Source organism: Dermochelys coriacea, chromosome 17 (genome assembly GCF_009764565.3).
Source record: "Dermochelys coriacea isolate rDerCor1 chromosome 17, rDerCor1.pri.v4, whole genome shotgun sequence".
NCBI classification, from domain to species: domain Eukaryota; kingdom Metazoa; phylum Chordata; order Testudines; family Dermochelyidae; genus Dermochelys; species Dermochelys coriacea.
This window is the reverse complement of record NC_050084.1, coordinates 24,315,992-24,458,724: the sequence shown is the minus strand read 5'-3', so window position 1 is coordinate 24,458,724 and position 142,733 is coordinate 24,315,992. Positions and strand designations below refer to the sequence as shown.

The 142,733-nt window shown below is 52.7% G+C and overlaps 1 protein-coding gene across 1 annotated transcript; it reads right to left on the bottom strand.

The window, feature by feature from the left end:
- Positions 1 to 28,308: 28,308 nt before the first annotated feature.
- Positions 28,309 to 109,868, bottom strand: ELN (elastin). Its single transcript, XM_043499416.1, has 36 exons — positions 109,568 to 109,868; positions 96,728 to 96,775; positions 94,420 to 94,485; positions 93,757 to 93,789; positions 91,431 to 91,466; positions 83,575 to 83,673; positions 82,601 to 82,693; positions 82,397 to 82,465; positions 82,257 to 82,304; positions 79,144 to 79,215; positions 78,759 to 78,788; positions 78,404 to 78,475; positions 67,945 to 67,986; positions 66,494 to 66,556; positions 65,832 to 65,876; positions 64,525 to 64,617; positions 64,390 to 64,437; positions 62,033 to 62,092; positions 61,290 to 61,337; positions 55,545 to 55,673; positions 55,404 to 55,451; positions 50,668 to 50,814; positions 50,523 to 50,573; positions 47,087 to 47,233; positions 46,935 to 46,997; positions 42,434 to 42,565; positions 42,083 to 42,136; positions 40,424 to 40,570; positions 39,621 to 39,674; positions 38,767 to 38,946; positions 38,431 to 38,478; positions 32,642 to 32,668; positions 31,900 to 31,941; positions 31,391 to 31,420; positions 30,064 to 30,114; positions 28,309 to 29,373 (listed from the first exon to the last, which is right to left on the bottom strand). The coding sequence occupies exons 1-36, from the start codon at positions 109,644 to 109,646 to the stop codon at positions 29,324 to 29,326; spliced, it is 2,544 nt and encodes an 847-aa protein (XP_043355351.1). The 5' UTR covers positions 109,647 to 109,868; the 3' UTR covers positions 28,309 to 29,323.
- Positions 109,869 to 142,733: the final 32,865 nt, after the last annotated feature.

Below are 142,733 nucleotides of genomic sequence, written 5' to 3'. Positions count from 1 at the left end.
GGACGATCAGCTATACAAGTGACCCTATGAGAGAAGGCAGATATGCCTTGTGACTCAGCAAAGTATGCAGGGACTTGCCCATGTGATTCCAAACTCCATTTTGCTGTAAAAGGTATGTCTACACTACAAAATTAGGTCGAATTTATAGAAGTTGGTTTTTTAGAAATCGTTTTTATATAGTTGATTGTGTGTGTCCCCACACAAAATGCTCTAAGTGCATTAACTCAGCGGAGTGCTTCCACAGTACCAAGGCTAGCGTTGACTTCCGGAGCATTGCACTGTGGGTAGCTATCCCACAGTTCCCGCAGTCCCCGCCGCCCATTGGAATTCTGGGTTGAGATCCCAATGCCTGATGGGGCAAAAAACATTGTCGCGGGTGGTTCTGGGTTCATGTCATCTGGCCCTCCCTCCGTGAAAGCAACGGCAGACAATCGTTTCGTGCCTTTTTTCCTGGGTTACCTGTGCAGACGCCATACCAGGGCAAGCATGGAGCCTGCTCTGCTCACTGTCACTGTCCATCTCCTGGGTGCTGGCAGATGAGGTACTGCATTGCTACACAGCAGCAGCAACCCATTGCCTTGTGGCAGCAGACAGTGCAATAGGCCTGATAACCATCGTCATCGTGTCCAAGGTGCTCCTGGCCGCCTAGTTAAGGTCAGTCAGGAGCACCTGGGCAGACATGGGTGCAGGGACTAAATTAGGAGTGACTCGACCAGATCATTCTCTTTGGTCCTGCTGGCAGTCCTATTGCACCATCTTATGGTGAGCAAGCAGGAGATGTGGATGGCTAGAAGTCCTACTGCACCGTCTGCTGCCAGCCAAGGATGTAAAAGATAGATGGAGTGGATCAAAACAAGAAATACACCAGATTTGTTTTGTATTCATTTGCTCCCCCCTCCCTCCCTCCATGAAATCAACGGCTGACAATCATTTCTGTGAGGTCTGTCAGGGGCACCTTGAAAAGTTTAATGGAGATTCAGTTCTGCCTGAAATACTGGGGGGAGGGATAGCTCAGTGGGTTGAGCATTGGCCTGTTCAATCCTTGAAGGGGCCATTCTGTGTGACAGTTGCTTTTGTTTCTCCTTGATGTAAAGCCACGCACTTTGTTGATTTTAATTCCCTGTAAGCCAATCCTGTAAGCCATGTCATCAGTCGCCCCCGTCTCTGTCTGAGCAACGGCAGACAATCGTTCCGCGCCTTTTTCCTGTGCAGACGCCATACCACGGCAAGCATGGAGCCCACTCAGATTACTTTGGCAATTAGGAGCACACTAAACACCACGCGCATTATCCAGCAGTATATGCAGCACCAGAACCTGGCAAAGCGAAACCGGGCAAGTAGCCAACGTCAGCGCGGTGACGAGAGTGATTAGGACATGGACACAGACTTCGCTCAAAGCATAGGCCCTGGCAATGCGGGCATGATGGTGCTAATGGGGCAGGTTCACGCGGTGGAACGCCGATTCTGGGCCCGGAAAACAAGCACAGACTGGTGGGACCACATAGTGTTGCAGGTCTGGGACGATTCCCAGTGACTGTGAAACTTTTATATATGTAAGGGCACTTTCATGGAACTTTGTGACTTGCTTTCCCCTGCCCTGAAGCACAAGAATACTAAGATGAGAGCAGCCATCACAGTTGAGAAGCGAGTGGCAATAGCCCTGTGGAAGCTTGAAATGCCAGACAACTACCGGTCAGTCAGGAATCAATTTGGAGTGGGCAAATCTACTGTGGGGGCTGCTGTGATGCAAGTAGCCAACGCAGTCAAAGATCTGCTGATATCGAGGGTAGTGACCCTGGGAAATGTGCAGGTCATAGTGGATGGCTTTGCTGCAATGGGATTCCCTAACTGTGGTGGGGAGATAGACGGAACCCATATCCCTATCTTGGCACCGGAGCACCAAGCAAGCAAGTACATAAACCGCAAGGGGTACTTTTCAATAGTGCTGCAAGCACTGGTGGATCACAAGGGATGTTTCACCAACATCAACATGGGATGGCTGGGAAAGGTACAGATGTTCACGTCTTCAGGAACTCTGGTCTGTTTCAAAAGCTGCAGGAAGGGACTTTCTTCCCAGACCAGAAAATAACCATTGGGGATGTTGAAATGCCAATAGTTATCCTTGGGGACCCAGCCTACCCCTTAATGCCATGGCTCATGAAGCCATACATAGGCAGTCTGGAGAGTAGTCAGGAGCTGTTCAACTACCGGCTGAGCAAGTGCAGAATGGTGGTAGAATGTGCGTTTGAACATTTAAAAGCGCGCTGGCACAGTTTACTGACTCGCTTAGACCTCAACAAAACCAATATTGCCATTGTTATTTCTGCTTGCTGTGCGCTCCACAATATCTGTGGGAGTAAGGGGGAGATGTTTATGGCAGGGTGGGAGGTTGAGGAAAATTACCTGGCTGCTGGTTATGCTCATCCAGACACAAGGGCGGTTAGATGAGCACAGGAGGGTGTGGTGTGCATCAGAGAAGCTTTGAAAACCAGTTTCAGGAATGGCGAGGCTACGGTGTGAAAGTTCTGTTTGTTTCTCCTTGATGGAAACCCCCGCCCCTTGGTTCCCTGTACTTCCCTGTAAGCTAACCACCCTCCCCTCCTCCCTTCGATCCCTGCTTGCAGAGGCAATAAAGTCATTGCTGCTTCACATTCATGCAGTCTTTATTAATTCATCACACAAATAGGGGGATAACTGCCAAGATAGCCCGGGAAGGGTGGTGGAGGAGGGAAGAACAAGACCACACAGCACTTTAATAGTTTAAAACTTTAAAACTTATTGAATGCCAGCCTTCTGTTGCTTGGGCAATCCTCTGGGGTGTAGTGGCTGGGTGGCTGGAGGCCCCCCCCCCCACCGCGTTCTTGGGCGTCTGGGTGAGGAGGCTATGGAACTTGGGGAGGAGGACGGTTAATTACACGGGCTGTAGTGGTGGTCTGTGCTCCTGCTGCCTTTCCTGCAGCTCAACCATACGTTGGAGCATATGAGTTTGATCCTCCAGCAGCCTCAGCATTGAATCCTGCCTCCTCTCATCACACAGCCACCACCTTTCAGCTTCAGCCCTCTCTTCAGCCCGCCACTTACTCTCTTCAGCCCGCCACCTCTCCTCCCGGTCATTTTGTGCTTTGCTGCACTCTGACATTGTCTGCCTCCATGCATTCATCTGTGCTCTGTCAGTGTGGGAGGACAGCATGAGCTCAGAGAACATTTTATTGCGAGTGCGTTTTTTCCGCCTTCTAATCTTCACTAGCCTCTGGGAAGGAGAAGATCCTGTGATCCTTGAAACACATGCAGCTGGTGGAAAAAAAAAAGAGACAGTGGTATTTAAAAAGACACATTTTATAGAAAAGGGTACACTCTTTCACGGTAAACCTTGCTGTTAACATTACATACATAGCACATTGCCTCCCTCCACCACGTGGCTAACCCCTCCCCATGGCTATCAGCAGGGAACATTTCTGTTCAGCCACAGGCAAACAGCCCAGCAGGAACGGGCACCTCTGAATGTCCCCTTAAGAAAAGCATCCTATTTCAACCAGGTGACCATGAATGATATCACTCTCCTGAGGATAACACAAAGAGATAAAGAACAGATGTAGTTTGAATGCCAGCAAACATACACTGCAATGTTTTGTTTTGCAATGATTCCCAACTACGTGCTACTGGCCTGGTGTGGTAAAGTGTCCTACCATGGTGGACGGAATAAGGCTGCCCTCCCCAGAAACCTTTTGCAAAGGCTTTGGGAGTACATCCAGGAGAGCTTTATGGAGATGTCCCTGGAGGATTTCTGTTCTATCCCCAGACACGTTAACAGACTTTTCCAGTAGCTGTACTGGCCATGAATGCCAGGGCAAACTATTTAAAAAGGTACACTCACCAGAGGTCCCTTCTCTGCCTGGCGGGTTGGGGAGGCAGCCTTGGGTGGGTTCGGGGGGATACTGGCTCCAGTCCAGGGTGAGAAACAGTTCCTGGCTGTCGGGAAAACCAGTTTCTCCGCTTGCTTTCTGTGAGCTATCTACAACTTCATCATCATCATTTTCCTCGTCCCCAAAACCTGATTCCGTGTTGCCTCTCTCTCCATTGGCAGAGTCAAAGCACACGGTTGGGGTAGTGGTGGCTGAAGCCTCTAAAATGGCATGAAGCTCATCATAGAAATGGCATGTTTGGGGCTCTGACCCAGAGCGGCTGTTTGCCTCTATGGTTTTCTGGTAGGCTTGACTCAGCTCCTTAAGTTTCACGCGGTCCCTGTTATGGCCTCTGTCCTTCATGCCCTGGGAGATTTTGACAAAAGTTTTTGCATTTCGAAAACTGGAATGGAGTTCGGATAGCATGGATTCCTCTCCCCATACAGCGATCAGATCCTGTACCTCCTGTTCAGTCCATGCTGGAGCTCTTTTTGCGATTCTGGGACGCCATCATGGTCACCTCTGCTGATGAGCGCTGCACTCACCTGCAGCTTGCCACGCTGGCCAAACACGAAATGAGAGTCAAAAGTTCGCAGGCCTTTTTCTGTCTACCTGGCCAGTGCATCTGAGTTGAGAGTGCTGTCCAGAGCGATCACAATGGAGCACTCTGGGATAGCGTCCAGAGGCCAATACCGTCGAATTGCGTCCACAGTACCCCAAATTTGACCCGGCAAGGCCGATTTCAGCGCTAATCCCCTTGTCAGGGGTGGAGTAAAGAAATCGATTTTAAGAGCTCTTTAAGTTGAAAAAAAGGGCTTTGTCGTGTGGATGGGTGCAGGGTTAAATCCATTTAATGCTGCTAAATTCGACCTCAAATCCTAGTGTAGACCAGGGCTGAGAACAAAGAGGTGTTTTTACAACTGGAAAAGACTATAAAAGGCTGATGCCTCATCCCCATCTTGTCTTCAGTCCTGCTTCATACCTCTGGAGGGATTTTGCTTCAACCAGAAGCTCTACAAAAAGGACTGATGACCCATCCCAGCTGTGGATGTTCTCCGGAGACGTGATTTGAACCTGCAGTTTATTCCATCACTGCTACAAGCCTGAACCAAGAACTTTGCCATTACTGTATGTCATTGATTCCATTTAACCAATTCTAGCTCTCATCTATATCTTTTTCCTTTTATGAATAAACCTTTAGATTTTAGATTCTAAAGGATTGGCAATAGCGTGATTTGTGGTAAGATCTGATTTGTATATTGGCCGTGATCTGTGCTTGGTCCTTTGGGATCAAGAGAACCTTTTTTCTTTTACTGGGGTATTGGTTTTCATAACCATTCGTCCCCATAATGAGTGGCACAGAACTAGCATGGAGACATTCCTCTCTCAACAACCTTCTCTCCCCAACAAGCTGGCTAAACACAGCCACTTGCTTATAGGACTCTTCAACTTTCTAAACAGCTTTCACTCCATCTGAGACCTCCAAGCTATCCACACTGGATCTTTCAACTGGAAAGTCAGTGGATCCATTCACAACAGAAAATTTCTGGCTGTTAGGAACTGAAACTTCCTTGATTTAATCATTTTCTCACCCTTCAGTTGCAGCAAACTACTTGCACAGATTACCTTGAGGATTTCTTTCTCCAGGAACTTCTTTAAGCAACAATTCTCCCTTCACAGAAATTTTGCCCTTACCCTCTTCACCTAGTTCTTCCTCTGAAGAAACACTTCCCTAAGTAAGAACAGACTCTTTCTGGGTCTCACTTACATCCAGAATTACCTCTGGCCCATCAGGCGGATTTCTACACAATCCCTTTTCAGGCAAACTTGTAGACTCACTAGACAAAAGGTTAGAAGAATTGTCCTTCTTTTTGCCACACACAAGTTCAGGAATCTTTTCCTTCTTGCTACAAGTTGTCAAACTGTCAGTAGGCAACACAATCAAATCATTTTTATGCTCTTCTTGTGTCCAGGTTAGGGTATCACCCTGATCAGACAGAGTTGCTACATCCTTTCCCAGCCACATATTAACAACAGGCAAAATACAAGCACCAGAATTGTCTGGTCTCTGGGATTTTACATAGACACTAGCTGGATGCAACCTAGTGCTATTCTCCCGAGCAGACACAAATTTAGAGCCATTCCCTTCCTGGGCTTTAGTTGAATCAAGAACCAACTCTGAGACAACTGCACTATTCTCAACCAACACAGGCTGAAAGGCCCCTTCTGTCTGTTCCACAGACAAAGAAGAGCCGGAGACACATTCTCCTTTCCCAGACACACAGCTTGGGATCTCATTTCCCTTGTCCCAGCACACAGGGCTGTTCACAGACAACTGCTTGGAGACCGGGGTAGCTCCCTCCATAGGTAAGTCAATACCCCTGACGGACACAGGCACATTTCCTTCACTGTCACAATTCTCCACCCAGGTAACAGGTAAGGTATAGGGACACTCATCTTCCACTATCCTCGCCTTCCCAAAATGCTGCCTAGACAAAGCCATCAGCTCACAAGGCTGCCTAGGCACATTGCCACTCCCCACAGATAAACTGCTGCTCTTCTCACTACACTGAGCTACTTCCAGCAAATCACAGTTACCCTTTTCCAGGTTCACTTTTACAAGCTGTGCTAGCCAACAATCCATCCCCCATCAAAAATCTACCCTTTCCTTTCTCAGGTAGGGCTTCCACCTGACTATCCACTTTAATTTGCTCCTGAGAAATATTTTCCTGACCAATGAGTTCTTTCTGCTCTTTATCTAATTCCAGATTCACTTTTGAGAAATTAGACAGACATTCAGAAACTTCATTCACAAAGAAATAGTTCTTTTCCTCAGACAAAGATTTGGATTTGCCCTCCCCGGGCAAATCATTGTCCATAATAGACACCAGTTTAAGATCAAAAAGAAAAGGAGTACTTGTGGCACCTTAGAGACTAACAAATTTATTAGAGCATAAGCTTTCGTGAGCTACAGCTCACTTCATCGGATGCATGTAGCTCATGAAAGCTTATGCTCTAATAAATTTGTTAGTCTCTAAGGTGCCACAAGTACTCCTTTTCTTTTTGCGAATACAGACTAACACTGCTGCTACTCTGAAACCGGTTTAAGATCATTCCTTTCCTGTGACTGGCTACCTGGATTGAACAAAGCTTTAATATTTTCCCCAATCAAAAGATCCTTAGGCAATAACTTCCTTACACTTCATGCTTATTACCATTTCATTCAAGGTGGATTCTGGCTAAAGGCACGCTTACCATAAACTCATAGAGGACTACAAGATTCACACTCTAATTTGGTAAGTAATCTTCTTCTTTGACAAGATCTGCTTTAACAAGAGTGATGTTAGAAGCCAAAATTTGCCCTAAACAGCTTTTACCATTGATTTTTATACTACCTATGAATTTTTCATGACCACTCCCATACATAGCATTAGCATAAGTTTTGGAGTCACTTTCTACTGAACTCACAGTAACAGTATTTACATAAAAGGTGGCAGTGCTGGGGTACATTTGGTTACACCCAGACAACTGCTCAGAGTTATACAACATACCAATATTGTTAGAAACTGGAATTTAAAGAGGATACAATTTCAGTTGTTCTTCCCTTGCTTTTTTCACTGGAAGCTGAAGTTTGGTCATGTCCTGTTGCACCTAGCAAATCCTCTCCTCTCTTTTAGCAGCTTCTTTCTGTAAGCAAAATCAGAATGAGCTCTACCCTGACAGCTGGGGGTGAGCTGTGGAAAAGGACTTCAAGGGCTGATCTCGTTTGCATGGGCAAAACCACCCTGCCTAGCATGATGGACTGCTTGCCAAAATGGTCACTCTGGCTGCTGTGGGATCCCCAGTCTCTCTGTTATTGGTTCAGAAGTAATAAAGCATTGTTATCCTGGTTATGTGAATCAAGGACAGTAGAACTGTACTTGGCATTTTATGACAGAGGGACTCGCTCTCAACTAAGGAGCACTTGCAAGGCGAGGGACATAGGTTCCAAAACTCAGGGAATTGAGAGAAGTTGGGAACAAGTGTGCGCGCGTGCTTGGTGGTGTGGCTGTGAAACACTGCTTTGATCCCTTTTCTCTCTATGGGGTGCTAACTGAGCTAGTTTTGGCTTCATTAGAAGTCTTGTTATATGCTGAAGAGCTGTAATCACTGATATCTAGGTCTGAGCATTAGACCTTCTTTAGGTTAATGGTGCACTAGCACTGAGGGTTCCCCTACCACTAGCTGAAATCACTAAAGAGCTGAAAAAGCAGCAAAGAGTCCTGTGGTACCTTATAGATTAACAGATATATCAGAGCATAAGCTTTTTGTGAGTGAATACACACTTAGTCAGATGCATGAGCTGAAGTTGCTGAGAGCTATGTTAAGCGTGGGGAGGCCTGAAGACAAGTTGGTGAGTAGACACCAGGATGATGCGAGTGGAGTGGATAGCTGGCAGAGAGGAGTAGACAGCTAGGGGAGAGGTGGGGGGAGCGGAGTGGAGCGGACGGCTGGCGGAGAGCAGAGCAGAGTGGAGGCCAGCAAGACAACTGGCTGAGAGGCGTGGCTGCTGGGGAAGACTGCAGCAGAACCCCATGGAGAAGCTTTGCACTTGGCCATCAACCCGAGCAGCAGAGCATGTAAGATGCCCCCATACCTCCCTCCACTTCCACCCAGGCTGGGAGGTAAACTCTGCAGATGAACTTCTGAACTCTGGGGGACCAAGGACAGAAACTGGGAGGGAGGGTGACTATTGGGTTGCTGGACTTAAGACCCTGAGGGACACTACCAAACTTACTTGGGGGTGAGTCTTTTGCTTATGGTTGGTGTTATGAATCCTGTTTGTGGTTTTTCCCCAACATAATGCTGCATTATTTCCCTCCTTTATTAAAAGGCTTTTGCTACACTCAGACTCTGTGCTTGCGAGAGGGGAAGTATTGCCTCTTAGAGGTACCCAGGGAGGTGGTATGTAATTGTCCCAGGTCACTGGGTGGGGGCTCGAGCCGGTTTTGCATTGTGTTATTGAAACGGAACTCCTAGATACTGAACCCGGCCCTTGTTGATGCCAACTCTGACGGGCAGAAGGGTTACATTTTTGGGGGCTTGTCTGGGATGTCCTGGGTCAGTACCCCTCACAAACACCTATTGAGTGATACAGTACGCTGGGAAACAATTGTGTTTATATTTTGAAGAAATTACTGTTTGTATAATGGCTAATATGTTGGGTTTGTCGGGCCACAGCTCACGGGCTGCAGCTTTGGCAGATGAATGGGCAAAAGTACTGGGGAAACATTGGAAAAGGTTGTTCTGTCTCATGCTCCATCAAACTCTTGTCATAAGTTAAGGTTAATTGCTGGGGAAGAGGAGTTTGAACCCTGGTTGGAGCATACCACTGAAATGCTGTAGGGGTGGGCTGTACCCGATGCAGAAAAGTGAAGATGTCTAATAGAGAGCCTTAGGGGCCTAGCATTAGATATGATTCGCACCCTGAAGCTCATTGACCCTGGGGTCAGTGCGAAGGACTGTGTAGAGGCCCTTCATAACACCTTGGGAGCGTAGAGGGCTCCAAAGACAGTTACTGTAAGTCCCTTAATTCCCAACAACAAAGGGGTGAGAAGGTTTCAGCCTATATATAGAGGCTGGAGACACTGCTTCAGAGAACTGTCATGAGGGGAGCAGTGACTGCTGAGCAGCTGGATCAGACCAGACTGACACAAATTGTAAGAGGAACTCAGTATCAGAACTGGAATCTACTTCATCTCTGGCTAAGACAACGACAGGAACATCCCCCAAGTTACTTCCAGCTGATAAAAGAGGTCAGAGAGGAAGAAGAAAGGCAGGCTGACAATGATTTTTGGGAAGCCCAAATATTGGAGCCAGCCAGCACAACACCACTGCAAACAGCCAGTGTAGTGATGATGAGCACCAGAGAGGGACTTACCCAACAAATACAGGTCCTGACAGAATGTATAGCTGAACTGCAAAGCACCATTGACCTAGCTAAAACTTCCAGGAATAAGAAGCATCAGATGGTGGCAATGGAGAAGTCAGCATTTAGAGCCACTATCCCATTCAGGTGAAGGGGGAAAGGACAATTCTTCTGCTACTGATGTGGTTAGGATGGACACGGAGCTGCCAAGTGCCGTAATGAAGAAAATCCCCCCCTTACTGTATGGAGAGCTGAGGATCAGTTGGGAGAGATCCGGTAACTGCCAGAGGGTCTGGGGATGGGGACCACCCAGGCCTTCAGGATTTGAAAATCCCCCCAAAAATGACTGTCCAGCTGGGATCCCCGCAGGACTGATAGGGCCTCGAGCAGAGGTCACGATGAGGATTGAAGGGGTGGAGTGTAAAGCATGGCTTGACACTGGATCTCAAGTGACTATTATATTTCAGTCATTCGACCAACACATTCTTAGGCAGCTGCCTATACAGCCACTGACTGGCCTTGGTCTGTGTAGCCTCAGCATGGAGGAAGACCCCTACCAAGCGTATGTCATAGTGCACCTGGAATTCCCAGAGAAGGTGGCTGGGGTAAGAGAAGAGGTGGACACAGCTGCCTTAATATGCCCCAACCCTAAAGGGACCTCTGATGTGTCTGTGTTGATAGGGACCAACGCCAGTCTCTTCAAGTTACTCGCGGATTACTGCAGACGATGGGCTGGGGACCAGTACCTGAATACCCTGATGATTCATACACTTTGTGCTGAAGCCTGTAGGAAAATCGAGAGCGCTAAAAAGGAGACATCTGAGGTACTGAGTGGGGCACTGAATACGCGGGCACGACCCCATTAGTAGTGCCTGCAAGGATGGAGCGAGAGGTGCTTGTCTTGAGTACCTGGCTGAAAGGCAGTAAAAGGGCGTTAGCCATGGTAGAGCAGCTGGTGGGAGGAGAGCTCCCGGAAGGAGTGCTGGTCCCCAGTGGAGTCATAACTCTACCTGCTGGAGCCCAGGAAAAGGTGACTATACTGATTTCTAATTAAACAAGTCATGATGCTGTTGTGAAGCTGGACAAAAGTTGGCAGACCTCTTTGAGTCTGAATCAATTGTAAAACCCCAGTGTGAAACTCAAGCTCCGACAATAGACCCAGCAAAGTTTGACTTTGGAGATTCACCATTGTCCAAGGAGTGGAAGGATTGCTTGAGGAGGAAAGGTTTCAGAGTAGCAGCCGTGTTAGTCTGTATTCGCAAAAAGAAAAGGAGTACTTGTGGCACCTTAGAGACTAACAAATTTATTAGAGCATAAGCTTTCGTGAGCTCATGAAAGCTTATGCTCTAATAAATTTGTTAGTCTCTAAGGTGCCACAAGTACTCCTTTTCTTTATGAGGAGGAAACTTTGTGAAAGATCCAAGGTGTTCTCACTGCATGAGTGGGATGTGGGATGTGCAAAAGGAGTAGAGCACAACATCAGACTGCATGACTCTCGACCTTTCAGGGAGATATCTAGGAGGATTGCTCTCTCCAAGATGGAAGATGTGCAACATCATCTTCAGGAGCTGGCTGCGAATGGCATCTTTACAGAGTCCCACAGCCCATACGCCTCACCCATTGTGGTGGTCCATAAAAAGAATGGGAAAATCCGGATGTGTATTGACTACCACACCCTAGACAGCCGTACTGTGGTTTACCAGTACACGATGCTTCGAGTCCAAGATGCCTTAGACTGTTTGCTGGGAAGCCAGTGGTTTTCCGTGTTGGATCTTCAGAGTGGATACTACCAGATCCCTCTGGGAGAAGAAGATAAGGAGAAGACAGCCTTCATCTGTCCATTAGGGTTTTATCAGTTCGAACACATGCCCCAAAGGATTTCTGGAGCATCTGCCACATTTCAAGTCTTATGGAGAAAGTTGTGGGAGACATGAATTTTATTTGCAAAAAGAAAAGGAGTACTTGTGGCACCTTAGAGACTAACAAATTTATTAGAGCATAAGCTTTTGTGAGCTACAGCTCACTTCATCGGATGCCTTGGAGACGTCAAAAATAGGATTCTAGGTCACCACAGAACTGTATCATGTTTGTGGGGGTGGAGGGGCAAAAGGAGAGGCCCCAAGATAGGACAGATTCTTCTGCTGGGCCAAGATTATAGTGGCATCCGATGAAGTGAGCTGTAGCTCACGAAAGCTTATGCTCTAATAAATTTGTTAGTCTCTAAGTTGCCACAAGTACTCCTTTTCTTTTTGCGAATACAGACTAACACGGCTGCTACTCTGAAACCTATCATTATGAATTTTATTGCAAGTGTTAGTTTATTTGGATGACCTGATTGCGTTTGGAAGAACCTTGGAGGAGCATGAAAAAAGACTTCTTAAAGTGCTTGATAGGTTGGAGGATTATGGTTTGAAGCTTTCAATTGACAAATGTCAGTTCTGCAGAACCTCAGTGAAGTATGTGGGTCACATTGTGTCGCAAGAGGGTGTGAGTACTGATCCTGATAAAATAGAAGCACTCACTAGATGGCCATGTCCAAGTAACTACAGAGAATTCAAGACCTTTCTTGGATTTAGTGGCTACTACCGCAGATTTGTGAAAAATTATGCTACGATTGTAAAGCCTCTGAATGATTTACCAGGGGATAACAGTCCAGCAAGAACAAATCTAAGACCAAGAATAAGGGGAGGTCCCCAAAGCCTCCTGTGCAGAGACACTATGGAGAGACACTATGGCCCCTTCGAACCATTTGGACCATGGTGGGATGAGAGATGTGAAAGGGCTTTTCGAGAAATCATTACTTACTTACCTAACTCATGCTCCAGTCCAATTTTTGCTGACCCAAGTAAGCCGTTTATCCCGAATACTGATGCCAGTTTAGAGGGTGTGGGAGCAGTCCCTTACCAGCAAGAGGAAGGCAAACATAAATCTGTAGCCTTTGCCAGCCGAGGACTGTCTGATAGTGAAACTCGCTATTCCATCCACAAGGTGGAGTTCTTGGCCTTGAAATGGCCATCACTGAGAAATTTAAAGATACTTGTATGATGCTCAGTTCCAGGTGTGGATAGACAACAATCCACTGACTTATGTGTTAACAACTGCTAAGCTGGAGGGCAAAGATGGGTGGCCGCTTTGGCTAGCTATGACTTCAGTACCAATCAGAGAGAAGCAATGTAGATGTGGATGCATTGTCCAGGCACCCGCAGGGACCAGAAATTTCGGTGATACCCATGGACAGAGTGAGAGCTATTTGCAGTGTGAGTCGTCGAGAGCCAGAGGCCCATGAGAGCCTTCATGGATGTGTTGCAGAAGCTCTGGGCCTGCCCCCTGAAAGTGTGCCTTCTGCCTCAGTGAACTATATTGTGTTGGACCAATTTCCGTTGCCCGTGCTCAATGCAGCTGATTGGCAAGAAACCCAGCTGCAAGATATAGACATTTGTGATACACTACTTGCCAAAAGGGAGGGGCGAAGCCCAGCGGCAGTTGTCCCACCAAATCCTGAGGATAAACTACTATTGAGAGAATGGACCAAACTAAAACTGATTCAGGGAGTGCTACACCGAATGACTATGGATCCTTTACATAAGCAATGAGCACAACTAGCGCTGCCAAAAGAGTGCAGAGCCCTGGCCATGAGGGCCCTGCATGATGACTTTGGACATCTAGGGATGGAGAGGAGCCTGGAACTTATTCGTAGTAGGTTCTATTGGCCCCGGATGGCTGAAGATGTTCGCAGGAAATATGAGACTTGCCCTCAATGTGTTCAAAGGAAAACTCTGCCCACGAGGGCTGCATATCTGAAGAACATCACCAGCACCAAACCTTTGGAGCTGGTGTGCATTGACTTCTTGTCTTTAGAAGTAGACAAGAAGAATGTCAGGAACATTGTAGTAGTGACTGACCATTTTACACGGTATGCACAGGCATATCCCACACGTGATCGGGGGCCACCACCGTCGCTCAAGTATTGTGGGAGAAATATTTCTCAGTTTATGGATTACCGGCTCGGATACACTCTGACCGGGAATGGGACTTTGAGAGTCACCTTCTGAAGGAGGTGCTGAGGATAGCAGGAATTAAAAAGTCTAGGATAACGGCTTATCACCCGCAAGGTTACTCTCAACCAGAGAGCTTCAATCGAACCCTGTTAGATATGTTGGGGACTTTGAGACCAAAGCAGAAGGCAACCTGGAGCCAGCATGTTGCATTTCTGGTGCATGCCTACAACTCCACAAAGAACGATGCTACAGGAGTCATCCCATATATCTTGATGTTTGGGCGAGAACCAAGATTACCCATAGGCCTGTGCTTTGGTCTATCAAAGGATGGAGATAGCTATGAAACGAATCAGCAATATGTATCCTGACTAAGAGAACAGCTGCGGGATGCTTATCACTTAGCTATGTCTGCAGCTCAGAAGAACTCAGACCGCAACAAATATCAATATGATGCTAGGGTTTGTTTGCATTAGCTTCAGCTGGGGGACAGAGTCCTGCTGCGAAATTTGGGTATTGCTGGCAAACACAAGATAGCTGATAGATGGAAGGCAATACCTTACCTGGGGATTGAAAAGATGGAGATCTGCTGATCTACAGCATGAAACCTGAAGTGGGTCCAGGGGAAATAAAGATGGTGAATGGAAACCTTTTGCTCCCTGTGGTGGAATTGGTAGGCACCCCTTGTGAGTTGGGCCACAACAGGTCAACCAGACAGAACAAAAGTGCTAGACCAAAGCCACCATCCAATACGGACAGCTGGCCCCCTGCAGCTAATCTACCCCTATGCAGCACATCCGAGAGAGAGTCTGAGGAGGAAGACACGACCATGGTGTATCCTGGAATGGAGAGAAGATTTCAGTCTCAATCAGCTGAACCAAGAGAGAGAGCTCCCCCTCCTCAGCTCTAAACCCCATGGTGGAAGTATTTAGGCCCGTTACTGGCACCCCTGTGATGACACACACAGGTTATTGGACAGTGGAGACATACAGGTGGAGGGTGTCCTGGGTGCCTTAGGCTGTCCACTGTTAGAACCGGAGATGCAGGGGCCTATGCCAATAGTCGAGGGATCCTCAAAGGAAATCTCTCCATCCGTCACTCAAGAAGATGTCCCACCTACCCCTGAAACAGAGATTCTCAATAGACTAGACAGGGTAATAAGACCGGTAAAATGGTTAACTATGATGCATCTGGGGTGATGAGTGAGGAGCCAAAACGTTTAACACACAGGCTTGTGGAAGCCATAGCGGGTTTTCTGAGGCCCTTTGGAGGGAACCAATGAGTTGGTATAATAGGGAATGTGATTTCTCTGGACAACAAATTCTCAACTGGGGGCAGGATGTAAGCAGAGTCAGAATGAGCTCTACCCTGACATCTGGTGGTGAGCTGTGGAAAAGGACTTCAAGGGCTGATCTCGTTTGCATGGGCAAAACCACCCTGCCTAGCATGATGGACTGCTTGCCAAAATGGTCACTCTGGCTGCTGTGGGATCCCCAGTCTCTCTGTTATTGGTTCAGGAGTAATAAAGTATTGTTATCCTGGTTATGTGAATCAAGGACAGTAGAACTGTACTTGGCATTTTATGACAGAGGGACTCGCTCTCAATGAAGGAGCACTTGATAGGCAAGGGACATGGGTTCCAAAAGCCAGTGAATTGAGGTAGGTGGGGTGTATGTGCACAGTTACAGCCTATGGTGTAACAACAGAGCTAATTTTGGCTCTATAAGGAGTCTTGTTACATGCTGTAGAACTGAAATCACTGATATGTAGGTCTAAGTGTTAGATCTACTTTTTGGCTAGTAGTGCATCAGCACTAAGGCTCCCCCTACTACTAGCTAAAAGTTACTGAGAGCTGTGTTAAGTGGCAGGGGGAGCCTGAAGGCAAGTTGGACAGCAGAATGGGGAGAGTGGAGTGGCTGGTAGAGAGCAGAGCAGAGTGAAGCAGATAGCAGGACAGGTGGCAGAGAGGTGTGGCTGGTGGGAAAGAGTGCAGCAGAACCCCATGGAGAGGTGTAGCACTTGGCCATTGACCTGAGCAATGGAGCATGTAAGATGCCCCCCCCCCCCATACCTCCTTTCACTTCCACCCAGGCTGGGAGGAAAACTCTGCAGATGAACTTCTGAATTCTGAGGACCAAGGACAGAAACTGGGTGAGGCAGGGGGTGACTATTGGGTTGCTGGACTTAAGACCCTGAGGGGAAAAGGACACTGCCAAACTTACTTGGGGGTGAATCTTTTGCTCATGGTTGGTGTTATGAATCCTGTTTGTGGTTTTTCCCCAACATAATGTCGCATTGTTTCCCTCCTTTATTGAAAGGCTTTTGCTACACTCAGACTCTGTGCTTGCGAGAGGCACCTAGGGAGGTGGTATGTAATGTCCCGGGTCACTGGGTGGGGGATTGAGCCGGTTTTGCATTGTGTTATTGAAATGAAACTGCTAGATACTGAACTCGGACCTTGTTGCTGCCAACTATGATGGGCAGAAGGGTTACATTTCTTTCTTTCATCAGCCTTCTTCTTCAGCTGGGCCAAGGCTTGCTTCCCTCTCATTCGAATTTCTGCCAGTTTTTGTTCATGCTCAAGTTGCAGTTTACTTGCTACCTTTTGCATTCCAATTGCTTCTTCAGCTTCTGTAGCAACAGGTAAGGGCTGTGCTCCTGCCTTCTGATCACTGGCCATTAACAGATCTCTCAGTTCTTGATTTGTAGCTTTCTTTCTAAAGCTTATTCCCTTTTCTGAACACAAATCTTTCAGGGCTTTTTTGTCAAGGCCCTCATATACTCTTTGCTCACCCACTGCAACTGCTCTTAAACCAACCAAACTCTCAATACCAAAATTCAAATTTGGATAGCGTGGAGTTCTGAGGCAAAGCTTAATTGATCTGGTTCTGTGGATCCTAGCATGACTATGCTACTGTAACGATGCTGGTTCTGGCGGGACCCAACTGAGAGTGCCAATTCAGGACAAACTGCTTCAAGCAGGACAGTTACATTCCAAGACTGGGTTTTTTCCACCTCTAAGGCAAACCAAACCAGCCAAAGGACTTTGAGAGAGGACTTTGTTTTTACCCCACTGGCTAAGCACAAGTCACACAAGCAATTCACTTCGACACTCCAGTTTCCCAGTATCTCCACCAGTGCCATTCGTTATGGGGACAAATGGTTATGAAAACCAATACCCCAGTAAAAGAAAAAAGGTTCTCTCGATCCCAAAGGACCAAGCCCCAGACCCCGGTCAATATACAAATCAGCTCTTACCACAAATCATGCTGTTGCCAATCCTTTAGAATCTAAAATCTAAAGGTTTATTCATAAAAGGAAAAGATATAGGTGAGAGCTAGAATTGGTTAAATGGAATCAATTACATACAGTAATGGCAAAGTTCTTGGTTCAGGCTTGTAGCAGTGATAGAATAAACTGCAGGTTCAAATCAAGTCTTTGGAGAACTTCCACAGCTGGGATGGGTCATCAGTCCTTTGTACAGAGTTTCTGTTTGAAGCAAAGTCCCTCCAGAGGTATGAAGCAGGATTGAAGACAAGATGGGGATGATGCATCAGCCTTTTATAGTCTTTTCCAAGTGTAAGAACACCTCTTTGTTCTTACTGTGGAAAGTTACAGCAAAATGGAGTTTGGAGTCACATGGGCAAGTCCCTGTATACTTTGCTGAGTCCCAAGGCATGTCTGCCTTCTCTCAATGGGTCAGTTGTATAGCTGATGGTCCTTAATGGGTCATCAAGCAGGCTAGGCAGAGCTGACACCAATTTGACTGGGGTGTTACCCATAAGTTTGAAATACAGACAATATATAACCAATATTCATAACTTTAACTACAAAAATGACACACACATATAGACAGCATAATCATAACCAGCAAACCATAATCTTGTCTTAGACACCTTATATGACCCCTTTTATACAAGATTTGGTGCCACTACAGGACTTTGGTTGCAACAATGATCTATACGGTCCCAATTCATGTCAATAATATCACACCTGCTCGCTAGGGGTCTCTGCACAGATCATACACCCTTGTTCTACCATCTAGATCAATGGTTCTTAACCTTTACTGCAGCCTGCACCCCTTTGATTCTCAAAATATGTTCTCGCACCCCTTATCAAAAATCATTGAGGTAGGTCAGTTCTTCAAACCTCAATATATTTTTTGTTTGTATATTACAGTAATTGTATAATGTTAATAAATACATAGGTTTGATGAAATAAAGTAGTTGTACTTACATGCCTGTGCTTAATTTGCGTTTTCGATGATTTATCTTCTAAAAAATCCTGGCATGTTTCACACCACCAGAAAGGGCATCTCACCCCCCCCCCCCCACGGGGTGTGTGTATCCCAGGTTGAAAACCACTGATCTAGGTACTTGAGTAACACACAGGGGAAACTGAGGCACACACACTATTCACACAAAACATTAAGAACATTCCCACTTTGTCACACCCTACCACTAGACAGACAAGGCTAGGCTGGGACATCTCCTCCCTTCCCTCCCACAGAGAGACTAGGATCGGCTGGGATGTCTCCCCCCTTCCCTCCCACAGAGAGACAGGGACTGACCAGGATCTCTCTGACATCCCTTCCAACAGAGAGACCAGATGCGGTTGGGATGTCTCCCTGCTCCTCTCCCACCAGAGAGACCAGAACTAGCCGGGATATCTCTCCCCACTTTCCTCCCATTAAACCCAGAGCCCCCTCCTGCACACCAAAGCCTCTGCCCCGGCCCTGTCTAGTTGGCAGCTGATATTGTCTAGTTGGCAGCTGGTATCAAGCGGAGTGTCCCAAGGGTTGGGCCTGGGGCTGGTTTTGTGCATTCCTGCACTTAGGACGGAAGAATCCCATGCACCACTACAGACTAGGGAGCAGTTGTGCAGAAAAGGACCTAGGAGTTACAGTGGACGAGAAGCTGGATATGAGTCAACAGTGTGCCCTTGTTGCCAAGAAAGCCAATGGCATTTTGGGCTGTATAAGTAGGGGCATTGCCAGCAGATAGAGGGATGTGATCGTTCCCCTCTATTCGACATTGGTGAGGCATCATCTGGAGTACTGTGTCCAGTTTTGGGCCCCACACTACAAGAAGGACATGGAAAAATTGGAAAGCATCCAGCTGAGGGCAACAGAAATGATTAGGGGACTGGAACACATGACTTATGAGGAGAGACTGTGGGAATTGGGATTGTTTAGTCTGCAGAAGAGAAGAATGAGGGGGGATTTGATAGCTGCTTTCAACTACCTGAAAGGGGGTTTCAAAGAGGATGGATCTAGACTTTTCTCAGTGGTGGCAGATGACAAAACAAGGAGTAATAGTCTCAAGTTGTCGTGGGGGAGGTTTAGGTTGGATATTAGGAAAAGCTTTTTCACTAGGAGGGTGGTGAAGCACTGGAATGCGTTACCTAGGGAGGTGGTGGAATCTCCTTCCTTAGAAGTTTTTAAGGTCAGGCTTGACAAAGCCCTGGCTGGGATGATTTAGTTGGGGTTGGTCCTGCTTTGAGCAGGGGGTTTGACTAGATGCCCTCCTGAGGTCCCTTCCAACCCTAATATTCTATGATTCTATGAGAGCCCCCTCCCACACTCTGAACCCCTCATCCCTGGCCCCACCCTAGAGCCTGCACCCCAAGATGGAATCCTCATCCCCCTGCACCCCAAACCCCTGCCCCAGCCCTGAACAACCTCCCACACCCTGAATCCCTCTGCCCCAGCCCTCCATCTTGGAGTCCCCTCCTACACCCAAACCCCTCATCCCCAGCTCCACACTGGGAAGGGATGGGGCTAGGGTGTTCGGTTTTGTGGGATTAGAAAGTTGGCAACCCTATCTGCCCAGTCAGTCCAGTGATGGGAGAAAGAGCTCAATTCTACCCCCATTAGCCCTGCCCGGCCAGCCCAGTGACAAAGAGTGGTGCAGGATCTGTTCCTTCTTGTGTATCAGGAAGAGAATTGCTTCCTGATCCCCAGTCAGTGAGAGTCCAGTGGAGGCAGAAGGGTGTGCACCATTGTTCCTGAAGGCACACTCTGCCAAGAGCACCTTTGTTACTAGTGAGCTAGGTGGAAAGAAGCCAGCTCAGCTCGCAGAGTGGTAGCCGTGTTAGTCTGTATCAGCAAAAACAATGAGGAGTCCTTGTGGCACCATTTTATTTGGGCATAAGCTTTCATGGGCTAAAACCCACTTCATCAAATGCTTGGAGTGAAAAATACAGTAAGCAGTATATATATACAGCACATGAAAAGATGAGAGTTACCTTACCAAGTGGGGGGTCAGTGCTAACAAGGCCAATTCAATTAAGATGGAAGTAACTTATTCTCAATAGTTGACAAGAAGGGGTGAATATCAAGAGAGGGAAAGTTACTTTTGTAGTGCTAACGAGGCCAATGCAATCCAGGTGGACATTAGCCATTTCCAACAGTTGACAGGAAGGTGTGAGTATCAGCAGAGGGAAACAGACTCCAGTGAGAGACTGCTGAATTGGAATTAATTTGCAAACTGGTTACAATTAATTTAGGCTTGAATAAAGACTGGGAGTTGATGTATCATTACACAAAGTAAAACTATTTCCCCATGTTTATTTCTCGCCCCCCACTGTTCCTCACACGTTCTTGTCAACTGTTGGAAATGGCCCACCTTGATTATCATTACAAAAGGTCCCCCCCCACCCCGCCCCACTCTCCTACTGGTAATAGCTTGCCTGACCTGATCACTCTCTTTACAGTGTATGGTAACATCCATTGTTTCATGTTTTCTGTGTATATAAATCTCCCCACTGTATTTTCCACTGAATGCATCTGATGAAGTGAGCTGTAGCTCATGAAAGCTTATGCTCAAATACATTTGTTAGTCTCTAAGGTGCCACAAGTACTCCTAACTCTTTACAGGAGTTCTGACCTGCATTCCTGCTCTGGTCCCAGCAAAATCATCAGACAGACAGAGAGAATCCTTTGATTCCCCGGGCTCCAGCTTTGAAAGTATCTTGTCTCCTCATTGGTCATTTTGGTCAGGTGCCAGCAAAGTTATCTTAGCTTCTTAACCCTGTACAGGTGAAAGGCTTTTTCCTCTGGCCAGAAGGGATTTAAAGGTGTTTACTCTTCCCTTTATACTTATGACATGACACAATGCAAAACAGGCTCAAGCCCCCACCTAATGAACTGGGACAATTACATATCACCCCCCTGGGTGCCTCTAAGAGGCAATACTTCCCCTCTTGAAAGCACAGAATCTGAGTGTAGCAAAAAAAACCCCTTTTAATAAAGGCAGGAAACAATGCGGCATTATGCTGGGGAAACACCAAACTAGAGTTCATAAACACAAACCATGAACCAGGAGACCCCCCACCCCTAGCAGATTGGGCTGTGTATTTTCCCTTTGGTTCTTGAGTCCAGCAACCCAAAAGTCACCCAAAGTCCAACGCAGCTCCAGAGTTGAAAAGTTCATCTGCAGAGTTTACCTCCCAGCCTGGGTGGAAAAGGAGGGAGGTATGGGGGCACTTTATATGCTCCACTGATCATGTTGATGGCCAACTGCCCTGCTTTGAGCTACTCTGCTCCACCAGCCATCCTGATAGCACCGTGAGCCACTCCACCAGCAATCCTAACAGCCCTGCAAGCCACTCTGCCAGCCATCCCACCAATATATCTTTAGATTCCCCCCCATTTAATAGCACTTAGTGATTTCAACACACACACACAGCTCACAGGCTTCTAGAACCCATGTCCCTTGCCTAGCAAGTGCTACTTAGTTGAGGGCAAGTCCCTCCTTCATAAAATGCCAGGTACAGTTCTACAGTTCTTGATTCACATAACCAGGATAACAATGCTTTATTACTCCTTCCCCAATAACAAAGAGACTGGGGATCCCAAAGCAGCCAAAGTGACCATTTTGGCAAGCAGTCCCATCATGCTAGGCTGGGTGGGTGTGCTCATGCAAATGAGATCAGTCCTTGAAGTCCTTTTCCACAGCTCACCACCAGATGTCAGGGTAGAGCTCAACCTGACTCTGCTTACATCATAACATTTAACGTTCCTGTGGTGGGAAGAACACATCAACTGCCCAACACTGTGGCATTTAATTTCAGAAAGGGGAACTATGCAAAAAGGAGGAGGTTAGTTAAACAGAAATTAAAAGGTACAATGACTAGAATAGGTTTCAGAGTAGCAGCCGTGTTAGTCTGTATTTGCAAAAAGAAAAGAAGTACTTGTGGCACCTTAGAGACTAACAAATTTATTTGAGCATAAGCTTTTGTGAGCTACAGCTCACTTCATTGGATGCATCAAATAAATTTGTTAGTCTCTAAGGTACCACAAGTACTTCTTTTCTTTTAGTGACTAGAATGAAATCCCTGCAAGCTGCATGGACACTTTTCAAAGACATCATGATAGAGTCTGTCAGGATTCCTTCCCCACTCTGAACTCTAGGGTACAGATGTGGGGACCCGCATGAAAGACCCCCTAAGCTTATTCTTACCAGCTTAGGTTAAAAACTTCCCCAAGGTACAAACTTTGCTTTGTCCATGAACAGTATGCTGCCACCACCAAGTGTTTTAAACAAAGAACAGGAAAGAGACCACTTGAGACATCTTTCCCCCAAATATCCCCCCAAAACTACACAAACCCTTTCCTGGGGAGGCTTGAGAATAATATCCTAACCAATTTGTTACAAAATCATCAAAGACCCAAACCCCTGGATCTTGGAACAATGGAAAAATCAGTCAGGTTCTTAAAAGAAGGATTTTATATTAAAAAAAAAAAAAAAAGAAAAGAAAGAAAGGTAAAAATCATCTCTGTAAAATCAGGATGGAAAATACATTACAGGGTATTCAGATTCAAAACACAGAGGAGCCCCCTCTGGGCAAAACCTTAAAGGTACAGAAAACAGGAATAAACCTCCCTCTTAACACAGGGAAAATTCACATAAAACAAAAGATAAACTAATCCACCTTGCCTGGTTTACCTATACTGGTTGCAATATTGCAGACTTGGATTAGGATGGGTTGGAGAAGATGGATTTCTGTCTGGCTTCTCTCAGTCCCAAGAGAGAACAACCAAGTAAACAAAGAGCACAAACAAAAGCTTTCCCCCCCCCACAATATTTGAAAGTATCTTGTCCCCTCATTGGTCCTTTGGGTCAGGTGCCAGCCAGGTTAACTGAACTTCTTAACCCTTTACAAATAACAGGATGTTGCCTCTGGCCAGGAGGGATTTTACAGCACCGTATACAGAAAGGTGGTTACCCTTCCCTTTATATTTATGACATGCCCCCCAAATCACAGATAGGGTGAAACCCTGGCTGTGATTTCTTCCTGGAGCTTTAGGAGAAAACAGAGATAATAAGACACATGCACCTCTAAATATACTACTAACTGTATAAAGACTAACAATATTTCCCACATCTTAAGGACAATTTGGACCAGTTGATTCTGGGAAACTTTCACTGGAGAGTGTATCAGCCACTTTGTTAGAAGCTCCTGAGATGTGTTGGATGTCGAAATCAAAATCTTGGAGAGCTAAACTCCACCAAATATGTTTTTTGTTATTTCCTATGGTGGTATGAAGCCACTGTAGGGCAGCATGGTCAGTTTGCAGGTGGAAACGCCATCCCCAAACATATGGGCGTAACTTTTCCAGAGCGTAGACAATGGCGTAACATCCTTTTTCACTGACTGATGAGTGGCTTTCCCTCTCAGACAGCTTCTTGCTGAGAAACACAACAGGATGAAACTCTTGATCCGGTCCTTCCTGCATTAACACTGCTCCCACATCACGCTCTGATGCATCTGTGGTGACTAAAAACAGTTTGTCAAAGTCTGGGGCCCTTAGCACAGGGTCAGACACCAGTGTCGTTTTAAGCTGGTTAAAGACCTTCTGATACTCTTCAGTCCACTGAATGGCATTTAGCTGTTTCTTTTTGGCTAGGTCTGTCAGTGGGGTGGCGATTTGGCCGTATTGCGGTACAAATTGCCTGTAATATCCGGCCAAGCCTAAGAAGGATTGAACCTGTTTCTTTGGCTTTGGGACAGGCCACTTTTGGATAGCATCCACTTTGGCCTGTATGGGGTTGACAGTTCCTTGACCCACCTGGTGTCCAAGGTAAGTCATTCTGTTTAGGCCTACTTGACACTTCTTAGCCGTAACAGTTAGACCTGCCTCCCTTATGCACTCGAAGACTTTTTGTAGATGTTCCAGGTGTTCTGCCCAGGAATTCGAAAATATGGCCACATTGTCAAGGTAGGCGACTGCATAGTCTCCCAATCCTGCTAGGAGACCATCTACAAGTCTTTGGAAGGTGGTGGGTGCATTCCACAGCCTGAAAGGGAGCACATTAAATTCATACATGTGTGGTGAAGGCTGACCTTTCCTTGACAGATTCATCTAGTGGTACCTGCCAGTACCCCTTGGTTAAGTCCAAGGTAGAGATGAACTGGGCCTGTCCCAGTTTCTCCAACAGTTCATCTGTGCATGACATTGGATAGTTGTCTGGGTGAGTTACAGCATTTAGCTTACGGTAGTCCATGCAGAAGGAGTATTTAAAGACGATAAAGTCATCGCAGAAAAACTAAATGAATTCTTTGTTTCAGTCTTCGTGGCTGAGGATGTTAAGGAGATTCCCAAACCTGAGCCATCTTTTGTAGGTGAGGAATTGTCACAGATTGAAGTGTTACTAGAGGAGGTTTTGAAATTAATTGAGAAACTTAACAGTAACAAGTCACTGGGACCAGATGGCATTCACCCAAGGGTTCTGAAAGAACTCAAATGTGAAATTGCGGAACTATTAGCTATGGTTTATAACCTGTCCTTTAAATCAGCTTCTGTGCCCAATGACTGGAAGATGGCTAATGTAACGCCAATATTTAAAAAGGGCTTTAGAGGTGATCCTGGCAATTACAGACCGGTAAGTCTAACGTCAGTACTGGGCAAATTAGTTGAAACAATAGTAAAGAATAAAATTGTCAGACACATAGAAGAACATAAATTGTTGGGCAAAAGTCAACATGGTTTCTGTAAAGGGAGATCATGTCTTACTGATGTACTAGAGTTTTTTGAGGGGGTCAACAAACATGTGGACCAGGGGGATCCAGTGGACATAGTGTTCTTAGATTTCCAGAAAGCTTTTGACAAAGTCCCTCACCAAAAGGTCTTACGTAAATTAAGTTGTCATGGGATAAGAGGGAAGATCCTCTCATGGATTGAGAACTGGTTAAAAGACAGGGAACAAAGGGTAGGAATAAATGGTAAATTTTCAGAATGGAGAGGGGTAACTAGTGGTGTTCCCCAAGGGTCAGTCCTAGGACCAATCCTATTAAACTTATTCATAAATGATCTGGAGAAAGGGGTAAACAGTGAGGTGGTGAAGTTTGCAGATGGTTCTAAACTGCTCAAGATAGTTAAGACCAAAGCAGACTGTGAAGAACTTCAAAAAGATCTCACAAAACTAAGTGATTGGGCAACAAAATGGCAAATGAAAGTTAATGTGGATAAATGTAAAGTAATGCACATTGGAAAAAATAACCCCAACTGTACATACAATATGATGGGGGCTAATTTAGCTACAACTAATCAGGAAAGAGATCTTGGAGTCATCGTGGATAGTTCTCTGAAGATGTCCATGCAGTGTGCAGTGGCAGTCAAAAAAATAAAACGGGATGTTAGGAATCATTTAAAAATGGATACAGAATAAGACGGAGACTATCTTATTGCCCTTATATAAATTCATGGTGCGCCCACATCTTGAATACTGCATACAGATGTGGTCCCCTCATCTCAAAAAAGATATACTGGCATTAGAAAAGGTTCAGAAAAGGGCAATTAAAATGATTAGGGGTTTGGAAAAGTCCCATATGAGGAGAGATTAAAGAGGCTAGGACTTTTCAGCTTGTAAAAGAGGAGACTAAGAGGGGATATGATAGAGGTCTATAAAATCATGAGTGGTGTGGAGAAAGTGAATAAGGAAAAGTTATTTACTTGTTCCCATAATATAAGAACTAGGGGCCACCAAATGAAATCAATGGGCAACAGGTTTAAAACAAATAAAAGGAAATTCTTCTTCACACAGCGCACAGTCAACCTGTGGAACTCCTTGCCTGAGGAGGTTGTGAAGGCTAGGACTATAACAGGGTTTAAAAGAGAACTGGATAAATTCATGGAGGTTAAGTCCATAAATGGCTATTAGCCAGGATGGGTAAGGAATGGTGTCCCTAGCCTCTGTTTGTCAGAGGGTGGAGATGGATGGCAGGAGCGAGATCACTAGATCATTACCTGTTAGGTTCACACCCTCTGGGGCACCTGGCATCGGTCACTGTCGGCAGACAGGATACTGGGCTGGGTGGACCTTTGGTCTGACCCAGTCTGGCCATTCTTATGTTCTTATGCCCAGAAGAGCCACAGTCATGTGACGTCATTGGTTCATTTACTATTGTTTTATATCTATTATTCTCATACCAAAATGACTGGCCAAACATTATTTATGAACTGCAATTGATTAATTACATAGTAAAAGAATCCTGATTGGTTACTAACTTAGCTTGGTTAATAATTAAAACACCCAGAGTTTTAAAGTCAGGTGCTGCAAGGAGCATTGAATTGCCACTTGCAGCTCGCTAGCCTCAGTCTGAGGCTGAGGATCACTGCTCTACAGTCTGGCCAGGCACGCCTGCCTTGTGACACAAGGACTATGCATGCCAGCTACAGGTAGCCTCTTTTCTGACTGCAGAAATCCTAACATCCTTGCCTGATCCCTGCCCTGCCCCTTCCCTGAGGCCTGACCCCTGCCTGCCCCTTCTCCAAGGCCCTGCCCCCCGCTTACTCCATCCCCCCTTCCTCCATTGCTCGCTCTCCCACACCCTCGCTCATTTTCACTGGGCTGGGACGGGGGTAGGGGTGTGGGAAGGGGTGAGGGCTCTGGCTGGGGGGTGAGGGCTCTGGGGTGGGGCCAGATATGAGGGGTTCAGGGTGCTGGAGGGGGCTCAGGACTGGGGCAGGGGGTTGGGGTGCAGGAGGGGGTGAGGGCTCTGGCTGAGGGTGTGTGCTCTGAGGTGGGGCTGGGGATGAGGGGTTTGGGCTGAGTGAGGGGGGTCTGGGCTGGGGCAGGGGGTGAGGGGAGTGAGGGCTCCAACTGGGGGTGCGGGCTCTGGAGTGGGGCTGGGGATAAAGACTTGGGGTACAGGAGGGGGCTTCGGGCTGGGGCTGAGGGGTTTGGAGTGCAGGAGCGGGCTCCGGGCAGGGGCAGGGGGTTAGGGTGTGGGATCTGGAAGGGTTTTTCAGTGCGGGAGGGAGTGTAGAGTGCGGGCTGTGGCCATGTGGTGCTTACCTCAGGTGGCTTTCGGAAGTGGCTGGCATGTCTGGCTACTAGGCGGAGGGACCAGGGGGCTCTGCGTGCTGCCTGTGCCCACAGGCACCGCTTCCACAGCTCCCATTGGCCGAGGTTCCCATTGGCCGTGGTTCCTGGCCGATGGGAGCTGTGGGGTTGGTGCTCAGGGCAGGGGCAGCATGTGGAGCCCCCTGAGGCCACCCCTGCTCCTAGGAGCCAGACATGCCAGCCACCGCAGGGAGCCACACAGAGCCAGGGCAGGCAGGGAGCCTGCCTGAGCCCCTGCGCCGCTGAGCGGGACTTTTAGCCACCCAGTCAGTGGTGCTGACCGGAGCCACCAGGGTTCCTTTACAACGAGGTGTTCTGGTAGAAAACTGGATGCCTGGCAACTCTAGCTACGGGCTACTCTGCTCCTGGCCTCATTTTGCTGGCCTTAGTGCTCTGGAGAGGACTTTGGTTTGGTGTCTCTCAGCACAGAGCCCAGTTACTGCTGTGCCTAAACCCTCTTCTTCAGGGGACTGTAGCTTGGCTCCCACTGCAGCTGGGCTGGGGGCAGGGTGCTGACCCTGTGTGTGGACACTCCAGCCCCTGCTTGTGCAGGGTGAACACACCTGCTAGTCCAGTCACTCCCTGCCTGGCTCCAGCACGGTGCTCAGCTCTGTCCTGCTGCCCCAGACTCTGCCAGGCCAGCAATCTAACACGAACATAGCACAACTTCACTGTGACTTCAGTCCCAGCAGGCCATCAGCACTGTGAGCTTCCCTCCAGCAGTGTCCTGTGAGTGCCAACAGCGAGAGCACAGGAGTAGAACCCCTAGAGAGAATCTAGCTGGCAACGGGGGTTGATGTAGCCCCATGTGGAAGGGGAACATGGCACGCAGAAGGCAGAAGGGGCCAGGTGCGGCAGGCAGTGGAGCTGGAGAAATGGGGTGAGTCCCAGATAGGTGCAGTGAGGAACTGGGTGGGGCAGATCCCCACATGGGCAGGGAGGCAGTGAGGATCCCCAGAGGGCGGCAGGCTGGGAGGATCCTGGGGAGGCAGGGCAGAACCCTTGGGGTGTGTGTGTGTGAGGATCCTGGGGGGCAAGATGGATTCCTGGGGACAGGGGATGAAAGCCAGATCCTGTGGGGGGGCAGATTGCTGGGGTGGATCCCCAGCTCTGGGTCTGGAGAAGCAGCGAAGAAAAAGCAGGAGGCTGCAGTTCTTTAGAAGTCATTGTTTATTAGTCGTTTGGAAGCAGTTACTTTCCCTCTTTATAACATGTCCCACCCGAGCTATACGAAGTGAGTAACATGGAGAGGTGTGATTCCTTCCGGCCCACGGCTCAGGAACACACGGGCTTCCAGGGCAAGAGGAAGGGCAGGTCCCAGCGGGGCCTCAGAGACATGGCAGGGCTGGGCTGGCGCTGGCTGTCCGTACAGTGCTGCTGAGTGAGGGCGGCACATGGCTAATCCCATCAGTGTTAGTGACTTGGCTCTGCTGATAGTGCCAACCCCTCCCCACACAGCGGGAGGGCCATGTCCTCCAGCGTGGGGACGCGTCAGCCAATCAGATGGCCCCACCACAAAGAACTCTGGGCGAATTTAACCCACCCATGAGCCCCTACAGGCCCCGCTGGCACGAGTGTCCCTGCCCACCTGCATGGAGCCCACAAGCCCCATCCCGTGGCATCCCGCAGCGTGGGTCCTGGGGCGGCAGGCACGGAGGGGGCTGGCAGACATGGGGGCAGGGGATCAAGGCTGGCTAGCTGCTAAGCAGTTCCTGGCCAGCTGGACGGAGTCTTGGGAGCAGCTGGGATATGCTGAGCCTGGGCACTGCTGATGGGTCATTCGCCCATATGCTGGTGGCAGGTGGAGCCCAGCCCCTCGCTGTCCTCTTGGAAACCAGCCCCCATCTCCTCCTCCCCGAGGGCCCAAGGCTCCCGTCCCCTTGGAGGGTCCTGTCCCGCCCCATGGAGGCCTGCCCAGCTCTCCCTGCAGGGAGCTTTAGCACCAGTGGGAACGGCATTTCCCACAGTTTGTTCTGTGCTTCCCACTGGAGACAGGGCAGAGACCCCCAGGCTGGAGCGAAGGGAGCGTCAGGGGCCATGGAATTCGCTCCGGGGGGCTGGCGGGGGAACGGGGGATGGGGGCGGGATCGCTGCTTTACTCAGGGTTTACATTCTAGACCATGCAGTAGCACCAAAGTTCATGAGGTTAATGGTAGCAGCCTGGCTGGGTTACTTCCGCTTCCTGCCACAGTACTTCCCTTGCGCGCAGCCCACGCCACCTGGCAGGGGACAAAGGAGGGTGTCAGTCCCAGCACTCCAAGCCCCTGGGCTCCCCCCAGACAGGGGCAGCAGCGTGTGGGACATGAGGCTGCCACCTCGTGGTGATGGCATAGGACAACAGGTCCCCTGCTGCCGGCTGGGGCGAGTGGTGTGATGTGCTCCAGGCCAGGGCACTTCGCTACGGAGGGCATGGGCTCGCCCCAGCCTGACGCACGTGTTGCTGTGTGAGGCAGAGAATGGGAGGCCAGGTCAGGCAGCAACGTGCTACTAATGAAGGGTTTATTGTTGTGCCAGAGGCGGGCCAGTGCTCACAGTGCCAGTGCTGCCCTGTGGGCACAGCTGCGAGGTGGGGAGACAAAGGCTGCTCCCAAAGTGGGAGTGGCCTGGGTGAGCCCCTGGCAGTGGGGCATGCCAAGCCAAGCACCAAGGCTATGGCCAGGTGGGCACAGCAGCCGACCCTGAGCATGGGCACCAGAGCACCTCAGCGGGCACCTGGCATGGCCAGTGCAGCGGAACCAGGCTGCACGAAGTGACGAGGCCGGGGAGCCCCAGGCTGAGAAGTCACATGGCTTCCTCCTTCCAAGTGCAAACGTTGAGTGGGGCTTTCCTATCCTGCTCCCCCAGCGCGTGCTGGCAACGCCTGGAGACCACTTAGCCCTATCTGGCACAATCCCTGGGGGGACACTTACCTCTGTATCCCAGGGCTCCCAGGGCTCCACCATAGGTCTTGAGAGGTTTTCCTGTGGAGATGCAGAGAAAACAACCTATCAGTACAGGCTCCAGGAGTGTGCAGCCCATCCAGGGGCAGCAGGGAGCATGTGCTACCAGTTCCCCGCTCTGCCAGCCACAGTCCCTGGGAGCCTGAGGACGGGCGGTGTGTCTCATGGGCCCTCTCCCCCGAGCACCTCTCACAAGGGGCACTTCATGGGACCCTAGGGGGACTCCCTGGAGCAGCTCATCCAGGATGCCAGTTCCCATAGGCAGCAGAGAGCGGTTCCCCGCTCCGAAGCCAACGATCCCTATCGACCAGCAGAGCACTGATGTGGCTCAGCAATGCAATTGAACCCCTTTGCCCCAGGGCCTGGCTGCAGCTGCAAGGCACAGAGATGTGCCCACCCCTGATGTGTGCACCAGGCTGGGTGCAGGGCCCACCTCGCAGGCATTCAGCCAGGGACTAAGGCAGGGTACCTGGCTGCAGAAGGTACCCCTGCTCAGATGGGAGAAGGCACGGGGGCTAGGGGTAGAGGAGCCCAGCACTGGAGCCTGGCTTGCCCACTGGAAGTGCTGTGTGCTAGCGATAGGGCCCACTGCCTCCACAGAGTAGGGGAGTCTGGGGCTGCTGGAGCCACTGGCTGCTGCGGGGGTGCTGCTGAGGAAGGTGGATCTGGGAGCTAAGGCACTGCACGGGCACTCAGGAGATGAGGACTCCCTTCCCTGGCACTGCCACCCACAATTCACTCTGGGCCTGGGTTTCCAATGGGTGCACTCCCTGGGGAATCTGGCCCCACAGATGCGGAGCGCTGGGGAATCCCAGGCCTTGGGAAGGGGCCTCAGGGTTCCCATGTGTAACGTGAGGAAAGACCCAGCCTGTGTCTGCTGATTTGGGCTGCGTGCACCTGGGCAGGGCCAGGCTGGCGTGGGGACCTGTCTTGGGCCCATATCCCAGGCCACAGGGACTGTACCTAAGGAATCAGGAACGGGCTCCTCTTACCCCATCCCCCATTACCCTGGGGCAGCCCCAGAGAAGATGAGGCCTGCAATGAGCCCTAGGGGAGAGCAAACGGCTTTGCGCTCACAGGCTGCACGCCCATCTCAGACACGGTGCCCATCCCCTCGCACTGGTGGCTGACTGGCATCGTCCTCAGGAGCTGGGAAAACTGCCTCAGCTCAGAGCTGGGGAGAGCTGGCTCTGGGGGCCCCCAGCCACACTGGGCTTCCCCAGGGAGAGGGGCTGGTTCTCCGGGCATCACTGAGTCCTGCCTCGCCCAGCCCTGGCAGGCATGGGCACCCACTCACCGCCGTATCCTAGCTGGCCAGCGAGTCCACCTGGAAGAAAGCAGAATCCTCAGTGCCAGTCCTGTTGGTGCCTCACCCCCTCCTTTAGACACCCCTGTGCTGAACTGGGGCCTCTCGCAGGGGACCTGGCACCATCCCCCAAGGGCTGCCCCAGCTCCACCAGCTCAATCAGTCTTCCAGACAGACTGAGTGTATGTGGCATGGAGGCCAGCATAGACCAGGGCCCAGCCATCAGGCACAGCCTCCTGGCCATAGCCCCAGCCAGTGGGCACAGGCCCCAGTCCTAGGTCCATCCCCCTGGCCACAGGCCCCCCTCCTGGGCTCCAGCCATTGGGCATAGTGCCCTGTGCACAGGTCCTGCCTGTCGATGTTGGCCTGGCTGCAGCACAATGTGGCAGAGCCATGCTGGGACCCCAGGTGTGGCCAAGAGGCCCATGCAGGGGGTTGGGGCACTAGGCCGGGCTCATGGCCCAGCTGTTAGGAGATAGGAACTGAGCTGCCAAATATACCTGGGTAAATGGGAGACAAACCGAAGCCAGGAACTCCAGCCCCTAGAACAAAATGAGAGTAGGTGAAGCTGGGGCGAGCCACTGGCCTGGCTTGAGGAGGGTTGTGCCATGCACCCCACAAGCATACTTGGGCCTGCAGGTCACAGTAACACCCTGCCCCACTGGGGGCTGCCTAGCAGTACCAGAGGCTGTGCCAGAGGAGACCCAGGGCATGGCCTGGCACCACCTTGGGCCACAGCATTCCTGGCCCCACCCTGGCCAGGAAGTTGAGCCCCCAAGGTTCAGTCCTCATCTGATCAAAGCTCAGTCCCACCTGAGCAGCAATGGCTGTGAATGCCTGGCCCCATCCCCAGAGCTGGGCTGTGGGAACCCAGACCAGGGCATTCAGTTCCAGGACATCTGGCTGAATGGAGCCCCGCCAGCTCCTGTGCCCCGGAAAACCCTCCCAGGCCATGGGTGGCTAAAGAGATGTTCGGTTCCCTGGTGCCCAGGGCGCAATGCCCGTAGGTCCTGGCAGCTTGTCTGGAACACTAGCCTGCCTGGGTTTGCTCCTCCTGCCAGAACAGCACAGTCCAGCTTCTCCACGACCCTGCCTGGGGAGCAGCTTAAGAACAGGGCCCTGCCGAAGGCACCACTGGCACCAGCATCCCAGCCCAGGGAGGCTAAGACATTCCCTAGGCAATGCCCAGCAGATCCGCAGGAGGGCACAGCGTGAGCTCCCCCCAGAGCCCCATTCACTCACCTGGCTGCAGGCCCCCAACACCGAACCCTACAACAGCAAACACAGTCAGTCACTAACACAATGACAGCAGCACCAGTGTCACAACGTCCCTGCCATCCCCCACCCCCCACAGCGCCCCATGCTGGGAGAGGCTAGGCTGGTATAGTCAGGACTCGGAGCCCCAGCCAGAGCTCCTGCCCTGCTCCCCACAGCACCCTGTGCTGGGAGAGGCTGGACTGGCGTAGTGGAGAGCCCCCCCCAGCCAGCGCTCCTGCCCTGTTTCCTACACTGTTGCGTGATGGGAGGCCCTAAGTCTAGAGGTGCTGCTCCTGGTGTTCTCCCGCTGCAAAGGGCAAGACACAGCTGGCTGCTCAGCCGAGGCCAAGGGCTCTGGGGACTGGCCAGAGGAACTGGGCACTGGTGACTGCTGCTGGTGTCACCTGGAGCAGCTTCAGTGAGGTTCATCTCACGGGCCCATGCCCCTCTCCCCAGGACCCTCCCTTCCCAGTACTGCTCTGAACCAAGAGATGCCAGTGTCTGGAAACAGGCTGTTCACAGGACTGCGCCACACGGAGACGAGGGGAGGGGGTCAACCTAAGCAGCCGTGGGCTCCCTGCAGTCCAGCCACGGTCCAGCTGGGTGCAGAGAGAATGTTTCCCTCATTCTAATTACAGCTCCACTCAGCTGGGCTGGCCCCTCCTGTTTCCATGTTTCACAACCAGCTGCACAGGGGAAGGCGCATGCTGGGGAGGCTCGAACCTGTCTACACCAGCATGGCCACCACGCCCGGATATTGAGGGGATGAGCAGGGAGAGGTGGCTGCACTGGGCACATGCTGTCACCCTGCAGCCTCTGACGGGGAAAGCTGCCTGGAACAACTGCTTGCCCCAGGACCAGCCAGGTGGGCACCAGGGACGGAGACCCCCAGAACCATGGACAGAGCCAGAATACAAAGCAGCGTGACAAGGCAGGGCTGGGTGAGGCAGGGTGGGGGCAGGACTGGGCTCACAGCCCCCCAGACTGACACAGGGCCCAGTGACAATCCCCTGGGACTGAGGTGACCTGTCATAGCACACAGGGCCTTAAGGGCTGGACTCCGGCCCATGTGCCAGCCAGTGCAGGCAGCCCAGCCAAGCTGCTCCCCGCAGCCAGCTGAGAGGCACTGTTTCTGCGCACGGGGCTGTCCCTGGTGTAAGCTGACAGCTGGGCCAGGGAGAACCCAGTTCCTCGTTTATTGCCATGGCTGCGGACCTGGCATAGGCTGCCCACCTTTGTTGGATGGTAGTAAGGGGAAAGCACGTGGGAAATACGGGACAAGACGGTATTTCAAGGGCCATTTTAGGGACACACCATTTTTCTGAGCACCACCTGTGAACATTTCTACTGCCCTGCCCTCAGGTGTCCAGTGCAGTTACCACCTGTATCAACGTAAAGTTCCAGTGGTCAAGGGATGGCCCTCAAAGTACGGGACGGGTGCCCGGCCCATAACCCGCAGGGCAAAGGCTTCCTGAGTAACTCCCTAGGGACATTAACACTGCACTCTCACCAGCACACCTGCCCCTACAGCGCCCCCCGCTCACAGCCAGCGCTCCTACCCTGCTCCCTACAGTGCCCCTGCTGGGAGAGGCAGGGGCTGGAGTAGCCAGGAGCTCCCTACAGCCAGCACTCCTGCCCTGGTCCCCACAGCAGCCCCTGCTGGGAGAGGCTGAACCCAGTGGAGCTGGGCCAGTTACATGGCTTGAGAGGTTTGCCACTAGCCCCTAGATACAGAAACCCTGTGGCACAGAACAGGTGGGAAATGCACACCATCAGCATTCAGCAAAAACTGTAGCAGCCCCCGGCTGGGTGACGGGAGTGAAGAAGGCCCCAAGTGGGCACAAACCTGTGGCTCATGGCTCCATGACAGTGGGGGGGGGGCCCAAGGTGCTGAGAGCTGGACAGATGGGGGCCCTCAGGGCAGCAGTGGAGTCTCCTGGATCTGAGATGCTAAGAAAGGAACATCCCATCATTGCCACTGTTTGGAGGCTGCTTTGGATGGGACCAAGGGACCAGGGGGCCGGGGCCGCCTTCCCATGGGGACCAAGGGGCATTGGGGCAGGGGCCCCCTTCCCCTGGGACCAAGGCAGGCGACATTCCCCAAGACTGGCATCCCACTCCAGCACTCAGTAGCCATGCCACCTGTGAGGAGGCCATCCCTTGCCACCCTCCCGCACCCAGCAGGGGACAGCCCAGCCCTGAGGCCAGGAGCTCTAGGAACTGTCCCAGCAACCTCCTCCCACACAGGACCGGGCATGGAGCAGGACAGGTGCTCTGGGTAGAGTGCATGAGAAGGCCCTGGGACCTTAATGTGAATCTGTGCACCATGCAGACATACACACACACACGCATGCACACCCCCCATGTGTACGCACACAAGTGTACAGTACGCACACGCCCAGCACACACATGCATGCAGGGCTGTCCATGCTAAGTGAAGCACTGCACTTGGCCCTGAGAGCTGTGTGCAGGTGGCTCTGGGGTGTCGGTGCCAAGTGCTGAGTGAAGGGCTCACAGCCAGAGGGGCTGGAACCCTACTGCAGATGGGCACATTGATCACCCCAGCCATTCCATGCTGCACAGGGAGAAGCCAGGCCTGGGACAGTTCCACCCTGCCGGGTCTGGCTCTGCCCACACAGCTGCTCTTGCCTGTATAGCCCATGAGCCTGACTCCTAACCCGGGACTGGCCTGCAGCAAGCTACACTCCACCAGAGCCACCTCCAGGAGGGCAGCTCCGGAGGGACAGGGATGCCCTCAGCCCTTGCTGAAGGGGGAAGGGATGAGTCAAACATTGCTACTTGCCGTCCTGGATGCCTACCTGCAGCCATGAGGGCTGGGTCCCTGGCCAGGGCTCTCCGTGCTCCAGAGGGGAGCTTGGGAGCAGGGACAATGCTGTGCCAGGGGAGAGCACCGGAGCCCTGCAGCACCAGACTGCCCACCAGCTCTGGGAAGCCTTGCCACCAGGGCTCTAGGGCAGAGCCCCTCTCTTTCCCATGCTGACAGCACACTTGGGCAGAGTGCAGGGGCAAATCCTGCCTCTCCAGAGTTCCTGGCCCACAGAGCTCAGCATCTCTGGCAGCTGCATACCTGGGAAGCCCCTGGCACCTGTGACCCCAGTCCCAGGGACACCTGTCAGTCAGAGAACCAGCCACGTTCCTCCTGTTCACTGGACATACACTGCGGCGGCCCATCCTAGGCCAGTTCCTCTGTTGGATCATAGGTAAGGCTACGTCTATGTCACAGAGGTCACAGGAGTCCCAGAACCTGTGACTTCCAGAGACCTCCCTGACATTCTCTGCTTCAGCCCACGGGCTGCAGGACTCTGCAGCTGGCAGCCACTGGGGCTCTGGTAGGGTTCCAGCAACAGGCGACAGCAGCAACAAGCAACAGGGGCCCCCCTGCAAAGTTCCAGCGACAGGTGACAGACTCCTGAGGGGGCCCTCCTCAGGGTTCCAGCAATAGCGGGGAGTAGGGGACACCTCGGGCGAGTGGCTGGGGATGTCCCTTTTTCTCTTTGGGAAATATGGTCACCCTGCAGCTCCCATCTGCCATGGGCAGAGGGGGAACCCTACAGCGCCCAACCACCAGGGTGGCGGGAGAAACCAGAGAGCCACAACAGCAAAACTCACAGACATGTCACAGCTTCCAAGAATTTTTGTTTATTGCCTGTGACCTGTCCGTGACTTTTACTAAAAACAACCATGACAAAATCTTAGCCCTAATCATAGACCCCAGAACCCCTCGTTCTGAGCCCTGCAGTGCTGGCAGCACATTCACCGCTGCATGACCAACCTGTCCAGTGTGAAACAGGTCTATGTCCTGGTTCCCTTTCACAGGAAACTGGATTGTCACAAGATTTTAAACCTATGGATTTCCAAAGGGTATGCACACACACACACACGGGCATGACTTGCACACACACATATGCACACATGTAAGTGACCTGTACACACACACACATGCATGTGCATACATGACTTGCATACGTGCACACACACACACACACTGCTGCACACACACAGCCTACATCAATGATCCCAATAAGAATGCACTGCAAGATTTAATAAAATAGCACCAGGAAGACAGAGGGAAAATGCTTTAGAAACATAAAATGAACTGGCCTCTATACTACAGGCCAAGAAGGAAAACGCCCGGTCCCTGCACATATCCAGCCCTGCACACCTGCCAGGTAAGTTCTTTCTGCAAGGCAGAGCAGTGAGGGGCTCAGGGATTTCTGCCTGCTCGCTGTGGACACTGCAAGCTTTGGCCAGTCTGCAGTGGTTTCGTGGCCACAGATCGTAGTCTGTAATGCTCAGTTTCACCCCAATTGCCTTCTGCCATTTTTCGTTAATGCAAGGCAGAGAATTCACAGGCCTGAACTCACAAAACAATACAGTTCTGCTCCAACATGCATGTTTGGGGCTAAATAGTGAGAACCTGCCTAGCTAAACTCAGAAGTGGAGCTGGGGCCAATTCCAGCCAAAGGAAAGAACAAAGCCTGCTCTGGAGTGCTAGATGGAGAGGAAATCCACAGCTCCTCCTGCTCCAACCCCTTCCTGCATGTGGCACTGTACGGGGGAAGCAGAAGCACTGGCTCTGTGGCACTCAAAAGACGTGTCTAGTAGGCAGCAAGTTTAAAGCAAACAGAAGGAAGCACTTCATACAACGCACAGTCAACCTACAGAACTCCTTGCCAGGGGAGTTAGTGAAGGCCAAAAGTATAACTGGGTTCAGAAAAGAATTAAATCAGTTCCTGGTGGACATGTTCATCAACGGCTATTAGCCAAGAGGTCAGGGATGCAACCCCATGCCCTGGGTGTCCCTAACCCTCTGACTGCCAGATGCTTTGAATGGATGACAGGGGATAGATCACTCAGTAAATTGCCCAGTTCTATTCATTCCCTCTGAAGCACCTGGCACTGGCTGCTGTTGGAAGACAGAATATTGGGCTAGATCAGGGGCCGGCAACCTTTCAGAAGTGCCAGGTATCAGAGGGGTAGCCGTGTTAGTCTGGATCTGTAAAAGCGGCAGAGTCCTGAGGCACCTTATAGACTAACAGACGTATTGGAGCATATGGTGTGCCGAGTCTTCATTTATTCACTCTAATTTAAGGTTTTGCGTGCCAGTCATACATTTTAACATTTTTAGTAGGTCTCTTTCGATAAGTATTTAATATATAACTAAACTACTGTTGTATGTGAAGTAAATAAGGTTTTTAAAATGTTTAAGAAGCTTCATTTAAAATTAAATTAAAATGCAGACCCCGGAGCGGTGGCCAGGACCCGGGCAGTGTGAGTGCCACTGAAAATCAGCTCGCATGCTGCCTTAAGCATGCTTGCCATAGGTTGCCTACCCCTGAGCTAGATGGACCTTTGGTCTGACCCAGTATGGCTGTTCTTATGTTATGTCTGCCCCTGTCCCCTTCAGTAGAAGAGGGGTGTGGAAGAGGGCAGGAGCATTGACTACGGGGAAGCTGCCTAGGCCCTGGAGGCCCTAGCTCCCAAGCGGGGCCGTGCAGGGCAGGAGGAGGCAGAATTTCAAAGCCAAGGCTGGTGGGTGGAGACAGGGTCCCCAGGATGGATGTCGGTGGCTCCGGTTGGAAGTTGCTGTCAGTCTGGAGAGAGAGGTGCTTGGCTCTGGCTGTCTGCGCTGAGCAACAGGACAGCTCCTCAGCCCTCCACACAGAGGGCACAGGGGAAAAGTGGACAGGATGGGCCAGTCGGTGGAGGGCAGAGAAGAACCATTGGCTGGGTCATGGTGGGGAGGTGCATACCGTACTTTGGAGGCTTGGCGCCTGGCTGCACGCCCAGCTGGGGAATCCCTGCAGGGTGAGAAGAGCATTGCAGTTAGACCCAGGAGCCACATGGCACCCAGTGCCTGTCCATTGCCAACCTGCCTCACTTGGCTTCAGGAGAAAGATGGTGCATGGGTGACTGTTCTGCACTTCACATTCAGAGCCACCTACTACTATTCACAGCAGGGCCCAACCCTTCCGGTGCTCCCATGCCAGAGCTGCCCCAGTGCCCAGGAGAAACACTCTGAGGGGCATCCCATCGTGCTGTGGGAGGAGTCTAGCCATGCGCCATTGAGTGACAGGATATGCAATTACCTGCTCCAGGTATAATGCCTGTGCCTGGCACTTGTCCTGCGCCGGGCTCAAAGACTGGCAGTCCCCCAGTCCCCGGCGTTACAACAGGCACCCCACCGGCCCCAGGCGTTGCGACTGGCACCCTGCCAGCCCCAGGCACTAAGCCAGGCACCCCGCCGGCCCCGGGCACGACGCCAGCACCTGTGGAGAGGAACGGGGGTTAAGGCCAGAAGCGCAGGCTGGGATGGAAGGGGACACAAGGAGCCTGTGCAGGCTCAGTGTGTATTTCTGGGCTGGGTCTCTGTGCCTCTGACATGGGCCCCTTCAGACATGGCCAGACCCGTAGCCCTTTGCACTCCTCGCACTCACTCCGCATGGGGGTTAGGGCAGGCGATGGGCAACAGGGCCTCTAGGAGCGACCCGAGCTGGGCGGGGTCTTGCGTCTAGGATGCAACCCACACCGCACCAGCCACAGATACAGTCACAGCCTGGAGGAGCCACCTGCCAGCTGCAGGCTTGGCTGCCTTAGCTGCTTGGAGGCTGGAGCATCCTTTCCTGTGGTGAGTTGGGATTCAGACCCAGGTCAGAAAGACCAGGGCTCAGACAGCCCCCTGCAAGGAAGGGCTGTCTGCTGCTCCATGGCCCCAAGGACAGAGGGGAGCTGCAAGGCTGGGGCTGGAGCAGAGGGTCCAGGGCTGGAGGGAAGGGGAGGAGAGCCTGAGTTAGAGGGGGAGGGCTGGAGGGACAGGGGAAGGGTTGTGGCTGGAGGGGGAGGGCTGGAGGGAAGGGGGGAGGTTTGGGGCTGGAGGGGGAGGGCTGGAGAGAATGGGAGAGAACCAAGGCTGGAAGGGGAGAGCCAGGGAAGCCCAACTCACCATACTTGGCTGCTTTGGCAGCTGCTTTAGCTGCTGCTGCGGGACTGATGACTCCTGGAAGAGAGCGAGGGGCAGGGATCATAGTTCTGCCCTGGTGAACAGCCCGGCTCATTCACACTCTCTCCTCTGCCCAGCCAGGAACACGGGCACCACTGCCCCTGCCCAGCTCTGCCTCTGCTGAACCCCTGCTGCTCTTCCCCTTACACCATTGCAGATTCCCTCTCTGGCTGTGTCTGCACTGGCACAAGGGACCCAGCCTGCTCGCAGGGCACAGCAGCCTATGTCTGTCTGATCTGTCCCTGCGCAGGCTCAGATCACGTGGTAGCACCAGCACCTGCCCCCTCTGCGCCAGCGCTCCCAGTGCTGCCGCTTCCCAGGGAGTTGGGCCAGTGGGATCAATGGCTCTGAGCCTGGCGGGGACGGAAGGATGCTGACTCTGGGCTGCTCAGACACCAGCACAGCCTGGCACTGCTGCCTGCCTGTGACACAGCCAACTTCACCAGCTCCATTTGATTTCGGGCAGGTCCCAAGTCCATGCCAGAACCGCAGTCAGGAATGAGCGGTTGGCAGAGCTGGGGTGCCATACCCAGATCCCTCTCTGAGAGTGGGAGAATGGCAGGACTCCACCCCAGACAGGGAGGGGCAGGTGGCCGGACAGCAGAGAGGTCACTCAGAGAGACCAGCAAGGGGGCAGAGGTACACTCAGCTCCGTCACTGGCCAACCCTATTGTATGGTACTGGGGATCCGAACCCACTCATCTGCTACTGGAATAGAATGAGATGGTTTCCAACTCTGCCCACACCTGGGACGCCTCCGACACCACCGGGCACCAGGCCTCCGACACCGCCGGGCACCAGGCCTCCGACACCGCCGGGCACCAGGCCTCCGACACCGCCGGGCACCAGGCCTCCGACACCGCCGGGCACCAGGCCTCCGACACCGCCAGCTCCTGCAGAAGGTTAGATATGTGAAATGCAGCGGTGGTCTGGGAATGCAGGGCCTATAAAGGTGTGGAAGATGGCACAGACTGAGGTAGGTAGAAAGTGTGGGGCCTTCAAGTAGCACGCAGGTGGATTGTAATGGAGAGCAGTGCTCAGATAGCAAAACACTGGGTGCAGTATAAGAACTGATTAAGAGAGAGAGCGAGATCTGTATGAAGGTGGATGGACAGTGGATGGGTCTGTCTGGGGCTGGGTGGATGGACAGTGGATGGGTCTGTTTGCAGCTGGGTGGATGGATAGTGGATGGGTCTGTCTGGAGATGGCTGGACAGACAGTGGAAGGGTCTGTTTGGGGCTGGGCGGACAGACAGTGGATGGGTCTGTTTGGGGCTGGGCGGACAGACAGTGGATGGGTCTGTTTGGGGCTGGGCGGACAGACAGTGGATGGGTCTGTTTGGGGCTGGGTTGACGGACAGGGGATGGGTCTGTCTGGAGATGGGTGGACAGACAGTGGAAGGGTCTGTCTGGAGATGGGTGGATGGACAAGGGATGGGTTTGTTTGGGGCTGGGTGGATGGATAGTGGATGGGTCTGTTTGGGGCTGGGTGGACGGATAGCGGATGGGTCTGTTTGGGGCTGGGTGGACAGATAGTGGAAGGGTCTATCTGGGGCTGGGTGGATGGATAGTGGATGGGTCTGTTTGGGGCTGGTTGGATTGATAGTGGATGTGTGTTTGGGGATGGGTGGATGGATAGTGGGTGGGTCTGTTTGGGGATGGCTGCATGGATAGTGGGAGGGCCCTTTTGGGGATAGGTGTGTGGACGGTGGGTTGGTCTGTTTGGGGATGGGTGCATTGGATAGTGGGGGTACTGTTTAGGGAGGGGTGGATGGAATTAGCTGCATTATTTCCTAAAGGGCTCTCTAGACTCCACCAACCCCTCAGTGCAGGGAAGAGGAGTTTCCCAACTGACTCCACGATGCGTCCGGGGCTAGTACTCGCCGAGGGTCTGGGTGCCCATGTCTTATATGTAACATGGAGAGACCCCGTTCGCCTGCGGGTGGAATTGGACCTGGGCCTCTGGAGCTTAGTGCATGAGCGGCCACTGCATGAGCTAAGAGCTGTACGGACCTTAGCGAAGGCTGTAGAGCAGACTCATACTCTCTCTCCAAGTGGTCTCGGGTGCCACTAGATGTGACAAAGCCCCACACCCAGGAGGTGTCTGGGTTACACACACATTGTGGTCAGACATACCACCCTCCCCGCCCCCGAAGGAATCTCTGCCCAACTGGGTTGGAAAGGTGATGGCACTCACCACGTGCCTTTACTTCTGCTTTGTTCACATGCGGCTCAGGCAGTGGCCTCACCCCTTCTTAGGAGGGCCCAGACTGCTCTGGGTGGGAGGTTGCTATTTCCTGGAACCCCAAGCCCCAGCTTTGGCCATGACCCCCTCCTGCTGGGACTCTCAAGGAGCCAACAGTCAAAGGGCACTGTGGATAGCCCGAGGAGGAAGAGCTGACTCACCGTACTTGGCTGCTTTGGCTGCTGCTTTGGCTGCTGCTGCTGGACTGATGACACCTGGGGACAGAAATGTGTGGAGAATGAGACTTGGGTGGAGATGCATTCCCCAGGGATGGAATCCAACAGACCCCATAGCATATCCCATCACAGAAAAACACTGTTCCTGCAGCATGCTCTCCCACCGCAGGGACAAGGGGAAGACCCGCCCTCAGCAGCACCTGGGGATGCTCCAGATTGCAGCGGGGCATCATGGGACTCTTTTCCTTCCCCTGCAGTGGCCATTACAGATCACTGCAGCAGTGAGGATCCCAGACCAAGTGGCAAGTTCTATCTCCCAGTTAAAGTAAAAGTTACCTCCAATGCCAGGCACCAGGGCTCCACCAACACCGGGCACCAGACCCCCACCAACGCCGGGCACCAGACCCCCACCAATGCCGGGCACCAAGCCTCCAACTCCCAGTGCCACACCTGGTATGCGTCCAGCCCCTGTTGAGAGGTTCAGTGGTGAGGCCAGGGCAGGAAGCAGGGCTGTATCCCCCTGTACTTAGTGGCCCATGATATGGCTTTAAATGGTGCCCTGCCATTAGATTTAGAGAGATATGAATGGAGATCCTGGTTTGCCTTTGCTCCCCCATTATCCTCTCGGCCCATAACCAGGCACCGACAGGGACCATCCAGCCATCCCAAAACAGACCCACCCACTATCCTTTTCATGTCCATCCATTCACCCATGTGACGCACAGTGAATGCTGTGAAGTGCCCAGTCCCAAAGTTCAATGTGCCCCACTCTGGCAGAGGTAGAAGTCATGTACTCCATGTACACGATAGGGTGCAGGGCTGTTACTAGCAGGTCAGACTGTTGTACCAGTTTCTTCCATGTTTCTTCGATGAGATCCTTTAATACACTGTCTGGCTCTAGCTATGACCTGCTCAGATAAGGATGTTACACCTAGTGCTACACTCGTGGCTGATCAGTATAGTACAATTTAGCATTCCATTACATCTCCCCCTTTAAATTCTACATTCCTACCAGTACACATCAGATTGTTCAGCGTCTCTGAATCGTACTGGTTTTCTAATTACATGACCTGAATATATAAGAACTAGGTCATCTGGCTGTCCATTGGTTGTAATAACTGTCTCTGGTCAGTTTGGAATCTTTGAATCTTCTTCTTATTCTGCATCTACCATCTGTAGAATTTGCTTGTTGATTGTTCTTTCTGAGGAACAAAATGTAGATCGCTTCTAGATGTTGAACTCTCCACTGTTGGTTTCAATCACATATGATCTGGGTGCTGAATTCTCTTTTTTTATAACAGTTGGAGTTGTCCATCCTTTTTCTCCAACCTGTTTGACACAAACACATCTCCAGCTTCTAGACTCAGCAGGTCCCAGAGTGATTTCTGTTGTAAAAGTGTTCCATAAGCTCTTTTTGCCTTTGTATCCAATTTGGCTACTTTCTTCATGTCTGGCCACTTTGGAGATAGATTCTTTTCCAGAGTTGGAACAGTAGTTCATAGTTGTCTTCCCACCAGGAGTTGTGCTGGGACTATATCCAGTAGCCACTATTGGTGTTGATATGTAGCTCAGAAGACCAAGGAATGGATCTTCCTGCCTTAGGATTTTCTTGTGTGTCTGTACAGCTCTCTCAGCCTGTCCATTCATTTGTGGGTAATGTGGGCTACTAGTAATATGAACAAAAGCATATTTTGTTCAGAATGACTTAAATTCTGCTGCAGTGAATTGTGGTCCATTGTCCATCACTAGTTGTTCTGGAATACCAAAGTGAGCAAAAGTGCATTTCAGTTTCTCCATAACACATGTTGTGTCTTTCAATTTACACTATTTCTATTTTCAGAGTAGCAGCCGTGTTAGTCTGTATTCGCAAAAAGAAAAGGAGTACTTGTGGCACCTTAGAGACTAACAAATTTATTAGAGCATAAGCTTTCGTGAGCTACAGCTCACTTCATCGGATGCATTTGGTGGAAAAAAACAGAGGGGAGATTGATATACACACACAGAGAACATGAAACAATGGGTTTTATCATACACACTGTAAGGAGAGTGATCACTTAAGATGAGCCATCACCAGCAGCAGGGGGGGAAGGAGGAAAACCTTTCATGGTGACAAGCAAGGTAGGCTATTTCCAGCAGTTAACAAGATATCTGAGGACACAGTGGTGGGGTGGGGGGGGGGGAGAAAATAACATGGGGAAATAGTTTTACTTTGTGTAATGACTCATCCATTCCCAGTCTCTATTCAAGCCTAAGTTAATTGTATCCAGTGCCACTATTTCTATTGTGATACAGCATGGCCAGAGGGCAGCAGGAGGGTGATCGAGGGGAGATATGTAAGCCCCAGGATGATGAGAGCCTTATTCCCTGTAGAGGGAAGAAAGGTTGCTATAGATTAATTAGAGCACCTGAAGTCAGCACCTGATAAACACCCTCTGCTTCAATCAGACAGTTGGAGGAGTGAAGCAGAGTGGTTTGGTGTTGGAGCAGAGAGCTATTTGAAGAAGTGCTGTGGCAAGCCAGAAGACAAAGACCCTAGGTAAAGGGAAAACCTAGCTTGTGCAGAGTAGAGGGACTCCACAGACACAAGGGGTTAGGAGAAACCTGGCCCAAGCAGAGAGAGGGCAGGAAGCCCCACAAGTGAAGGGCTGGAGAGGGAAGTAGTCCCAGGGAAGGAATTGCTAGTTCAAGTGGTTTGTTACTATCTCTAGGGCTCCTGGGCTGGGACACCAAGTAGAGGATGGGCCTGGGTCCCTTGCTCTCCACTCCCCTTCTCTGGGATACTAGTGGGAAAATTAATACCCAAGACCAGGGGTGAGAAATGGTGCCCTGAACCCCCCCTAGAAGAAGAGAAAGTGTGGGACCCAATCATAGTAGTGCTGGCAATTTGCCACACTATATACCTGGAAGAATAGTCCACAATGACTAGGTAATGATCTCCTCTGAATTTGCATAAATCTGCAGCTTGTCTCTTCTAAGGTCTCTCTGGTAGGAGTGTCTGTACACTGCATGATCTACCATTGTCTCAAGTTTATTTGTATGGATCTCTTTTCTAAAGTCCAATATCATCAAATCTTCTGAGTTCTTCCCACCTTTCTCACTAGGCCTGTCATGGCTGCCACGCCTGTGTCTGTTCTTGGTCTTTGATCACATGCACTCTGAATGCACAGCTTTTGTCTTGTGTTACTGTGGTGTAGTGGCCCATGTAGTTCAGAATACCCCTCAGCGCTAGTTAGAGCAGTGTCAGGTGATTTCAAGCTCTGGGAAGGGCAGAAGGGGATTATAAGTCCTTCTGAGATGATGGTCACATCTGCTCCTGAGTTAATATTAAGTTAATAGTCTTCCCCATGAATATTCTGTTTCATTCTCCAGGCGGTCATCACACATGATAGATTGTATTAACAATGACATGTGATCATCTGTAATGTTAGTCAACTCCCTGACTGCCTTGGTATGGCAAACAAATGTCCATATTATTTACAGTGCATTTATTATACCTTGTGCCTTTGACTAACTATAAATCTGATGGGACTATGAATTTTTCCATGTCTTGTACATTGTCTGAAGGCGTTGTAGTTTGCCTGGAACTCCCTCATAGCCCGCAGGGTTTGGTGCTTTTTCAACTCATGCTGTGTCTGTTTACAGCTTCTAAGCTACTTTCAGATGTTTCAAGTTGCTCCTGCCTTTGTGCTACTTTTGACAAGCTCAGCCTGCTTTGCTCTTGAGTAGCTGTGAGTAGGTTTAAATCTGTCTTTAATTGCCATTCCTGTCACTGTAGTTATCTGTTGACTCAGTAATCAGACTGTCTCTGAAATTTTCATGTTCTGCATTCCCAAAATCAGTTTTCGGCCAATACATGCAGAGCTATTATAAAACATTCAACATTTTCTCCTCGTTCTTGAATTCTCTGGTGGAAACATGCTCTTTCATAAGCTACATTTTTCTGAGGTATACAAGTATGCATCAGACATAGCCAGAACCCCTTCCTAGTTATCTTTGTGACTGTCTGCAGTAAAGGTAAAAGATTTAAAGATATGCTCTGTCTGCTTCCCACAACATCAATTAATATTGATACTGGAATATTCCCAGTTTCCTTATGGAGTCTCATAGCAATGCAAAATCTTGAAAAATGTGGCTTTCAGTCTGGCCATTCTGAAGGGCAGAGAATTGCATGATGATGAGATCCCACAACCTTTGTTGCTTTTGTTCCTTCTGTTTGCAACCTTTGCTGCTGTTGTCCTTCTGTTTCTGTTCTCCTCTGGCGCTAGTTTACTTCCAACACCATGTCATGTACTTGTAGATGGTAAATTGCAGGGCTGCTACTGCCAGATATGGATTGGCTACGCTGCTTCCTTCCCAGAGAGATACACTGGAGATGTTTCAGAGTAGCAGCCGTGTTAGTCTGTATTCGCAAAAAGAAAAGGAGGACTCTGCTCTGTCTTATAGCTATGACCTGCCCAGATAAGATAAGTGATATTGGGCTCCACCTACTGGCTGAACAGTAAAATTTAGTTTCACATTCTGTTACAGCAGGGGTAGGTCTGCAAAGGTCTCCGCTGTGCCTGGTGTCATCAGAGACATATAAGGGGAATGCAGGCTGAGCATCCCTGCCAGGTGACCCCCGTGCCATGGGACCCTTGTATCCTGCTGCGCAGCGTGGACCGGTCTCCGTCTGTGCTCCATGCTGACGGCCCTGCTGCACGATGGCCTGTCTGAACTAACAGATGCCCGTGATGCCAGAAGGCTACAGATGCCAGCAAAAAGGACTCTGGCCTGCAAGCAGGGAGCCCTGGGGAAAGGGCAAAGTTGCAGAGCAGTAAGAGAGAAGGAGCTGACTCACCATACGCTGCTGCTTTCGCGGCTGCTTTCGCTGCTGCCGCCACTGCTGCCGGGCTTGCAGCTGCTGGGACACAGTAGAGAGAGAGTCAGGGCTCTGAGAGGGGAGGACACAACCCCACAGGCCCATCGACAGGTCCAATCATGCAACTTCACCTCCAGCTCCAGGGACACCGCCGACGCCGGGCACCACGCCAGGGACACCGCCGACGCCGGGCACCACGCCAGGGACACCACCGACGCCGGGCACTACGCCAGGGACACCACCGACGCCGGGCACCAGGCCTCCAACACCAGCCACTCCTGCAGAGTTGGAGGAGAGAAACCCAGTCCTGGTCAACGCAAACTTTAAGGCCAGGGCTACACTAGGGAGGGGGATCGATCTAAGTTATGCAACTTCGGCTAATTGAACAACGAACTGAAGTCAACGTACTTAGATCTACTTACCTTGGTGTCTTCACTGCAGTAAATCAATGGCTGACGCTCTCCCATCAACTCCTCCTGTGCCTCTCACCCTGGTGGAGTACCAGAGTTGATGGGAGAGTGCTTGGCAGTCGATTTTATCACATCTAGACCAGACATGATAAATTGACCCCCGATGGATCGATTGCTGCCTGTCAATCCAGCTGGTAATGTAGACAAGCCCTAAGTGCCCAGTGGAGCTGGGCCACTGCAATTCTGTTGCTGTGCGCTCCCATCATGTCAGACACACCAGAGGAAGGGGCATTGTAAACATCCTGCAAGTCCACCTCAGCCCTACACTAGAGGGACAGTCCGATGGGATAGGAATTCATTCTCCAGGGGGATGAAACATCTTTTACTCCAGCAGGAACTAGGGAGGATGTTAAAAAGCAACTGCTAAAGTTATACAAATCTGCAGGACTGGAGAACCTACAGCCAAGAGTTTTAAAAGAGCTGGCAGAGGAGGTCCCAGAGTCATTGATTTTGATATGTAATAAATTTTGGAAATGTGGGCAAGTCCCAGAACACTAGAAAAATGCCAATCTGTGCAAGTACTCAAATGGGCAAGTGGGATGACCTGGGTAGATATAGGTCACATAGCCTGACATCAATCCTGGGCAAAGATGTGGAAGGGCTGATATGGAATGCAATCAGGAAAATATTAAGGATGGCAGCATGGCATTTAGTATGCTCTTCCAGGCAACAGGTCCTGTCAAAAAAGCCTGGCATTGTTTGTGAGGAGAATACAAGTCTGGGTGACAAAGAGAATAATGTGGATATTAAAGAGAGGTCTGGATCCTTTACGGTTGTGACGTTGCACCCCATAATGCTTTATAGAAATATGCCTATGAATGTAAATATGACATAACAGGAATATGTTTTATGCTACATATGCCATGTAACATATCTCTGCAAAGGTTATGATCTACTGAATATATTCATCCTATTTGCATGCATGTATCATTTTTGTATTTGAAGTTATAAATATTGGCTGTGTACTTGTTTGATTTTAAGTAGCCTTGGTGAAGCATTTGGTTAGCTTCTTGAGAAAAGACTATTCTCAGTAAGTGCCCAATCAAGAAACACGTAAGCTGACAATAGGCTTTGATAGATGCCAATCCACATCTCAGCTTTCCTTGGAATGTTCCTGTACAGAACTAAGTCATACATAGACATGTGACTTGCCCAGGTGACTCCAAAACTCCATCTTGTAGAGAGAATTCTACACAGGGGGAGGAAGGGGTTTCCACCCACAAGAGAGAAACTATAAAGCCCTGGGAGACCCTCCATTTTGTCTTCAGCCGGCTCAAGAGATGGCCTCTATGATATAGAGGCCATCTCTTCTATAGAATCCCTTCTATAGAATCTATGATTCTATGATTCTCCGCCCCAAGGAGATGCCTGAAGGAAACTGGAACAAAGGACAGTAATTACGTGGGTGTGAGTGATTGCTGGACCCAGGCTAGAAGGAGGCTAGTCTGTCAAAGTAGCTTACTGGAACATCTCTAAGGGTGAGATTTCCTCTGTAATCACGTTCTTACTGTATTAGGCTTAGACTCGCATGTTTTATTTTATTTTGCTTGGTAATTCACTTTGTTCTGTCTGTTATTACTTGGAACCACTTAAATCCTATTTTTTGTATTTATTAATTAACCCAGAGTATGTATTAATACCAGCAGGGGAGGCAAACAGCTGTGCATATCTCTCTATCAGTGTTATAGAGGGCGAATAATTTATGACTTAACCCCATATAAGCTTTATACAGGGTAAAACGGATTTATTTGGGGTTTGACCCTACTAGAAGCTGGGTATCTGAGTGTTGGGAGACAGGAACATTTCTTCAGCTGTTTTCAGTTAAACCTGCAGCTTCTGGGGGACGTAGTTCAGACCTGGGCCTGTGTTTGTAGCAGGCTAGTGTGTCTGACACAACCAGATAGGGCACTGAAGTCCCAAGCTGGCAGGGAAAACAGGCTCAGAGGTAGTTTTGGCACAACAGGTGGCAATCCCAAAGGGGGTTTCTGTGATCCAACCCATCACAACGGTGCCCAGTCAGAGTGAAGACAAATCGGGAGGCTAGCAGGGGCCAGGCGTATCTCCCAGATATTCAGCACTAGGCCCCAGATTAAGTTAAACTGCTGGGGGAACTTTTAATTTATACTGTTGGCGATATGTCCCTCTGGGACCAGGTGCCAGTGGGAAAACATCTGTAGTAGAATCTAGCTCTGGCAGACACCTTCCCTTCCCTTGCCCTGACCACCTCTCTTCTCCCTACTTGACACCCCCCTCCACTCCAATACGCCCCTCCCCCAGACCACCCCTCCCCTCCTTCACTTGACAGCCTTCCTCTCTTACACCTGTCTCTTCTCCCTCACCTGAAGTAACCCTCCCCACCTTCATCTGACACCCACTTTCCTCTCCCCCAACACATCCTCTGTGTCACCCAGCACCAGATGGCAGTGCCGGCTTGAGGTCAGCAGAGCCAACTCAGCCAGCCTTCCTCCACACGGATTCCCCCTACACCAGGAATTCCCCATGGCCCTTCTCTTCCTTCCTGCATGCTGTAGTGTGCGCTTGACCGATTGGGAACTGAGGCCATTATGTATGAAGTGGATTCACATAGGCTGATGATAGAGTTGAAAAGATCATGCCCCAGGCCCTGGCAAGGGGCTCTGGGAATTAACTGAGCAGCACATCCCAAACGGCTTCGCCCGCAGCCTTCCAAACTGAGCTGTGGGGCAGCAGCCTGCCCAGAGTAACAGGGGAATGCGATCTGCGCTGTCACGCTGTCCAAAGCTTTCCCATGCTCTCTACTGGCTGCAAGGAGCCTGGCTTGTAGCTGGAGCTGGGCTCCCAACTCACTTTCTGGCCACCTTGCCCCCCCATTGCCAGTGGACTTAAGGCAGGAGCTCTCTATGACACGTGCTGCAGAACAGGGTGAAGCTCCCTGGGGAACGGGGAAGGGAGGGATGTGAATATATCCCAGATATGCCAGTGGCTCCGCTGATCGCTCTCAAAGGGACAGACCATCTCTGGGTTTGGATCCAAGTAGCTACACGGTTCCAGGAATGACAGGCGGGCACCCCATCACTACAGGCTGCACGGAGGGAGAAGGGGGAGGGAGCCAGCTTACCATACTTGGCAGCTTTTGCTGCTGCTGCTGCCGCTCCTGCTGGGATTCCAGCTGTTTGGGACACAGAAGAGAGAGAATCAGGGCTCTGAGAGAGGAGAACACAACCCCACAGGCCCCATCGGTCAGTCCAATCATGCAACTTCACCTCCAACTCCTGGGATACCGCCGACACCGGGCACCACGCCAGGGACACCGCCGACACCAGGCAGCAAGCCAGGGACACCGCCGACACCGGGCACCACGCCAGGGACACCGCCGACACCGGGCACCAGGCCTCCAATACCAGCCGCTCCTGCAGAGTTAGAGGAGAGAAACCCAGTCCCGGTCAATGTAAACTCTAAGTGCCCAGTGGAGCCGGGCCAGTGCTATTCTGCTGCTGTGCGCTCCCATCATGTCAGACACACCAAAGGAAGGGGCACTGTAAACATCCTGCGCCATCCTGCCCGTTCATCTCAGCAATATACTAGAGAGACAGTCCGATGGGATAGGAATTCATTCTCCAAGGGGATGAAACATCTTCTACTCCAGCAGGAACTAGGGAGGATGTTAAAAAGCAACTGAACAAGTTATAGAAATATGCCAGACTGTATAATTTACACTGAAGAGTTTTAAAGAGCTGGCCAAGGTGGTTCCAGAGCTGTTGATATTGCTATGTAATAAATCTTCAAACCTGGGCAAGTCCCAGAAGACTAGCAAAATGCCAATGTGTGCCAGTATTCAAATGGGCAAGTGGGATGATCTGGGTAGCTATAGGCCAGGTAGCTTGACATTGATCCTGGGCAAAGTCATGGAAGGGCTGATATGGAATGCAGTCAGGAAAGTATTAAGGATAGCAGCATGCCGTTTAGCATGGTCTTAGGATGTGAGGAGAATACAGTCAAGGAGACAAAGGCAACTATGTGGCCCAGTCAGAGCGCAGATGAAGTGGGAGGCCAACAGGGGCCAGTCTTTGTTCCCAGATCCTCAGCACTTGGCCCCAGACTAAGATAAGGTGCGGGGGTGGGGGGGGGGATTTAATTTACATTGCTGGTGATAGGTCCCTCTGGGACCAAGTGCCAGTGGGAAATCATCTGTAGCAGAACCTAGCTCTGGGAGATGTCCTTCTTTCACTCACTTTGACCCCCCTCCCTCATCTGACACCCCCCTCCACTCCAACATACCCCTCTACCTGATAACCCTTCCCCTCCTTCACCTCTTCTCTCCCTCACCTGAAGTGCCCCTCCCCTCCTTCACCTGACACCACCTTTCTTCTCCCCCAACTCGCTCCCTGTCTCACCAGCACCAGATGGCAGAGCCAGCTGGGGGCAGCAGAGTCAACTCAGCCAGTCTTGCACAGTACAGATTCCCTCTATACCAGGAATTCCCCATGGCCCTTCTCTCCCTGCTTTCATGGTACAGAGTTCCTTTGATTGAGCTGGGAACTAAGGTCCTTTTGTATGAACTCAGGCATCCGGAGGCTGACAAATAAAAAGCCACCCACCAGCAAACCCTGCACTTAAAAGACAAAGAAATTGAGGCGCAGAGACTAACAGGGATTTTACATGTACTGCCTCTGCCATGGAGTGTCCAAGACTATGGCAGTAAGTTCAGGAGGAGGGTGTGATGTTGCACTCCATATGCTTTATGGAAATATGCTTATGAATATGACATAACTGGAATATGCTTTATACTAAATACCCTTGGTATGGTGTCATTAGAAAGCTTGTAATCAACTAAATGTGTTCATCCTATTTGTTTGCATGTATTATTTTTATATCTGAAGTTAGGAGAATAAGATATAAACTTGTATCACTGATGTAAACATATTAAGTGGAGGCCATTAAGGGTGGTCCAGAAACAATCAGCTGTAAATGGTCTTAGTTACTTGAAAGCGTTCCTGTGTACGTGTGGGCCAGCCCATGGGGAATGGAGACTAGGGGGTCTTACCGTGACATGTGACGATGTCACCTGATAATTAAATCCATCTTAAATCTGGTACTTTTCCATTTAGGGAGGGGTGGGGACCCAGAAAGACAAAAGATTCCCGCCTTGTGCCAAAGCTATAAAAGGGGGTTGAGCAGGACAAAGGGGGCTGCCAGTCATGAGAAAACCCCTGCTTACCATCTGAGATGTCTGCTGAAACCAACAAGGACTGTACCAGGGAAAGGATTGGGCCTAGACTTGGAAGGAGTCTAGTCTGTGAAAGAAGTTTATTGGAACATTTCTGAGGGTGAGATATTACCTGTAATCAGTGTCTTAATGTATTAGGCTTAGACTTGCATGTTTTTGCTTTATTTTGCTTGGTGACTTACTTTTTTCTGTCTGTTATTACTTGAAACCACTTAAATCCTACTTTTTATACTTAATAAAATCACTTATTTATTAATAACCCAGAGTAAGCGATTAATACCTGGGGGAGCAAACAGCTATGCATATCTCTCTATAGTGTGTGATATAGCAGGGCCAGAGGGCAGCAGGGGAGTGTTAGAAGGGAGCCTTATTCCCTGTAGAGGGAAGAAAATTTGCTATAGATTAAAGCACCTGAAGCCAGTCACCTGATAAAACCCCCCTGCTTCAATCAGATAGGAGAAGGAGATGAAGCAGAGTGGATTGGTGTTGGAGCAGAGAGTAGTTTGGAGGGAAGCAGAGGAGAGTTTGGAGAAGTGCTGCAGTGGGCTAAGAACACCAAGACCCCCAGGTAAAGAGACACCTGGTTTGTGCAAAGGGAGGGCAAGAAGCCCCACAAGCTGAAGGGCAGGAGAGGGAAGTAGCCCAGGGGAAGGAACCGTTAGTTCAAGTGGTTTACCTCTATCCCTAGGGCCCCTGGGCTGGGACCCAGAGGAGAGGGTGGGCCCGAGTCCCTCCCTCTCCATTCCCCTCCTCTAGGACACTAGTGAAGTAGTTAATACCCCAGTTCAGGGGCAAGAAATGGTGCCTTGAACCGCCCCCCCGAGAAGAGAAAGCGCGAGACCCTTCATACTAGTGCCAGCAATTTGCCACAAGTGTTATAGAGGGCAGACAATTTATGAATTTACCTTGTATAAGCTTTATACAGAGTAAACGGATTTATTTGGGATTCAGGCTCCCAGAAAGACTGAACACTGGGTGCTGGGAAACTCCCTGTTAATGGAGAAGCCCCTGGCTGAGTGAATATCAGTTTCAGTGAACTGCAGAGAGGTGTGGCCCAACCTCTAGGTCTGTGCTGGAGCTGACTGGAGTGTCTAACTCAGCAAGAGAAGAGTGGAGGGGCACCTTTTCTGGCAGGAGGGTTGTTCTCAGTGATATCCCAGCTCATTGATTGTCAGTCTTGAGGAGAGTCTCTGTGACCGAACCCATCACAGGCTCATTAAGGGGAATCCACGGTACCAAGGACTATCACAGGATCTGTGTACAATGAAGAATTCTCAGAGGGGGCACGTAAAAAATGGACAATTTTTGACTCAGATCATAGCAAAAGATTTTTCCAGCAAACTGGAAGAACCTATAAAAGAGGAGAAGTGACATCATCACTTGGCCTCACTCCCCTCACAACTCAATACCTGGAAACACATCTGGAGAATGAAGCCTTTGAACAGGGAAGGGTTGGGATTCCTCAGGCTGAAAAGAGGAATCCCAGCCTGTGGATGATTCCTCTTTCAGCCTGAGGAATTATACCATCAGGGTGAGACAATGCTTGATTCAAATCTAGTTTATAGAACTCGGATTGTGCTTCTATTTTTCTTTCTTAGGTAACCAACTTTGATCTCTATACTTATTACTTATAATCACTTTAAATCTCTCTGTCTGCTGTTAATAAATCTGTTTTATATTTTACCTAAGACACTGTATTTGGATTGAAGTGCTTGGAGAATCTCAGCTCAGGTTACAAAGGCTGGTGTCAGAGTAGCAGCCGTGTTAGTATATTTGCAAAAAGAAAAGGAGTACTTGTGGCACCTTAGAGACTAACAAATTTATTAGAGCATAAGCTTTCGTGAGCTACAGCTCACTTCATCGGATGCATCCGATGAAGTGAGCTGTAGCTCACGAAAGCTTATGCTCTAATAAATTTGTTAGTCTCTAAGGTGCCACAAGTACTCCTTTTCTAAAGGCTGGTGTGTGTCCTCTCCACATTGCGGGAGGCGTGGATTGGGTAATGAAGTTACACTGCTCAGCCTTCTGACCAGGGCAGGACAATACAACCCTGGGGTCCTAGGCTGTGGAGCTGGGAGAATTGGCTGGAGCCCCTCTTGTTGGTTAGAGAGTGGCTGGCAAAATCATTCAAATAACTCAGCTGGGTGTGTCCCTACCTGTGGATGTCAGTGTAAGTGCAGTACCTGGAGAGATTTGCAGTTTGTCACAGCATCACAATGCGAGAGGGAGTCCAGGTTGGTGAGACAGAGGGCTCAGCGGTACCCAGGTCCAGGCTGCACCCTGGGGAACCCATCACACCCGGGCCCTGGTGGGGAGCTCTGGGAATTCACTGACCGGCACATCCCAAATGGCTTCGCTCACAGCCCTCCAAACTGAGATGCGGGGCAGAAGCCTGCCCAGAGTGACAGGGGAACAAGCTCTGCGCCATCATACTGTCCTAGGCTTCCCCTCGGTATCTGCTGGCTGCAGGGAGCCTGGCTTGTAGCCGGGTAGCTCCCAACTCACTCACTGGCCACCATGCTCCCCATCACCAGTGGACTAAAGTGCACTCTCTATGCTGCATGATGCAGGACGGGATGAAACTCCCTGGGAAACGGGGAGGGGAGGGATGTGAGTATATCCCAGATATGCCAGTGGCTCTGCTGATCACTCCCAAAGGGACAGACCGTCTCTGGGCTTGGATCCCAGGAGCTACACGGTTCCAGGAGTGACAGGCGGGCACCCCATCGCTACGGGCTGCACGGAGGGAGAAGGGGGAGGGAGCCATCTTACCGTACTTGGCGGCTTTTGCTGCTGCTGCCGCTCCTGCTGGGATTCCAGCTGTTTGGAACACAGTAGAGAGAGAGTCAGGGCTCTGAGAGGGGACAACACAACCCCACAGGCCCGTCGGTCGGTCCAATCATGCAACTTCACCTCCAACTCCTGGGACACCGCCGACACCGGGCACCACACCAGGGACACCGCCAACACCAGGCAGAAAGCCAGGGACACCGCCGACACCAGGCAGCAAGCCAGGGACACCGCCGACACCGGGCACCAGGCCTCCAACACCAGCCGCTCCTGCAGAGTTAGAGGCGAGAAACCCAGTCCCGGTCAACGCAAACTCTAAATGCCCAGTGGAGCTGGGCCAGTGCTATTCTGCTGCTGTGCGCTCCCATCATGTCAGACACACCAAAGGAAGGGGCACTGTAAACATCCTGTGCCATCCTGCCCGTTCATCTCAGCAATATGCTAGAAGGACAGTCCGATGGGATAGGAATTCATTCTCCAAGGGAATGAAACATCTGCTCCAGCAGGAACTAGGGAGGGTGTTAAAAGGCAACTGAAAAAGTTATAGAAATGTGCCAGACTGTATAATTTACACCGAAGAGTTTTAAAAGAGCTGGCCGAGGAGGTGCCAGAGCTGTTAATGTTGATGTAAAAAATCTTCAAACCTGGGCAAGTCCCAGAAGAATAGCAAAATGCCAATGTGTGCCAGTATTCAAATGGGAAAGTGGGATAGAATCATCAAATCATAGAATCATAGACTTTAAGGTCAGAAGGGACCATTATGATCATTTAGTCTGACCTCTTGCACAATGCAGGCCACAGAATCTCACCCACCCACTCCTGTAACCAACCCCTAACCTACGTCTGAGCTATTGAAGTCCTCAAATCGTGGTTTAAAGACTTCAAGGTGCAGAGAATCCTTCAGCAAGTGACCCGTGCCCCACGCTGCAGAGGAAGGCAAAAAACCCCCAGGGCCTCTGCCAATCTGCCCTGGAGGAAAGTTTCTTCCTGACCCCAAATATGGCAATCAGTTAAACCTTGAGCACGTGGGCAAGACTCATCAGTCATACACCTAGGACTCACCAGCCAGACAATCTGTAGTAATTCAGATCCCACCCCATCTAACATCCCATCACAGGCCACTGAGTATATTTACCGCTAATAGTCAAAGATCAATTCATTGCCAAAATTAGGCTATCCCATCATACCATCCCCTCCATAAACTTATCAAGCTTAGTCTTGAAGCCAGATATGTCTTTTGCCCCCACTGCTCCACTTGGAAGGCTGTTCCAGAACTTCACTTCTCCGATGGTTAGAAACCTTCATCTAATTTTGAGTCTAAACTTCCTGTGGCCAGTCTATATCCATTTGTTCTTGTGTCCACATTGGTACTGAGCTTAAATAATTTCTCTCCCTCCCTGGTATTTATCCCTCTGAAAAATTATCAAGAGCAATCATATCTCCCCTCAGCCTTCTTTTGGTTAGGCTAAACAAGCCAACCTCTTTGAGTCTCCTTTCATAAGACAGGTTTCAGAGTAGAAGCCGTGTTAATCTGTATTCGCAAAAAGAAAAGGAGTACTTGTGGCACCTTAGAGACTATCAAATTTATTTGAGCATAAGCTTTCATGAGCTACAGCTCACTTTGCTTATGCTCAAATAAATTTGTTAGTCTCTAAGGTGCCACAAGTACTCCTTTCTTTTTGTTTCATAAGACAGGTTTTCCATTCGTTGGATCATCCTAGTAGCCCTTCTCTGTACCTGCTCCAGTTTGAATTCATCCTTCTTAAACATGGGAGACCAGAACTACACACAACATTCCAGATGAGGTCTCCCCAGTGCCTTGTATAACGGTACTAACACCTCCTTATCTCTACTGGAAATACCTCGCCTGAGGCATCCCAAGACCACATTAGCTTTTTTGACGGCCATATCACATTGGCGGCTCATAGTCATCCTGTGATCAACCAATACTCCGTGGTCTTTCTCCTCCGTTACTTCCAAGTGATGCGTCCCCAGCTTATAACCAAAATTCTTGTTATTAATCCCTAAATGCATGACCTTGCACTTTTCACTATTAAATTTCATCCTATTACTATTACTCCAGTTTACAAAGTCATCCGGATCTTCCTGTATGATATCCTGGTCCTTCTCTGTATTGACAATACCTCCCAGCTTTGTATCGTCCACAAACTTTATTAGCACATTCCCACTTTTTGTGCCAAGGTCAGTAATAAAAAGATTAAATAAGATTGGTCCCTAAACCGATCCCTGAGGAACTCCACTGGTAACCTCCAGCCTGACAGTTCACCTTTCAGTGTGACCCGTTGTAGTCTCCCCTTTAACCAGTTCCTTATCCACCTTTCAATTTTCATGTTGATTCCTATCTTTTCCAATTTAGCTAATAATTCCCCATGTGGAATCGTATCAAATGCCTTACTGAAATCGAGGTAATTAGAACCATTGCATTTCCTTTGTCTAAAAAATCTGTTACTTTCTCAAAGAAGGAGATCAGGTTGGTTTGGCACGATCTACCTTTTGTAAAATCATGTGTGAATTTTGTCCCATTTACCATTGACCTCAATGTCCTTAACTACTTTCTCCTTCAAAATTTTTTCTAAGATCTTGCTACAGATACTACAGATGTCAAACTAACAAGGCCTGTAGTTACCTTGATCACTTTTTTCTCCCTTTCTTAAAAATAGGAACTATGTTAGCAATTCTCCAGTCATATGGTACAACCCCTGAGTTTACAGATTCATTACAAATTCTTGCTAATGGGCTTGCAATTTCATGTGCCAATTCCTTTAATATTCTTGCATGAAGATTATCTGGGCCCCCTGATTTAGTCCCATTAAGCTGTTTGAGTTTGGCTTCAACCTCAGATGTGGTAATATCTACCTCCATATCCTCATTCCCATTTTTCATGCTACCATTATCCCTGAGCTCCTCATTAGCCTCATTAAAGACTGAAGCAAAGTATTTGTTTAGATATTGGGCCATGCCTAGATTATCCTTCAATCCAATCTACTTCCCTAACTAATTTCCTTAATTTTTTAAAGTCAGCCCTTTTGAAATCAAAAACCCAGTCACAGATCTATTTTTGTTTATCCTTTCATTCAGTTTGAACTGAATTAGATCATGACCGCTCGAACCAAGGTTGTCCCCTACAACCATGTCTTCTATGAGATCCTCACTTCTCACCAAAACTGAAATAAAATGGCATCCCCTCTAGTCGGTTCAGTAACTCCTTGGTGAAGAAATCCAACAGCTATCGCATCCACGAAAATCTGAGCCCTATTATTATTATGAGCACTTGTCCTCCAGTCTATATCTGGGAAGTTAAAGTCTCCCATGATCACACAATTCCCATTAGTATTTACTTCATTAAAAATATTAAAGAGGTCTCTATCCATATCCAGATCGGATCCTGGTGGTCTATAGCACACCCCAAGCACTATCCCAGGGGAGGCTCTAGTGCAGGGGCGGGCAAATTTTTTGGCCTGAGGGCTGCATTGGGCTTCGGAAATTGTATGGAGGGCTGGTTAGGGGAGGGTGTGCCTCCCCAAACAGCCAGGCGTGGCCCAGCCCCTTATTGTCCCCCCCGCTTCTCGCCCCCTGTCGCCCACCCCGGGACTCCTGCCCCATCCACCCCACCCTGCTCTCTGTCCCCTGACCGCCCCCAAATCTCCCCCCGACTGCCCCCCCGACCCCTGCCCCATCCAACCCCTTCTCCTTCCTGACTACCCCCCCGGGATCCCTGCCCCCATTCAACCCCCCACCCCCTGACCGCCCCGATCCCTATCCATACTCCTGGCCCCGGACCACCACCCCCCGAACTCCCCTGCACTCTATCCAACCCCCCGGCTCCCTGCCCCCTGACCATGCTGCCTGGAGCACCAGTGGCTGGCGGCGCGGCTGCACCAGGACAGGTAGCCAGGCTGCCCGGCTGGAGCCAGCCACCCCCTGCGCAGCCCAGAGACCGGGTCAGGCCAGGCTCTGTAGCTGCACTGCCCCAGGAGCTCGCAGCCCCCCCCCGCCCGGAGCATCGCAGTGAGCTGAGGCTGCGGGGGAGGGGGAACAGCAGGGGAGGGGCCGGGGGCTAGTCTCCCAGGCCAGGAGCTCAGGGGCTGGGCAGGAGGGTCCCACAGGCCGGATGTGGCCGGCGGGCCATAGTTTGCCCACCTCTGCTCTAGTAGCTTTCTTCCCCGATGTGATTTTTGCCCAGACAGACTCTGTCTTATCCATTCCATCACTTCTAATTTCTTTACAGTCGACCTCGTCATTTATCTACAATTCTGCTCCACCACATTTGCCTTTATTTCCGTCTTTCCTGAACAGCACATACCCTTCCACACCTGTACTCCAGTCATGGAGTCCAGGGATGACCTGGGGAGCTATAGGCCAGATAGTCTGACATCAATCCTGGGCAAAGTCATGGAAGGGCTGATATGGAATGCAGTCAGGAAAGTATTAAGGATAGCAGCATGCCATGTAGCATAGTCTTAGCATGTGAGGAGAATACAGTTAGGGAGACAAAGGAAACTATATGGCCATAACAAAGGGAGGACTGGACCCTTCATGGTGCCCGGTCAGAGCGCAGATGAAGTGGCCAACGGGGACCAGTCTTTGTTCCCAGGTCCTCAGCACTTGGCCCCAGACTAAGATAAGGTGGGGGGGGGGGGGACTTTAATTTACATTGCTGTCGATAGGTCCCTCTGTAGCAGAACCTAGCTCTGGGAGATGCCCTCCTTTTGCTCACTTTGACCCCCCTCTCCTCCCTCATATGACACCCCCTCCTCCTCCCAACATGCCCTTCCCCTGATCACCCATCCCCTGGCTCATCTGACATCCCCTCCTTCACTCCAACACACCCCTCCCCCCACAACCCTCCCCTTCCTCTCCTGACAGCCCTCCTTTCTTACACCTTGATACACGTCTCCTCTCCCTCACTTAAAGTGCCCTGTCCCTCTTTCAGCAGAGACGCCTTTTCCTTTCCCCCAACACACTCCCTGACTCACCCAGCACCAGATGGCAGTGCTGGCTTGAGGTCAGTGAAGCCAACTCAGCCAGCCTTGCACCGCACAGATTCCCCCTACACCAGGAATTCCCCATGGCCCTTCTCTTCCTTCTTGCATGCCGCAGTGTGCGCTTGACGGATTGGGAACTGAGGCCATTATGTATGAAGCGGATTCACACAGGCTGATGATAGAGCTGAAAAGATCATGCCCCGGGCCCTGGCAAGGGGCTCTGGGAAGTCACTGACCGGCACATCCCAAACGGCTTCGCCCGCAGCCCTCCAAACTGAGCCGTGGGGCAGCAGCCTGCCCAGAGTGACAGGGGAATGCGCTTTGCGCCACCACACTCTCTTCTGGCTGCAGGGAGCTTGGCTTGTAGCTGGAGCTGGACTCCCAACTCGCTTGCTGGCCACTCTGCCCCACATTGCCAGTGGACCTAAGGCAGGAGCTCTCTATGACACGTGCTGCAGGACAGGGTGAATGGGGAGGGGAGGGATGTGAATATATCCCAGATATGCCAGTGGCTCTGCTGATCACTCCCAAAGGGACAGACCATCTCTGGGCTTGGACCTCAGAGCTACACGGTTCCAGGAGTGACAGGAGGGCACCCCATCACTACGGGCTGCACGGAGGGAGAAGGGGGAGGGAGCCAGCTTACCATACTTGGCGGCTTTTGCTGCTGCTGCTGCCGCTCCTGCTGGGATTCCAGCTGTTTGGGACACAGTAGAGAGAGAGTCAGGGCTCTGAGAGGGGATAACACAACCCCACAGGCCCGTCGGTCGGTCCAATCATGCAACTTACCTCCAACCTTCCTGGACAAACCGCCAACACCGGGCACCACACCAGGGACAACCGCCGACACCGGGCACCACACCAGGGACACCGCCGACACCGGGCACCAGGCCTCCAACACCAGCCGCTCCTGCAGAGTTGGAGGAGAGAAACCCAGTCCCGGTCAATGCAAACTCTAAGTGCCCAGTGGAGCTGGGCCAGTGCTATTCTGCTGCTGTGCACTCCCATTATGTCAGACACACCAAAGGAAGGGGAACTGTAAACATCCTGCGCCATCCTGCCCATTCATCTCAGCAATATACTAGAAGGACAGTCCGATGGGATAGGAATTCATTCTCCAAGGGAATGAAACATCTGCTCCAGCAGGAACTAGGGAGGGTGTTAAAAGGCAACTGCTAAAGATATACAAATGTGCCGGACTGGATAACCTACACCCAAGAGTTTTAAAAGAGCTGGCTGAGGATGTCCCAAAGCTGTTGATGTAATAAATCTTCAAACCTGGGCAAGTCCCAGAAGACTAGCAAAATGCCAATGTGTACCAGTATTGAAATGGGAAAATGGGATGACCTGGGGAGCTATAGGCCAGGTAGCCTGATATCAATCCTGGGGAAAGTCATGGAAGGGCTGATATGGAATGCAGTTAGCAAAGTATTAAAAATGGCAGCATGCCATTTAGTATGGTCTTACAGAGAAGAAAGCCTGTCAAACAAGCCTGGCATTGTTTGGGATGAGAATACAAGTCTGGGTGACAAGGGAAACTATGTGGCCATAACAAAGGGAGGACTGGACTCTCCATCGTGCCATGTGCACTGGAGGCCATCTTACCGTACTTGGCTGCTTTTGCGGCCGCTGCCGCTGCCGCCGCTGCCGCGGGGCTTCCAGGTCCTGGGGATAAAGGAAGGAGAGGAAATCTCGGAACCCTGACACCACACAGACACAGAAGGCAGAAGGCTCATCGGCAAAGCCAGGTAAGCACATTCACCTGCCACCCCTGCCCTGCAGCCCCTGGGTTGCCCCCAATACCGGGCACCAAACCAGGAACTCCACTGACACCAGGCACCAGGCCTGGGGAACCACCAGCCCTGGCAGGGCTCCAGCACCTGCAGAGAGCAACAGGGGTGAGACACAGCATGAGGTAAGAGCACAGGGAGGAGAACCAGTCCTCTGAGGAGAGAGGAGGGAAGTCCAGGAAAACGGAGACCATGCACCCTGTTCTGTCCTGGGCAGGCATGAAGAGCAGACTAGCCTCTCACTCCAGGAACATCCTGCTTCACCAGTGCAGATAGAGCCCAGCTTGGATTGGCAGCTTTTTTTGTACTGAGAAGGAAGCCCCACTTCCGGGGTGCTCCCTCCCAGGCCTCCATCCAGGAACCGACTCTGGAGTGCCATCACCACCACAAAGGGACGATGGAGCGAGCGGGGAGTTTTGCCTCCATCCAAATCCACCCTGGATGCCTACGACGGAAAAGGGCTACCCAAACGGGGCACCCTTTGCAGGAGAAAGCTGGGAGCAGATGTCCAAGCTCAAGCGTCCCCGCTGCTCTGTGGGGCCAGCCTATCCCAGCCTGGGATGGGACACACCTCTGTGTGCACTCTGGGCTAAAGCCCTGGGAGCCAGGACACCAGGCTGGAGCTAGGTTTCAGAGGGGGAGCCGTGTTAGTCTGTATCAGCAAAAACAATGAGGAGTACCTGTGACACCTTAGAGACTAACAAATTTATTTGGGCATAAGCTTTCATGGGCTGGAACCTCCGATCCTGCAGCATGGCGCGCACCATGGACCTGATTGTCATGGTTACACTTTGCACAGCAGGTCACTCCAGAGCAGCGACACTAGTGATACTGGAGGAGAACCTGCCCTAGCCTTTGCATTTATAAGGCAAGACAGCTATGTTGGAACGCAGCTGACTGCCTGGGAAGGATTCCCTGTGCCGTGGGGCAACAGGCATTGCCTGCACTCAGAAGTGCTGTACTCAGAGCTGCCATTAGAGGTCCTCTGGCTGACAAGCTGTGAATCAATGGAGCTGGTTGAGGAGTGAGGAGCAGGAGCCCTTTGTGCACACGCTAGTGCACTGCACTGATGCCACGGCTTGTAGGTGCTCCGTGTGAAGGACCCTACTGAACCTAGACACAACCAGTGCCCAGCGTTGCTGAGGAAATGAATCTGACGTGTGCACCCCTACTGAAACCAGGGGCTGACTCTTAGTTGAGTGTTGGAGGGGAAACAGAGCTGTCGCATGCACATTCACCATCGCTCGCACACTCACACACAACACTGCCTGGGAGCAGGGCTTTCCAAAAGCAAAGATTGCACACACACACACCAACTCCCAAGAGAAAGCAGCTGCTGTCGTGGAGCTGAAAGATCCTGGGGAAACGCATTACAACCCACAGCTGGCAGAATGGAATCCACCCGGACAAGCTGCTCTCCTCCCCATCAATGCTCTGCTGGTGCAGATCTGCTTGGAGTTACACTAGTGTGAATGCACAGACCTCCTCAGTGACCCCAGAGAGTTTCTCCTGCTGACATATTCTCTGCCACTCACAGGGGCTGGAGTAATTAAGGTGACGGGAGAGCTCTCCCATCTGCACTAGCAGCCCTACAGTGGCACAGCTGCACTGTAAGCTGTCTAGTGTAGCCATAGCCTGGGTTACCATGAGCTCAGCTGGGCAGGTCTCAGAGGGAGCTATAAAAAACAGCTGTGAAACATCATGGCTTTAAAGTCTGATATCAGAGGCCCTTCTAGTGCAGGAAACAAGTGCAGAATATCCCATCAGACCGCAGAAATCCCCCTTTGCAGGCAGGAGATAACGTTCCCTCTCTTGCCCTGCAGGGCTGGGTAACCTGGCTTTAAATCAGGACAGAGAAGAGCTATCCCTGGGGCAGGGCTGAGTCCTGCCTACCATGGGCTGTGGCATCCTCTGTCCTCTGAAACTGCTCCGAGTGGGTCCGTCCCGGGGAGATGGATTGTGGGCTCAGGGCAGGTGAAAAGGTCAAAGGTGCACCATAGACCTATTTATCTCATGGCTCAGCTGTTTGCCTATGGTGCTGATTCATCACAGAGACTCTGTGCCAGGCATGCCACAAGAGGGACGCAGCACCCCCCGGCTGGCAAGTGCCCGAGCCAGCCCTTAGGAGCTGCTCGTCCCAGTGGTGCTGCGGGGACAATCAGAGCCACTCACCATAGGCTGCTGCTTTTGCTGCTGCTGCTGCTGCCTGGCTTCCAGCTGCTGGGTCACAAGGGAAGAGAGTCAGGGCTCTGAGATGGGGAATGCCGCCTCCCAGGCCCATCGGCTGGGCCCCTCAAGCACATTTACCTGCAATCCCTGGGACGCCTGCGACTCCAGGGAGACCCCCAACGCCAGGCACCAGGCCTCCGAGACCTCCGACTCCAGGCACGACACCAGCACCTGCAGAGAGCACAGGAGCCAGATGAGCGCTGGCACTCTGGTGCAGGGAGTGCAGAACGGCCCAAATCCCAGGAGAATCAGTGGCCAGGGTTACAAAGTCAGGGTCCACTCCAGAATGAATGGAGCAGCAAGCTCCCCACAGTGTCCCGGAGGGGCCCCGCTCACCAGGCATCCCTGCCAGTGCCCCTGCCTGTTGTGGAACGGCACAGTGAGGCCAGGCCTCCCAGACCCCCTTCCAGGCAGGGCTCGCAGAGAACGTCATTCTCTCTGGCTACACTGTGTCGCCCCATGCACCAGCTGTTACATCCTTCATGGTGCACGTTCTCTCAGCCGGACGCGAGGCCTGGCCATGCAGCGCAGGGCTGGAGGAGCGTGCCCAGGCTGAGGTGCTCCCAGCTCTGCTGGGCCTATTAGTCCCTGTTGCCCGGTATCATTGCTGAGTCTAACACCACAATGGTGCTGCTGCCAAAGAGACCTGGCACAGAGCAGCCCACATGCCCCCGCCGGCCAGAGCGGTGCAGGACGTGAGCACACACATACTGCCCACCCCGTCCGGATGGCAGGGGAAGTCCAATGGGACACCAGCTCCTGGCCTTCAGGGGACCCCTCTCCTGGATCTCCATCTGGGTTCACTGGTCCCGCAGTGGGACCTCAACCCTACCCTGGGGTACTCCCAGCCTCACATCCCTAGGCTTTCCCCACTGCCCCATGCTGTGAGCTGCAGGCCCCACCTGCTCTGCAGTGCCATGGCTCACAATGAGGGCTCTGCCGGGCTGTACTGGGCAGTGCAGGGACAGTCTGAGGGGCACACCCCAGAGCTGTGGTTGGCAAATCAGTATGGGGGTCTCAAGCTTTTGCTCTGGCTCTCTGGAAAGCCCCAAGGTGGGCTGGCCCCGATGCCCCATCACTCCCTGCCTCCTGCTTACGTGGCCCCCAATGGCACCCCAGGGCTGGGGTTTCCAGCAGCCATGGCTCCTTCGCAGGCTGAATGGGAATGGGGTCCCTGGTGCTGCTGCCCATGGATGGAGCTGGGGTCTGCAAAGAGCAGGTTTATTCATCCGTCTCCATCCTGCCTTCCCGAGGGAGCCCGTTACCTGCCTGGCACCTGCCAAACACACCACTCGGTTCCCTTTGGTGGTTCAGGCCTCACAGTGCCACTCTCTAGCATCTTGGCCCATGCCCATCACCATGGCATCTAGGCTCAGGCAACTCACCATATTTAGCTGCTGCTTTAGCTGCTGCTACCTGAGCTCCAACTCCTGGAGACACAAACAAGGAGACGTTCAGAGATCTGGACTTCATCACATGCCTGCAGAACAGCCTCCCCCAGACTCCCTCGGCCACCCTCCAAACCCTGGCCACCCCCATACTGAGCCAGAGAGACCCTCCTGAGTCCACCTGTCATGCGAGGGGAACTCGTCCTTGGTGTCTGTGAAGGCGCCTGCCCTGCAGCAACCTGGCCTCTCCCCCATGGAGAGGCAACAGAGTCAAGGAGCCCTGGCCACTGCCCAGATACCTGGCCTCCACTCCGAGAGCAATCCTACTGCCACCACCTCCCCCCCCCTGGAGTCAGCCCCCTGCACCCCCCCGAGAGTCAACTCTTCTCCCCTGCCCCAGCCACTCCCGCTCCCTTGAGTTAGCCCCCCACTTCCCCAGAGCCAGCCCCATGCCCGTTCTCCCCCTCCACCCAAAGCCAGTCCCTCCCCCCACCCCGAGTCAGCCCCATGCCCATCCCCACAGAGCGGCCTGCAGCCTGAGCAGACTGGAGGAAGGCTGGCTGGCCAGTGGCAGGGCCTGGCTCAAGGCCCCATTCCTGTGCCAACGAGCGTGGGAGGCTCTAGGCAGCTGCTCCCTGGGAAGAGGCCAAGCAGCGCACCTGTCCCTGTTGGGTATCCTGCCTTTCCCGCAGCACCAGCACCTAGCCCACCTGGTCCGTACCCTGCAACCACAAAGAGCAGAGGACTCTGTTAGACCGTCCCATCAAGGCAGGTAGCTGTGACGGGAGCGGGGCGGCCCAAAGGGCCGGGCAGTCTGGGGACGTGGAAGCCAGATTTCCAAACATCTCGGAGTGAGGCTGGCTGAGGCGTGAGGCATGTCCTCGGGGACGGTCAGCGCTTAGCTTGCCAGGCTGGGGCCTCAGGACATCTGGCTTACAGCCCTGCGCTGCCGGGATGCCAGGAATCCAGGGAGACGGCTCCAGTTCGGGCCAGCCTCCAACTGGGAGATGTGCACAGTTGTCAGCATTCTTCCTCCCCTGCAAGTCGGCCCAGGGAGGCTGCTGCTTCGCATGGGGAGCAGGAGGGTACATGGGCCTCCAGGCCGGGAGACTTGCACTCAGGTCTCAGGTAACAAAGTACAGCAATAAACAAACCCTGCTCTCCTCGTGGAGCCCCTGGTCTGGCTGCTGCCCTTGCTGGGGCTACGAGTGCATATGTGGCCAGGTCACTGTGTGTGGGTCACAGCACCGTCCCCTTTCTGCCTGACAGCCCTGGGGCCAGCACTGACTATGGGCGCAGGGACGTGTGGCCACAGCCCTGCACAGTCAACTCCAATGAAGCAAGCCCCGGCAGTGACAGCTTCTGGGCCCAGAGTCCCTGGCCTGGCTGAGCCGCACTCATTGCAGGACCACAGCAGGGCAGAGCAAAGGCAGCTCTGAGCCACCTTCACCCTCCCCAATGCCAGGCCACCAGCACTGCCCTGGTCCCAGCTGCCCACAGCCCCAGGGGTCGCTTGGGCAGCCAGGGATCACAGAGACACCCCTATGCACAAGAGGATGGGAAGTGGGTGCCCGAGAGTTAAAATCTGCCTTGTGCTGGGGGAGCAGTGCTCAGCACCCCCATCTCCAGGCTAGGAGCTTGTCAGCATGACAGTGAGCAGCCCCAGTGCTCTCTGCTCAGCATGTCTGGCACTGTGCGTCCTGAGACCCTCCCAAGGTGGGAGGCCAGGTCGTGTGTGCAGGCAGCTGGAACTCCAAAGGCAGAGCTTTTCCTGAGCTGGGGGAAGGGCAGGGCTCACACGGGCTGTCTGAGCAGCCCCTGAACCACCTGCAGCCCTGTGCAAACCTCTGTCAGCTCGCCTGGCCTCTCCAGACACCAGCTGCTCGGGGAATTGGTAACAGCTCACAGCCTAGCTGGCCACAGGTCTCAGCTAGTAGGAGACTCCTCCCATCGGCCACCCCGGACTGGTGTCGGCAGGGACCCCTCTGAGGTTTGGAACAGCTACAGACTCATCCCTCATCTCTGCTGGGATGCTATGTTTAGGGTTAGCAGGGGAGTCACAGATGGCCCTGACCTCATCCTGGGAGGGCAAGAATGAAAGAGCACTCACCGTAAGGCAGCTTTCCTGTGCTGTAGGGCAGCCCATAGCCACCTAGCGAGAAAAAAAAAAACAGGGACGGGGTGAGTGCAGCAGCCTGAGTGTGAGCTCCATCCCACCTGCCCTGCAGGCCCCGGGCATCATGTCCCTGCCACTGCCAAGCAAGACCGGCACACCAGCCACACATTCGAAGCCCAGCTCTGCTCCAGTTCAGAAGTGCCCCTTTTGCTAGCACTCTGTGGAACATGAGCTGTCCAAGCTTAACTCCAAGGGAGACTGTCTCAGAGCCACCTCTTCCTGTAGTAAGCGCCTGCAGACTCCACTTCCTGCCAGCCACTGGGCCAGGGTAGCGCCAGGCTGTGAGACCCCCGGCCCCACACTCCTGGTAGTGGCAGCAGAACCCTCCCAGCTGATTAGGGTGCCACTTCTCCGATGCTCTGGGGAGCTTCTGCCCCAGGCTGAGGGCGGCACTACCCACAGCCCACCTCCCAGCAGAGCATGTTTCCGAGCATGTCCCCCAGCGCAGGCTCAGCAAGGAGTCCCCGGAAGGCTCTGCAGTGAGAGCTGCTCCCACCCGACTCCGTGCTGGCCACAGCCAAATGAGAGGCTTTGGTGGAGTCAGTCTTTGGGAGTTTCTGCTGAGGTCAGCAATGGGGCTGGGGAACATTGCCACTGGGGAGCAAGGGCAACATGTTGCAGTGGAACAGTCTCCTAGAGAAGGCCTGGGAGCCCCATCGCAAGGGACGTATGAACCAAACCACACGTCAATACGGAACTCCAGCAGCCTGGCTGCAGGGAGCAGGGCAGCCTGCTCCATCTCCAGAGTGAGCCAGGCAGGGCCTGGGGAGCCCAGTATCTGGGGCGGGGACCAGCCCCTCAGGCTCTGGCAGGAGTAGATCGAGAAGAGGAAGATTTAGGCCCAAAGGCTGAAGAGCTGCTGGTTTCAGGAACCTCCATTTTTGGTGCCCAGCCTGAGCGAACTTGATCTGAGCTCATGTTAGAAACTGTGGGCCTGAGCGCCACCAGAGCACTCTGGGGGGCGGGGGGGGCGGGGTGCTTCTCCCCTGGCACCAGAGCCGTCTCCAGCCAGAGGGGGCTGGGGTGCAGGGATCAAAGTGAGTCAGAGCTTTGTTGCTCATGTCTCTGTGGGTGGAGAGTGCTCTCGCTCCTCCTGCAAGCCAACATGTGGAGACCAGATTTCCCTGAGCCTATTCCAGGCGTTTCCACATCAACCCGGCCCTGACAGAAAGCAGAGCTCTCTGGCCAGAAGCTGCTGTGAGCTCTGTGCTGGGGAGACTCCATTTTACAGGATTCTAGCAACGCACCAATCCCTAGGGCTAGTTGTCTCCACATGCCCCACGGTACCATCGGCACCTGGACATGCCTGCCGGGCTCTTACTGGTGATAAGATAAGCAGGCTGGGCTGTGAGGCCATGTTAGTGCGCTGATCTCTGCCTACCTGCGTGCTCCACAGACAGGGAAATTAAGGTACAGCACAGCCTGCTCAGAGACCACAGACTCAGCCTGGACTAGAACCCAGCTCTCCCAAGCTCAGGCCTGCACGTGTCAGCCATGAGAGCTTTCTGATCATTGGCTAGGCAGTGGCGACAGCGGGACTTTGTTTCCTCAGCACTCTAAACAGGCTGCATTACTAGTCATCTGTGTGCTGGGAGCTGACACAGCCAGGAGTTATAAACAGTTTGGGTGGTGAACAGCCTGGCCTCACTGGGAGAATGCTCACCAGGCTATGCTTGTGCCACGGCTGTGAGATTGTGGGATGAGGAGTTTGGGGTGTGGGAGGGGGCTCAGGGCTGGGCCAGAGGGTTGGGGTGCAGGGGTGAGGGCTATGGGGTGGGGCTGGGAATGAGGGGTTCAGGGTGTAGGAGGGAGCTCTGGGCTGGGGCAGGGGATTGGGGTGCAGAAGGGGTCAGGGCTCTGGACTGGGGTGCAGGCTCTGGGATGGGGCTGGGGATGAGGGATTTGGGGTGCAAGAGGGGGCTCTGGGTTTGCAGGGGGCTCAGGTCTGAGGCGGGGGATTGGGACGCTGGGTTGGGGCACAGGCTTACCTTGGGTGGCTCCCGATCAGCACTGTTGTGGGGGTGCTAAGGCAGGCGTCCTGCCTGTCCTGGCACCATGGACCGCGCTGCAGCAGGTCCGCCTCCTAGGCAGAAGTATGCAAGTGGCTCTGCGCGACTCTCACTGGCAGACACGCCTCCCCTCAGCTCCTACTGGCCAGGAACTGGCCAATGGGAATGCAGAGCAGGTGCTCGAGGTGGGGGCAGTGTGCAGAGCCCATGGCCCCCCTGCCTAGGAGCCAGATCTGGTGCTGGCCGCTTCGGGGCGCAGCACAGTGTCAGACCAGATAGCGATCAGCCTACCTTAGCTGGGCAGCACCGCCAATGGAACTTTTAACTGCCCAGTCGGCGCTGCTGACCAGAGCCGCCGCGACCCAGTGCCTGACATTCCACGACCCAGTTCTGGGTCGCGACCCGCAGTTTGAAAACCACTGATCTAGTCTGACCCCTGCATAGCACCGGCCAGAGACCTGCCCTGAATTAATTCCTGGTTGAACTAGAGTAGAGCTTTTAGAAAACCAGCCAGTCTTGATTTAAAACTGGCCAGTGATGGAGAATCCATCCCGGACCCTGGTATGTTGTTCCAATGAATAATTCCCCTCAGTGTTAACATTTTATACCGTATCTCCAGTCTGAATTTGTCTAGTTCCAACTTCCAGCCATTGGATCATGTTAGACCTCTCTCTGCTATCAGTAAGGGTTTGATCCAGTGAGGGGTCTAAACTCTCCAACTCCCATTGTCTTTCTTGGTCCTTAGGGAACAGTCCTATAAATGGTATAGAAACAAAGCCTAGAGCGTTCTACAAAACCTTAATGGGGTGCTTCATACCTATGGAAGTGCACCTCCTCTGTACGGTGTGTCGTAAACAGCCTACAGAATCCCTGAGCAGGGACAGAATTCCCTCCTCGGCGGGGTGAGGCAGAGCAAAGCACTGGAGCTGGGTTGAATTTTTTGTGTCTGAAAATGTTTCTCACCAGAAATGGGAGGAGCTGAAGAGAACCACGGCTTTGGGTGTAAAATGTTATTTTCAGGGATTTTTTGATTTTTCAGTGGAAAATTTTGAAACAATATAAAATGATTTTTTTGGTTTAGTTTCTGTTTTCCAAAAAAAAATACCCTTGGGGATATTTTTTCCTAAGATCCCCCCCCCCCCGTATTCCTTTCTCTTTTTTCATTTTTCTTTCTCACTGTGTAACTTATCGCAATGTGAGAAAATTACAGTGAAAAAAGGTGGGAGAGGAAGAGAAAGAAGAAAGTGGAAAAAACATTGTAGAGCACTCAGTGGCAAAACAAACGTTCAAAATGTCAAAGAAATATTTTGTGAAAATTTTAAGTTTCCCTCCCTCCCCCCCAGTTTGAACCCGCAAAATATGGAACAACTTCACAATTCAAAAATTGCAAGAATTGTTGATCTGCCTATTGAAATAACCCACCGACAGGGCAACAAGTTGTTATGGCCTGGGGTGCCTACACCTGCCGCTCAGTAGCCTGCCACCATCACCAAGCGTTGCACTTGGAAATTTTACCTCAGCTCCCTATTCCAAGGGTCCTGTCCTCTGGTACATACAGCAGGTGCTCTTCAAAGGCACTGCCGGAAAAACCCAGCCACCACAGCTCCACTGCAGACCATCACAAACTCGGACTGTGACATTACAAGTCAGCCCAGAGTGAGTTAATTTAGAGTCCCTTCCTGTCACCTTCTGCCAGGTTGCAGGACAATCTGCCTCGAGCCGGGAAGCTCAACTTCTCCAAAGCTCCTCGCCTGACTAAGGCATTCCAACCAATACTCTCTGGTGGCTCCTCTCAATACTGTCTTGTCACACTCCATGGAAAGGGAAGTGGCTGCTATTCCCCCAAGAGACACAGGGCGATCGCTACCCTGTCCCCAGCCTACAGAAAGGGCGATAGCTTCTTAGTCAAATAAATCACAGAAGGGGTGAGCTCAGGCTACATTAAGATTAAATCGCTATTTGCGTCCTATTCTGGTCACCAATGAAAAGGCAATGTCTGCCTCGGCAATAACCCACAGAAAGAAAAGGAGTACTTGTGGCACCTTAGAGACTAACAAATTTATTTGAGCATAAGCTTTCGTGAGCTACAGCTCACTTCATCGGATATGCAATTCGGTGGATTGAGATTTCCACTCTACGGCTAAATTCAGTGCCTTGCATAATGACAGATTTCCAGAGTAGCAGCACGTGTTAGTCTGTATGTGCAGAAAGAAAAGGAGTACTTGTGGCACCTTAGAGACTAACAATTTATCTGATCATAAGCTTTCATGAGCTAACAGCTCATTCATCGGATGCATTCGGTGGATAGATTTCCACTCTATACGGCTAAATTCAGTGCCTTGCATAATGACAGGTTCGAGTAGCAGCCGTGTTAGTCTGTATTCGCAAAAAGAAAAGGAGGACTGGTGGCACTATAGAAAGGGGTGATTGCTGATTATTTGAAATAACCACCGAAAGGACGATCAAAGTGTGGTCAAATAAACAGCAGGAAGGATATCCCTTTCAAATAACCGATATAAACCATGATCACTGCCTAGTCAAATAACCATAGGAAGAGCATCACTGCCTAGACAAATACCTCACATAAATGGCTTCATCACTTAGTCAAATAACTATGGGAATAATTTATAAAAAGACAATCACATAATATTCAAATAGCTTTAACAGGAGGATTGCTGACTAGTCAAATAACCTAGAGAGGGTAATCGCTGCCTACTGAAATAATACATAGAAAGGGCAACAGATGCCTGGTCAACTAAACCATTGAAAGGAGCAGATGCTGCTTATTCAGATTACTGGTGGCAATCGCAGCTTAGGCTAATAACAAATAGAAAGAGCTATCAACACCTGGTCAAGCAACCCACAGAAGGGTGAAAGCTGCCCATTCAATAACTGGTAGGGAGGGCGATTACTGCCTAGTCAAATGGCTAATACATAGAGTGATTGCTACTTACACATAGAAAGGGTGATCACTGCTTCAGGCACAGCTACGTGACAGGGCTTTCAGCAGCTCAGCTGCACCGATGCCACTTAGTACTGCTAGTGCAGAGGAGCTAAGCCAAGGGAGAGAGCTCTCCTGTTGACTTAATTAATGCACCCCCAATGAGCAAGCGGTAGCTATGTTGGCATGAGAAACTCTCCTGCCGACATAGCACTGTCCACGCCAGCACTTAGATTCGGTGTAAATTACAATCATTTGGGGGGTGCTAATTTACACCCGTGATCAACACAAGCTGTACTGACCAAAGCTGTAGTGTGTACATAGCCTTAGACCAAAGAGCTGATAGAAAGGGTGATTTCTGCCTACTCAAATAGCCATAAAAAGGGTGATCAAGACCTACTCAATGACACACAGAAAGGGCAATCACATCCCATTCCGTTATCTTTGCCTATGGAAATAACCCATAAAAAGGGTGATGATGATCTATTGAAATAACCAATACAGAGAGCCACTGCTGTTCTTCAAAGGGCCATTGCTACCTAGTCATAGGCTAATTGCTGCCTAGTCACATAGTGGACAGAAAGGCAATCAGTGCGTAGTCCAAATAAACAATAGAAAAGGGCAATCGGTGCATATTCTACTAACCATAGAATGGGTGAGGCATCCTAGTCAAACAACCAACAGAAAGAGCACCTGAGGCCTCTTCAAAGAACCCATAGAAAGGGGGATTGAAGTCTAGACAAGGGGGATTGAGTCCTAGTCAAAGAACCCATCGAAAGGGGGATCATATTCTATTCAAATAGCCTATGGGAAGGGCAATTGATACCTAGTCAAGGTAGAGCCCTGGCTGCCTATTCCAATAATCATAGAAGAGGTGAGTGCTACTGTCACAGAGCTGTACCTCAGGGAGGAACCCCTTCAGTGTGCCAGAACTTGAAGGGGTCCCACTCCTCCTTCAGGGTAGGCCACGTGGCCTCAACACCTTTGAGACTGAGCCTCTGGGCTCTAGCACTCCTGTTTCACACCATGGAGCTGTAAGAGAGATTCCAGTCTGAGATTTCTGCCCCATGCAGGGATCAATGAACCTCAGCAGGTATTTTGCAGGGACATCAGGCAGCCTTTTTGAACAAAAGAGTGTTTATTAGTCAACTGGCACACAACATCGGGAAAGTCCTCAGGGTACAATAAAGAAGCAAAGATTAAGGCATAGTCCATACTGGCCAAAGCCTTTTTTCTATCAGGGGCCATTGACCCACAGAAAAAAATCAGTTGTGGGCCTACACACAGCCCCGTGGTGGGCAGGGAGGGGGAGGCACGAGCCTTCCCCTAGGCTCTGGAGTGGGGACAGAAACCAGGGATTCAGGGTGCAGGAGGGGGCTCCAGGCTGGGACAGAGGGTTGGGGTGTGGGAGGGGGTAAGGGCTCTGGCTGGGAGTGTGAGCTCTGGGGTGGGACTGGGGATGAAGCTTTGGGGTGCAGGAGGGGGCTCAGGCCTGGGGCCAAGGTGTTTGGAATGTGGGAGTAGGGTCAAGGCTGGGACAGGGAGTTGGGGTGAGAGGAGGTTCGGGGTGCAGGCTCTGGGAGGAAGTTTGGGTGTGGGAGGGCGCTCAGGGCTGGGGCAGGGTGTGGGAGTATATGTGGGGGGTGCGGGATCTGGGATGGGAGTTAGGGTGCGGGAGGGGATTTCCAAACTGGGGCAGGGAGTTCGGTGTGCGGGCTCCAGTTGGACAGTGCTTACTCCTGGTGGTTCCCGGTCGGCAGCGCTGCAGGCCTAGGGCAGGCTCCTTGCCTGCTCAGGCTCCACGCTGCTCCCAGAAGCGGCTGCCATGTCCAGCCCCTAGGTAGAGGGGTTGGGGGCTCTGCGCGGTGCGCGCTGCCCACAGTCACAGGTGCCGCGGCCACAGCTCCCATTGGCCGCGGTTCCCAGCCAATGGGAGCTGCAGAGCTGGCGCTGGGGGCGGGGGCAGTGTGCAGAGCTTCCCTTATCACCCCTGCTGCTAAGGGCTGCAGGGACATGCCAGCTGCTTCCAGGAGCTGGAGCCAACCCTTTCTTCTCCCTGCAGCAGGGCGAGCCGGCACTTGCGATTCTAGCTCCGCAGGGGGAGCGCCAAGGCTCCAGGTTTACGAACCCCGGCGCGGAGACTTGCTGCGAGCCATATGAAATGAAGCAGCAGGCTGGATCTGGCCCATGGGCCATACGTTCCCCACCCCTGGGCTAAAGCCAGGCGTCCCTTGACCGGTGCTGCACTAGGAACCATCTTGGTTTCTTTTCTGTCAATTTGCTCTTGTCTGTCAGTCCCAGGTCAACCTATGTCTAGAGCCCTGCACGGATACAAAATTTGTATCCACATCAGATTTGTGATCAGCAAAAATGGTCCATTGTCCTTCTGTAGGACACCTACTGATGTTCAAATGTTCTGCCTGCTGGAGTTTCCCATTGTTACGTGTCAATTGTTCGGGTCCTTGGGGTTCCCATTGTCTTTCTGGATCCTCTATAGATAGGGGTCAGTTTCAACCACAACAACACATTCATATCACCCCAGACAGTTACATGACCCAACACCTCATGTATCCTGCTTTGCCCTGGAAGCAGCATTTGAACCCCTCTGCAGTTGCATTCCCTAGTTGAGTAGGTCCCTGTCATGCATAACATTCATCAGAAACTCCCACTTGGTCACAGCTACCTCGTCAAATGACTCATCGAACAGGTTCAAATAACCACAGAAAAAAGTGTTTGCTGCCTACTCAAATATTGACAGAAAAAGTGACGTGGGCCTATTCAATTAACCCACCAAAATTGCTGCCTATGGAAACAGCCCCTAGAAAGTGTGATTGCTGTCTGTTCTAATAACCCATAGCAAGAGCAGCAGCTGTTTATTCAAACAACCCATAGAAGGTGTGATCACATAAACGCTAGGACAGGCAGTAGCCGACTGAGGCCTGTTCATTTCGACTGGACTTTTTGTATGAGGGAGTAATAGCTAGCGTCAAACCTTCATTTGTAGGCCTGGAGTTTTGCAGGTGGAGGTGGAGACCCAGAATCCTCAGTTCTCAGGGAGTGGCCCATTATAACGGGGAATTCTATATCCAGCCTATGTTAGATGGTGGTCTGACTAGATTATCACAGTGGTTAAGCTATGAAGTCTATGAATAACCACCAGGACACAGGATGGTGCCTCCCACCACAAGAAAGCCAACAACTTAGAAAATATCATCTGGCATTAAATGTGCTTGGAGGGGCAGCTAGCCCCAACCTGCCCCACTCCTATCCCCCATACAGAGACCCATTTTGTGAAAAATGCCTTACTGTATCAAGCCTGGGGGCTTTTGCCCATCAACCCCTATTTAGGCAACCTGAAAAATGTTCTGATTCAGTCTGGCCAACTGCAAGCATTCAAAAACAAGTCAGGCCCAAACTCCATAAAATCAGGAGACTAGCTTAAAATAAGCCATGTGGAGGGTTCACAGGCAAGGGGAAGCTGGCGAAGCTGAGCTCAGAGCCCGTGAGATCATGGGAGACTTTAACAACACCCAGGAGGGTGAGACTCAGGCTAAAATGGCAGTAGTTTACAGTGCGGGGTAGCACTAACCAAACTAGAGTGCCTGGGAGAAAAAGCCCTTCTCCCTGCCCGGCTCCAGGTGCCTGGGTGTGGGGAGTGACCCCAGCACTCTGACAAGGGCTGCTACAGCTGCCTCGGGAGGAGGGTATTTCTGTGGAGGGCTGAGCAGAGAAGCAGAGGGACCCGGGCCGTCAGCGTTTGGTGGGGAGCCCCTCAGCATGAAGGGAGGGGTGGGGGAGTGCTGCCTGGAGCAGGGAGATGTTGAGAGCATGGCTCCCCAGTGGGACTATCTCCTGCAATTTATTAATGGTGGCTCCCCAGTAAGTGGGTCAGCCGGCGGCAGCGCCGCATCTGGCTCTGGCCACTGGTGGGGCTGTGCTGCAGGAGCCAGGTGCTGCCTCAGCCATACATTGATGGCTTGCTCGTTAGCACCAGGCACCCCATCAAAGACAGTCTGGAGCAGCGGCTAGGCGGCGGAAACCGTGCTGCGGGGGAGATGCCAGACAGCTCGGGAAGCGATCTCACTGAGTGGCTCTTTGGCTTCTCAGGAATCAGCAGCCCGGGCTGCTCAGGAAGAGAAGGGCCCTAATGAGTGTAACTCTGCCTCTGCGGGAGGAAGTCGGCCTGGTTCAAGTATTTCTGCCTCTCGCTGCGATGGGCCCCAGTGGGGGACTCTGGCTGGTCTGGTGAGGAGTTTCACATTGCACTGCCCTGTCTGTCTGGGACCCTGCCCAGCGCCAGGGGCTCAGGAAGCCATGGTCACCTCTCTCCAGGGAGGCTGCTACCAAAGCAGCAGTTTGTAACCATGCAAACCAGTTATCCTCAGAGATAGGGCTTAAAAGCTACCCCTTGCTAACAGCCCTGTGGGAGCAGCTCCCCTGGCCTGGCTTTGACCCCCTTCCTCCCGTCCGACGGCGGCATCTGCTGCGTCCTGGATCAGCATGTTGCACAATAAACCTTGGCAACAGCAAGTTTCCTCAGCCTGCCAGGAGAGACATTGCAGCACTCCTAGGGTCTAAGGCCCAGGCTGCTGGGGCTGGGACCTGCGCTACCTGCAGGAGCTCCCAGCCCTCACCCTGTGCATCTCTGAACAGCCCAGCCAAGGCATGCACCCGATGTGTCCCTAGCCCTGCGCTCGCACTCTCCCGCTCATCTCCAATGGAGTGGGGGTAAAACAAGACGGGTCTCACTTCCATATTACCCTCTCCTACACTGCTGTTCCCCTCCACGCCCAGCAGGTGCAAGGCACCAGCCCTGCCACCACAGGGAGACAGACCAGGGCATGGCCTGGTGTCCTCACACATGGGAGGCTAAAGCTGGGTCCCTGGACAGGTGATGTCTGAGCCCAGCAGCTCTCACGAACTTCCAGGCAGGCCACTTTCTAAGTCCTACTATGCTTTCAAGGCCTCATGCTGGAACTGTCACCCGCAGGTCAGCCAGCAGCAGCCCTGGGGTAAGAGCTGCACCAAATATGAACATGTCTGTACAGCACCGAGCGCAGTGGGGCCCTGGGCTAAGCTCTGCAGTAATACAAATAATAAAGAAGAAGCCTATAGGATCCAAAGGAAAGGAAGAGCTGGTAACATGTACTGCCAGCCTCTCTGTGCCTCCCCCTTCTCCTTCCCTCTCCCTGCTCTGGCAGAGAGTTTAGTGCTCTCCACTCCTTCCTGGGCTCACCCTGGGCACAGGTCTTTCCTGGTCCCACATGCTGGTCCTCAGGGGGTGGCAGGAAGCGCTGGGGCTCCAGTTTAGGTCTAAATGCAGCAGGCAAGGTGGGGCTCAGCTAGAGGAAATCCCCCAGCAGAGCAGCAGCAACTCCAGTTCTCCCCAAAGGCAAAGCTAGGGAAGGCTTGCCCGCTCCTGCCCAGCCTGACAGATACTTACCTGGGAGCTTGGGGGCTTTGATGGGGTATCCCAGAGGGACGCCAGGCTGCTGGCCCCCGAAGCCTCCAAATCCTGAAAGACAACAGCAGAAACTCTCAGGCGAATGTCCAGTGCTCCTGCCAGCACCTGCTCCGTGAGCCTGCCACCAGCCAAAGGGCACAAGGGGAGTGTCTGTGGGGTGTCCAGAATCCCAGAGCAATAACAGAGCAGAGCAGGAAGCAACATGTGGGCAGAGCTGGGGGCTCTGAGACCCTGACTGCAGCATGGGCAGGCCCTGGGGCTGTACAGAAATCACTTGGGTATATGGACCATGCAAACAAAAGCATGCACCAGGCTGGGAAACCAGGAGACTCACCGGGAATTCCTGCAAGGGCTCCTGCTGCTCCTGTTAAAGAGAGAAACAGGTACATGAGCTTCACAGCCAGCCAATATAGGTCTGAGCTAGTCCATACAGGACTGAGCTGGTCCATGTGGGTCCATGCGGGTCCATACAGGCCTGAGTGGGTCTATATGGGCCTGAGACAATCAATGTAGGCCTCCACCTCACCCAAGTCCCTCCTACACCCTGTGACAATGCCAGGAAAATGTGCCTTCTCCCACCCCGTGCACTCTTGGCATGATGAAGGATGCAGCCTCCTGTCATCTCTGCCCAGACCTCGCTGCCCACTCCAACCCACACAGGAGCCATGGCAGCTCCCGCCCCACTGGTACCTGATAATCCCTGGGGAAGGGCAACATACCTGGCGCTTTTGCCTTGACTCCAGTCCCAGTGGGCACACCAGGCAGGACACCTATGCCAGGGTAACGGACCCCTACAACACAGTGCAGAGGGATCCAACTGAATGCAGGGCAGGGACACCCCCAGTGACAGCCCCACCAGCCCCCCTGCACACTGATCCCTGTCCCAACGCAGATCATGGGACTGAGAGCCAGGCACCTGTCTGTGCCCCAATCCCTGCTCTGTCCCAACTTCCGCTGAGCGGCTGCTGCTGGGCTGTTCTGTTCCCTGGCTCAGATCCTGTCACTTCCTGTCTCTTGCAGTCTTGCTTCCCCTCCCCATTCCCATCCTTCTGTCTCCTCCTGATCCACGTGACCCTGAGTGCTCAAAGGGGTCACTGTCTGTAGCTACAGTTGTTACCGGGCCTGGCAAACTCACTACACAGAACACACTGTTGTCATAATATTTATCCAGAAAGTATCTTGCAAGTTATGATATGGACTGGTGACACTGGTCATTGATGTTATATGATGCCCGTATGGTTAGCGCGTAAGGTTATGGAGGTGTGCTGGACATACGGTACTATTCTCTATTTAGACCAAGCAATCCAAGCAGAGTGGGTAACATGTCTGTCCTAGCCAAAGGAATTCTGGTTTGCCTGTCTGCCTGTATCTCCAGTGTCACTGAGCAAGGCCATGCCAGAGACAATGGAGATAAACTTGCATCTGAGTAACAGGATAAGCCCATTGAGAGAGGGATAAGAGGACAGCAGGGGCACCAGCTTCCTGGAGCACAAGCACCAGGAAAGGAAAGCTTCATCTGGGGAGACACTTCCCAAGAACACATTGCCAAGGTTTGCTGACTATAAAAGGGAAGAAAGGGGACTTGGTTACCCATCACTTAGGGGACAAAATTCTGGGCATGGTGGGTCCTCCTGCCTGAGGGGCCGGAGATGCTGGTAACAGGAGGTAAGTGGGAAAGCTGCTCAGGCAAAGACTGTAGCTTGCTGGAGTGAAGTTTTGCTCACCAGGAAGAAGATTATTTTTGTTTTGTTTGTAACCAGACCTGTTCCTTTTTCTCTTGCTCAGTATCAGTTAAATCTCTGTTTCTTATTAATAAACTGATGCTTAGTTTCTCTATAAACCATCTCAGTGCTGTGTACTGAAGGGAGATGGACAACCTCAGCTGAGCCTCTTTGGAGGCAGCTGCCTTGGTAATTTCTGTGTATGGCCAGTGATAGGAGCTGGACTCTGCAGAGATGTCTCTGGGAGTTGCTCCCTGGGTGTTCCCTGCATGTCACCTGGAAGGTCCGGTTAAGGCTGGCAGTCTGGAGGAGTTTGCTGGAGGAGTCGCTCCCCCACCCTCTCATTTCCTCATCTTTCTCCCTACTCCAGTGCTCCTGGGGTGGATGGACCGATTCCTGCCATCCCACAAGCACTGGGGCAGAGGGAGAGAGATGTGTCCCCTCTGCACGCCAGGGCTGCAGTCAGTGTCTGGGACGCATGATATGCCTCTATCCACTGGGACTTGCCTTCTCACAAGCCACACCAAGCTGGGCCATTCAAAGCAGAGAGCATATCAAGGACACATCTACAACGAATGGACAGGGAGGGGCTTGGGAGATGGGGCCCTTCAAAGGCTCTTGTTCTGATCCAATCCAGATGAGGGAGACTCAGGGGGTGGGGAATGGGTCTCTGGACCTTTCCCCTTTAGAAGGCACCAGCTCCCATCCGGCCTCAGGGCGGGGGACTAGCTGTCTCCAGGGAATCGGGGATGGGAGGTGGGGCTTTTCTCCTCTAGGGTGCCTGTTGAAATCTAACCCCGGGTGGCAGTAACGAGAGACTGTTCAGGGTCTCCTGTGGTCCTGGGGAGGGCGTCAGGCTCCTGGTGCATGGGTACACACCTCACTGAACAGCCCAAGCAGCCATGCCTAGAGGTGGCTCAGTGGTTGTGGGGGCAGCTTGCAGCCTTCTGAGGGCTGGTGAGGGGCCAGCTCTGTGGCCAATGTCTCTCTCATGAGCAGCATTGGCACACGGCTCTCCCGACAGGTGGACAGGCCCAGGGGCTCCTGTCCTGTGAATGTGGAATAGGAGCCCAGCGCACACCCCACAGTGGAAATGGCCCAGCAGGCCCCTGCTCCCACACCTGCAGGCTTGTGCAGGACATGAGAGTGCTGCACTTTCTGACACACACTCCCACCCATTAGAGCCTGGGCTCTGTGGTTACTGTGATTACCAGGGCCTGGAACCCTGTCCCCAGGAATTCCACACCCCTCTTTGCCACGTCTGTGGCAATGCCAGTTGCCATCTCTTACCCTGCGTCTCTCCTGCACCCCCTTCACAGTGGACACTGAGCGCTCTGTGGTTCACAGCCCCAGACAGAGGTGGAAGTTTCCAGGGTCCTGATCATTCCCACCCCACGCCCAAGCCTCCAGCTCAGGGACGGGGGGAACTGCACCGGGTATCCCTGGGGATGTGAGCCCACTGAACTAGACACGGGCATTGCCATGTTTTCAACACTACCCCCACCCTGACATTTCCTGGGCTTTGCTGTCAGTGGAAAGCTGCTACCCCACTGCTGCTTGGTTTCCATAGCAGCCGCCTGGGGGAGCCTGGGCCATCTCCACTCAAATAGCTCCTCCCCTCCCCACCCCACACCCCAAACCCAAACAGCCCCTCTCCACTCTGCCCCCTAAACCCAAACAGCCCCTCCCCACCCTACACCCCAAACCCAAACAGCCCCTCTCCACCCCACACCCCAACCCCCCTACCCCAAACAGCCCCTCTCCACTCCGTGCCTCAAACCCAAACAGCCCCTCTCCACCCTGCCCCCTAAACCCAAACAGCCCCTCCCCACCCCTCGCCCCACACCCAAACAGCCCCCTCCACTCCGTGCCCCTCACTCAAACAGCCCCTCTCAGTCCCATGCAAGGGCTTGCACCCATGTGCAAAGTGCTCAGTTTCTGGTCTAGTTTTGGTCTGGACAGGGTGAGGCCCTTCCCAGAGCAAGCTGGTGGCAGTCAGGCTGGCTGGCCGGAGTCCTGATGGACTGGGCATATGGGACATGGCCACTGGTGGGTCCCTTGGCCACAGACTTCATCAGTAGAGCCCAGTACCAGGGCCCAACTACGCTCACCTGTTCCTGGGAGCACGCCACCTGGGTACGCCCCTGGAATGCCAACACCTGCCACCAAGAGAGGAAGAGCAGTGACTTTCTGTCCAGCTGCACAGTCCCACCCTCCCCAGCCGCACGCTAACACCTTCTCCGTCACCTACCTGGTACCTTGGCAGGTTTCCCTCCAGCGCCTACGCCTGGCTGAACCCCTGTCTGGGGCACTACAGCACCTGCAGGAGAGCCAGAGGCCATGAGCACTGGACCAGCAGACAGCACGGCAGGCCCCTGCTCCTCTCAGGGCAGGGTACGGGGCAGTCAGAGCTGTGCCCAAGAGTGGGCAAGCTCTGGACTGCGACACACTTTACCTGTGGAGACCCCAACACCACCGGGTCCACCCACACCGCCGACTCCGCCCACACCGCTGACTCCCACACCGCCGACTCCGCCCACACCAGCACCTGGTTACGAAAAGGAAGCGCTCAGCCACAGTGCACAGCAGGCTCCAAGCAAGAGACCAGAGCCCCGGGTATTTCAGGCTCAGCCATGGGCCCCATGCCCAGCCTCGATGGACCATATGCTCTAGGGGTGCGAGGAAAGTTCAGCCTCAGTGGATACTCTTCTCTGGGTTTCCCCATGCTGCCCTTCCGCCAATGCGTGCCATCCAATGTGGGGTTCCCCACACTGTCCCACAGGCCACAGGGGTGATAACCTCTGTTGCGTCGGATAGGGAGAGGCCTTCCCAAGCCTGGGCAGCGGGGTCCCAACCTGTCAGGTGCCTAGTGCTGCACACCCAGCTCTGCGTACCATATGCAGCGACCTCTAACTCCAGCCAGTGCACTCGCCTCAGCACGTAGCCCACGGGCACAGTCTCCAGGCCCTTAGTGCATGCCCACTCCTTCACCCCCAGCTCCCTAACCCATCCCCCAGGCCAGCTCTAGCCCAAGAGACCAGAGCCTCTCATATGACGCTTCACACCTGGCTGGAGACCAGGACCTGTCCCAGAGAAGGCAGGAACCCCAGGGCACATGGCAAGATAGCCAGGCAAGAGAGTAAGGCAAGGGAGGCAGCAGGGGATACCTCTTCAAGCCCAGGGCATCCCAGCTCTGCCAGACCATGAAGTGCTGTTGCACCAGCCTTTCCCCTTCGGAGGCTTGAGCTCCTGGTCTGGCTGCGGTGCCAGGTGCCAGGGAGCCTGGCGATGCCTGTCCCAGTGCCTGTCCTAAGCCAGCTTGCAGATGAGTGCAACTGGTGTGTGGCAGTGGCAGCAAGCACCAGGGAGAGGCAGTGGCATGCAGGCACCCTAGATTAGCCCCTGCAGTAGAAAGACATGTGCACTCACCAGCTTTGGCAACAGCTTTATAGGCTCCCAGCCCAGCCCCTGGGTAGATGCCGCCCGGGTAGACGCCTCCTGGGTAGAAACCTGGCTGGACTATGCCACCTGCCAGGAAGAAGGAGAGTTAGCTGTGATCCGGGAGACTCCACCTCCATGGGCTGGGGGGATTCACCCCTACCCTGGGTCCCCCACTGCCAGCTGTGCTGCTCCAGGCCAGTGCCGTGGGTCTGCACTGTCCCAGGGGCCGGGGGGGTGGGGAGAGTGGTAAGGCAACCCCCATCCTTTCATGTATTTATACCTGCTCCTGTATTTTCCACTTCATGCATCTAATGAAGTGAGCTCTAGCCCACGAAAGCTTATGCCCAAATAAATTTGTTAGACTCTAAGGTGCCACAAGGACTCCTTGTTGTTTTCGCTGCCGCAAGACTCAAGGCAGGGGGAGGGCAATCAGGCCTCAGGGCTGACCCAGGAACCGGACTGGACCCTGCCGGCTCCACAGAGCAGAGGCACAAGCAGCCCCCTCAGTCCCCACCCTGGTGACTCACCCATGTCTCTGCCAGGTGCCCTGCTGCTTGGGTCAGAGGGGCACCCCTGTAAATCAGGGCCGCGTGCTCGGAGTCACACAGCAGCGGTATTCTGAGGTGCCATCTAGCGAATGGCTGCCTGGGCCCACAGGGGACAGACTCCATCCCCAGCAGGTCTCCAGGACACCCGTCAGCAGGCGTCGGGTTGAGCCTGTCACGGAGTGTGGGGGAGTCTGAGGCCTGCACCCCTCTTCCTGGGATTCACTGTGACTCTCAGCCAGCCAGTAAAGCGGAAGATTTATTGGACAATAGGAACACAGTCTAAAACAGAGCTTGTGGGTACAACCAGGACCCCTCAGTCAAGTCCTTCTGGGGGGACAGGGAGCTTAGACCCCAACCCTGGGTTCCCTGCTTTCCACCACCCAGCACCAACTGAAACTAAACCCCCCCCCAACCCCCACAGCAGGCTCTCTCCTGCAGCCTTTGTCCAGTTTCCCCGGCAGAGGTGTTGCCTCCCCCTCCCACTCCAGGCTCAGGTTACAGGCTGTCAGGTCTCCCATCCCCACTGAAACTCCCCTGCCACATTCCCAGGTCAACACTCCCCCCTCCCTGCTGCGTCACATCTCTCCCCCCTTTGAGACTGAACTGAGCGGGGTCACTCTGCCAGTGACCTGGGGAAGTTCAGGGCCCCCTCTCCGGGACAACGCATCCGCTATCATGTTGGCACTTCCCTTCACATGGACCACGTCCATGTCATAATCCTGCAGGAGCAGGCTCCACTTCAGGAGTTTGGCGTTGGCCCCTTTCATCTGGTGCAGCCAGGTCAGGGGACAGTGGTCGGTGTGCACGGTGAAGTGTCGCCCAAAGAGATATGGCTCTAGTTTCTTGAGGGCCCACACCATGGCCAGGCACTCCTTCTCGATGGCCACGTAGTGTTGCTCCCAGGGTAGCAGCTTCTTGCTCAGGTACACGAGGGTGTCTCTCCCCCTTTTCATCCTCCTGCATTAACACTGCCCCCAGTCCCGTGTCTGAGGCGTTGGTGAACACCATAAAGGGCTTGTCAAAGTCTGACTTTGACTTCAGAGCCTCCTTCAGTGCCCGGAAAGTCTCCTGGCACTGCTTGGTACAGACCACCTTGTCTGGCTTCCCCTTCTTGCATAGCTCGGTGATGGGGGTGGCTATGGCACTAAAGTGGGGCACAAATCTTCAACAGTATCCTGCCAACCCAATAAAGGCTTGGACCTGCTTTTTGGTGTGGGGAGCGGGCAGTCTCTGATCACCTCCACCTTAGCTGGTTCCGGCTTTAGGTGGCCACTCCCCACCCGATGGCCCAGATAAGATACTTCAGCCATCCCCACCTTGCACTTCTCAGCTTTGATGGTCAGCCCAGCCTCCTGGAGTCGGTCCAGCACTTGTCTAACCTGGGACACGTGGTCCTCCCAGGTCTGGCTAAAGAGACAGATGTCATCAATATACGCCACCGCAAAACTCTCCATCCCCTTCAGTATCTGATCCACCAGGCGCTGGAAGGTGGCCGGCGCTCCCTTGAGGCCGAAAGGCAGGGTCAGGAACTCGTAGAGCCCCAGAGGGCTGATAAAGGCCGATTTCAGCCAGGCATCTGCATCCAGTGGCACTTGCCAGTAGCCCTTTGTAAGGTCCATGGTGGTAAGGTATCGAGCTCCTCCCAATTTGTCTAGGAGCTCGTCAGGCCTGGGCATGGGGTAGGCATCAAATACAGTGATGGCACTGAGCTTCCGATAGTCCATACAGAACCGGATTGACCCGTCCTTTTTGGTGACCAGCTTCATTGGCGAGGCCCAAGGGCTGGCAGATGGCTGGATCACCCCCAAAGCCAGCATGTCCCTGACCTCTCTTTCCAGGTCCTGAGCAGTTTTCCCTGTGACTCGGAAGGGGGAGCATCTTATCAGTGGGTGCGACTCTGTCTGCACCCGGTGAACAGTCAGATTACTGTGCCCAGGCTGGTTGGAAAACAACTGTCGGTAGGGATGCAGCACCCCCCTGTTCTCAGCTTGCTGGGCAGGGGTTAGCTGATCCGAGAGGGGAATTGTTTTCAGGGGTGAACCAGCTCTGGTCCCAGGGAATAGATCTACTAAAGGGTCATCTCCCTGCTCCTCCCAATGTCCACACACGGCCAGCACCACTTTCCCCCTGGCATAATATGGCTTCATCATATTCACATGATACACCCGGCAGTAGTGGGCCCGGTTCGACAGCTCCGCCACATAGTTTACCTCATTTAGCTGCTTGACAACTTGAAAGGGCCCTCCCAGGCGGCCTGTAGTTTGTTCTTTCTCACGGGGATGAGAACCATCACCTGATCCCCGGTGGCGTAGGCGCGGGCCCGCGCCGTGCGGTCAAACCAGACCTTCTGCTTCTTTTGGGCTCTGGCCAGATTCTCCCTGGCCAGGCCCATGAGTTCAGCAAGTCTCTCTCGGAAGATCAGGACATACTCCACCACTGACTCTCTATCGGGAGTGGCCTTCCCCTCCCATTCGTCTCTCATCAGGTCCAGGGGGCCCCAGTTTGAAAGGTGAAAATCCGATAGACTCCTGGGGTACCTCCCTGTTCGCGAACAGCAGGTGAGGTAAATACTTGTCCCAATCCTGCGGGTGCTGGTTCATAAAGGTTTTCAGCATCATCTTTGGTGTTCCATTGAACCTCTCCACCAGCCCATTGGACTGGGGGTGATAAGCTGAGGCCCAGTTGTGCCGGACCCCACATTTCTCCCACAAGCACCGGAGCAGGGCCGACATGAAATTGGATCCTTGGTCTGTCAAGACTTCCTTGGGGAACCCCACTCGGCTGAAAATGGTCAGGAGCGCATCTGCCACAGTGTCTGCTTCAAGCTCAGGGCACTGCCTCGGGGTAGCGGGTGGCAAAATCTACCACCACCAGAATTCAGAGTAGCAGCCGTGTTAGTCTGTATTCGTAAAAAGAAAAGGAGTACTTGTGGCACCTTAGAGACTAACCCATTTATTTGAGCATAAGCTTTCGTGAGCTACAGCTCACTTCATCGGATGCATTCAGTGGCTCACGAAAGCTTATGCTCTAATAAATGGGTTAGTCTCTAAGGTGCCCCAATTACTCCTTTTCTTTTCACCACCAGAATGTATTTCTTCCCCGACCGGGTCTCTTGCTGAGAGGTCCCACTATGTCCATGGCCACCTTCTGGAAAGGTTCCTCTATGATGGGCAAAGGTTTCAAAGCCGCTTTCGCCTTGTCCCAGGCCTTCCCCACCCTCTGACAGGGGTCACTGAATCGGCAATACTGCCAGACAGTGGTAAAGACACCAGACCAGTAAAAGTTCTGTAGCAACCTCTGCCGGGTGCCCCGGATTCCCTGGTGCCCTGAGAGGGGGATGTTATGGGCCAGGTACAGGAGCTTGCGGCGATACTTCTGGGGGACCACCAGCTGCCTCCTGATCCCACAGGACTCCACTTCCCTGGGGGAGCCAATTCTCGGTACAGGAACCCCTTTTCCCAGAGGAACCTCTCCTGGCAAACTCTCCTCATGGTCCGTACCACACTGAAGTTGGACAGGTCCCTGAGCTTCCGCAAGGAGGGATCTTTCTGCAACTCAGCCTGAAACTCAACGGCTGGTGAAGGGATGGGGACCGGTTCCCTCTTATTGGCCAGGTCTGAGGCCACAGCCTCTCTGAGCCGTGCCCCTTGGCACTCCCTCTCCATCAGGGTAGGGTCCTACACCTCCAGTGTGGTACCCTCCCTAAGGTCAGGGCGCAATGCCCCTCGCTGGCTCTGGCTACGGGTCACAACCAGGGTGGTCTGGGGGTTGCTTGGCCAGTCCCCCAGGTCTCCCCCATCAAAACCTCAGTGGGCAAATGGTGCACCCCCATGTCCTTGGGGCCCTCCTTGGGCCCCCATTTCAGATATACCCTGGCCACGGGCACCTTGAATGGGTCCCACCCACCGCCGTCAGGGTCAGGTAGGTGTTGGGCACCACCCGATCTGGGGCCACTACCTCGGGCCGGGCCAGCATCACCTCCGCGCCCATATCCCAGTATCCATTGACCTTCCTCCCATCCACCTCCAGGGGAACAAGGCACTCGCTCCGGACTGACAGCCCCGCGCCCACCCTGTAAACTGAGAACCCTGAGTCCAGAGCATCCAGCCCTTTGGAGGAGTGGCCGGGGGTACTATTCCCTCCTGAGCAGGTGATAAGCTGGCAGCCCCCCTTGCCTGGGCCGTCTGCTCTCGTTCAGCTGGGTCCCTACCCAGTTAACCCTGGGTAGGTTGGATCTGCTCAGTCTGTCCCTGAGCCTGGGGCGCTGGGTCCGTACGTGGCCTCTTTGGCCACAGTGATAGCAGCTCAGGTCACGTTGGTCCCCTCTAGCGGGTCGGAGGGTCCCAATGCCAGGTGTTCCCCTTGGGAGGGGGTACTCCATATTTCCCCTCTGGGAGGTCCCAGGGTGACTCTCTCTCTGCATCGTGGGGGGCCTGTTCTTTTGGGACTCCTCCCTGCTATCCCCGGACCGACTGTTCACAAACTCATTGGCCAGCTGCCCTGCATGCTGTGGGTTCTCTAGCTTTTTGTCCACCAACCATGAGCTTCAGGTTGGAAGGGCACTGTTCATACAGTTGCCCCAGTACAATTAGGTTAAGCAGGTCCTCTTTAGCTTGGGCCGCAGCTGTCCACTTGTGGGCATATCCCTGCATTCGGTTGACCAGTTGTAAGTATGCGACCTCAGGCGTTTTACGCTGACTCCGGAACCTTTTCCGGTACATCTCGGGGGTCAGCCCAAACTCATGGAGCAGGGCCTTTTTGAACAGTTCGTAGTCCCCTGCCTCCGACCCTTTCATTCGGCTGTACATGTCCACGGCTTTGGGGTCCAGTAAGGGGGTGAGAAATTGGAACCTGTCTGGAGGGTCAACCCTGTGCATCTCGCAGGCATTCTCAAAGGCCATCAGGAAGCTATCTATGTCCTCCCCCTCCTTACGCTGGGCCGGGAAGCACTTATCAAAACTCCTTGCAGTCTTGGGTCCCCTCTCACTCACCGCAGCTGGGGCCCCACTGCTCCTCAGCCTGGCCAGCTCCAGCTCATGCTGTCTCTACTTATCTTCATGCTGCCTCTGTTTCTCCTTCTCCTCCTGCTCATGCTGACGTTGCTTCTCATCATGCTGATGCTGCTTTTCATGATCCTCCAGTTCCCTCAATTTCATCTCCCTCTCCCATTCCAGCCACCACCGCTCCAGGGATGGGGAGCTCCGCCGGGAGGATCCCCTGCTGGCTGCCGGGGTCAGAGTGCCCTCAGTATTCACTGGGCTTTCCCCAACCCCTCCCCAGGCATAGGTAGGAAGGGTCTCGGGTTGTCCTTGGCAGCAGTCTGATCCCTCCCAACCCGGTTAGGCTCCAGGGCCCATGCTGCGTCTACCAGGCAGCTTCCCTCAGGGACAGGGACAGGTCATCCAAGAGATCCCTCTCCGCCAACTGGGCAATCAGCTGTTCCTTGGTGGACCTCCCAATGTGCAGCCACCTCTGCCTGCACAGCTCCACCAGGTTGCTCTTAAGGCGTTTAGCATACATCTCCCTGCTGACCACTCGCAGGCCTCTGCAGCTTTCCACGGTTTCCAGGAAGAACCCCGAGGATACCAGTCCTTCTTGAGATCACCACCTCTTTTCCAGGGTCGACCTGCAGACTCCTCCGCCCCTGGGACCGCTTGCTGCAATCCCCCGGGAGACCCTGTTACTGAAAAAGTCCTTCTCTCTGGTCACACACTCCCAGGGTTAACCGCCCCCGGAAACCGTCTCTCTCTGGTTCTTCAGCATGCCTGGTCCCCGTCAATCCCCCTTCGTTTTACTGTTCCCCAGTCACTTACTGCAGGAAGCGCTGTTCACGGGGTGCAGTACATCCCACCATTTCCACCAGTTGTCACAGAGTGTGGGGGAGTCCGGGGCCTGCACCCCTCTTCCTGAGATTCACCATGACTCTCCGCCAGCCAGTAAAATGGAAGGTTTATTGGACAATAGGAACACAGTCTAAAACAGAGTTTGTGGGTACAACCAGGACCCCTCAGTCAAGTCCTTCGGGGGGGGGGGCAGGGAGCTCAGACCCCAGTACTGGGGTTCATTGCGTTCCACCACCCAGCACCAAACTGAAACCAAAACCCCCCCAGCAGGCTCTCTCCTGCAGCCTTTGTCCAGTTTTCCGGGCAGAGGTGCTACCTCCCCCTCCCCATCCTGGCTCAGGTTACAGGCTCTCAGGTCTCCCATCCGCTGTGAAACTTCCCTGCCACATTTCCAGGTCAACACTTCCCCCTCCCTGCTGTGTCACAGAGCCCATGTGGAGGGAGCGGGACCACCTCCTGAGGGGGCTCCTAGTGAGTCCCTGTTCCCGGCAGACTGGAGTGGAAACCAGCTCACAGCGCCAGCTGAACTGTGTAGGGAGCCCAGGGTTGTGACTGCAGAGACTGAAGGGCAGGATCAGGGTGGGCACTGGCAGAGCTGTGTGGGGACCCCCAGACTGGGACAGCTGGGGGCTGTGGTCAGGATTGAGTTGTATCAGTAGATTTGTGGGGGGAGCCCTGGGCTGGGATAGCAGGGGGGCTGCTGGAGTGAGCAGACTTTTCCCACCCTGCTATTATATGACCATTTTCTCCCCTCTTCAATGTCTGTCCAGACTCCTTAACTCCCACCGCATCCCCTGCCCAGCTCTGCCCCTCTGTACCTGTCTGCCCGTGTCTCTGACTACGTTTCTCCCCATCCCAGCCTTGACCCCCGTCCCACAAATATCTCTGAGCTCTCCTCCATGTTCTCTGCATTATCCCTTGGCACCTCACCCTCTGCTCCCTGCAGCCCCTGGTAGGGATCCAGCTGGCCAACCACAGCCAAGCTGGGCTGCAGACAGTTAAAAGATCCCGAGATGGTGTGGAGCACCCAGCTGTCCTGTGGCTCCCCAAAAGGTGGGATCCATCCCTGCTTCCTGCCCCATGTGCTTGTGCCTGTGGGGTGGGAACCAGGCCTGGAGTGCCTGGCACAATGGAGCCCTGACCCTGATCGGGGGCTGTGGCTGAATCCCATCGCTCAAGACTGGGAACAGTCCCAGATCCCTGGGCCCCACAGTTGCAAGGGAGCATGGCTCCCCAACCCCCCCGCACTGCAAGGTTGTCCAACCCCCTTGGCAGCCTTGCACATCTCAGCGCCTGTCTCTGTGGCTTGGACAAATAGGAATCAGGAGAGGTGCACAAGGATCTGCAGTGTATGCTGTATGCAAGGGAGTGCCCTGGTGGAGGGGTCCCATGCCAACCCCTCCGGGGCAGGACTCAGCCTCCCCAGAGAGCCCCTAAGAGTCAACACACTCACCTGGCTGCAGGCCAAGTGTGCCAAGTCCCCCGAGGCCTGGAAAGAGAAGATTGGTGAGAAGGGGCATCAGGGGACGGCTGCCCAGCCTGGCATGCTGGGTAAGGAGGGAAGGCTGGAGGCAGGCACAGGTGATGGGGACAGTTAAGCTCAGCCCAGTTATTTCAGCCAGGCTCCAAGTAGACACAATGACAATCGCTCTGGCTCAGGACTTTGCTGCCTTCCAACATCTGTGCCTAATCAGCTGCTCGCTCCCTCCAGGCACACATTCCACTGCCCTTGGCTGGGGCAGCGGCCAGCACGCAGGCTGGGCCCACACAGCTCTGCATCATTTGGGTTTCATTACCCACAAACACAGGCCTTGTTTTTCTTTCCATACACTGAAATCAGAGACCATCTTGCCAGGGACACCCGTGGAGACGCAGACGGACAGGCCCAGGGGCCAATTGCATTGCTGCTTACCTAGGCTCTGGGCAGGGCCAAGGTTGGGTGGGCGGTCTGACCTGGGAGTTCCCCAAAGGGGTTTGAGCCTCCTGGCCCCACTAGGATGGGCACCTGGCAGCATGGTCGATCTCCAGCCCCAGTCCCCAGGACTGACTCAGCACCTCTCACCTGCCTCCCAACATGCCAGGGGCTCAGCCCCCTTCCTTCCTGCTCCTTCCCTAGCACCCAGATGAGCTAGGGCCCAGCTGGATGCCCCTAATCTGGTAATGACCAAACACACTGGCCCAGCCTGGCACAGCAGAGGGTCTCATGATGAGATGCGCACTGGCCCAGCTGTCCCACCAGACAGTACGGTGATGACATGTGGACTGCCAGCAACATGCTTCTTGGAGTAAGCATGGATCCATCCTACAACAAACCGATGATTCCTCAGCAACTCCATCCATAGCTGGAGGGTGCTGCTGCCCAGGGCTGGGTGTCTCCAGACACCATCGCAGCCACTGGGCAGCCCCTCACCCCACAGGGCCGAAGCCATGTCTAGCCATGCCAGAGAGGTTTATGGGAAGCACCTTGCCCAGCTGACCCCACTGCAGGCATTGCAGGGGAAAGGCTGGACTGGGCAGGCTGGGCACTGCCATCTGAGGGACCTGAGCAGGCTCCTGGGAGCCCTGTGCTGAGCCCCCTGCAGGCTGCGCATCTCACTGTAAATGGGACCCTCTGCCCCACAGGTGCCTCCTGCTCCAGTGTGGGGTTCGCCCGAGCAAAGCACCTGGCTGGTTGTCTGGCCTGGCACTGAATCCTGAAAGGTGGAGAGAGGCTCTGCCAGCTTTCCAGGGCACAACCTCCTGGCAGCCACTGGGTTTGGCACTGGGCTGACATTACTGCAACTTTACATCTGCCCTCAGATGGGCACAACTGACTTTGGAGCTCCTGAGCTCTGTCCCTAGCACCGGGATGGCTGATTTACAGACAGGCTGGGGGGCCAGGATCCTCTCCCTGCCCTAGGGCTCTGCATGCTGCAGTTCCCTGGGTGGTGCTAGGCACTGGGGAGTGCTGGGCTCTGGCTCAGTCCCCTGGAGTTGGCATTTAACTTCAGGCTAGTTGGGGCCTGACATGCCTTCACCAAGCCTCGCTGGCAGCAGAAGAGGCTGCCTGGAACCAGTGCCCTGGGGCTGCCAGGCCCTGAACCAGGAAGGTGCAGATGACCATAGGCCAGCAACTCTGCTGTGGCCTGGGCCTTCCTCTCATCGAGGCATTGGCTGCCACTCTGCCCCCTGCGGAGCGGGAACAGTGCCAACCACAGCCCCAGCCCCACCCCTCGTGCCAATGCTCCAAGGGGTCATGGGCTGCCAGCCCCAGGGTATGAAGAGAGGCTGCCCAGCCTCTCCTTTCCCACACGAGAACCCGGTGAGTTCTCTGCCCCCAAGGTGTGAATCCCTGCGTTGGGCTCCAGGCATGGACAGGAGCGTTCCCAGCTGTGTGACTGTGGCTGAGGAGAGCTCTGTGTGGGTGAGCAGCAAAAGTGGCCTCTGGTCCCAAGGCACTGGGGAAGGAGGCGGGGCATGGGCTCTGCCCATCTGGGGAGGGGGGCAGCTGTCAAAGCAGGGAACTGTAGAGTGTGGGAGGGGTCTAAGTGGGGGCAGGATGATGTGCGGGCATGGGTGCCATCAGGGCACAGTGAGCAGGGCTCAGGCTGGGAGGGGGAAGGCAGCTGCAGAGAAGTCATAGTAGCGACCCCCCACTCAGCCCCATGCAAGAGAAGCAAGGGGAGCAGCTGATGGGAAACCCCTACATGTCCATGCCTAGCTTCTGCCGAGCCCTGCCCTAGCAAATGGAGCCCTGTGCTGCACAGTCGAGAGCCCACAGATGGGGAGACGTCCCTTACCTGGCTTGGGAGGTTTCGCTCCAACACCGAGCCCTAGGGAAAAGCAAGAGCCCAATGGATGCGGTAAGTCTGGTGGTTTGGAGGGAGACATGCAAGGCACTGCCCAGCCCCTGGCCTTGGGAGATTGTGTCACACAGGCAGTTGGCCTGGAGACGGCAAGATGAACCTGGCACACTGGCCATGCAGCTCGGGACAGAGACCCGCCCCTGTACTGCCCCACCTGAGAGCCAGACACATGGGTTCGAAAGCCCCACGAGCCTGGTCTCCTCGACAGCATGGGTCTGAGAACTTCCCTGACTTGATCCCTGGGTAGCTGGAGCAGAAGCTTCCAGATGTTAGTCTGCAAGACTGAAGGGCCCTCTCCCTGGAGAATCCAACAGCACCACAGAAGGGGGCATGTGCCACCCCCTTTGGTTATGGGGGGACACTGCAGCTCAGGAAGCAGATACCTCCACACCAAGGTGAAGGACCCACTACAGGTGCTTCTGCATGCAGGAGCAGAGGTGCCTTCTTACTGTGGGGGGCCACCGTACGGTGCCCCCAGACCCAGGAGAGATGCTTACTTCCAGGGACTCAGCCAGCAGCGAGCCTGCTCGCCAGCCACCACTGCCTTGGGCCATGTAGGTGGTGACTGTGGGTTATGCATCTCAGGGCAGCACTCACCTGCACCCCCAAGTCCAGCTCCAGCCCCCAGGCCTCCTGCTCCCAGGCCTCCAACCCCAGCATCTCCTGCAAACAGCAGCAAGTGCTCAGTGCCCTGCCCTCCAGCCCTGCCCGCATCACGGCTTTGGAGTAATCAGTACCCATGGGTATAGCCTCGAGAGCTGCCATCCCAGGGCCTCCACCCCACCATGCTCCAGCCCAGAGCCACAGGAACGAGAGCCAGGAAGACATGGGCAGCTGGTCCCCTGCCAGCTTGCAGTCGGACTGCCTGAGTGAGACTCCTCTTTCCTTTGGGAAGTGGGCAGTGAAAGGTCACAGAAAGCACCCTGTGAAGGTCACTGCCTGTCGGCCCCACCCCCACCCAGTCAGGCCAGCAGCAGGTGAAGCCAGGCTGCCGGCTGTGGCTAAAGCCACGCAGTGAGACAGCTCCCTTCCAGTGCTCTCCGCAGCAAGGACAGCCTGTGCTGCACTGCAGCAGCCCCGCACTCTCAGTAGATGGTGCTGCAAAGCACAGAGCTGGGCTCCCAGGCCGGTGACCTGCCAGGTTCCCTGGCTCCCAGAAGGACTTGAGGGGCTGGCTCTGTGCCCGGAATGCAGGGGCTGAGCCCTGATGTACATACGTAAGGCAGTGCCTAGGCCAGGGCTTAGGCACCCAAGTCCCAGTCTAGGCTCCATTGCAATCCACAAAGCTCCCGCTCATGCCTGGAGATGCCTAAACTCTCGGCACCTACGTTTTGAGGGTTAAAGTTCCCTTTTATTCTGATGGTGGGAGGCTCCCTCTGGCTCTCCTGCTGAAGCTGTTCCATGGGGCTAACTAATCCGAGGGTTAGAGGAGGGGGCAGGCCCAGGGGCTTCCACCTCCGAAGCGTGTGCCCTAACCACAGACAGTCTCGCTCTCTCTGGCCAGCATTAATCCCCAGTAGCTCAACCACTGGGGCAGAAAGGGAGAGCAAGAGAATGGCTCTATAGTCCAGTGCTTTGAGCCCCCTCTGGGAGGTGGGGGACCCCTGGTTCCAGTCCCCCTGATCCACTGAGAGCCTGAGGGGCCCCATAGCAGCATAGCCCCGTGCTCTCACCCCCAGAGTAATAGTCACAAGGTGGGCAGCTCCCCCTCCAGCTGTTGTGTGTGGAGCGAGGCACAGTCTACCTCATACCTGCGAGAAACCAGCAGGTGCCTGCGTCCCCCCAAATTCCAGCGGCGGGCTTCCTACTGAACCCTTCCTGGGTTGCTAGCAGAGACAGATGCCTAGCTGAGGACACGCCCCTGCCATCGGCCCACTGGCTAGCTTAGGTGGCTCCTTGCCCCACATGCTGACTTTTGTGCCCAGCAGTCCGGCACATCCCCTCTCCCAGGCCTGGGCCCCTACATGGGCTTTGTGGATTGCAGCGTGTTCCAGTGATTCTCAAGGCACCTACACATCAAGCACTGCGACGCTCTGCGCTGCAGTGCCTACGTCCCTTGTGGATCCGGGCCCGAGCCCATGCAGCGACTCAGGCCTGGATGGGACCCCCAGTTGTCATAAACCGGGGGCAAGACAAAGGAACCGGGCTACAGCATGACTCGTGAGAGGGCTGGGCTAGAGCGTGCCTGGCTGATAGGCCTCCCTTGCTGTGTTACCAGATGTCACCTGGCTGCCACCACCCCTACTGCCTGGATTGTCCCTCAGGCACTGGTCAGGGCCACCAGCGCACAAAGGCCAGAGCACGGCTGCTTTGCTGGGGCCCAGGCTGCGGCTACGCTCACTGAGCAGAGACAGCTCCCCGGGCTCCGTGTCTCCCCGTCTCCATGCAGTGCCTCAGCCAGGGCCACGCCGCAAGTGAGTGCCAGACCTGGACAGGAACCAGGCTCTCCTGACTCTCAGCTCAGGCTCAGCCACACCGAGCAGCTCTGCCTCTGCCCAAAGGGACCGTGGCCAGCCCAGCAGAGTGGCAGCAGCTCTGCTGAAGGGGGCTGTGTGGAGGGGTGACACAGACAGCTCTGCTTGCCTGAATCCACACCTGACTGTCCCTTGTGGGGTTCCCACCCCTGCACGTGGCTCCTGCTGGCCAGATTCATCCAAACACACTCCTGCTGAGGTGAGGGAGATATTCCCTGAGCTCCCAGTCCTCGGGACCCCTCTCCCCTGGGGCTAGCACCCCCTTCTGGGACAGGCTGATACTTCCATCCACCGGCCTGGGGACCCCTCTTCCACTGCACTCTCACTTCCCTTCCTATGCAGGGGAGAGCGTGCCCTGCTGGGTGGGGAGACCGTCCCATTCCCTGCGAACAGCAGCTTCCCATGTCCAGCTGGGGGGAGTGGGTTCTTACCTGGGTAATATCCTAGAGCTGGAACTCCCCCTCCAGCACCAGGCACCCCTGCAAAAGGAACAGGCAGCGTCACACACGGCCCGCCGGGAAACGCATCCGCCAGGCCTCATCCACCCTGCAGCTAGCTCATAGGGAGCCCAGAAACCTTCCTGGGACAAAGAGGGAAAGCAGGACTGCCCTCTTGAGTACACGAGCTACGGGGCAGTGCCAGGTCCCAGCTCGACTGTGAGATCACGAGCCATTCCCTGCACCTACCTGTGCCACAGTTTGCCCATCATTACTGTGGGGATAGTGACACAGACCTACCTTGGGGAAGTGCTTTAAGATCTACAATTGGCAAGCGCAATGTAGGTAGCAGCATGGGGTCAGTGTGCTCAGAGCCCTGTCATTTTGCTAATGGGACCCAGAAAAGCCACATGTGCCCCTGAGACTCATGGTGGAGGGCCGTGACACCCCTCAGGCCCAAGGTGGAGGGCAGTACATCCCTTGGGGCCCTGGCGCAGGGCTGTACACCCCTCAGGTCCAAGGGGGAGGGCCGTACACCCCTGAGGGCCCTGGTGGAGGGCTATTCACCCCTGAGGCAAGGGAGTAGCAGGCTCTCCTCCCTGGGGCAGGAGTCTGGCCTAGCTCTAATTCCTATCCAGCTGGTGTAAGACTCCGGGGGGGGGGGAGGTGTCTCCTCATGGTGGTGGACAATGGCCCCAGGTCCTGTCTGAGATTAACAGGCCCGTCTCCAGGGCCCTGATCTTCGGGTGGCTGAGCACGTTGTGGGGGGAAGGGTTCGGCTTTGGGATGCCGGCTGTTCCTGTAACACCCCACACAGCTCTGGGACAGCCCCGGAAAGGGGGAGGCCCATGGTTGTGTCAGTAAGGCTGCCCTGCAGCAGTATCGGTGCCAGCCCAGTGCTGCCTGGGATTCAAACCAGCCCCATTTCTCAGGCTGGGGAGGGGAGGCTGAGCTACAATGAACCTGATGGCTGCCATAGGGCTAGGAGAGCCCCAGCTGATACCCTCAGGCAGGATCTTCACCCCAATCCCACCAACAGCTGCCCCCATACGGAGCAGGGACAGGGCCCACCGTTGCCTGCCACCACCCTGCTCCTAGCTAGGGTTAGTCAGCCCTGGGGACATACCGAGGCACTGCTGCGTGAACCTCCATTCCTTTGAATAGAGCCATATGCTTCTGTTGACAAGCCCTCGTGTGTGGACTCGGTGCTGGGAGGGCTGTTGTATTTAGACACAGCACTGGGGAGCGAACCCTCCGTCTTTCTACAGGGCAGTGCCAGGTAGTTCTTGGTCTTTGCTGAGTCTCCCAGACAGCACAAAACGGGGTGCGGTGTTTGGGATGTGGGAGCTGGAGTTCCACGGGGTATCCCAGGCCCAGATCACTAAGCGCCTCAAAGGCAGGACCAGGACTCCCTTGCAGGGGAGACAGCGGAGGATGGGTTTGCTGTGCTGAGCAGGGAGCCCGGGGCTGCCATGCTAGGCATGGAGTTCTGCCTGGGGCAGCCTAGTGCGACCTCTGTGTAAATCGGGGCACGTGGCTTGCCTGCTTGCCCTGGGTGGGGCCTCCAGCTGGGAGGGCACAGACGTCCTACCCGCTGCCCGCAGGAGCTGGTCCAGTCCCAATGTGCACAGCTGCCCCAGGCAAGAGCTGGTCTGAGGGGGTATTGTTCCCACATTGGAGATGGGTGACGGGTGGCAGTCCTGCTCCCACCTCAGCCCAGCCCATGGCCGGATGCTCTGTTTCAGTCTCTACCCAGCCAGGTCCTTCCGGGCCAGCTCGCCCAGCTAGGTTATGTTCTTCGGGCGTGGAAGTTGAAGGAGTCACTAGCAGCTGCCCAAATTAACATGCCCAGCAGATGGCATCGAGGGGCTGAGACGGAGCCTGCCTGCAGGCGGCTGCTCTCACTGCTGGGGAGCTTTATCAGGCTTTGGAGAAGTTCTCGTTTCCTTCCCAACACCCAGACCAGGCTCCCTACAGCTGCCCTCTCACCTGCTCCAGCCAGGGACACAGACACGTGTCCAGCTGGGACAAGCCTTCCTAGTACTCTCTGCTCCAGCTGCTTCTGCCCCTGGGGGAGAAGACAACATCCTGCCTGAGCCATAGATAGCCCCAAGACATAGACATAGACTCCCAGCCCAGACACGCACAGGGCACTAGTGCCAGGGTTCACACTCACAGCCCCCATGTACACACAGGGCACTAGTGCCAGGGTTCACACTCACAGACCCAGATACACAGAGGGCACTAGTGTCATGGGTCACACTTATAGCCCCAGACACAGACAGAGCACTAGTGCCAGGGTTCACACTAGCAGTACTGGATGGATGACAGAGTACAAGGCTGTGATCCATGAGTTATAGGTGCCACCCCACCTGTGCCAATGATTTGCCAGGCAGCCTAGGGGTTTCCCCTCCTGTCTCAGGGAAGTTGTCCCACCTGTAATGTGAGGTAGTGCTAGGTGCCCCGATGGGGTGGGAAGGTCACAGGACAGCAAAGTGTTTTGAGAGCCTTGGGTGTCAGGCCCTGGAGAAGGCAAAGCCCAGTGGACCTCTGCTGCACTGCCAGGAGCTTGCATGCCCAGGCCTGCAGCCCTTGGCCTGCACAGCTAGCACTGAGCACATTACACTGAGCCGCCGCAGGCTTTGGAATTGGTTCCAGATTCCAGACGAGCTGATCTCACTTTGCATGGAATTCAGAGCGATAACATGTTCCCCCAGCCAAAGGCACTCGTTCCAGCCCTCGCTCTCCTGTCTCCCCATCCGTCTGTCTGTCTGTCCCTCTCGCTCCCCTGGCCTGACCCTGCCCCACTTTCCTGTCGCAGAGACTGTGTTATTGGCTGGGATCAATGACAGGGCTCTGACCTTTTCAAACAGGGATTAGAGCCCTGGCTCCCGCCCCGCTCGCCTCCCGCTGGCTCGGAAAAACAAATCCCAGATAATTCCTTGTTTAAAAACAAATGCAAAGTGTCCGTGCGGCCCCTCCCTGTCCTGCACTTCAGACCATCGCCAGCCTCAGCAGCTGCAAACATCTACCAGGGGGAGCTCCCCAGACTGGGGTGCAGCTGGGATGCCAGTGCTGCGAGGTTTCCCAGAGCAATGCCCTGTCTGCACCACAGACTCACTCCGAGGGCCAACTGCAGCCCTGCTGTAAATGGCAGAACTGCACTGATGTTTGCACCGGGCTGCAGCTTGGCCTGTGAGCCATGGACTGCGATGTACAGCTGGGGACCCAAGGCCACAGGAAGGGACAGTATGGCAAGGGGAATTCACCTCCCGCCCATCCCTTCCCTGGCTGCTGAGAGGAGTCGGGGAGCCGAGGTGGGAGCAGCTGGAGCAGCTTGTGTCTGGCTGGGGGCCCCGTGGGGCTTCCAGCCTCCCCACTAGTAAGCCGTCCAGCCCTGGCCCTGGAGAGTTGTCCAGAGGGCAGCCCCACTCTGCTGCCCCTGCCTGCTGGGAGAGAGAGGGGAAGGGGGGCAGACTCTCTAGGGGAAAGGGAGACACACACACCCACTCTCGGGGGAGCCCCTGTCCCCTGCCTCCAGGGCTCAGAGCTCAGGGCTCATTGCTGCCAAGTAGGTTATTGTGTCGGCGGGAGCTCTGTGCGCCAGACAGTGGTTATCTGGCACGGCTGCCAGCATGACATGGCACTGAGGGCGTGTGACTGCCCCAGAGCTCGGGGGAGCTGCAGGAGCCGCTGGGCTGCTGCTGGGAGGAATGGTCTCACACGGTGGCTAAAACAGCCAGCTGCGCAGTGCCAGCTGGGCTGGGATGAGGACATTCCTCAGCAAGACTTGAGTGAGGGGCTCCATTTGCCCCTCCAGAGAGGTCAGAGGGGCCTTCGGCTCCCGGTAAGTTCATTGGTGCTGAGTATTTGGTGCCCAGCCTCCCTGCAGAGTTTGGGTTCCCAGGAAGAGCAGTCTGAGAAGGCCGGGTGTGAGGAGAGGAGCCGAAAGTCAGTGGGGGCACGACCTGGATGGCGCCCATTGGCAGGAGCTGGCCCAGCACTGGTGCCACTTGCTGCAGCACCTGGCACCACCACACACGGGACAGAAGCCTTCCTGAAGCCATGGCTGATGAATGTCTCTGCCCAGCCTGGGTAGGCTGGGGTGGGGGGTTTGAAGCAGGGCATCCTTCCTCCTCAGTCTAGTTCTCCTTCGCCCCAGTGCCAGTTCCTAATTGGCGTCACTCCCCAGCACCAAGGGAAGGTCCCCTGTTAACTCAGGATTTGTCATCGAGACGGGCATGTTCTGTGAAGACCTTCTCATATTCGGTGCCTCAGCCATGCTTCTCAGCTGCTGGGCAAAGGGTTCCTAAGGATACTCTGGATCCTTCGGGCGGGCGCCATCCATCAGGCTTATATGTCTCTCATGGGGCCCTGCTACCTTCAGCGTTATCTCCCACTCAGCCCTCCTCACCAGCTGTTCACTGACTGGCTGTCACAGAGGTTTCCATCTCTCCTAGGCTCTGATCCCAACTTTTCCCGAGTCTGCCCTCCCCAGACAGGGCTGAGAGTGGAGCTGAGTGAGGAGTGTGGCAACCTCCCCTGGATCTTGGCAAAGCTCACCATGGCCTTGTGTGCTGCTGTGAGGGGGGCCTTGCCTTGCTTGGCAGGAGGGTTTTGGAATCCTACAGTCAAAAGAATATCAGGAGGTGACATCTACTAATGGCAGACTCCCCCGTTCTGAGCTCGGTTAGCTTGGCCCATGGCTGGACAAGATGCATCAAGCTGGCTAGTTCATACCCCAGCCCATTGGTATTGATGGCAATAAGTCCCAGACCCCAGCTTAGCACCAGCTCTTCAATGCACGCTCTGAAGAGTCCACGGGTCAGATCTCTCAGATCGCTGGTGCCAGATGTTGGCCGTCCTGCCCTTTTGTTGGAGCATGAGGGTATGTCCACATGCACCTGGGGCAAGCCTCCCAGCCCTGGCAGACAGACGTGCTAGCGGGGCTTGAGCTAGCATGCTGGAAATAGTTGTGTGGGCGTTGCAGCTCAGCTCTCAGGCCCACCCAAGCCCTGGGCCTGAGCTGGGTGGCTAGCCTGCATGTTGGCCACAGCCACGGCATCCACACAGCTAGTTAGCGCACTAGCTCGGGCCCTGCCAGAGCCCTACCCAGGCTGGGAGGCTGGCTGCCAACTGCAGAGTAGTTAGCCCCTAGTGGCTCCTTCAGAGGCTCCCTGAAGGTGAGTTGGTTAGGTCCCCTCCCAGCTGGCTTCAGGGGCTGCTGCTCACAGCCGGGCAGGTCTCTAGGATCTTGTGCTAAGGAGATTAGCCCCAGACTGCACAGTCGCTATAGACGTGCGAGGCTGGCCCTGGGGGCCCTAACCTGTTGAGATATAAAGCCAACAACCAGACACGAGGAACTGAATTCAGCCCTGGTGCAAGCAATCGCATTGAAACCAACAGAACTGCAACGGTCGCCCATGGGCATCCCCGATCCAGGGGGACTCGTCAGGGGCAGCTCCACATGGCACACTCCAGGGCTCCCGCAGACTTCTCGCCTTCCAGCCAGCACAGAGGCATTTGTTCTCTTGCCCATTGGCGTGGGGCTGAGATTGCAGTGCCCCTCTTGGACCTGCCCCCTCAGCAAGGGCCCGGCTACGAGGCTCTGATAAGATGGGTGGCACCATCTGGCAGGAATCAGAGGCCAGTCACTCGCTGCCATGCGGCTAAAGCTCCATTCAGGGCCCTTGTCCTGGCTTCCAGGAGACCTCTGCCATGCTGGTTCCTGCTGCCAGCTGTGGAGCAGGGGTCACCGGTGCTGGGTGTTGCTGCTTTCCGAGAGGTGGGTGACCGCTTGGCGACCGGAGGCCTTCCTTCACCTCTCTGTCTCTCTGCATCTGGGACAGGAGGGAGCCGGCCACAGACCTTTCCAGGACCTGAAGAGCTTTCAGTAGTGTGCCTGCCCTGGCATCCCTCCACAATCATCTCAGGGCAAGTGTGAGTCAGCTTCTGGATGCTCACCAGCGGCATGGAGACACAAGACCCTGCACCACATGCAGCATTTCGAGACTTAGCAGAGCTCAATTCCGGGCCCTGCGGCGTCCTGGGCCTGGTGCATGTGATTTGAACATGTGTCCCAGCCCAGAGCTCTCTACCTGGCCCGGCCCAGCAGCAACGCCACATGCAGTCGCGTGTCCACCTGCCATCATTTACTGCGGAGCTAGGCGAACAATGCCCAGTGTTTTCAAAACACAGCCCTGCGGGTTTTCAACCCCCTTTGCTTTGCTGGTGCTCAGGTTTGAGCTGCCTTCCAGGGAGCTGGCTTCAGACCCAGCAGCTGTGGAGCTGGTGGTACCATGAATGGTTAATGGAAGGCACACTGGGAATTCACACTGGTCAGAATTTGCACTAAAAACTGGGATTCCAGATGCTTCCCAATCAGGAAACAGAAACATGTGACCAATAGCCTCCATTTCAAACATGGCTGCCTACGGTCGTTCCAAACCGCTGAGCGTCTACAGCTCCCCGTGAAAACACTGCTGAAACAGGCCCCTTCTTAGGTACCTACGTGCAAATTAGGGGGGCTTGCGTTAGGCCCCAGGCCCAGATTTGAAGATTCTGGCTCATGTGTCCACTTCAAAGAGCTTGAATTTTGATTTCCAAACTCGGACAACTCGCCCTGAGTGGTTCATGAATGAACTGCAGATGGCAAATTATTCACTGAAATCACTGGATGAAAGTCATACCCCTGGGGAACGATTAACGAGCAGGAAAAGAGTAGGGTGACCAGATGAAATGGACAAAATATCGGGACACATGGGGGAAGCAAAAAAAAAAAACGGCCGGAGCGGAGTTGCCGAAACAACAACAACAAAAAACCCACCGGAGCAACCAAAGCCACAATATCGGGACCCATGGTGTCCTGACCGTGCATCGGTCAGAACACGGGACAAAGAACTAAAACTCGGGACAGTCCTGATTTTATTGGGACGTCTGGTCACCCTAGAAAAGAGGCAAAATTCAGATTATGAAAGTCTGGCCATATCTGGGAACCTGCAAGCCATCATCAGGTGTGCAGCACAAGAGTGGGAGACAAGTGGACTGAAAACGGGGCCATGCCTGCTGCACAGGTACAGGCAATAGGGCAGCTCCCGTCCCCACACCCAGCTGCTGTGCACTGTACTTATCTGCTGCACAAAAAGCAGAGCAGGGGCGAGCTCACAGCAGCATTGTGGCCTCTGCCAGCAGGAGGCACTGGAGGGAGTAGGAACAGCACAGGCTTTGAGACGCTCCTCCAGGCGGCAGGGAATGGTGCAGAAGTACTAGCTGCAGGGAGCACCAGCCTCGTAGAGAGTGGAAGAGCACTAGTTCCCAGCCTGCCCCAGCGGGAGGTGCTGGAGTGACCAATGCAGGAGTGTAGGCGCCATTTCTGGAGGGCCCCAAGTGAGGAGGGGGCCCAGATGGGGCAGAGTGCATTGCACAGAACAAAGGCCTCTCTGTCCGTCTCGCTGTGGGCTCAGAGACACAGAGCTCAGAGCGCGGTGTCAGGAGCTGCCAGTCCCCAGAAGCCCCCTGCGGGCGGCCTGGGCTTCTCGCAGCCTGACACGTGCCTCGGAGGTGCTCAGTGAGCATGTGACTGTGACAGGCTGAGTCTGCTCAAGAGCAGCCTGTGCTAATCGCCTTACTGTGGAGCTGGGCCGGGGCAGGCGCAGGCACTGGCTTCTCAGCGGCTTTGGGCCTGACTCAGGCATGCTCGCATTATGCCCGGTGATGCAGCAGGCAGGTGGCGGGATGGGCCTGGGCAGTAAACGCCACAGGCGTGGGGCCCTGCGTTCCAGGCCGATGTGATCCAGCCTGGGCTGGGAATCACTCTCCATGGTCCCTGCTCCCTGGCCCGCGGGACTCCTGCCCTTTGCAGCCCGGGAGCCCGTGTGGACAGGATTCGTCAGGGCAGAGCTGGGAGACGAAGCCAGCAGCCCGCCTGGCCTGGGAGTGCTTGATGCGATGGCTCGCCCAGCCGGGTTCTTCCACTTCAAGGCTGTGGAGGGAGTGCAGTGTACGGCTGCCAACGGGCAGCAGGGCCCCACCCGAGTTGGGAAGAGAGCCCTGGCCTCTCCCGCTTCCCCAGCACCACTTGCCCCACCGCCTACACGGGGCAGGGGAGAGGCACACCCCAGGTCTACAGGTGTGTCTCTGGGGGGCCAGCCCTGTGGGCACAGAGACCCCACGGGCAAGGGCGGAGGCGAGGGGAGTCTGCACAAACAGCAGTTCCCTGGCAGGGTCGGGCCCACTGGAGGCAGATCCCCTGCACCTCCCCACTAGGCAAGCCCCACGGCTGCGCTCACTCTTCCCCCCCCACCGCCAATGCCAGCCCCGCCCCACGGCTGCGCTCACTCTTCCCCCCCCACCGCCACTGCCAGCCCCGCCCCACGGCTGCGCTCACTCTTCCCCCCCCACCGCCAATGCCAGCCCCGCCCCACGGCTGCGCTCACTCTTCCCCCCCCACCGCCACTGCCAGCCCCGCCCCACGGCTACGCTCACTCTTCCCCCCCCACTGCCACTGCCAGCCCCGCCCCACGGCTGCGCTCACTCTTCCCCCCCACCGCCAATGCCAGCCCCGCCCCACGGCTGCGCTCACTCTTCCCCCCCCACCGCCAATGCCAGCCCCGCCCCACGGCTGCGCTCACTCTTCCCCCCCCACCGCCAATGCCAGCCCCGCCCCACGGCTGCGCTCACTCTTCCCCCCCACCGCCACTGCCAGCCCCGCCCCACGGCTGCGCTCACTCTTCCCCCCCCACCGCCACTGCCAGCCCCGCCCCACGGCTGCGCTCACTCTTCCCCCCCCACCGCCACTGCCAGCCCCGCCCCACGGCTGCGCTCACTCTTCCCCCCCCCACCGCCAATGCCAGCCCCGCCCCACGGCTGCGCTCACTCTTCCCCCCCCACCGCCAATGCCAGCCCCGCCCCACGGCTGCGCTCACTCTTCCCCCCCCACCGCCAATGCCAGCCCCGCCCCACGGCTGCGCTCACTCTTCCCCCCCCACCGCCACTGCCAGCCCCGCCCCATGGCTGCGCTCACTCTTCCCCCCCCACCGCCACTGCCAGCCCCGCCCCACGGCTACGCTCACTCTTCCCCCCCCACCGCCACTGCCAGCCCCGCCCCACGGCTGCGCTCACTCTTCCCCCCCCACCGCCACTCCCAGCCCCGCCCCACGGCTGCGCTCACTCTTTCCCCCCCACCGCCACTCCCAGCCCCGCCCCACAGCCACTCCTAGCCCCGCCCCACAGCTACGCTCACTCTTCCCCCTCCACCGCCACTCCTAGCCCCGCCCCACGGCTACGCTCACTCTTCCCCCCCACCGCCACTGCCAGCCCCGCCCCACGGCTACGCTCACTCTTCCCACCCCACCGCCACTCCCAGCCCCGCCCCACGGCTACGCTCACTCTCCCCCCCCCCACCGCCACTCCCAGCCCCGCCCCACAGCTACGCTCACTCTTCCCCCCCACCGCCACTGCCAGCCCCGCCCCACAGCTATGCTCACTCTTCCCCCCCACCGCCACTCCTAGCCCCGCCCCACAGCTACGCTCACTCTTCCCCCCCCACCGCCACTGCCAGCCCCACCCCACAGCTACGCTCACTCTTCCCCCCCACCGCCACTCCTAGCCCCGCCCCACAGCTACGCTCACTCTTCCCCCCCACCGCCACTCCCAGCCCCGCCCCACAGCTACGCTCACTCTTCCCCCCCACCGCCACTCCCAGCCCCGCCCCACCGCCACTCCTAGCCCCAACCCACAGCTACGCTCACTCTTCCCCCCCACCGCCACTCCCAGCCCCGCCCCACCGCCACTGCCAGCCCCGCCCCACAGCTACGCTCACTCTTCCCCCCCCACCGCCACTCCTAGCCCCGCCCCACAGCTACACTCACTCTTCCCCCCCACCGCCACTCCTAGCCCCGCCCCACAGCTACGCTCACTCTTCCCCCCCACCGCCACTCCCAGCCCCACCCCACAGCTACGCTCACTCTTCCCCACCCCACCGCCACTCCCAGCCCCGCCCCACGGCTACGCTCACTCTTCCCCACCCCACCGCCACTCCCAGCCCCAGCCCACCCCACCACCATTCCCAGCTCCACCCCACAGCTACGCTCACTCTTCCCCACCCCACAGCCACTCCCAGTCCCGCCCCACCCCACAGCTATGCTCGCCCTGCCCCACCCCACAGCCACTCCTGGCCCCACCCCACCTCCATGCTTGCCCCACTGCACCCACTCCCACCAAATTTCTTCTGCCCCCACCTCCTGCCATGCTCACTTTGCCCCATCACCACACTCTCTCTGCTCCCACCGCCCTGCCCCCCCACTCCCCTGCCACGCTTGCTCTGCCCTCACTCCACAGCCCCTGCCATCCTGCCCAGCAGAGTGGTGTGGGTGCTCACGGCTGGCTTTGCAGGGGTGCTGCAGCTCAAGGTGGGGGTATCCTGCACTGTGCCTACTCCCAGCACATCTGTGCCATGCTGCAAGGAGTAAAGCTTCATCCTTGTTTTCATAAATCCACAGGTGGAAACTCCCCTAGCCTGCACGTCTGCCCAGCTGCGCTGACTCCCTCCAGGGCTCCGCACGGCTCACAGGCTGGGACACCCTCGGACAGCCGGCTGAGAACTGGGGCTGGGTCAAAGCCCCCAGACGTCTCAGAGCAGCATTTCAGAGCCCAGGCTCCCGCCCAAGTGGGAGCATCTGCACGGCAAGTTTAGCCCTGTGGCGCCAGCCCGCGAACCTGAGTCCATAGACATGGGTCTGATACTCCCTGCCGGGGGCTTCGCCATGTAGATGTCCCTGAAATGCCACTGGGCTCTGCCCTGGAGCTTCCTGCTTCCTGGGCCATGGTCAGGGAGGCTGTGAGCAGCCAACTCTGCCCTAGTGATTGCCAGCATTCTCCCCAGAAAGGGCGCCTCTCTCCCCCACCTGTGATCTAGGTTCCCATCCAACCGCAGTGGGATCCTACCCTGCACAGCTGTGAGGAGCTGCCTGCCCTGGGTCCTGGGGGATAAGTGCAGAGAATTGTGGCCTGTTTGTGGATGGCTCCTCTCTACGGGGGCCCAGGAGTCCTGGCACCCGTGCTGAGCATTCCAGGGGTTGCTGACCCCCAAGGGTGGGCCTGAAGAGCTCTTCTCTGGGGAGGGGGGCAGCATAGCCAATGGTGACCCCCCCTTCCACCCACTGCCCTGCTAGTGCCTCTCCAGCTGCAATGTGCATTGTGAACTACAGGCTGCATTTTCATCCCTTTTGCCTTCGGGAGTGATCCACACGGGCTGTGTCACAACACACACACACAGTGCTCCACACGGGCTGTGTCACAACTACACACACACACACACAGTGCTCCACACGGGCTATATCACACACACAGAGTGAGCCGCATGGGCTGTGTCACACCTACACACAAACACAGTGTTCCAAATGGGCTGTGTCATACATTTACACATATACACACGGCGATCTACATGGGCTGTATCAGAACTACACATCCACACCCACAGTTATCCACCTGGGCTATGTCACACACACACACAGAGTGATCCGGATGGGCTGTGTCACATACCCACACAGTGATCCACATGGGCTGTATCACGCCTACACACAAACACAGTGTTCCATACTGGCTGTCACACATATACCCATATACACACAGGCACTCACACACACACACACACACACACACACACATAGAATAATGCACTTGGGTGTTGTCTCACATACACAAAGTGATACACAAAGACTGTGTCACATGCACTGCGAATTATACACAGGGGCTTTGTTTCTCTTTCTCTCTCTCTTTCATACACCCACACACTGAAGGTGCTACACATGGACTGTGCCATACATACACACGCATACAAGCACACACACATAGAGTGCTCCAAACAGGTTGTATCTCTCACATCCACACATCAAGGGTGCTATGAACAGGTTCTATCACACCCACACCTGCAGTGAGAGTGCTACACAGGCACCTTGTCACATACACTCACTGATAGTGATCCACACACGCTGTGTCTCTGTCACACACAGCAAAACACACAGGCTGTGTCAGACACACACAGAATGAGATACGTGTATTGTGTCTCTCACATACACACTGAGGTGGCTACACACAGGCTGTGTCATATGCAGAGGGTAACACAGACAGACACAGAGTGACACGAGATAGTGAGAGTGTGATACACATGGGTTGTGTCTCTCACACACACACACACACACACAGAGTGAACCCCGGACTCTCACACTCACCCCACACCTGCTCTCTGTGTCCCAGTCCCCCATATTGACAGCCCGGCAGGCCCTGGTACCCTAGCTAGGGCTGGGATCTTGCCTTCTGGGATGCGCTAGGGAGGACATTGCATGACCCGGTAGGAGCCCCTCAACAAGCACCTCTACCCCCAGGAGAGCTGCTGTCTAGTGTCAGGCAGGGATCCCCAGGCACGGGGGCTGTGCTCCCAGCTCGACATGCTCCAACTCCTGCCCCAGGGAGAGCCCTAGTGCCATGTCACACCTGGGCATGGCTAGGTGGGAGCAGGTTCTGCGAGGAGCTGTGGATGGGACCCAGGGACGGCAGGGGGAAGTTGAGCCCAGGGGCAGCGCAGGCACGGCAAAGTCTCCGATTGGCTCGGGGGCTTGGTTGAGCTGCTCTGTTCCCAAAGGTGGTTTGTGGCATTAGCAGCCTGCCTGCTGGGCATTCCCCTTCCCTTGGGGACACACTGGCCCCAGAACCAGCTGCCCAGGAGCCTTGTCCCAGCCAGCCAGCGCCTGAGGTCAGGTGTCCCAAGAGAGGTGGCCTGGCTTGGGGCTTAATGGCTGGCTCAGGCTGGGAAGAAGCAGCTATTGCTTTCCTTACCTCCTTGCCGAGAAGCCGGGAGGATGGCGAGGAGGAGGAGGACTCCGGGAAGGAGGGATGCAGTCAGCTGCCTTGCCATCTCTTGAAGCAATGCCCCAGTCCTCTTGCAGCCAGTGTGTTTTATCCCAGAGCCGCTTAATTGTGGCTTCCAAGGCTGTGAGGGGCGAGGGGTGGGGGTTGGCCGAAGGGAGGGGAAGGGAGTTAGGGGAGAGGCACAGGACACTACGTCATTACAAAGGGCAAACACACAAGCTTCTCCAGGCTATTGGGCTTTTTTCCCTTTTTAATTTCTCTCTTGCTGCTTTCTCCAATTCTGGCGCGTCTCTGCCAAGAGAGCGGGGCAGCTGCCAAGAGAGCCTTCAGTGAGAGGAAGGGGGAGGGCTGGCCTGCCGAACGCTCCCTCCCCCCGCACCATAATGGCCAAGCCATACATCGTGCCTCTGGAGGCACGTGGGCACAGCAGGCCCCAGACCCAGCGCCTGGAGCCATTCCTGCCCACTCGCCCCTTGCAGCCCCGGCAGGGCCATCGGTGAGCCCTGCACAGCCTCACCACCCTTGCCAGGCCCGGGCCGGAGCCCCTGCTGGGGGTGCCAGGCTTGTCAGGGGCACAAGTGGCTTGTGGGGGGGCATGCAATATCCCCCCCCCAGAGGCAGGGGAGGCTGGGGCAGCCAGGCAGCGAGGAGGGGATGGGGTGGCAGAAAGAGACTGGCCCTCAGCCCCAGCAGGCCGGGGCAGGGAGGGCAGGGGAAGGTGGGGATGAGAGGCCAGAGATCTTGGTGGATCTGCTTTGGGTTCCTGCTCCCGACTCCTGCTTCCCCCTCCCTATTGCTAATGCTGTTTGTGCTGGACACCCTGCACCTGAACCTGCGCTCACCCTGCAGGGTACCAGGGCCCTGCGCATCCCAGGGCCAAGGGGAACCCAGAGCCCAGGGTTTAACCCTGTCACCGCCAGGACCCTGCCGCCCCATGGGCCGCAGCAGGTGGGCGGAGAGGGAGTCAGCTCTCCGGTCTGGGGGCCAGTCATTGGGATCCCAGCAGTGCCATGTAGGAGTGGCTGGGGGGGAGGGGACTGGCAGGATATTGGGCAGGGAGTGGGACCCCAGCAGCTCTATGTGAGGTGGAGGTGAATGCGGTGAGGACAGTTGTGATGCTGTGAGAGTACAGTGATGGGGGGGGGGGGGCGCCACAGCAGGCCCACGGAGCATGGGGGGATACAGACTGGGGGGGGAGAGTACAGTGATGGGGGGGGTCACAGCAGGCCCATGGGCCGCGGAGGGGATGCAGATGGGAGGGAGGGTACAGTGATGGGGGGTCACCGCAGGCCCATGGGGGGATGCAGACGGGGGGTGAGGGTACAGTGATGGGGGGTCACAGCAGGCCCATAGAACACAGGGAGGGATGCAGACGGGGGGGAGGCTTCTGAGCGTGGGATGTGGATGAATTTGAGGCTAGATGAGAGGCAGGTGAGGTGAGGCTGTGGGGTGACAGGGCCACGTGGGGCAGGGGGAATGCAGGGCTTGGCGAGCGTGCATGAGCAGGTGTGTGGGGTGGTGGAGAACGGGGAGCGGGGCTGTGGGGGGGGGCGTGAGCAATGTCCTGACGCTCCTTCGGTTTCTGTGGTAAGAGCAGATGACTAAGTGGACAGATTTGGGAGTGAGCCAAGCTGGGGCCAAACTGCCATTTACCCAGCAGCCATTAGGGGGCATCCGTGAGGTGTTCAAAAGCCCAAGAACCAGCATTTCCCAACAGAGGCTTCGAAAAGAGAAACCAGAGTTTTATGATGAACATGAGGCCAGAGCGGCTGCAGTGCTCTGCCTCCTCCCTGCCAGAGCACCAGGCTCTGGGGAGCAGCCGGGGACACGCTTCCCCAGCTCCCTCCCCAGCGCAAGCTGTCCTGGGGCACGGGGTGCTTCCCTGCAGGAGATCTCCAGGAGGTCCCATGGGCATGAGAGCCAGCTTCACTTTCCGTCTCCCTCGTGGAAGGAAGAGCCCCTGGAGAGAGCATTGCAGGGCCTGGGGCTGGATGGAGCAACTTTGTGTGGGTGGGTGGGGGGGCAGATGGCACCCCGAAGCAAAGGCCCAGTGGGCAGCTTTTGTAACTGACAGAAGTTTGAGAAGGCTAAAACAAGGGAGGGTGACCCCTGGCACACATGCTCCTACCTCTGCAGAGAGCCCAGGACTGTGATCTCCAGACAGTATGCTCCTCAGGGACCCTAAGCCATAAAGCATTCATTGCCACATGGGTGCGGTGGGGAGACAAGCTTGAGGCATGAGGTGGAGAAAACATCCCAGCTATATGCCGTGCAGGAACTAATAAAGGGGCAGGGAACGTGCCCCCTCACTGGAAAGAGGAGGGGGGCAATGGGAGCTGCACACTCCACAGTTGGTAGCACAGTCAGGCAGCCTGATCGCCAGGTGCCAAGCAGCGGTGCCTCTTGCTAAACTTCAGCAAGAACACTGGAAACCCCACCATCTTGGAACATCAAGTCATTGGCAACTGCCTCTTCCGTGTGAGCACATCACTCCTTGGCTGTGCACATGGAGCGCTCGTATCCTGCTGGCCTCTCTTGCTGCTGCAGGGACACCCAGCTTTGCCACGCATGCCACGGGGGCACACTGATCCCCCCGGCTGGGAAAGAGCAGCTTCGTGAGCATCTTGGGCATGCACATGAGCAACAAGTCCACTTAGCTCCTTCTTTTCCCCTACAGGTGGAGTCAAGAATATGAAGCACTTTGGGATGGCTCCTGAACCTCTGACACCGCTTAAAGAAGTGCTGCTCACATCCCTGCTCAAGACAGTGTCGCTGGGTGTTGACTGTCTGGGCTGTTTCGCCTCCCTGTGCCTTCTAGGAAGCTGCTGATAGCTACAGCCACAGGAAATCTGGGGGACAGTCTACAATATTGGGCAGGGGATGTCTGTTGTAACTTGCTAAGCCAATGAATGCAAACAGCAGGCAAACGCAAACAAGCAGGGTAGTGTCTCCACTGTGGGTGGAAGGGTTTTCAGTAAAATGGACTTTTTATTTCACCTGCTCTTGCTTTCCCTTTGCAAATCCTCACCCTCCATGTGCAGAACCCCTGGTAGGGTGTGTAATGATGTGGGTGTGGCCACAGAGAGAAAAGGGCATCTTCCATGTTGGACAGCGGGCAGGGGCAGAGCACATTGTGGCTGACTGGAGCACGCTGCAGGCCGTCGGTGCTGTGCTATGGACTGTTTAAACAAATGGAATGTAGCTGTTAAACACAAGTGCTCCTTGCCTTTGTGAGAAGAACACCACATGATGCAAGGAGTGGATGGATTTGAGCGTAATCAAGAAGAATTTTCACAGCAATTCCAGACGCCTGAACTGCATTTACCCAGCCAGCAAGGACGGATGGTCTGAAACCACCATGAGAATGAAGGTTTGGGAGCAATGTGGAAGGGATCTGGAAGCATTTCAAACAGAGGTTCTTGGTGTTTATGTCTGCAATGTATGCAGACACGCTGAGCATGCCAGGAAAGTGGCATTACTATTAACCATAGCGGGTACAGCCAGAGATTTATAATAGCTTCCAGCTCTCACCTGTGGAGAGCACGGATTTTGACAAAGTCCTAGCAGTTCAAAGCATAATGTGTACTTAGGAAAAGGGAAACCTATGAAAGATTCCTGCTCCTCACAGAGTATCAAAGACACAAGGGATGGAGGAATGAGGTACAGACGTGAAGCTAGGATGCCAATGTTGCAGTTTGGGCCTTAAGCGATTCCCTGCTCAAGGACAGCCTGGTGGGGCGCTATAGTGAGCAATCACTTGGAGCCTGTGAGCATCTGACTTTAGAAAAAGCTGCACAAACCGGTACAGCAATGCAGCCAGCAGAACTGCAGGGGCAGGCGGTGTGGGAGGAGGAGAGCTAGAAAACCACACACGAGGGTATCAGGCAGGAGAATGGGAAGATGAGCATGGGATGAACACATAGGAGCAAATCAGGCAGGGCAGAGAAAGAAAGCCCAAATCTGCCACAGACAGACAGCCCAGATGCCTGCGTGGGAGGTGTGGACATGAACATGGGTAAAGAGATTGTCAAGTATTGGGCAAAAGTGCAGAGTCTGCCTGAAGGACAACCATTCCATACAGCAATTCAGGCAAACAAGACCTGTACATGCAATGAAGGACTCCAGTGATGAGACATTGAGCATTAATTCCATGCAGCAGCTGATACTGGCAGACAAAAGTTGGCCCATTTCACTGAATGGCCTGCACATTACATACAGGTTGGACACAGGCGCTGAAATCGATGGTACTCCCACAATTGTGGTGCAATCTGCCAAACAGACTTTCACTGATGTAGCAAACCCATGTCCTGAAAACATACAGTGGGCTGCCTGTGTCAGCAGTGGGAAGATATTGCCATATAACAACAGAGAAGTAAAGAACCCAGATTTACCCAGATTACAGGGGACAGAACACCTTCTTGGGGGGGGGGGGGAGACGCACGCGATTGTTTGGGGGTGAGACACAAGTTGTTTTCTGTAGAACAATTCTTGACTCAGAATGTCACAACATTAGTGAAGAAATGTGAAGGTGCGGTTCCAAAGATTTGAAATGATAAAAAGGCATCGAAAGGGAAGATGCACCACCACCTGTCCGACATGCAGCCAGGAATGTAGTGTGGCCCTGAGAAACACATTTCAGAAAGGACTTCATGCGTCATCTCAATGGACACGATGGAAGAAGTGGAGCAGCCAAGAAGATGGGTGTATTCCCTGGTGACGGTGGAGAAGGAATTGGGAGCACTGGGCTTGTGTTTAGACCCCAGAGAATTGACAGGCTTCAGAGGAGCGGCCGTGTTAGTCTGTATTCGCAAAAAGAATAGGAGGACTTGTGGCACTTTCGAGATGCTCAAATAAATTTGTTAGTCTCTAAGGTGCCACAAGTCCTCCTGTTTTTTTTTAGAGAATTGAAAGTAAGCACGAGGAAGGAGCATTATCACTCCTTAACCAGACATGAAATCCTAGGGAACATTGAAGGTGACGTATTTTTCACCATTTTCAATGCATGCAGTAGGTCTTGGCAAAGTCTTCTGACTCAAGAGTTCATGATTTTGCTCATTAACACACCTTTGGGTAGGCACTGTTTCCAACATCATCCGTTTGGAATTTGCTGTGCACCCAAAGTATTCCAGTGGACTATTCAGCAGCCCCCGGATGTTGCTGATGGAGTCAGGGTGTCAATAGATGATATTTCATATGGGACACCACGGAACATGAACACAGTGATAGGTTTCAGAGTAGCAGCCATGTTAGTCTGTATTCGCAAAAAGAAAAGGAGTACTTGTGGCACGTTAGAGACTAACAAATTTATTAGAGCATAAGCTTTCGTGAGCTGCAGCTCACTTCATCGGATGCATTTAGTGATAGGCTTGCACAAGTCCTGCAGGTTGCTGTGGCCAATGGCCTGAAAGTGAACAAAGCAAAATGCCAATTCTAGAAAAAGGAACTCTTGTGTTTGGGGGAAACTCTAGCAGAAAGTGGTGTCAGGCCAGATCCTACAAAGCATATAAGTTGCCCTATGAATGCCAGGCCCAGACCAAAAAAGGGTCTACAGAGGATCCGGGGTGTGGTGAATCTATTGGGAAATTCATTGACCATCTGACTGCTAAAGCATACAAGAAGGATACTGCTCCAGGTTGTGGCATGGAAGTGGCCTGAAGAACATGAGTCTGATGTAAAAAACTGAAAAGATTATTCACCAGTGCACCTACAGAGTGAAATTTTGATGTGTCCTGTGCTACAAAAGTTCTACAGATGTCTCTGAAGACGGACTAGGAGCTGTGCTATCATGAAGAAAAGACAGTGCCGGGAGACCTGTGCATACTCACCCAGAGCCTTCCCAAACCCGGATATGTCAATTTTCAGAGTAGCAGCCGTGTTAGTCTGTATTCGCAAAAAGAATACATCCGATGAAGATGCATCCGATGAAGGGAGCTGTAGCTCACAAAAGCTTATGCTCAAATAAATTTGTTAGTCTCTAAGGTGCCACAAGTCCTCCTGTTCTTTTTCCAGATATGTCAATGTCATTGGTTTTATAAAAGAAGACAGATGAGTAGAACGGCTGCTGTGGTGGTGTGAGGATTGGAGGGCGGCTGCATTGGCCACAGGGCAGAGTTCTGGACAGTAGGGGCAGAACAGACTTCCATCATTGGGTTCTGTTATGTTTACACAGGCTTGGAAGGATTCAGTTTTTATCAGTAAATGTCGATTTCACTGTACACAAACCCACAAAAAGGATTTCCATCGCTAATAATCAACATTTGCAGAAAGGCAATATAAGAAACACACTGCATAAGAACTTATTAGAGTTTGATTTCAGGATATCTACTTTGTATATTTGACACGTGATGTTGATAATTTGTGATTTAGCTGTTTTTGAATCTCAGTGTCTACCATCATTAAATAATCACTGTCTCCCTCTCTTTATTTCTGATGCCTCAGAATTTCCTGCAACTGTGAAAATGGAAATAGATAAAAACTGGGGAAAAAATGCTTAAAACCCATAATTTTGCACACCTGTGAACATTTTTATGACTAAAAGCAGAAAAAATGCTTAAAAATTATCCATCAAAATTATAAAACAAGAAAAATGGAATTCTGCGGAGCCTATATTTAAATAAAACCAATGCAGCATTCAAAACAAGTTCTCTTCATAGCATCATAGAGTGTATGGCCAAAAGGGATCATTAAATCATCCAGCCTGACCTCCTGTATACACACGCCAGAAAATTTCATCCAATTACCCCTGTATTGAGCCCAATAGCTTGTGTTTGGCTGAAACATCTCTTCCAAAAAGATGTCCAGTCTGGATTAGCAGACACCGAGAAACAGAAAATCCAGTACTTCCTTTGGTAGTTTGTGCCAGGATTAATCACGCTCACTCTTAAAATGTGCACTTTATTTGAATTTGAGGGGGTTTAACTTTCAGCCATTGGTTCTTGATCTGCCTTTCTTCAATAGATGAAAGAGCGCATTAATACCCACTGTTTTCTCCCTCTGAAAATGCTGATCATAGAATATCAGGGTTGGAAGGGACCTCAGGAGGTCATCTAGCCCAACCCCCTGCTCAAAGCAGGACCAATCTCCAATTTTTGCCCCAGATCCCTAAAGAGCCCCCTCAAGGATTGAACTCACACCCCTGGGTTTAGCAGGCCAATGCTCAAATCACTGAGCTATCCTTCCCCTAAATGATCTCTCTGTGTTCTAACCAGATTGAATGGTTTAAGGGTACTGTGATGGGGTGTATGTACTCCGCATTGGGCCACAGGGGACGGACCAACCCCTGTGGGCCCAGGAGGCCGCGCCCTCTTTCTCCTGCTGCGCATGCTCCAGATGGAAGAGCCAGATAAAAGGGGGCAGCCCCGTTCAGTCAGGTTGGCTATGGAGGAGGAAGGATGTGTACTGCAGGTTCCTGCAGAGGTGACTGCGACACTCCAAGCGGTAGAGCCCCAGGACCCGGACTGTGCTGCAGGTGGCTCTCTGACTGCGGAGCCAAGCTGCTGCCAGCTGAGGAGGTGCCCAGGACACAACTTGTGGTAGGAGTGACCCAGGGAAGGTGGTAGAACCAGATGCCTGAACCCCTAATGGGGAGTTGCCCGGGTTCATAGGGCCCTGGGTTGGAACCCAGTGGAGAGGGCGGGGCCGGATCCCCCTACCAGAGGCCACCAGGCATAGCTGCTGTCTGTCTATTTGAGAGGATAGGCATGGACCTAGCGGGACCCTTAGAGAAAAGCGGTTCAGGGTTCCACTACATATTCGTGGCGGTGGACTATGCAGCACGATACCCTGAGGCTGTCCCCTTATGCTCAAGGACTGCAAATGCCATAGCAAAAGAACTCTTGGAAATGTTTGCCCGAGTCGGGCTACCAAAGGAGATACTGACAGACCAGAGTCCCTGATACAGGTACATCTACACAGCAATTTTTAGCCACACAGCCTAAGTCAGCTGACCTGAGCCAGCTGCAGCCATGCCGTGGGACTTTTACTCCAGTGTAGATGTACCCTAAGCCCATCAGCGCAAGGCATTTTCTGCAGCCCTTGAATCATTTTTGTGGCTTTTTTTCTGCAACCTCTCCAATTTTTGAACATTCTTTTTACAACGTGGACCCCTGAGCTGGCTGCAACTGTGGGGGAAGTGGGGTGCTCAGGAAGAATTTATGAATCCTGGATTGTTGACCTGGTTATTGAGATATTTTCTGTATGACTGTGGCAGGGGGTTTGCTGCATTAATGGTTGAGTTTAACAGTAGGCTGCAGGGAAACATACAGGAAGCCCCGCAATAACCACCTATCTGCCAACAATCACAGGACAAGGCAAGAAGCCAGAAATTGGATGGCCAACACTGGGCTGGGGCAGCAACCCAAGGCTGAGAAACTGAGAGATGAAGGACGTCTGGGGCGATAAACAGAGCCAGAGCCTCAAGCAGGGGAGAGAGACAGTTCTGGGGAACAGACAGTCACCCAGATTCTGGGATCTGGTATCAAGGAAAGGAGGCTGGTTTAGGGTCTGTGCTGGGGACGGTGATCCTTTGGTCAGCCAGGCAGGCGGATATACCTTTTGTTGTTTTAAAATAGTTTTTTCTTAAATTGTGCTTTGTTCTTACTGTTAAGATTGAAAAAGACTTTGGTTTAAGAAGGCTGTGTGGTCACAGCTCCCAAAGGGAAGACCCATAGGTACCAAACCCAGCTGGATCTGCAAGATAGGCATGGTGGATACCCCAGCTGCTGTAGCCCAAGACCTGGACTAGGAGTTGGAGAATCACATGGTTCCATCCCAGGAGAGGAAAAGGCCTGAGAGCTGATGGGGTACATTCAGAGAGACCCCAGAGGGGTCAGAGGTGCATCTAGCCCTGTAGCTGGGACAGCAGTATCTTGTTCTCACCAATGCCATAGCTGTAGATGAAATCATCTCCCTACTCCCTTGTTATACACCAAGGTTACAGTTAGCCCATTTGGCCACAGCGTAGCACTGGGAGCTGGTGTTCAATTGCTTGTCCAACATGACCCCTAAGTCCTTTCCAGAGTCCCTGCTTCCCAGGGTACAGTCCCCATTTGTAGGTATGGGCTGCGAGCCTTGTGCCTTGATGTGCAACTCTGCATTTGGCTGTGTTAAAACACATTTTGTTGGAATGGGCCCAACTTACCAAGCAACCCAGCTCATGCTGTATGACTTCCAGTCGTCACCATTTACCACTCCGCCAATCTTTGTGCATTCCGCCAATTTCATCAGCACTGATTTTTTCTTTGTGCCTTAACAAGAACAAAAAGAAAAGGAGTACTTGTGGCACCTTAGAGACTAACAAATTTATTAGAGCATAAGCTTTCGTGAGCTACAGCTCACTTCATCGGATGCATCCGATGAAGTGAGCTGTAGCTCACGAAAGCTTATGCTCTAATAAATTTGTTAGTCTCCAAGGTGCCACAAGTACTCCTTTTCTTTTTGCGAATACAGACTAACATGGCTGCTACTATGAAACTTAACAAGAACAGTAACCCAACTCCCTGAGTCTTTGCATCCCCCTGGAGATCTCCTTCCAGGCATCATCCACATTCCCTCTCCCCTGAGACTGTACAGTCCTGACTGCCCTTAAGAACATAAGAGCAGCCAAACTGGGTCAGACCAAAGGTCCACCTAGCCCAGTGTCCTGTCTGCCAACAGTGGCCAGTGCCAGGTGCCCCAGAGGGAACGAACACAACAGGGCATCATCCAGTGATCCATCCATGTTGCCCATTCCCAGCTTCTGGCAAACAGAGACTAGGGACACTCAGAACAGGTTTTGCATCCCTGCCCACCTTGGCTAATAGCCATTGATGGACCAACCCTCCAGAAACTGATCTCTCTCTTTTTTGAACCTGTTATAGTTTTGGACTTCACAACATCCTCTGGCAACTAGTTCCACAGGTTCATTGTGCTGTGTATGAAGAAATACCTCCTTTGGTTTGTTTTAAACCTGGTTTCTGTTAATTCCATTGGGTGACCCCTGGTTCTTTTGTTATGAGAAGGAGCAAATAACACTTCCCGATTCACGTTCTCTGCACCAGCCACACTGTTACAGCCTCTGTCATCTCCCCGCTTCGCCGTCTCTTTTCCAGGCTGAAGAATCTTAGTCTTATTAATCTCCCCTCATACGGAATCTCTCCCTTTGCTCTTCCCCTTTCCGCAGAGATAAGCGCGTTGACCTCCCTTGCACTCTCCTCCCTGCGACAGACTGTTCAGTTACTTGACCCTCAAAGCTGTCGTTCTGTAGAATGTTCTTGCTTCACAGGCTAACCACCTGGCAGACTGTGCTACGTTCCCCTCCTCGGGGCTCGGAACAAGTCAGAGACCTGTTTCTGCCAAGGCAAGCTGTAGGGTATCTCTTGGGTAGGATCTCAGTGTTCTTACTGCTCCAGCAGCTATGCCTGGGCCTTGGGCATTTCTGAAACCATAGTACTGCATTGCTGGCATTGAAAGGGCTGTTCAGGGACCGCTCAGGCTAGTCAGCTATACCTGCCAATCTGTTCAACTGCTGGAAGATCCTATTGCCTGTGTACTTGTTGGGTCTGTTTGGGTTTGACTGAGCAGCTGAGGAGATCTGATCCATACCGCACCCTAGCTCCCTTTTCATTAGCTCTTTTCTCTTTGGTGATACCCTCTTGGTGTCTGCTGGAGAGAGGGATTCCACCAACACAAGGTTATACTTGGTAGGCCTAGGTCTGTAGCTGAAACAGTACATGAGTAACTGGAATCTCACTATATGTGGTGGCAGGTCCTTTAGAGATTGCACCACCAGCAAGGCTTGTCTCACACCACAGCCACCAGGAAAGCACTTCAGTGTATGCAGACCCAGTATCGTCCAAGCATGGGGGGCTGGACTACGTTTCCTGCTCTGTTTCATTTGATTCTATGCCTAGACCTTTATACCTTCTATGCATATATGCAGTATCCCATTGGTACCACTGTCTCATGCTCCTCTCTTTCCCATCAGGTGTATTGTCGCTCTCCTTGGAACTCACCAGATATACGGACATACTGGGAGTTCAGGCTGTTATGCTCCCTCTGGCCTTTATCTAGCTCTGGAAATCTCTGGGTATGTATTTCATCCTAAGAAGCCTGAACTATTTCTATCTGTCTCAGCAGAGAGAGGGTCTTACAGTTGGCAGGCCACGTAGGGGATATGGCACCATACATCTTATTTCTGTTATCCTTCTCCAGGAGAACTACACGTGTCCTTTTTACTGCTCTCTCTGTGGTGAGAGCTGCTAGTGGGGTTTCCTTTCTCTCTCTCCAGAGCACAGGTTGTCTGGGATATTCTGTGAGATTCTTCATGTTGCTCTTTTTGTACTTCTGCACTCTGGCCATGTACTTTCCAAATGGTGATTAAAAGGTGCCATCACTTAAAAATGCACTGGGCCTGTGTGGAGTATAATTTTCAATAAGTCAAATACAATGTTTACTGGAACACTCAAAAGTTCTTTTCAATCAGCACCGATTCTCTGCCAAGTTTTAGCTTTCTGCCCCCAGCAATTTCTGCAGTCGAGTTGCTTAAAAAAAAAAAAAAAAAAAAAAAGGTGGAAAGTTGTTTTATGTTATGAAGAAAGTGAATTTTTATTAGGGGGAAGAGTGGATTGTTTTTCACATTTCACACTCAGAAATGACTGAATTGTAATCAGAGTCCAAACAAATCGCTTTTGGGCAGCAACTGAGCCTGGAAAGTATGAACCCAAAGGTGAAAGTTTTGGAAAGTTGTAACAAGCATGGTGGAGGGGTATTCTGAATCACAGCACTAAAGAGAGGCAGGGGCAAGCTAGAGGTGAAGTTATGTTTTATCTCAATCATTGGGGGCAAAGTAGAAATCAGTTAAGGGGGGAATAATCACAAGTAAATCAGAGTTAGTTGTTTTAGCAGGAACTACTACTTATGCTTACACTGTAAACTACTGTAAATTATTACTATTATCTATTGTATATTACCTACTAGTATCTTAATTAAATTCACTATATAGATAAGTGTACATTTATGAAACAGAATTTTGAATTACAAACAATGCATGAAAGCATAAACCCCAATATCGTACGTACTGTTGTCAGGTTTCAGAGTAGCTGCTGCGTTAGTCTGTATTTGCAAAAAGAGAAGAAGGACTTGTGGCACCTTAGAGACTAACAAATTTATTGGAGCATAACCTTTCGTGAGCTACAGCTCACTTCATTGGATGCATGCAGTGGAAAATACAGTGGGGAGATTTATATACACAGAGAACATGAAACAATGGGTGTTACCATACACACTGTAAGGAGAGCGATCACTTAAGATGAGCTATTACCAGGAAGGGGGGGGGGGGGGGAGAAGAAAACCTTTAGTAGTGATAATCAAGGTGGGCCATTTCCAGCAGTTGACAAGAACGTCTGAGGAACAGCGGGGGATGGGGGGAAATAACATGGGGAAATAGTTTTACTTTGTGTAATGATCCATCCACTCCCAGTCTCTATTCAAGCCTAAGTTAATTGTATCCAGTTTGCAAATTAATTCCAACTCAGCAGTCTCTCGTTGGAGTCTGTTTTTGAAGGTTTTTTGTTGAAGAATAGCCACTTTTAGGTCTGTAATCGAGTGACCAGAGAGATTGAAGTGTTCTCAGACTGGTTTTTGAATATTATAATTCTTGATGGCTGATTTGTGTCCATTTATTCTTTCATGTAGAGACTGTCCAGTTTGACCAATGTAAATGGCAGAGGGGCATTGCTGGCACATGATGGCATATATCACATTGGTAGATGCGCAGATGAACGAGCCTCTGATAGTTTGGCTGATGTGATTCGGCCCTATGATGGTGCCCCCTGAATAGATATGTGGACACAGTTGGCAAGGGGCTTTGTTGCAAGGATAGGTTCCTGGGTTAGTGGTTCTGTTGTGTGGTGTGTAGTTGCTGGTGAGTATTTGCTTCAGATTGGGGGGCTGTCTGTAAGCAAGGACTGGCCTGTCTCCCAAGATCTGTGAGAGTGATGGTCGTCCTTCAGGATAGGTTGTAAATCCTTGATGTTGCGTTGGAGAGGTTTTAGTTGGGGGCTGAAGGTGATGGCTAGTGGCGTTCTGTTATTTTCTTTGTTGGGCCTGTCCTGTAGTAGGTGACTTCTGGGTACTCTTCTGGCTCTGTCAATCTGTTTCTTCACTTCAGCAGATGGGTATTGTAGTTGTAAGAATGCTTGATAGAGATCTTGTAGGTGTTTGTCTCTGTGTGAGGGGTTGGAGCAAATGCGGTTGTATCGTAGAGCTTGGCTGTAGACAGTGGATCGTGTGGTGTGATCTGGGTGAAAGCTGGAGGCATGTAGGTAGGAATAGCGGTCAGTAGGTTTCCGGTATAGGGTGGTGTTTATGTGACCATCGCTTATTAGCACCGTAGTGTCCAGGAAGTGGATCTCTTGTGTGGACTGGTCCAGGCTGAAGTTGATGGTGGGATGGAAATTGTTGAAATCATGGTGGAATTCCTCAAGAGCTTCTTTTCCATGGGTCCAGATGATGAAGATGTCATCAATGTAGTGCAAGTAGAGTAGGGACATTAGGGGACGAGAATTGAGGAAGCGTTGTTCTAAGTCAGCCATAAAAATGTCGGCATACTGTGGGGCCGTGCGGGTACCCATCACAGTGCCGCTGATTTGAAGGTATACATTGTCCCCAAATGTGAAATAGTTATGGGTGAGGACAAAGTCACAAAGTTCAGCCACCAGGTTAGCCGTGACGTTATCGGGGATACTGTTCCTGACGGCTTGTAGTCCATCTTTGTGTGGAATGTTGGTGTAGAGGGCTTCTACATCCATAGTGGCCAGGATGGTGTTTTCAGGAAGATCACCCATGGAGTGGACTTTACAAAAACTAGACAAGCTATTTACAATACACACTTTGCTTCTCTGCAAAAGAAAAAGGACACTAAACTATCTAAACTTTGTGACTTTGTCCTCACTCATAACTATTTCGCATTTGGGGACAATGTATACCTTCAAAAACAGACTCCAGCGAGAGACTGCTGAATTGGAATTAATTTGCAAACTGGATACAATTAACTTAGGCTTGAATAGAGACTGGGAGTGGATGGGTCATTTCACAAAGTAAAACTATTTCCCCATGTTTATCCCCCCCATCCCTCACTGTTCCTCAGACGTTCTTGTCAACTGCTGGAAATGGCCCACCTTGATTATCACTACTAAAGGTTTTCTTCCTCCCCCCTCCCCCCGGTAATAGCTCATCTTACCTGATCACTCTCCTTACAGTGTGTATGGTAACTCCCATTGTTTCATGTTCTCTGTGTATATAAATCTCCCCACTGTATTTTCCACTGCATGCATCCAGTGAAGTGAGCTGTAGCTCACGAAAGGTTATGCTCAAATAAATTTGTTAGTCTCTAAGGTGCCACAAGTCCTCCTTTTCTTTCTGTTGTCATTTTCTCAGCCTCTAAATCCAGAGTTTGGAGGAAAAGTTCTTAGGATGTTTAGTTATAATTTGAGCAATCCTCTTGTGCAATCTTTATTTACAGTTTTGAGTTCCAGCTTAAAGAAAGGTTTCAGAGTAGCAACCGTGTTAGTCTGTATTTGCAAAAAGAAAAGGAGTACTTGTGGCATCTTAGAGACTAACCAATTTATTTGAGCATAAGTTTTCGTGAGCTACAGCTCACTTCATCCGATGTTAGTCTCTAAGGTGCCACAAGTACTCCTTTTCTTTTATCTTAAAGAAAGATGTGTATTCCTTGAAGTGCTGTGGTGGCTTCTTGATGGAACAATAATCCCTCCACTCCCTTCTGTCGTACAGTCCCTTTGCTCTCTGACAATTGCTCTATTCCCGCCCGCATGCCTTAAGATGCTGTCCTGATGTTTTGTTTTACAGTCCTTACTATTTTCTTACTTTCACTGTAGCTCATTTCCTCCATATTTCTGAAGTCTATTTCTCTTTGAGTACAGTTTCTATTTTATTACAATTAATCCTTCACATTTCCTTCTTCACTTTCCCCCACTGTTTTCTAACAATAGTTTTCTAATAATTGCTTAGGTTACTTAGAGACTATTAAGTCATTTTTCCTTTTGTTTAACTGTACTGTTTTTCCTTTAACTTTTCCTCTTTCCCCATTCAACCTCTGTCTTTCCTCTTGCTAGGTACTGCCCCTTTTGTAGCTGTCCCTACTGTTCCTAATACAGTATCTCTGTTTTTTCTGTCCCTCCTGAACTAGACTTTCTCCCTTTCAGCCCTGGCACTCCTCTGATGATGCCACTTGGCCACCGGGGTCCCTATCCATTGGCTCCCCACTTATGCCTCCCTTCTTCTCTGGTGCCAGTTGCTGCCTTGTTGGTTACAGGGCTCTCTCCCCTGCCCCCCAACACAGGGCAGCCTATCGCCTGCCTTCATCAGTCATTTCCCTCAAAGCCAGTTTGACCTGCTTGAAGCAGTTCCAGAGGGATGCTGCAGCCTGCTTCCCCCTGGCCGTTTTTTTCCTTTTACACTCCCACCCTCTTAAAAACCATCCTAGGCTCAAGTCCCCCCACTTCAACTGCCAAGGAACCCTTTGGAGTTCTCCAGACCACCCCAGAGCAGCTGTTTTGGGCTTCCCCACATTTTTAAAAACAAACAAAAACAACCCATGAGGCTGCTTCTGAGCTGCCATCTTGAACGGCTCCCATGTTTCTTTTGACCCAACAGCCTCCAGTACTGGTGGGGCACACATTATGAGCAACTGAGTAAGGGGGATTAGAATGGAAATGGTCAGGCAACCTTACATCCAGGTGTTGCTCATGCTTTAGCTTATATCTGCAGAACACAGGAGCTCTGCAGAAAAAGCAATAGTGCTTGTATTGCCTTTCCAGCAGATTCCTCATGAGGGTGGGGGAAAAAAGGCAAATCATACACGGGGTCCTGCTGTCACCCACCCCTCATGCATAGATCTCCCACCCTGCCAGGGCCATTCTGTGGACACAGCATCGGAGAATTCAAAAGTCATGAGTTTCGCTTGAAATCATGGGATTTTTTTTTAAGATAACATATGTTGGGTCTGTTCATCAGCCTGTTGGTTTCTGAGCCCTCGGGGGTTATGTTTCCCAACGTCTTTCTGCAACCACGAGGGCTAGAAACTCACTTTTTAAAAATTAAATCTGAGATTCTTCCACAGTCCCAGGACTCCAGGAGTTGGGGCTTTAAGAAAAGCTCCAAATATCACAAGATTAGTGATAAAATTGCTAGAGTTGACAATGCTACATCAGAGACAGTTCTGTGGAGATGGTTTCTTTGTGGACAACAGGTGGGGGACATGGGGGTAAGAAGGATGACTATACTCTGCTCTAGGGAGAAAAGCATATAAAAAGACAGTTGTCACAGAGGCTCAATTTGCAACAGGCCATTACAGGGCCAATTGTAACCCAGTCTGGAAAGACAGGAATGGTCAGAGCAGGAGCCAGAAGCAGACTGGGTCAGATACCAGGAGGTGAGAGCCTGAGGCAGCCCAAGGGTCAGGGGAAGCCATCCTAGGCAGGAACCCGGTTGCATGGACCTTCCTGTGCCTGCACTTGGTTTAAATAGAAACTGGGAACCAATCAGGACCCCCAGCATTCTGCCAATCAGATTCCAAGACTCCAGGAGGCAACGTGTGATAACGTTATCAAATTGTGAGACAAATAAGGGCCACTGAAGCTGCCATTGGTTTGCAGTTTTTGGCTTATGTAGATATTCCAATGTCATGGGGTCTACTCACCACTGGGTCACCTCCATGTGGCCGCATCTAGGGATTAGCTTCACTCTGGTCCAATGCTCCTTTCTGCTGCTTGCTGCACACCCTGCCGTTGTTCTTTCTGTCACTATCTGTAACTCAGGGTGCTCAGTCTTCATGGCTTGACCCTCCAGCCAGGTCAGTGTGTGTTTTTCCCCTTCTGGGGTAACAAAATCCCACTGGATCACTGGCCCACGTGCTGTTCCAGTCAGCTTTCCAGTCCAAGGCCAGGTCCAGTGCTGCTTTCCCAGTGGCTGGCAGGGGAACCTGGACCTTCCCTCTACTCCAGGTTCCAGATCAGGGACCCTCTAATGAGTGGCCAAGGTCTGCACCATCCTAAACCTTGCTGAAATTTCCCTGAGCCTTTCCTACACCCCTCCCTCTAGGTTTCCTTCCTTCCCTCTCTAATGTCCAGAGGGTGGCTGAAGGCTCCTTTGCTGCAGCCCCATTCTACTGCCAGCTTACTGGCTTTATCCAGCCCTGCCTGTTCCTTCCCAACTGGGTTCTGTCATTATTCAGGGGTTACTTAGGCCAGCTAATTCCACTCAGCTGTAGCTATCCAGTTAATTTGCCTTGGCTTAGTTGCATTAACCCCTTTTAGGCTTGTGTGGGGTGAATACCCCATCACATCCAGGTTTGCATGATCAGTGAACACCTGGACTGGGTGGTGAGCGCCTTCCAGTCTGTAGCGTTGGTTTTTATTGCTGCAGTTTCTTACCAAGTATTTCATAATTTTGCAGGGATGAGCTTCCTTGAGTAAGAAGTGCCTGGATGTAATACTTTGTTCAAGATCATGTTGCAGGGAGAGAACAGTCCCAATTGCCTTATTGGAGGTGTCAGCTTCTACAATGAAGATTTATGTGACATGGGTGTGAGCCAACTAGGGTACTGTAGTTGTGACGAAGTGGAACTATTCTTAACGTTTCCTCTGAATACTGTAGGGGTGCCTCAGTTTCCCCTATGCATTTCTTAAGTCTCTCGGTGGTGGGATAAGGGGGTGTAATTGTTGCAGAGCAAAGGGCCAGGGTACATAAATGGCTGACACTCTGTCTCCTGGCAGCTGATGGCCTGGGCCCTACCCACCTGAAAGGTGAGAGCTACAGGGTTGGAGAACAAAGGAATCAGGTGACCTACTGGCCCGGAAAAGGGACAAAGCCCAGAAGAGGAGGGGCTGGAGGGTGAGTCAGTTTGGGGCTGGCTGGGGACGTGGAGCGAAGTGCAGACGTGGCTGTCTGGCTCACTGCCCCCCAAAATGGATCCAGCTGAGGGGTCCTGTTTTCTACACCTACAAGCTCTGTTTTAGACCATGTTCCTGTCATCTAATAAACCTTCTGTTTTACTGGTTGGCTGAGAGATATGTCTGACTGTGAAGTTGGGGTGCAGGACCCTCTGGCTTCCCCAGGACCTCGCCTGGGCGGACTCGCTGTGGGAAGCGCATGGAGGGGCAGGGGATGCTGAATGCTTTGAGGTCAGACCCAGGAAGGTGGAAGCTGTGTGAGCTTCTTGCCCTGAAGACAGGTTGCTCACAGAGAGGAGACTTCACCAGAGTCCTGACTGGTTTCACAGGGAGCAGTTCCAGAGCATCGCCCAGGGAGTCCGTGACAGTAGTAAAGGTGAGTTTCAGCTGATTGAATGCATGCGGGGTCTTGGGAGACCAATGGAATTGGACATTTTTATGGAGGAGAGCAGTGAAGATCTTGATTTGTTTTGAAAAATTCAGAATAAATAGTCAATAAAAATTGGCAAACACAGGAAGTGTTGGAGGTCACGTACTGTGTGGGAAATTGGCCAATCTTGGATGGCTTGGACCTTGTAAGGGTCCATCAGGATTTATTCTGGGGATAAGATGAAGCCCAAGAACACCATGAAGGCCTGATCCAAGGCACGCTGCTTGAGCTCGGCATGAAAGCCATGCTGTCATATGAGTTCCAGGACTGTTTGGATACTGATATGAGTGCATGAGTGATATGCTGTTCATGGTAGTTGGAGAAGATCAATATGTCCTCTATGTAGACTACTATGTACTGGTCCAATATATCTTGGAATACATTTATAAAATATTCTGATTTGGCTGGGGCATTGATCAACGTGAAAGGCATCACAAAATATTCATAGTGGCTATACCAGGTCCAGAAGGCAGTCTTCCACTTATCCTCTCCATTATTCACATGAGGTTGCATGATCCCCACAGGTTCAACTTAGTGAATATACATGCAGCCCCACGTGATCCAGTAGCTCAGGAATCAAGGGCACTGGGTTACAATTCCTTATAGTTATCTGATTCAATGCAGAGTCAGAGGCTGCCTTCTTTCTTCTTGACATGAAGGACCGGTTGCCAGCTGGTTTAGGTGGAGAGATAAACCATCAGGCCAGGTTCTCTGAAGGTATTCTCAAAGTACTGTCAGCTCAGGTTCTGATATGGTGTAAATTTGTCCAAATGGTATTTTGGCTGCTGACTGCTGCAATATTGGTCAGTCATAGTCCTGGTGCGGAGGTTGGGTTTCTGCATTCTTCTTTTCAAACACATTGATGTTGTCATGGTATTTTGAGGGAGTTCAGATGTAGCTCCACTGGAAGATTCTGCCTGGATAGTTGCCCCCACCTGAGCTTCTCAAGGTTCGGATTCTGGGACAGGATCTACCAGTCCCCAGCAGTACTGCTGACAAAACTGCAAAGGAAAACAGACTTCCTGTGCTTGCCACCAAATAAGCGGGTTGTGGAGGCCAGCCAGGAAGTACCAAGGATCAGGGGAAAGCATGGAGAATGGATCAAGCCAAATTGTAATGTTTCTCAGTGTCCCTGAATCACAGTCTCCTGTGGAATTGTTTCCTCTGTTCTTCTGTAGACCAGAAGACAAAGGGGAACTGTCAATAATCTCTATAAGGCTGGGAGTGGCCTTGCACTGAAGCGAGCAGATCGAGGGACGTGATCGTTCCCCTCTATTCGACACTGGTGAGGCCTCATCTGGAGTACTGTGTCCAGTTTTGGGCCCCACACTACAGGAAGGATGTGGATAAATTGGAAAGAGTACAACGAAGGGCAACAAAAATGATTAGGGGTCTAGAGCACATGACTTATGAGGAGAGGCTGAGGGAGCTGGGATTGTTTAGTCTGCAGAAGAGAAGAATGAGGGGGGATTTGATAGCTGCTTTCAACTACCTGAAAGGGGGTTTCAAAGAGGATGGCTCTAGACTGTTCTCAATGGTAGCAGATGACAGAACGAGGAGTAATGGTCTCAAGTTGCAATGGGGGAGGTTTAGATTGGATATTAGGAAAAACTTTTTCACTAAGAGGGTGGTGAAACACTGGAATGCGTTACCTAGGGAGGTGGTAGAATCTCCTTCCTTAGAGGTTTTTAAGGTCAGGCTTGACAAAGCCCTGGCTGGGATGATTTAACTAGGACTTGTTCCTGCTTTGAGCAGGGGGTTGGACTAGATGACCTTCTGGGGTCCCTTCCAACCCTGATATTCTATGATTCTATGAAGGGGAATCTTCTGGGTCTGGGTTGCTGCTGTGTCTATGAAGCAGTCAGCTGCACCCAAGTTGATGAGAGCCAGTAGGATGAGAATTTGCAGGGGCGCCCCAGGTATGTGCAACTGGACTGGCACCTGCACATGGGGAGCCCATGGGCAGGACTCAGGGTGTGTTCCAGTCAAGACGAAAGTGTGAGGAGCTCTTTTCCCTGATTGGGGCAGGCAAAGATGGAGTGACCTGACTTACTTCAATAGAAGCAGAGATGGTACTGGCATCGTCATTCCTTTTCTATGGGGATGAGCTGTAGATGGTCCACATCCCCCTCCATTGGCTGGGTGAGAGGCAGTGGTGAAGAGTATCTGGATTGGAGAGTTGCAAGACCCCCGTTTTTAACTCCCTTCCTTCCCGTAACCAATTGTTTATATGGATGGCGAGATCCATTGGGGCATCCAGACTCTTGGGCATCTCTACTCGAGCTAATTCGTCTTTAATTTCTTCTTGCAGGTCCCACCAGAACTGGTACAGGTGTGCCACCTCACTCCAGGCTGTATCAACTGTGAGCTGGCAGAATTGTGCATCGGAGGAGGTTACGGTGCCCTGCCCTGTCTTAGGGCAGCCTCCCCTGTTCAAGCTCAGTGCAGATTGTCAAATAGCACCAAGATGGCTTGGAGGAAGACCTTCCAGTTCAACAGTACTGGACTGTCACATGCCAAGAAGGGGGAGGCCTGGTCTCAGGCTTCCCGGACAGCTGCTGACAGCCAGGCTCACCTTTGCAGGATCAATAATATAGGACTGAGCATGCCTCACGAATAGGAAGTGCCGCTGGTTGATAAAGCCCCAGAATCGCTGGCTAGTTCCATCAAACTGTTCCTGTAGTGGAGAACAGGCTGTGTGAGCTGTGTCTGGAGAACAGCATTTTCGCCATGCAACTGTGTGACTTGCTCTTACAATAGCTGGTTCTCCAAGGTCAGCTGGATGACCCAGGCCTGCAAAGCCTGGATGTCTGCCTGAAGGCGGGTGGCCCCCTCAAGTATGTCTAGTGCTCCTGAAGGTATTAGCCAGGTCCATTTTGTTGGTACCAGGCCCACTTCTGTGGCTTAAGTGGCCCCTACAAACTGTCATTACTGGGACATGGGTGGTCGGAGCAGGGGTTGGGAGTCAGGTTGGGTCAGATACCAGGTCAGAGCCTGAGACAGTCCAGGGGGCAAAACCCAGAGTCGGATGTCAGGCAGGGTCAGGTTACCAGGAGAGCAGCAGCTACTGCGGGGAAAGCAGTCCTAACCGGGACAACCCAGTTGTATGGACAACTTCCTGTTCCTGCGCTTGGTTTAAATAGAAGCTGGAAACCAATCAGGACCCCCAGGGTTCTGCCAATCAGATCCCGGGACTGGAGTCCTCTGTCAGAGCTGAGCTTCTCCTCTGATACCTGTTAGCAGATCACTGGGTGGCAGGTTGGAACTAGCTCCTGTGAGCCCTGTGAACCAGGGCACTAGACCTGCAGTCCCTGACACATGGAGCCCATAGGAGAGGCCTGTGACCCAGCCATCCAAATCATCAAATCAGGGAGTCTGGAAGGGACCTTGAGAGATCATCTAGTCCAGCCTCCTACACTGAGGAAGGACTAAGGGAACCTAGATCAGTGCTCACAGGGGTTTGTCCAATCTGTTCTTAAAATCTCCAATGACAGTGATTCCACAGCCTCCCTAGGTAACCCTTCCAGAGCTTAACTATCCTGAACAGTTAGGAATTTTGTCCTAATATCCAACTGTGATGGGGTGGACTAGGCCCAAAGATCCCCAGCTGGAGGCCTCAAGGTTCTGCCACACCCATCCCAGGAAAGGAGCAGTGGAGAGGTCCTCCAAGCAGGCTAGAGTGGCTGCAGAGGAAGTAGCCAATCAGGTCCCAGGAGGGCCATAAAAAGGAGCTGCAGAACAGAGCAAAAGGCAGTTGCTGTTTGGAGCTGGAGAAGAAAGGACTGTGGGCCTGGTTGCCTAGAAGAGTGGCAGGGCCTTGGATAGCTCAGTGTGGGCAGGGAATATGGGAGTGAGATGCTCCTGGCTGGCTGCGGGGACTGAGTAGGGACTGAGGGCTGCAGGAAGATAGTGTCTCTAGGGAGGAAGCCTTGGGGCTCTGGCCCCATACCGGGGCTGGACTGGTTTAAAGACTGTGGACACACCCAACCAGAGAGGGCACTCATGATGTCCAAGCAGCTTAGTGGGCAGTAAGCGATGAACTGGCAAGTTCCTACCTTGTGGTGAAGGCAGCCATTTTGGATCAGCTAGGGCTGACTCTAGAGGCACAAGTTCCAGACCATATTGTTCCTTCAAGGGGCACAACCATGGTTAGTGGCCCAGAAGTTATGAGATCTGGTGATGTGCTGATTATGCCCAGAGACCAGCTCAGTGGAGAAGGTTCTGGATCAAGTGGTCCTAGAGCAATTCATGAAGGTCCTACCAGGAGGGGCAGAGAGCAAGGGTAAGGCATTGCCAGCCAGCCTCAGTGGGAGAAGCAGTCCAGTGAGCTGTGGCCTACTTTGAGGCTGAAGGAGAGGAATGGCCCAAGATGTATGATAAGCTGAGAGGGCTCACCAATGGGGTGACTCCAGGAGGCTTTCAAGGGGGAAAGACCCCAAGGATTCTAGACTCAGGGTGCACACCACAATAGCAAGGGGTCCGGGGAGGCTTGCAGCCTATGGGATGTATTAGTTGGAAGGAGCTAGGAGATCTGGTAGTCTGCTACAGGTGTGGCCAGCCCAGGCATATTAAAAAGCACTTCCCAGTAATGGAATGTGACTACCTGAACTGTTGTTACAGTGGAACTAATTGGTGGGGGTCTATCTCGAAGGTCAGGGTGATCCCACCATAGGTAGTGACAATTAGGCTGGGAGGAACTGCAGTTAAAGGTCTGGTAGACTCAGGATGTGAGTATACCTTGGTTCGGGAAGACCAGGTGAGGGTAACTGACTTAGACCAGCACCTCCTAGTACATGCCTGCTGTGTACATGGGGAAACCTCAGTCTACTCCATGGCAGAAGTTGGGCTGGAGGTACAGGGCCAGAGAGCTCGACTCCAGGTTGGCATGGTCAAGGACATGACATGTAATCTTGGGGAGAGACTGGGTGGGCTACTCAGCCCTCACATGGAAAAGACCAGGACTGAAAGGGTCCAGGCCCAGCTGGGAAAGAAAGCAGAGGGGCCTGGGTAAGAAGACCCCAGAAAACAGTTCAGAGCCAAGACCAGAATATCCCAGACATGAGGGACCCGCTGAGGAACTGCCAACAAGAGTTGGATGAGGCTAATGTCTCCAGAGAAAAAGTTATTAGCCAGCTGGTCTGGGTAGAGCAGGAATTGGCCCAGGTACAGGTGGAAGCCAGGGACACGAGGAACAATGCTTGGCCTTGCAGGCAGCATTGGCCCAGGCCCAGCGGGAGAAGGATCAGAGGGCCCAGCAGGATACAATAGAGACCCAGACAGAGACCTGGACTCAGCAAGTACAGCAGGGACCCAGACAGAGTTCAGCAGAATACTGTGGGAATTCAGGCTAAAATACCCAGTATGCTAACTAGCATGGAGGCGCAGACAGATTCACCCCAGCTGGGAAAGGCAAAAGAGAAGTGCTGGGATAGCGAACAGGTCCCTAGGATAGGGAGGGGAATAGCACAGGCAAGCTTTATGAGCTCTCTCCTAAGAGCAGAGGACCTGGCAAAACAACTGGAGGCAGCAGGAAAGGAATTGAGGGATCTCAAGTTCAAAAATGAGCAGCTGACCAAAGAGTTCCAGTTCACCATGGAGAAAAGAGTGCTTGCTCCACATGGTATATGATTGTGAAGTGCAGTTAGAGGCTCAGCGTACAGAGACCCCAAAGTCTGAGAGGTAAAAGTGAGTCAAGGGACCATGAACACATTCTCCAGGTAAGAAAGACCTGGGAGAGTAGATTCAGGACACCAGGGCAAAGCCTGTCTAGAAGCTCTTCAGACAGTGAGGTCTGGGGGAGGGACCCCTGATTAAAAGGGGTGAGAACTAATACAGGCTCTCAAGGTGAAGAGGACCAAGAGAAAAGAACCCTAGATCAGGGAACTGAGAGACTATAATTAATAGCCCTCCAGAAAGAGAAATCTGGGAGAGAGAAGACCCTGCTTATGTGTGACAAAACACAGTAAAACAGGAGAGTATCATCTACAGAACTACCACCCCAATCCTGTTGGGAAGGGGTGTGATGGGGTGGACTAGGCCCAAAGTCCCCCTGCTGGAGGCCTCAAGAGTCTGCCACACCCATCCCAGGAAAGGAGCAGTGGAGAGGTCCTCCAAGCAGGCTAGAGTGGCTGTAGAGGAAGCAGCCAATCAGGTCCCAGGAGGGCCCTATAAAAGGAGCTGCAGAACAGAGCAGAAGGTGGTTGCTGCTTGGAGCTGAGAAGAAAGGACTGCAGGCTTGGCTGCCTGGAATAAGAGCAGGGCCATGGATAGCTCAGTGTGGGTAGGGACTGGGGGAGTGAGCCAAAGACAGTTTGCTAGCAGGGCCCAGGGGAGCACCGAGGGAGCTCCTGGCTGGCTATGGGGACTGAGTAGGGACTGAGCCTGGGGAGGACTGCAGGCAGTTAGTGTCTCCAGGGAGGAAGCCTTGGGGCTATGGACCCATACCAGGGCTGGACTGGTTTAAAGGCTCTGGACACACCCAACCAGAGAGGGCACTCACAAGACAGGGCGCCAACCCCATTACACCAACCTTGCTGCAAATTAAGCCGATTAGTTCTTGTCCTACCCTTGGCATACATGAAGAACAATTGATCCCCAACCTCTTTATAACAACTTCTTACATATTTGAAGACTATGTTCCCATTTGGTCATCCCTCCTCTAGACTAAACATCCCCAATTCTTTAAGCCTTTCCTCAGAGGCCATGTTTGTTAAACCTCTATCCTTTTTGTCAGGTTTCAGAGGAGCAGCCGTGTTAGTCTGTATTCGCAAAAAGAAAAGGAGTACTTGTGGCATCTTAGAGACTAACAAATTTATTAGAGCATAAGCTTTCGTGAGCTACAGCTCACTTCATCGGATGCAGATATTCTTGTTAACTGCTGGAAATAGCCTACCTTGCTTGTCACCATGAAAGGTTTTCCTCCTCCCCCCCCCCCCCCCCCGCTGCTGGTGATGGCTTATCTTAAGTGATCACTCTCCTTACAGTGTGTATGATAAACCCATTGTTTCATGTTCTCTGTGTGTGTATATCAATCTCCCCTCTGTTTTTTCCACCAAATGTATCCGATGAAGTGAGCTGTAGCTCACAAAAGCTTATGCTCTAATAAATTTGTTAGTCTCTAAGGTGCCACAAGTACTCCTTTTCTTTTATCCTTTTTGTTGCTCTCTGCTGGACTCGCTCCAATTTGTTCACTTACTTAAAGTGGGGTCCCCAAAACTGGACACTGTACTCCAGCTGTGGGCTCACCACTGCAGAGTAGAGTGGAACAATTACCTCCCGAATCTTGCATACAGCACTCCTGTTAATACACTCCAGAATGGCATTTACCTTTTTTGAAACAGCAGTGTGCTGTTGATCGGTTATTCAATATGTGATCTGCTACAACCCCTTGATTCTTTTCTGCAGTATTGCTGCCTGGCCAGTTATTCCCACTTTTGTACTTAAACTCTCAGACTCTACAGCCAGAAGGGACCATCATGATCATCTAGTCTTAGCTCTTGCACATCGCAGGCTATAGAACCTCCCCCATCCACTCTTGTGATAGACCTAGCCTCTGGCTGTGTTACTGAAGTTTTCAAATCATGGTCTAAAGACTTCAAGTTACAGAGAATCCACTAGTTTAAACCTGCAAGTGACCTGTGCCCCAAGCTACAGAGGAAGGTGAAAAACCCCCAGGGTCTCTGCCAATCTGACCCTGGGGAAAATTCCTTCCCAACTCCAAAAATGATGCTCAGTTATTTAGACCCAGAGCATGTGGGCAAGACCCACCAGCCAGACACTTGGGAAAGAATTTTCTGGAGTAACTCAGAGCCCTCCCCACCTAGTATCTCATCACCCGCGGTTGGAGATATTTGCAAATTGCTGTCATTAATGGGCCACATGCCATTGTAGGCAGTCTCACCATACCATCCTCTCCCTAAAATGATCAAACTCAGTCTTAAAACAAGTTAGGTATTTTGCCCCTCTACTCTCTATGGAAGGCAGAGTCAGGGCTGTGCTGCTAATTCTTGCTCAGCTACAATGTGATTGTGGAACAGGAAAGATCCCACTCATGCAGATAAGAGAAGGGTGAATCATCTGGTGGTTTCAATGACCTCCACATGCATTGTGGCTATAGAGAGCTGACAAGTAATGAGCCCACCTGTGGCAGACATTGGGGGGGGGGGGGCAGGGACACAGCGGTGAGGTTTCACAGAGGCCCAGATCTCCTAGTGGAAACAGCTAAGAACACAGTCCCAGCAAAGTGAGAGAATAAGAAAAAAACAAACCTTCTGCAAATTTCCGCTGGGCAGTGCAGTAGAACATTAAGGCTACACATCTGAATACCCCAAAGTGAGGAAATGCCAGAGTTATTATCCTTTGTTGTGCAACCTCAGTTGTTCCCTCTTGTGCTGTGTTCATCTTCATTGTGGTGACACAGGAAGTACGTACATGACATATGTAAGGACATGATCCTATAGTCTTTCTCACAGAAAAACATACAAATGTTTCTACTAACTTAGATACACCGTATAACCCCTTCTGGCACTGACTCCAAAGGAAAACAGGAAACAGAGGAATTGCCCAACTGCATCAGATCAGTAGTCCACCTAGCACACTGTCCTATCTCAGATGGTAACCAGTGCCAGGTCATTCGTGAACAAACCAGCCTTTGACTTCAATGCTTTGGGATTGGATCACTAGTACAGAACCTTGGGGCACTTTGCTGTTGCCCGTTTGCCATTTTAAGATGTGATCATTTACTCCTACCCTTTGCTTTCCGATTGCTGAGTGTGCTTTGCCTTCACCCCTCGGGCATGCAGCTTTCCTAAAGAGAAAGAAAAAATACAGAAAATAAACTCCCTGCTGTAGAAGTGCTCAGCTAGACAGTTGCTGAATGCCCAGCCACACGAACAGCATGAGCCCACAGGAGAGGGGCTCTGCAGTGAGACCCTCTAAACATTGTTCAGCTTTTCCCTGGCCAGAGGCACCAGGAACAAGCCCAGAGTGCTTTTCTTTTCATTTCCTATCCCTGTTTCTGACTTTCCAGCTCCCTTTTTATTGTGTCTGCATTCACAACACATCCCAGCTTGGCACCATCTGCAAGTTGAATGTTCTGGCCACCCCTTTCTTCCAGATCATAAATCCAAGCATTTAAAATCAGGATGATAAACGTAAGCGGCCCTAGCTCAGGCCCTGGCAACTGCGCCCCCCGCCCCGGGGCCCTTCCTCTCATCTCAGTGCATTGCCTTTATTTCCAGGACTTCACCCGCTTCTCAGGCCAGGTGGCATTCTTGTCTGAGCCATTTTAATTCAGTTTTCAGTCAGGTTTCTGGAGACTTTATCACATGCGCTGCAGTTATCTCTCGGGCAGGATTTGATTGTTAACATCCTCTAGCACCCCACCCATGCTGATTTATTGTTTCTGATTCCAGCAGCCTCTGGGTGCCTGAGTTTTCTGCTCTCACAATTTGTGACATAATTTTACATTGGTTCTCCAACTGTATTCATGTGTCACCAGGTCCATTTCTGGCCTTCAGCTGGAGCCAGCTGTTCTTCATCGGGGGCCCAATTTCCTGAGATCCCTATGCGATCATGCTGTTGGCTCTGGGTGAGAGAGATACACAGGCTATCTTTCAGGTGTTCTGACACCCCTTTTTGGCAGTCTGTGAGCACTGAATGCAGACCCACTGAATGGAAATAGGTGAGCCTCTGCTCCGTTGTTCTCAAGGGCAGCAGCTGAATGCTGAGAACTTTTGAAAACTGACATGAATCCTTTGAATTTTCTGCCCCTCATTTTATGTGGTGAGCTCCTCTGAAAATTCTGCCTATGCTGCTATTCTTCCTACCTGACATATTGTATGTAGAGACCCCAACTGAGTTTGGGGCCCAGCTGTGCTGGGCCCACAGCCAGAGGTGGTCCTTGCTCCAAAGGGATTTCAGTGCAAACAAACAAGAAGCACGGTGGGAAAGGAAAGAGAGGATGCCCATCAGATTTCCATTCCACCAGGTTCCACTGGTGACCACTAACAGAATTACCAGTTGGTATCTCTTCCGGCTTCTCTTGCCCGTGCAAGTGGCGTGCCTTCCTATAAGGCATGTGAATACATTAAAACGCCCCTCTACCATTCCCTAGGTCCCTTTGTTGTACAATACCCCTATCTTCTGTCTCATTGTGCATGCCAAAAGAGTATGCCAGGCTTTCTGAGTTAAGTAAAAGCTCCCCTCCTCTCCCTGTTCCCTAGTTTAAATCCCTACCAATTTTTAACCTAGAAGGTTTGTACCCCATCTGCTTAAGCAAAGACCATCTAATCTGAGCCCTCTCCTCTCATCACAGAGGCAGTCCAGTGCTCTGGGAACCCAGAATGCAAACATCAAATGAAGGAGTACACTGATTTGTGAAAAGAAAAGGAGGACTTGTGGCACCTTAGAGACTAACAAATTTATTTGAGCATAAGCTTTCATGAGCTATAGCTCACTTCATCAGATGCATTCAGTGGAAAATACAGTGGGGAGATTTATATACACAGAGAACATGAAACAATGGGTGTTACCACACACACTGTAATGAGAGTGATCAGGTAAGATGAGCTATTAGCAGCAGGGGAGAGAGAAACAAAAACCTTTTGTAGTGATAATCAAGGTGGGCCATTTCCAGCAGTTGACAAGAACATGTGAGGAACAGTTGTGGGGGGAGGCGGGGGAATAAACATGGGGAAATAGTTTTACTTTGTGTAATGACACATCCACTCGCAGTCTTTATTCAAACCTAATGTAATGGTGCCCAGTTTGCAAATTAATTCCTATTCAGTAGTCTCCCATTGGAGTCTGTTTTTGAAGTTTTTTTGTTGAAGAATTTTAGGTCTGTAATCGAGTGACCGGAGAGATTGAAGTGTTCTCCGACTGGTTTTTGAATGTTATAATTCTTGATGTCTGATTTGTGTCCATTCATTCTTTTACGTAGAGACTGTCCAGTTTGACCAATGTACATGGCAGAGGGGCATTGCTGGCACATGATGGCATATATCACATTGGTAGATGTGCAGGTGAACGAGCCTCTGATAGTGTGGCTGATGTGTTGCAAGAATAGGTTCCTGGGTTAGTGGTTTTGTTGTATGGTTGCTGGTGAGTATTTGCTTCAAGTTGGGGGACTGTCTGTAAGCAAGGACTGGCCTGTCTCCCAAGATCTGTGAGAGTGATGGGTCGCCCTTCAGGATAGGTTGTAAATCCTTGATGATGCATCGGAGAGGTTTTAGTTGGGGGCTGAAGGTGATGGCTAGTGGCGTTCTGTTATTTTCTTTGTTGGGCCTGTCCTGTAGTAGGTGACTTCTGGGTACTCTTCTGGCTCTGTCAATCTTTTTCCCCATGTTTATTCCAACCCCCCTCCCCCTGCCCCCGCTGCTCCTCAGACTCAACTGCTGGAAATGGCCCACCTTGATTATCACTACAAAAGATTCCCCACACCCCCACCCCCTGCTCTCCTGCTGGTAATAGCTCATCTTACCTGATCACTCTGGTTACAGTGTGTATGGTAATACCCATTGTTTCATGTTCTCTGTGTATATAAATCTCCCCACTGTATTTTCCACTGAATGCATCCAATGAAGTGAGCTGTAGCTCATGAAAGCTTATGCTCAAATAAATTTGTTAGTCTCTAAGGTGCCACAAGTCCTCCTTTTCTTTTTGCGGATATAGACTAACACGACCTCTGAAACCTGTCATTATGCAAGGCACTGATTTGTGAGCAATCTGTTCCAGCAAGGAATCAAAATGGGGATCTGCCTGCGAAAGGAGCAGAGTTAACTCTGGAGACTCCAAAGGAATGTGCAGAGAAAAACTCTAAAGTCAAAGAGCCGCCTCTCCCACTAGTCTGAATCTGAAGGCTCCTTAGGGGAAATTTAGAAGGTATCTGTGTAAATCCCAGATGCATAGCAAGGGCTCCTAGGGAAAGCTGGAGTGTTTGCCATGGGGACATGGTGGAAAGAGAGAAGCAATGGGAGTTATAGACAGGCAGACGGTGGCAGGGAGCTGCAGGGAGTGGGGGGGGAGGGAGGGGGAATTGGGAAGAAGGTTTGAAAGCAGCTGAGGCAGGAACAGAAGGTGAGAGGACTAGCGCAGCTGGAAATGAGGGGGGACAAACAGAGTAACACAGAAGGCAGGAGTTTGCTGTGAACTTTCCCGCTCAGAAGTGAGATGGGAAGGACTGGACAGTGCAAATGAGTGATGTGGCAGGGACTTCCCACTGGGATGTGACATGGCAAGGCTCCACAAGGGATAAAAGAAGAGGCCGCAAAGGGGAGACAGAAGTATAACAAAGTTCAGAAGACTAAGCAGCGGGGGTTGGTGTAAGGAGGTGCTGGGGAGAAGGGGGGAACGGAAGCAGAAGGGAAGAAGTGTTCCTATAACTCAAGTCTTTCAGACTCTGAATCTGGACTCTCGTCTAGAAGCTCTAAACAGAACAAAGCTTCCAGCAGCCCAAGCTTATGGCAGTGTAGAAATTGGCAGATGCCTTAGCCTGACTTAGCCTTCCTCCCTCCTTGACTCCCGCACTCCCAGAGAGAGGGAGTCCCAGAACCACTCCCTTCTTAGACTGCTCTGTCTATGGGGCAGTCGCCTCTGGCTGAACTCACCCCAGGCCCTCGGGGGGCATCTCACTGTAATCTATGCAGCCATATGAGCTTCCTGCCTCTCCTACTCAGGAGGGGAGGGGGCTTTCACCCAACCAGCAGGGGCACCTTGAGTGCCTGCAATGCTGGTGGTTTCTGCAGAAGATTCAGGATTGAGGTACCTGAACAGGTTATAGCTGACTGGTGAGACCATGCATGGAACAGCCTGCTTAGGGGCCAGATCTAAAGCTGGTGGAAATCAGCTCAGCTTCACTGTATGAATTGACGTCATTCCAATGCATAACAGCTGAGGTTCTGGCCCTAGGGCTGTTCTCTTTGAAAAGAGTCAGAGGAAGATGAAAGAGGCACTAGGAAGAGATGTTACAGGGCTCTGTGAACCAGAGTTCAACAACAGAACCAGGGACACTGACAGAATCAACCCCAGGGCCAGACCCAAAGGGGATTATGGGTTATATATTGAGCATGACTATGGCCTGGCCTATGCTACAAAGTTAGGTTAATGTGAATTGCTTTGTATTGACCTGTTTGGGCGTGTCTGCTCTCAAGTGCGTCTCTGGGCAAAGGAAATGTGCCATTCCATTACAGCGATGCAGAAAAACCACCTCCCCAAATGGCATAGAGCCATGCTCAACCTACTGAGGTCAGCACGTGCCAGTTTAGGGCTTGCGTGATCTACGTCAAACCTCACAGTCCTCCAGCAGCTGTTCCACAATGCCCTGTTCCCTGCAACAGGGACCGCTGTGGTCGCCAGTGTGAACTCCACTGCCCAGGGGTCACAGGGGCTGCAAGCTACACACTACCTCTAACCCTCCTGCATGTTTTTGAAATGCCTTGTTCTGGGTCTGGCCCGCTGTGGCGAGCACACCTGGCACACGTCACCCTTATGTTGTGTGACCGTCCAAGCGACCATGCCAGCTCCAGGCACTAGACATGCTCCTGGAGTAGACAGGAGATATTGGCTCTCCTGGGCCTGCAGGGAGCAAGGGCTGTGCAGACACAGCTATGGACCAGCCAGCGAAACATGGACATCTATAAGCATATTGCATGGAGGATGCAGGCAAAGGGGGCACCACAGAGATCAGCAGCAGTGCTACAGAAAAGCCAAGGGACACCTCAAGGCCAGGGGAGCACAACAATAGACCTGGTGCTGAGCCACAGACCTGCCGCTTCTCCAAGGAACTGCATGCCCAACTTGGTGAAGATCCCCACTGACACCCTATCAACCACTGTGGATATCTCAGAGGAGCCTGAGACAGAGATCCCTGCCATGAACAGTGAGGAAGAGGAGGAGGAGGAGAAGCAGGCACATGCAGCGGGGGTGGGCTCCATCCATGCTGTGAGGCAGGGCCTGTTTGAGACTGCCAAAGTCTAGCCAATCCTGCGATGCAAGCATGGGTGAGCCCAGTGAAGAGGAAGGGAACTTGGGTAAGTGTGTGCATGCATTTTCCTTATAATGTTTACGTTAAAAGTTGGAGCCCATCCTGGCCCCCAGTTAACAAGACATAGGTATCCACTTTTCATCGTCTTGTACGAGAAGACGTAGAATTGGCATCTGCTTTTCATTCCCCTGTTGGGTTCAGCAGGGGGTCATGTGGGGCACTTTGTTTATGTACACAGGGATATCCCTTGTATCCTTCCTCCTGAGAGATCTTGATTAATCTTTCATGGAGATACTCTGCAATTCTCTCCCAAAGATTTTCAGAGATGGCTTCCTCCAGTAGGACACTTTCCCATGCCACTCTGCAATGAGTTTGGCTGGCATCGTTGCAGTAAATAAGCTAGTGGCCTACAAGCCTGGGCAACTTCAGGACACCAGTAGCAGCTGAGTTCTCTGAGCCTTTGTGATCCTCACGAGTGAGATATCAGCAAAAACCACCACTTCCCATAGAAAACAGTGCCAACATTCAGTGCTGTTGCCCTAGACTTGTACTGATTGAATAGGGACCGAAATTATATAGCTTCATGCAACAGAAAATCCTTCCCCGCCTCACCATGGTGGCCCGTAATCACCATGGCTGGTGCTGGAGAGCAGTGCTGTGCCAAGGCGCTCCAAAGCTGGTGTCAATAAGCATTTCTTATTAAAAGGCAACGGAGGAAGGGAACTTTGCAACTTAACTTTACCTTTACATGGTGACTGTAAATCCAAT

Excerpts from the sequence above, each read along its gene's own strand:
- ELN (XM_043499416.1), bottom strand. The coding sequence starts at position 109,646 with ATGGCAAGGCAGCTGACTGCATCCCTCCTTCCCGGAGTCCTCCTCCTC. Across the intron at positions 50,815-55,403 it reads AGCAAAAGCCGCCAAGTACG|GAGCGGCTGGTATTGGAGGC; the intron begins GTAAGATGGCTC and ends CTAACTCTGCAG. Across the intron at positions 42,566-46,934 it reads CGCGAAAGCAGCAGCGTATG|GGGCTGGACGCATACCAGGT; the intron begins GTGAGTCAGCTC and ends ACCTCTCAACAG.